The 130,338-nt window shown below is 42.8% G+C and overlaps 1 protein-coding gene across 1 annotated transcript; it reads right to left on the bottom strand.

Moving 5' to 3' along the window:
* Positions 1 to 12,516: 12,516 nt before the first annotated feature.
* On the bottom strand, positions 12,517 to 97,977 carry GLRA1 (glycine receptor alpha 1). Its single transcript, XM_072824429.1, has 9 exons — positions 97,057 to 97,977; positions 62,285 to 62,412; positions 56,438 to 56,505; positions 36,508 to 36,731; positions 33,729 to 33,811; positions 32,435 to 32,572; positions 30,124 to 30,338; positions 20,106 to 20,252; positions 12,517 to 12,976 (listed from the first exon to the last, which is right to left on the bottom strand). The coding sequence occupies exons 1-9, from the start codon at positions 97,110 to 97,112 to the stop codon at positions 12,686 to 12,688; spliced, it is 1,350 nt and encodes a 449-aa protein (XP_072680530.1). The 5' UTR covers positions 97,113 to 97,977; the 3' UTR covers positions 12,517 to 12,685.
* Positions 97,978 to 130,338: the final 32,361 nt, after the last annotated feature.

Genomic DNA, 130,338 nt, shown 5'->3' with positions numbered 1-130,338 from the left:
TCTGACCCAATTTTCCAGGCCAATTAATTGTTTAAGATGTCCCCAGGCTCCTTCTAAATCTCTTCACTTTGGCTAGCTGTCAGTTGCTTTTCTGTGGGCTTGTGACTTTTGTAGTTTCTTATGTGGAAGTATGAATCATCTTGAACCTCTTCCATTATGGGTGATGAAACACTTTGTAGTTTAACTCACACTGCCCAGGCCAGCATATTTTTAAAATCTCCCAAAAGCATTGGAATCACAGTTGGAATTGTGACTTGCAGTTGTTTTACCTGTAACAGACTGACTCCACAGCCAATGCTGGCATTATGACCTGAAGAATTACACAGTTGGTTCTTCGGGGTTAAAATAACTTTTTGAGTAGTTAAAGTTTAATTAATCAAATTGTGAGGTTTCCAGGTAACATTCCTTGGACCTGTTGAAAATTAACACTTTTATCCCTTACATGACATAAACTTAGGTTCCTTTTTGGAAAAAAGGAAGTGTAAAATCATTCACAGGAAAATAACATGGGTTTTGCTCTTCTGTCTGAACATCAACTCAGGCAACTTTTAAGACAAAGGGTAGGTCTTGTGCAAATATCCAAATGTGTGAAATGGGGCAAGTCTAAGGGCAAGTCCTTTGGAGATGACTTCCAGTTAGGCAGAAGTCATCTGCTTTGGCAAGGTTGGGGTAAGACCCTTGAGAGTGCACACTCTGGCTCTATTGGCAGAAACTGGCCCATCTTAGTGGATGAATCTTAAATGAAAAATAAAGGTTACTAAGCTTTAGGTAAATTATGTAAATAAACCCTTTTCCCTTTTGATGGAGCCTTTATTTGATAATGTTCTAACTACTTTGGAATGTTGTAAATCAGTCTAATACTACCTTTTCATTAATGTTGCCTTGGCTTTGGATTGGAAATCACTAGTATTCCTATTTGTCCTATGTTCTCTATGGGCTGTTTTTCAAGTATGGCTCCAACATGTTTACAACAATTATGGCTGCAAGGTAATTCCATCTCCTATGGGTTCCCTGGGGCAGTCAGGGTTGAGAATGAGGTCTCTGGACATGGCCTATCTTGAGAGAACCAAAGAATTGTGGTTTGGAAGCCCTTTTGTTATGCTTGAACACTTAAGAGAGTGAGCACTCCCCTTTCCAATCATGCACCAACTGCTCTTAATCCAATATGATGCTATTTACATTAATAATTTCATCAGGTCTAGATAAAGTGATTTTATTTTAGCCAACAGGTCAGTTTTGATGCTGATCTACACAGTGAGACATGGATGTCCTTTGGCTGTCTTGTTCTTACCTAGAGGGCTTAAAAGTGTTACGGGTTTTGTCTTGGTCACTTTGTGGTTCACTTTGTGTACATTTCAAGTCATTATAGCAGCTTAAGACATGTATTGTGTCCAGCTTTTCAAACATATTTGGAGGCCTCTGAGGTACCAGCTATATTTGTCTTGAAAGTAGAACTTGGCTGTTGAGCTTTTTTTCTCTTTAGATAGCTATTTTATCTGTGCTCAGTATACTAAGTAGCAAGAGGCACCCTTCGGGATTTAATTCATCCCATTTTAACTCTCATTAGTGCTGAAAATATAGTGGATTGAGTACTGGAAGATTGAACCATTAAAGTATGAAGTAATACGAATTTTAAATGCTCTGAAGTGCATTTTGGGACCATCAGTTTTTTAGCTTTCTGCATGGCATTCAGGCATGGGAGCATGCTACACCTTTAAATGAGGTAGAATAAATCTAATGTGGAAACCATGGAGTTTAGCAAACTGCTTATTTGATACTACTTTTCAACAAGATTTGAGGAAGTCTTTCATTTACTAGGGTAGGTAATACTGACCTATTGCCCCACAACATTCTTTCTAAAGATTGCCCAAGAAAGGAAAATGGTTAAGAAAAAAACTACAAGCCAGTGACGTTTTCTTTTTTTTTCTATTCATATCTGACTCTTCCCCTCCCCCCCCTTTTGTCTTTATGGACTTGATCTTATGGTTTGAATAGAGAAGTTCTGTAGGTTGGAAGGAGTCATTTCAGATACAGCTAACTAATAAAAGACATGCTAGACTGTATTTTCCTTCTGTTTACTATTTCAGATCAAAAGGTTAGTAGTATTTGGATCACAAGCTCTCCTTTAGAAACATGTGCATTGTATTAAGTATTGGCTTGATAGTTGACAAAGCTACAACTCTGGAAGTTTTTTCAGAATCACTGTAGAATAGTGAGCTAACTATAGAGCTATGACTTTACCATACCTGTGTTATCCCTTTCTGGTGTCTACCTAGCACAACTAAATGCTTAATATTTGGGTTGATTGATGCCCTTGATGTGAATTTCTAGTGGGTACTATATTTGCTTCTGAGATGAAGGAAAAGATCAGTTCTCCCAAAGTAATAAGTACAGGGAAATCTGAATTAGGTTGGAAGTATCAGCTAATGGGAAGAAGATGGAATGAGCTGCTCTGCCCATGAAGGGATACTTTGTTGATTGGTCTTTAAGAACTGTCTTGATCCAGAGTCCTGATCCCTTATTTTATATTTAAGATGGTTATGATGTATTTCAAATCCCATCTTTCCAAACAAGCCTATTGTTATTACACTTTAGCCAAATAGGTCATCACTATACCATGTTTGTAACCCCTTGTTTTTTACCTCCATATTTTTACTCATGTTGTTCCCTTTGCTGGAATACTCTCTCCATCCATCACAGCCTCCTCTTTAAAGTACTTCTCAAATGGCCCATAAGCCTTGAAATGTTCCATGGTTTATTTTCTTCCTGCTCCATGGCACCCTCCTTTCTCCGTTAATATTTTCTGCACCCCATATTAGTGATTATTTTGGCACTTGGATCATCCCCTTCTATGTTGAAAGAAAAAAGGCTGTGTTTCATTCTGATGCTATGCTTTTAAGGTACACTGCCCTGCTATAATAGATTTAATAAACAGGTGGATGGGTGATAGGCAGGTGTAAGGGAGGTTAAAAAGAAAGCTGACAGACTGGAAAGAGCATACATATTCTAGTCCTGACTGACACTAATTTTTTTTTAAACACTAATTTTTTGAGACCTGCTCCCTGAGCTTCTTTGTAACTCAGACCTTGAAAGGCTGAGCTGCTTTTTCTCCAGGCTGGGACATTTCAAAAAGTCATCTAAAAGCAAGTCTGTAGAGTTACCTGAAGACTCACTGATTCTGACTCAAGGTGACTAAATAGGGTCCATCCAGAGTGCCCCTTTTCTCACCAGCATCCAGAACTGCACAGGAGTTGCTGCAGTAGCTATAAGCCATTCCTGGTGTCACTGCTACAGCTCCTATTCTGTATGCCTAAGGCTAAGCTTCTGGATACAACTGAAGGGACCCAGATGAAGCCAAGTGGGACCTAGGAATCGTGGTAAGCAGAGGCCTTGTCCCATGAACTTGTCTGGCTAATTAGCACACATCCAATTACCCAGGGGATTAAGTCAGGAACAAAAGGACTTGGAGGCAAGCTACGTTTCTACTTAGAATATTTTTTAGGGTGGAGGGGTCTTTCCATACATTTCCCTGTAATTCCATTTTCTCACTTTATTTCCAGAGCCTGGGGGCTGGGTAAGGGTTTTAAAGAAGCATTAGAAGGCCCTCCTTTACTGAAACATTGGTCAGCTTGCCATTTTTAATACTCTTGTTGCAATGGTATCTCATAGGAAGAGATGCTCTCATTTTACCTGAATACCTGCCTGAAGGAAGTGGTTTACCTGTGTTAACCCTTTGAAAGGTGGGGGAGACCACAATTACATAAATTCAGAATTAACTACTGTTTTAGAGACTTAGCTCACATGTCCTGTTGTCCAGGAGACCTTGGATTGTCCTTATGAGACACTTTCTCTGAATTCTGTCTCTGCCTCCTCCTCTGTCACCATATCTTCCCTTGAGTGAGTTCTTCATATCCATGTCCTATCTCCCAGCATTTTAAGTTCTTTAGTTAGGGATGGTGTTTATCTTTCGTTCCCGTGCCTTGGCATTGTTTGTAGTAGGTTCTTAGTCTTGGTTGAGTGAATGCCTTATAAAGGGATTCCAGAGTTTTGAAAGACTTAAGAAGTCTAGTCCTTACTCTTGCTGCTGGCCAAATCTAAGCCATTCCAGGCACACCCTGCTCTCATGCAGGACCACAAACCAGCATATTCTCACTATCCTCCAAATGGCATATATTCCCATCCTGCCTTGTTGCTCCACAATTCTACAGCCACTAAATGGCCCATAGCAACTCTAAATCCTTCATATGCCCAAAACTAGATTAGTAGGCTCTCAACTATTAAGGTGGGCTGATAGATTTGCATTGTTTATATTCAAGTTCTGAGAAAAGGAAGGCTACAGCTTGTCCTGTTTGGCTCTTAAGAAGATTGATTTTGAGTCTATTACAAGATTGTATTCCTTGGTGTTTAAAAAATTATAGGAGCTTAGATGTTTGTGTAAGTAGACTGTACCAAGGCAAAAGGGTCCAGCAGTTACAAGATTCATTTAAGTTAAAATGAACTAATAAACATTCTTTTTTTTAAATGATTAAGTAAGTTATCACATCCATCACTTGGTTTTTATACTCAATAATTTGGGAAGCTAGAGCTTTTTACAGGGTGACTAAGGTCACAGTGGGCCAAATAAGTTGTTGAAAGTCAAAAAGCAGGTAAGTGGAAGAGGTAAATAGATCATGCCTATTTCCAAAATTTAGCTTCATGTTGTCTATAGAATCATATCCGAACTTTGGTAAGACTTTGACTTGGGCTAATAAACTTTCTAAGCCTCAGTTTCCTCATGTATATATTGAGAAGATCAAGGCCATTGTGGGAATTATGTAATTTAAATTGATATATAGTGGTACCTGATAGCTGTATTGTGATATTGAGCATTCATTCACAATCTGTTACTAGTCCACATGTGATTGACACCTATTTGCAGAGCTATGTGTGCCTTTTATGTAGGTAGTATTCAAAGGATACCTGGGCAAAAGGGATGTGGGTGCTTGATAAGTGGAATCAGGACTAGAATTTAGGTCTTTTCAGTGTCTTTTCAAGCTCTGAGGTAAGCACTGAGGGGCTAGTCCTGAAATGTCACTGAATAGCCTGGTCTGTAGGACAGGTGGATTTGGTTTTTGGGGAGCCAGCCTCAGTTCTGAAAGCAAGCTCTTGGATGACCTCTTCTGGCAAAAGAGGAAGACGTAAGAATTTCAGAGAGTGAGACAATGACAGTGCTTTACATTGTTTACAGTGAGGGGGTGAGGTTAATACGAATTGTGTCATTCTTATCCAGACAGTGGACCTGTGATGTGGTTTTTACTGTCCCCAAATACATAAAGAAGCCAACTGCATGCCCATGGTAGTTGCATCTCCGCTTTCTTGGAAGCTAGTGCCCTTTCTGCTGCACTAGAAAACCACAAATGGGTATAGAGAGGAAAACTGAGAGGGTAAGATGAAGAGTGGGACCAGCTTAAGTCTGGAGGCCTTGTGTTTTTCAGCAGCTAAAAGACAACTGGAGAAGTGGCTTTAAAAGAAAACTTGACCGCTGGTGGAGGAAACCCTTCAAGCTCAACGAATTCAATACTTCTGTTGTACAGATAGGAAAGCTGAAGCTTGAGGGGGAAAATATGTAGAATTTTACAGGGACGATATGGTAACCACCTAGATTATGCAATCACCATTTCACTGTATTTGTGAAACATTTGTTATATCATGTATGTATCCCTTCTAGAGTAGGGTAGGAAATGATTGATTTACAGTATGGTTTCTATTTTATTATGGGAAATCTAAAATGGTCTTAAAAAAAAATTCTAAACCTTGGGAACAAGAAAAAAAGTTTCAGTTTGCAATATTCTCATTAATTCCAGGACCAGATGAAGAGAATGAAGATCATTTGTCATAATGTCAACCTATAAATATTTTGAAGAGATTCCATTGATATAAAGCATAAATATGTCCTTGCTGAGAAAGATAGGAGCAGTGTTTTCTGACTATAAGGAGTGTGTGTTGGAGCTACAGGAGTATGGAAACCATTTCAGAAACATCATTGCCTGGGTGAGGTTTTGTTTCTGGGTCTGGCATGGAGTGAGCTGGCCCAAGTCCAGCTACACCTGCTATAATATTTTTTCTTTATATTACTATAGTGTAGCTCAAGGTCTGAATTTAGATGACTCTCTAGTAGTCTGGAGCAGTCCCACTTTTTCTGCCTGTAACTGCAGGCAGCATAATGGACAAATAGGGGGAAATATTCTTAAATCTTGCTGGAAGTTTCTTGGTATGATTAAATTGTATGTGTGGGGAAACAGGCGGGGAGGGGAATTGGTTGGAGTCATTGGAGTTACTTCCCTAGGAGTATTTCACAAGTTCTGCTCTGATGTGTTTCTCTTTGATTCTTCCAGAGGTTCTGGCAGAGAGAACTCAACTGCCATGGGAAATGGGTTACAGCCTTCACAGGACATACATGCTAAAATACCAGAGTGGAATGTTGTCCTGGTGTTTGATGGGATTCTCAGGTGAGAAGCCAGTCTTAGAAGCAAGTTCAATAGTGCTGTGAAATACTTTCTTTCATGGCCAAAACAACAACAAGAAACTAAGATTGTAATCAGCTTGAGGGCCAAGACTCTCCTCTTTCTTAACCTCTCCCTAGTTGCCTACCACAAGGTCTGGGATGGGGTTCCAACCTTGACACTGAAACAGGGAAATAATGAAACCTTCTCTAACATACAGTATACCCTTTTCTTTAACCCATCAAAGTATCCAGTATTTGCCTTTGAAAAATCTCCTTCGGCTTCCTCTTTTTAACAGGGTAGTGAGCAGGCCAAGAAAGGCCAAGTAGCTTACCTGTGTTTCCATGGTGAGCCTGAGGGAGCACCAGAACAAGGACTCACTTCCTATTGGCCTCTGTCCACCTCAGAAGGCAGGTGTTTAAACAGGATACTGAATTTCTGAAGTCTTTTTAAGAAAACAGTGGAATCTAAAGAAAGGCAGGCCAAAACCAAGGCCATGCAGGGAATTGTGCGGCAGGGCAAGTGTGGGAATGGGAGACCGTTATGCTTAGATCTGTATGAGACAGCAAATGCCTTTTGTCCCCACATGAGGTGGCTGGTACTGCTCTGTAGCTGGTTAATGGCCTTATGTAGAACATAATTTTCGTCACTGGGCTCTTGAAGGGTATATTTTGGGCTTGCCATTCTCTAGACTCTGACTTTTTGACCCAATGTTCCAATGGAAATTTTCCAGAGCAGTGAAGTTTCAAAATGCACATACAAGAGGAAGAATAGACATTGCAGCCTTACAACAAACAAGACAGGAGCTACTATGTCCATTCTAGTCCTCCCCACCCCCCATCCCCTCAGAAATAAACCAGCATCTTCTGGAAGTGTTCGGTTTCACAAAATGAGATGCACAAACTGATGAGAAAGGAAATGCTGGCAGGGAGGCAGTGGGAGGGGCTGGGGGAGAGCACAAGAGGGAGAAGTAATGGTCTGGATGCTAGCTGAAGAAGCCTTAATGATCCTAAAAATTATTGGGCAATAATTTCTACTTTGGAACTCATTTTGCTGTTCTGAAGAATGATAAAGCACCTTAATTATTGCTTTAAATAACCACACAGCTCCATCAAAACAGCATGTAATAGCACCCATGTTTGAACAAACCTATCTCCTGCCATTGCTGTCTTTACAGCTTGAGAAATTCTAAAGGAAGCAACAGGATAATAATTTGGTAGAGGCATCATCTATTCTGGGCCCTCAGCATTCAAGATTACTTGGGTGGGGAGGGCAGCAGTTTAGGATTTTTCAAAGTTCTATATTTCTGCCAGGATTTCAACCTACCCAAGGATATTCTTATTGGGATTTCAGGGTACTGTGAAACCAAAGCCTTTCCAACATACACTTTTCCTTAACGCTGATAGCAAGTAGTTCAACAAGCCAGCTCAAACACAACAAGGCATATTTCTTTTACTCTTTCCTTTGGTCAGGATAAGCTATTTCTGGCATTGTAGAGCTGCAGAAAAAATAGAGGATTCTCAATTCAAGTTCCTGGAGTTGATTTCTGGGAGAAGGAGCTTAGTGGAGGAAGAACAGATAAATCATATTTTAAGAACATGTTTGTTTAGAGAATTTTTGGTCTGATAGTTTCCTGGATCAAAGACACTTTATATCAGAGAGTAGAGGTCCATTCGACCTTCCTCAGCAGACCATACCAGCCTCTTAGAGTGCAAGCTTTCTAGTCAGTCTGAGAAACAACAGCCCATAGAGAAGACCCTTTTCAGAGCTGGGGTGGAGGGCGGGGAGACCGTGCAGAAGGTACTTGTTGAGTGAATCTGGTAGCTTCCAGAAAGCGGTACTCATCATCTCTGGGCTGGGATTCCAGTCAGGCGGGAGAAATGTTGCCAGTCTCTGCTCTCGACCCCAGTCCTCAGGTTCATACAGATTGTACCACCAGCAAGCCCTTCACTTGCCAGCTGCTTTTACTAAGGAGGCAGCTACTGCAGACATGGTGAGAACTCTGCTCCCTTCAATTTCAATGCGTTACAGTTAACTAAGGAGTCTCATTTTCACAGAAGACTGACTCACCCGTGATGGTAGCAGCTTAGCTGGGACTGATCTCTGCAATCTAATATCATGGAGCCTCAAAAAGACACAATCTCTTTTTAATGATGCCCATAAAAATGTGTGCTCTTTTTTTTTTTTTTTTTTAATGTGTACTTTGAAGGGAAGGGACCAACTCCTGTCATATTTCTCCCTAGTATGAAAAAAGTCTATGACAAATATTGATAGGCTTCTTAGAGGGAAACATTTCTTATTTATTGAAGCTTAGAAGAAGAAATAATTTGGGTCAGATCACCTTCTTTTTTCTTTTTCTCTCTGTCTCTGTCTCTCTCACATGCACACTCTGCATCTTTCTATTCACTCCTGTCCTTGGTCACTCTCTATAGCCTTAGCCAAGAATGGACTCTTGAATGTTTGAAAGGACCAGAGGGTGGCAGAGCTGAGCCATTTATTTTGGCTGTTCTTAAAACTAATCTAGGTAAGTTGCAAACTAAGGTGAGAAGTTATTAGTATTATTATCTATCTGCTTAGTTGATATTTCTTAATTTAGGTGTAGCTGCAGAATTGGAGGAGGGTGAACTTACCATCTGCTCTATGCCAGTATCCAGTTCAACCTTCCTGTATAAATACTGGTCTAACCATGTAGATGGTTTGAAAACCAGCAAACCACTTATTACATCTAAATAAGGTTTTCCCCCTCCCATAACATTTGGCATATGTCATCCCCAAAATAGAATATATCCTCTGTGCACAAACTGAAGAGGAAATTAAGAAGGCATTGTCCTACTTGTTGGAGCCAGCTAAAAAATGGTCTTGGCCTAAATTATCTAGTTGATTTTTTTTTATAATGATAAAATCTATTTTTGTTGATATGGTAAAGATCATATCATGGTAAAAACCATTTGATATGGTAAAAAAAATTACCATTTGATATGGTAAAAACCATGATAAAAACCAATTTATTGCTCAATCCTTACCTCATTATATATTAATGATAATACCTTCTCTCTGAGCATGCTCCATTTCTAATTCACGATGGTATTTTTGACTTTATAATGATTGTTCTTTTCCCACCACTGCTCATCTTTGACCAAGTGGAGCAAAAAGCAAAATGAATCTGCAAAATTTCCGAAGAAGAAAGGTGACAAGGATTGTGTGGGTCCATGTACGTGTGTGTGTGTGTGTGTATGCGCATCTGGAGGGTTCAGAAATCAGAAAGTGACAAACTTTTCACTGTGTAAACCTCCCGTAGTTCAAGCACATGGACCAGTTAGAACTGGAAGGGGTTAGAGATCTGTACCACTCTCCCCACTGTGTTTGTAGAGGAACTAAAGCTAAATCATTTACTGAGGGTTCCTCAACATATTAGTGGTCGGACTAAAATTCTGCTTCTTGTTTTCACTGCTATAATGTATTCACTCAGATTAATTTTCCATGAGGAATACCAAGTTTGAAATAGTTGGAGGAAAAATATCAGTGACCTTGCTCTGTGTCTCAAAAAGATGACTCTACTGTCTGTTAGATGCTGTCAACTAGCCCTGGCAGCTCCCAGAGGGCCTATAGGTTGGGTACGGTGGCAGAAGTTCAAGGACCCAGCAGAGGTTGGGCAAATGGCCTAGTGATTTCTCTCTTTCGGAGAGATTCCAGACACCTTGTACGAGGAGCCCAGTTTGAAATGTGCAGATACTGCTGTGTGAATGGAGGCAGAATGTCTTGGAACAATTGGTGCTGTCTTTAGTCCCTGGCAGAGACCTAACGCCTTTGCTGCTTGATCACCTAGACATCAGACATTATGAATTTAGTCCAGTAATGAGTAAACTAGAGAAAAGGGCTGCTTTAATTTTTTTTAAATTAAAAAATGTTTTTCCCCTTAAAGTGAATAAAGTGCTAATGAAAGGGTCAAATAGCCTCTCCAATGACTCACGTGCCACTGCAGAATTGAGGATTTCCTCCCTTAATTAAAGTGAATGTCGTGCTAATATCAGTTCAGTCTGGAACTGGCAGTATTTGTTCAAATCTCTCTGTTTCACCCTTCCTCCTTTAGATGCAGTTTGTGGTGGGGAAAAGGATAGTCGTAGATGAGAGATTCCTACTCAGGATTCCGGGTTCTATCCCACATCATCCAAGGCTAGAATACAGTTTAACTTTCTGGTCTACCCAGGCCAAGAGAAGGGAAGGCAATGACTTACTGACCTTGAACCTGGATGTAAAAAGTTTTTTCATTCAAGCCTCAAAGCCAAATCCTTTTTTGGCTGCACAGTGCATTTTCTTTACCAAGATCACATTAGATCTTTGTCTTGGCTTGGTTTTTTGGGGGCCTCTATAGAGGTATTAGCTATTGTGCCACAGGGAATGGGAGAAATTTCCCTAGGGGAAGGAGTTTTAGGGAAGAGTTAGGCTCCCAATGTCTTCCTTCTTTCCTCCCCCACACTGGGGATACTCTAAAGCTACACGTGAAACCCCAAGCCTCAGGACAAACTGATTGTCTGCTGTGTTCCACCATCTACCACTACTTTGATCCAGAGCCAAGACACTAACATGCAAAGGAAGAAATGTACCCAGTATTCTGGTCACAGGCCACAGCAGGAAGCATGCCCCGTACAGCAGTGCCATCATTTCAGGCATGATGCTGTTGGCAGAGAGGACAGAGGCTCCTGGAGGCTACTCCTATCTTTAATTCTATGGTCCCTTTTGCAAACCTTCCATCAGTGAACATCCATGTCCTTTAGCAGGCCCCCACCCTTACAACTTATTTCCTAGTCTCTCTCCTTTTTTTCTGGAGTGCGCTAGCTAACCTGGGATAGTTCTGGCACTTCAGAGTTAGAAGGAAAGAAATATTTATCTAACTTTCCTAAATGTTAAAGCTAAGCAAAGCACCAAAAGAAAAACAAAAAAGACTTATAAAAATATAATGGGGTCATCCCCCCACGCTTCCCACATTATTTGTGGCATATGAAATGTCAAAATATAATGAACAGACTTTCTCAACATCACTATCTCTTTCCACCTGTATATATCTGAGTTGTGGCTGCCTCATTACTACCCTTTCACATCTTAAAACTTCACTCTGTAGAACCACTATATAATAAATCTACTTCATCCCACGGACCCCACCTTCCCAAATATATATCCACTTGCAATTCCAAAGAGACTCTCCAAAAAAATAGATATTTGAAAAAAGTGCATCTGTGTATACTCCATCTATCTGCATATTTTTCTTGAGATTATTACTTTTTTTTAACCATAAAAAAGATTGCATATTAGCAATATAACGGGAAAACCATGGCGGCCATTTCTAGGTGGCAGTGAAGGGTAAGTGGGGTGGGTGTTGAAGCATAGAAGCAAGAGGGCTCAGAGAGAGGCAGGTGTGGTCCTTAGCCTTGAGACCTGAGGACTGATATGGGAGTTATCTTGATTATCAATCCTTGGACCTCTGAGATTTCCCATCTCCTTAGTCATACCCTCTCTTCTCTCCATCTTTCCCTATTTCCACACCCATGACCAGGCCGCATAACCCTCTTGAAGCAGAGGTGGAATGGCTTTTTGGCATGTGTCCACCCAGGCCAGTTTGAAGACAGGCATGGCATTTGGAGGGCTGTGATATGGGACACACACCAGAGCAAGCTTATTTGTGACTATTTCCACTCTGGGAAAAATTGTCTGTCACTTCTGTGACTATAAAAATTTAAGCAGTTACTAGGCTGATAGGTTTAGAAACAAATCTTTTGTTCTTGTGTTTTGCATTAATATTAAGCATGAATATATATCATATATTACATTGCTTTCCTTCTGCTCTGGGGCAGACTGCACTCTTCTTCCAAATAGGAAAACTGCACAGCCCATGGACTCAAATTTTTGAAAGCTGTTATTCCCCCACTCCCTACCCCCCACCCCTAGCCCTCCCCTTCCTCCCGACCCCTCAGTTCTTATATTAGAAAAGCCCTTCCCACCCCCCTCCCACCAGCCCACCCGAGGTTAAATAGTGCCACATTCTAAGATTCATGCATCACTGCATTTTGCTATTGCACATAGTGCAGAGAAAGGAGTTTGTATGTGTGCCCCCTCCCTCTCCTTTTCTCTTCCTTAGGCTCTCGGATTCCTGTGCTATTCCCAATCTGCCCTCTCCCAGCCTCCCCCCACCCCTCCATCCCAGACCGTCACTGGTTGTGAACATCCTCCCTGCGGACAATCTTGTAGATGATCCAGTAGAACATGTTGAAGATGAGGAAGGCCATGGGGAAGCCAATGCGGGATATTTTGTCGATCTTCTTGGCCCTCTGGATGAAGAGTTTTCGCATCTCCTCTGGGGACTTAGATGGTGCGGGAGGGGGGTTGGTGGTATTGTTGTTGTTGGCTCCTTTAACCGAGATGCCATCTTTGGCCTGCAGACAGGCTGGGCCCATCCCATAGGCAGAGAAGTTGAAGCGGCCTTCTCCAGCCTCATCCTCCTGGAATAGATTCAGCATGGGGCTCTACTTAAAATAAGACAGGGGCTGGGCACCCTCCCTGCAAGGCACTCCCCTGGGGGCCAGGCCAGGCCCATCTGGTTCTCCCTGCCTCTATCATTCCAGGTTTTCTGAAGGCTTTTAAGCTGGCTGGGGAGTTATGCCTTATAGAGGGGCGCCACTTGCATGCTGAAACAGATGCAAACCAGGGGATAGGAATATGCCTAGAGTATGCAGACCTATGTCCAAGTCTGGCTTGGTCACTTGCTGGCTGTGTGGCCTTAGGCAAGTTACTTCTTTGAGTCTCAGGGGTTTTTACTTCATCGTTTCCTGTGAGGGAAAATATTCACCCTACTACATCAAAAGGTTCTTTTGATCATCAGAGGTTATACATGAGCAGATGTTCTGGATGCTGTTTTGTTAGAAATCAAGGGGAAAATTTGGAGAGATCCCCTGCTTTGCCTCTGTTGCCTCCTTGCCCTCTTTTTCCACCCCATTCCCCAGATGATGTTTTCTTAGGCATGGGTTGGAGGGAGGGGGCAGATGGCCTAGGAGAGAGCAATGCTATGGACCTCACCTGTTTACACGGCGGGGAAGCCATAGCTTCTTTCTCCCTCCACGTTCCCACAGCCCTGGCACTTGTGACCTCAGACGTACCTCTGGATTAAGTTATCATTCAAGGCCCTCCATCATTTGGCTTCAACTTACCTTTACAGGCTTCTGTCCTTCCCCTTGCTTTCTGCTTTGCATACCTGGCAGTTCGGTTGCACTTTGCAAGTCAGCCCTTGTGCATTTCTCTCTCCCTGCCGTATATGCTCACTACCAACATGCCTGCTGCCTTTATTCTTCTAATTTCTCCATTTCCCAGCTCCTGGTTATCTTTTACTGATCTGACTTATGGAGACACTGTTGTCTGCTCTCATCATGTCTGGCTTTATCATCTTCCCGGGTGAGCTCTGGTGGCACCGAGAGCCTCAGCTGAGCTGTTGATTCAGTGTGTAGCTCTGGGGAATTTTTATCAGCTCACATTGTGCTCCTAGGGAGTGAGGGTTCTTAGAGTAGGAGGCCTATCTTCTGCTTGTTCCTGTGTAGGACAGGGCTGACGTAAAACAGAAGACACAGTAGAGGAGCCCCTTTCCAGGTCTGTTCCTCACCCTTGCTTGGGCCACCCTAGGAGCAACTTGTGACAACTTCAGCCCAGTCTTCCTCCTGTCTCCAGTCCGGTCCCCCCAACCCATCTGAGTTGTCATAACACAGATCTTATTGGTCTTTTGTTTGAACTTCTTAATAGGCTGCCCCTGGCTTCAGGATAATTAACATCCTCACATGGTAAATGAGGCTTGGGTGACCTGAACTCTGCCTGCCTCTCCAGTCTCATCTGTGCCGTTCTCCGTCTGGCATTCTATGCGCCAGTCACCCTGAAATATGTACATATATTCAAAAGTGCCATTCTCCTTTTTCAGCTGTGGGCCTCTGTTCAAATTGTTCTGTCTTCCTGGCACATACTCCTAACCTCTGCTTCCAATGCCTTCTCTTTCACTGAACTAATGTCTAACTCTGAAGCCTTCCCTGAGGGCAAGGATAGTGAGGTGCTCCTGCTATGTGCTCCATGAGCTCCATGTACATCCCTCTCTTTTTTTTTTAAGCTCTTATCAAATTATGTTTCTTTAAAAAAAAAATCTTTATCTCTTGCAAACCTTTTTATTTTTATTTTTTAGAGAGTGAGGGTGGAGCAAGGGCAGAAGGAGAGAAAGAGAATCTTAAGCAGGCTCCATGCCCAGTGCAGAGCCTGACATGGGGCTGGATGTTAAGACCCTGAGACCATGGCCTGAGCCAAAATCCAGAGCCAGATGCTGACTGAGCCACCCAGGCGCTGTACATTATGTTTCTTGATTCATGTCTATTTCTCCCATTAGACTCTAAGCTTTATGAAGGCAGAGTCTTACTCATGTTAATTGCACCCTCAACACTGAACATATGCACAGAGTTCCTGGACATATGCTCAAAACTCAGTAAATATTTGTGGAATAAATAAGTAAATGTTTACTAGTATATCTTCACTACTCCTAGTTTCCTTTTTTTTCTTTTTTCTTTTTTTTTATGAGGTTATATTCCTGGCCCCAGGGGATTTGAGACGTGAAAAATGCTCAAGAAATCTTTGGCAAATGGTTGAATCTGGTCCAACACCCTCACGGCAGAAAGGGGGAAAGAACATGTGCTTGGCAAATAGATCTCAATAAATATTTGTCTCTGAGTAGGGCAACAGTAGAAGGTTTGTGCCAGGGCCAAGGAACGGAGTTGGGGGCAGCTGTCCACATTACTGGACCCTGCGCCTGGAAGGGGGTTTGAGTCCAACTCCATTGCTTACGAGTATAAATCTGCCCTAGCTGCAGGATGTGATGCTTGAAAATGTTTTCTCGCTGGGTTCTAGTTATGCAAGGGAAGCACCAAATTAATTTTATATACAGCTTTGGGCGAATTATTCTCTGCCTTCCTCATCTATTAAACATGGGAGTGGAAGGGGGGGAGGTGTGGCCTGGAGGCCCCATCTAGTTAGATGATCATCAATTTCACACTTTAGCTAGGAGAAAGGAAATTCGCTAGAAATGACTGGAGAGAGGCTTGCTATTCCTGTTCTCTCCAGCAGATGGCAGGAAATGAAAGCTTGGGGATGGAGCCGGGGGAAATCTGGTTGTCTCTTCTAGAACCCAGGGAGGTTGGGAGTGTGCCTGCCCAGTTGGGATCGCAGATTTCCTAATAATCTGACTAATGAGGCCAGCCAGGGAATTTGAGGACCAGATGTTTTGTGCCCAACAAATGAGGTAACATGGGAGGATGGTGGGAGTTGAGGAGCCTGGCCAAGATCACAGGCTCTGACAAACTCAGGCATGGAGCTAGTTACTTTTCACTCACCATCTGGGGCTGAAATCCCCCTCTGCACCCTTCCCACTGAAGGGAGGTTTCTGCAGCCCAAGCTTATGCACTGCTGATGTACAAGCCACATCCAGAGGGGGTTACTGCAAAGGAAGGGCTGCTTTATGCAATTCTGCATCCTTGTAGTTTCTGACATTTCAGCCAATTTCAGAACCCTTAGGAACAAGGTCACACTGATTCAGCCACACATAAGGGGCTGTGCAGGAGAAATGTGAGTGAAGATATGAGCCAGGGCTGAAAAAAATCTCTAGTCAGAAGAGACCATGGCAAAGCAGAGAATGTGTTCCTACCCACAGGCAGTTCTTATGACCTTGTATCAGATGGGACGTGAATCCAGTGGGACTAGAGGCTGTGACTTTTTGAGTGAAGATAAAAGTGTGATTTTTAAATGCTGGCACCTTATTTTAGACTTCTAAGACACTGCTAGTGAAAATACAGATAGATGCATGTTGGATTAGAACTCTGGCTGCTGGTTTTTGACCTTTGCCTTGGGATAAGTCTTGCTTCTTATTTGTGATCTAATAAATCTCAGGGTTATTTTTATTGGCTTCAGGATGGAAACATTGATGGACAGATAAGCAACTGATGGTATAGGGTCAGTAAGAGCCGTGGGACCTCAAGAACCTACCCTGCTTTTGCCCCTAGCACCTCTGTGATCCTAGTGACTTGCTTCTCCTTGCTGTTGTCACTTGCATGGGCAGAGTGGACAGAGATGCCCTCTAAGAACTCTTTCAGCACTACTAACATGCTGTGAGAGAGGGAGGAGGGAATGGAGCCCAGATTTCTGAACAAATCTGATAGTGGCTTTATTGACATTTCACCTGGCCCCAGAGAAAGTTTAATTTTCCTCTAGTGTGTAAAACTGGTAGGGAGTTGGTGAGGGTGGAGGCAGCCTTTGGAAGTACTGTAGGCCCCTCATACCGCACATTTGCAGGGGATTCCATTTACATTTAGCCTATGCAAATAGCATCCCCTGGAGTTGTGCAGTGCACAGTCTACTGGCCTGATGCTAGTCAAATATTTTGGACATAATCTTCCCAAATAAGTGTCCTTTTAACAAATATATTAACTCTCTTTTACCCGAGGAAAATGGAAAAAGCAGCTAGCCAGTGGGAAAAAAGGAAAAATAATAAATTCCCAAGATAGGCATGTTTGGTCAGTTCTTTGCTTGGATTATTTTTTTTGTTGTTGTTTTTTGGTTTTTTTTTTTTTTTTTTTTTGCTTGGATTATTTTAATAGTCAAAGGCTAAGTATCCAATGGGCAGTAGGGTCTAAAACTAGAGGTCTTTTGAGAATGCCTGTCTGGCTTGCTGCACTGAAGATAGTTTTCTCTTCCTTTTTTTTTTTTTTAGATTTTATTTTTTTATTCATGAGAGACATACAGAGAGAGAGGCAGAGACACAGGCAGAGGGAGAAGCAGGCTCCATGCCGGGAGCCAGATGTGGGACTCGATCCCGGGACTCCAGGATCAGATGTGGGACTCGATCCCAGGACTCCAGGATCACGCCCCTGGCCAAAGGCAGGTGCCAAACTGCCGAGCCACCCAGGAATCCCGATAGTTTTCTCTTCTAATGCAGATTTAGAAGGATGGTTACACCTGAACACCCATAGATATTTTCTGTCTTGAAATGTCTGCCTCCTGCCTATGATAAACTACTAGAAGTTAATTGAATCAGATAGCTGATGTTTAAGAAATACACTGATGAAAATACTGTGTGCGTGTAATCATTTTATTCCCTGGCCCTTATGTGGCAGGAATCAAACTTAAAGCTACCTCATAATCTGATTTAATCTTCACCACAGTCCTCCATTGTGCCAATTCAGTCCATTTTACAGATGGAGAAACTGGGCCAAGAAAAAGGCTATCTTTAAATCACAGTGATTAAAAAAAAAAAACAAAACAAAAACACAAACCAGGGATGGGATGCCTGGGTGGCTCAGCGGTTTGGTGCCTGCCTTCGGCTCAGGGCATGATCCTGGAGACCTGGGATCAAGTCCCATGTCAGGTTCCCTGCATGGAGCCTGCTTCTTCCTCTGCCTGTGTCTCTGCTTCTCTCTCTCTCTCTCTCCCTCTCTCTCTGTGTGTCTCTCATGAATAAATAACTAAAATCTTAAAAAGAAAGGGATACCTGGGTGGCGCAGTGGTTTAGCGCCTGCCTTTGGCCCAGGGCGCGATCCTGGAGACCCGGGATCAAATCCCACGTCGGGCTCCTGGTGCATGGAGCCTGCTTCTCCCTCTGCCTGTATCTCTGCCTCTCTCTCTCTGTGTGTGACTATCATAAATAAATAAAAATAAAAAAAAAATCTAAAATCTTTGAAAAAAAAAAAACAGGGTCCTTTGACACAACACATTGCAGCTGAGTAGTAGACAGCTATTTGAAGCAGGTCAGTCTAAAGCTTATACATCTGTGGTGTATGGCAGGTATTGGTATGGCCTGACAGGTCATAGTGTATTATGGGTTCTTGTTTGCTCTAATCTAATCTATTGCTGGAAAAACTTCTGGGTAGGCTCTCTGACCGGAAGGGCTCCTCTTTGTTCATTAGGTTATCCCTTTGTCCATTTGTTCAGTAAATGCCTATAGTATATTCACTATGTGTCAGGCATTGTGTTGGTTACCAGAGACAGCACTGAGCAAAAATAGACCTGGTCTCCACCATTATGGAGCTTATAATTCAGTGGAAGAGATAAGCACAAAACAACTACATCATTGAATGTATAATTGTAAATCAAGATAAATGTTCAGAAGGAGGGAAACTGAGTTCTATTAGAGCTTGACCTTTGTTAGCTCACACAGCATCCTTGTGCAGATTAGAAAAAATGGCATCCCTCCTTTCTAAACATATGAATGGGAATCCCTTCCTTTGGCTGATACAGTCTATGCTGAGACAGGTCTTGGGGAAAAGTGCTTCATTGGCTAGGGACCTGTGTAGGATATAGTCTGCATGGCCATACTTGACAGCCTTGCATGAGAACCTCACTACAGGACCTAGACCTTGACTCAGGTATCAGGAAAGATGCCTCAGCTAAGAACCAGAAAATAAGTGCTTGGTTAACACTAAGCAAATGCACGGGGAGGGCATTCCAGGAAAGAACAAGACATCTAAAGTCCTATGTGTACGTTTGAGCAACAAGGGAAAAAATTAGGGTAGTTGGTGCTCAGAGATCAAAGGAGAAAGTGGTGTAAAGATGAGGCTGGAAAGAAAAGTGGATTCTCTGATATCCAGAGGTGAGGATTACTAGAGAGCATCTCCAGTTCCTCCAGCAATAGCCACAAATTCTCCAACTGTGAGACTGCACTCTCACCTTACATGTCACAAAAAGATGGATACAAATCTTTCTCTTCCTTATCTTAATGATGGTACTTTTTTCAATTTCTGGAAAAATAACAAGCCCAACTTCCCTTTTGACTACAGTCATCTTAAACAGATCACATCAATGATAAATGTCACCACTGTAAAAACTACTTAATTTGTAAGGAAATTCTGTTTCATAGTAAAAATAATTGTGGTTGGAGGAAAAAAAAAAAAGGTGAGGTGAGGTCTTTGGGGAAATATTTATAGACCAAGGTGTACTCCCAGTTTGTTCCCACAGACGGCACTCTCCCCAATGGCATTTGCTGGTTGGAACACAGCCTCTGAGTTAGCAGAGGTTGGTGACTGTGTATAGATGGTCTGCCAAGTAGTTTTTTATTCACACCCTCATAAAGTGAGAGAATGCACTCTGGGGGAGAATCTTGCATGAGGCCCCTTTTATGGAAGTAGGAAGCAAAGACCTGGCACTTGGACATTCTACTCAAAGATCTTACCTTTTGTGGTGCAGTGCCCTTCTAGAACCAAACCCTTGGAAATAATGCAGCCTTGCAGAAAACACCAATAAAAATCTTTCAGCCTGCCACGCTTCAAGGTCACAGCTAGTTATTATCTTAGACCCTCAGTGTTTGCTCTATCACTTCTGTTTTCAGGTATAACTGGATCATTTCTATGTGTTATGGTTTGAAGAATAACTGCCTACAGACCCAACAAGGCATTATTTATGGGATGGGAAGTTAGGTCTTCTAGGACTTCAATCCCTATTTTATATCTGCCTTATGCACTGAGAAGGATGGTCCAGTCAAACACATATCACAAGACAAGGCTGCTTGGAACTCTTCTGTTTACTACCAACTCTCCCTCCTTAGGTAGTGATTCAAAGTCCTACCTTGTGATGTCTTCGCTTCCTCCTGAATCGGAGCAGCTCTTTGTGCTGCCGAGACACAAAGTTGACAGCAGCATACTCAAGCAGGGCTGAGAACACGAAGAGGAGGCACACTGCCATCCAAATGTCAATGGCTTTCACATAGGACACCTGAAGTGGGGATGAGAAGAACACAGGGGCATGAAGGTAGGGGAGAATGAAATATCTCAATATTTCTGCTCCTCAGTAACTCCCCCATCACCCACTGCTTTTCCCTCCTCAGCTGGGATATTAGGAAGGTACAAAGGAAAACAGAAGAAAAATGAATCAAGAAGACTGTCTAAAACACTAGAGAAAATGGAATATGGTACCCAGAAGAGTAGTAAAGAGAGGAGGATGGGGTATCTAGCAACAAAATTGAGTGAAATGGAATGTTGTGTTTAGTCTAAGGGTGATAGGAACAGAATGGTATATATATCATTAAAAGTAAACAGATGATGTTAAAAAGTGTCAGAGTAAGATGTTCAAGAATTCTTTTCTCTATAAAAGGAATGAAGACAACAGCAGAAATGGTCAGAATCAACTGTCTCAGAAGCTCTGTTAACCAAAGGCTAACAGCAATCTTGAAAGAATTTACTTAAAAAGTCAGCTGAATGCCAGTAAGAGCATCAAACTTTGTAGCATTAAAAAAAAAAAAACAAAAAAAAACAAAAAAAAACAAACCTAGCTTCATTGAGATGTAATTCATATACCATACAATTCACACACTTAAAATGTATATTTCAATAGTTTTTAATACATTTGAGATATATGCAACCATCATCACAGTCAATTTTGGAATGTTTTCATCACCTCCAAAAGAAACCTAGTAACCTTTAGCCATCATTCTTTTCCCTATTCCGCCAATTCCTGTCTCTCCCCCTACCCCATCCCAAGCAACCATTAATCTACATTCTGTCTTTATAGGTTTCCCCATTCTGAGCTTTTCCTATGAGTGGAATCATACACCATGTGTCCTTTTATGACTAGCTTCAATTACTTAGCATATTTTCAAGATTCATCCATGTTGTAGTCTTTTTTCTTTTCTTTTCTTTTCTTTTCTTTTCTTTTCTTTTCTTTTCTTTTCTTTTCTTTTTTTTCTTTTCTTTTCTTTTCTTTTCTTATCTTTTTTTTTCTTTTCTTTTTTTTCTTTTCTTTTCTTTTCTTTTCTTATCTTTTTTCTTTTCTTTTCTTTTCTTTTCTTTTCTTTTCTTTTCTTTTCTTCTCTCTCTTCTCTTCTCTTCTCTTCTCTTCTCTTCTCTTCTCTTCTCTTCTCTTCTCTTCTCTTCTCTTCTCTTCTCTTCTCTTCTCTCTCTTCTCTTCTCTTCTCCCCTCCCCTCCCCTCCCCTCCCCTCCCCTGCCCTCCCCTCCCCTCCCCTCTCCTCTCCTCTCCTCTCCTCTCCTCTCCTCTCCTCTCCTCTCCTCTCCTTTCTTTTCCTTTCCTTTCTTTCCTTTCTTTCCTTTCTTTATTCATGAGAGACAGAGACACAGGCAGAGGGAGAAGCAGGCTCCATGCAGGGAGCCTGACGTGGGACTCCATCCCGGGACTCCAAAATCTCACCTCGGGCCAAAGGCAGGAACCAAACCGCTGAGCTACCCAGGGATCCCCTATATTTCATTCTTTTAAAAAAAAAAGATTTATTTGAGAAAAAAATAATGCAAGCAGGAGAGGAAGAGAGAATCCCAAGCAGATTTCCCGCTCAGCATGGAGCCTGCTGCAGGGCTTGATCTCATGACACTGAGATGATGATCCATGCCAAGACCAAGAGTCAGACACTTAACTGAGCCACCCCTATATTTCCTGTCATTCTTTATTATGGCCAAATAATATTTCATTACGTGGATATACCACATTTTGTTGATCCAGTCATCAGTTGATGGACATTTAAGTTTCGACTTTTGGGCTATTATGAATAATGCTGCTGTGAACATCTGTTGTACAAGTTTTTGTGTGGACATATGTTTTCATTTCTCTTGGGGCCTTGTGGTGTTTTAACCTGCCAAATTCCTGTTCTCCTGTCTCCAGTTCTGTGCTAGCCTTGAAAACCAACAGCCTGTAATCATTCTGAAAACCAGTATCCAGGCAATCAGTGGATGGGGTAGAACAGAGTTGGAGCTTCTTTAAAGCCCCATTCCCAGAGAACTGTCATTATTTAACTTGTCTTCCTTTCTGAAAGACCTCACTCACAAAAAAGGCTGTCTTTATTTGGCCTGACTTGGAGCTGGCCCAATGTGAACAGCCTTTTCCCTGGAGGCATCTGTTGAAAACAGTCAGTGGCAATTGTTGAACATCACATCAGCCTGAGGCAGTAGGTAATAGTTGAGGCAAACAATAGGTTGATTAAAAAAGCTTAAAAGGAAAATCTGGGGGAATGAGATGTCCATAGGGGGCTTTAGAAAGCTCTGACATATTTCTGGGAATTGCTGTGCATACTTAAGCCTGTGTTCTACTCAGGGAAGACCTGAGAAGGCCCCTTCGCTCTCAACTCTGTCTCACCTTGACACACTGAGCAAGCTGCAAGTGAAGGGTAAGGCAAAACTGTAAACTGCTTGGCTGAGTGTTGGAGGTGTGTTCTAATATATCTGTAGAGCCTTAGGAGAAAGTTGGGAGATTTCTAGGTTCCACACATTTAAGCAAATTTCTGTCCAATTTTAGCTAACCACCAAGCGGGGCAGAGACTTCACTGACCCTATACAACAAAGACCATATACAATACAATACAGACCTTAGAGAATTAATTCACAAGAGTTACTAAACAAACAGCAACAAGAATCTGATTTCCTGAGATGCCATTACATTGTGTAAAATGTAGTTTTCAACCCAAAATTATAAGATATACAAAGATATAAAGGATGGCCTTGCAATGGACTAATGTTTGTGTCCCTGCCCCCCTCCCTTCATTAACTGAAATCCTAATTCCAACGTGATGGTATTTGGAGTTGGGGCCATTAGGATGTCATTAGATCATAAGAGTGGAACCCTCATGAAGGGATTAGTGCCTTTATAAAAAGATACCAGCTAGCTAGCTAGTTCTCTGTCCACCCTGTGAGGATATAATAATAAGTAGGCAATTTGCAACTGCAAGAGGGTCCTCACCAGAACCCTACTATGCTGGCACCTGATCTCAGGCTTCCAGTCTCCAGAACTCTGAAAAATACATTTTTGTTATTTATAAGTCACCCAGTCTCTGGTACTTGGTTATCGCAGCCCAAATTGACTAAGCCCCATACACAGAAAAAAAAAAAAAAGTAGTCAAAAGAAGCTGCCCCTGAGGAAGCCCAGATGTTGGATTTACTGAAGGCTTTTTTTTTCCCCCAAAGATTTTTAATTTATTTATTCATGAGAGACACATACAGAGAGAGGCAGAGACATAGGCAGAGAAAGAAGCAGGCTCCATGTAGGAAGCCCGATGTGGCACTCCAGGATCACGCCCTGGGCCCAAGGCAGACACTCAACTGCTGAGCCATCCAGGTGTCCCTTACTGAAGGTTTTAAATCAGTTACTTTAAATGTGTTCAAAGAACTAAAGGAGACCTGTATAAACAACTAAAGGAAAGTACCAGAATAAAGTCTTACCAAACAGAATAGGAGATAGAAATGATAAAAAGAACCAAATAGAAATTCTGGAGTTGAAAAATAACTGAAGAGTTCACTAGAGAGGATAAATAGCATATTTGAGCCGACAGAAGAATCAGTGAAGTTGAAGAATCAGTGAACTCGAGGTTATCTTGTCTGAAGAACAGAATGAAGAAAAATGAACAGAGCCTCAGAGATCTGTGAGGAACCATCAAATACACTAACATGTTTAATGAGTGTGCCTGAAGGAGAAAAAAGAAGCAAAATATTTGAAGAAATAATGGCCAAAACATCCTCAAATTTGAAGAAAAACACTAATGTCCACATCTAAGAAGTATGAACTCCAAGCAAAATAAAGAGCTCCACACCTACACACTTCATAATCAAACTGCCAGAAGACAAAGAGAGAATCTTAAAAGCTGCAAGAGAAAAGCAACTCATCATATACAAGGGATCCTCAATAAGAATGACAACTGATTTTTCATTGGATTGATTATATACTTTTAAGTTGGAGTGGGGGAGTAGAGATTATTAAAGCACAGAGATGACCCATGGGCATAAAGAACTGCATTGCAATTGTGAGGAATGAGTTTTCTTTCTTTTTTTTTTTTTAAGATTTTATTTATTCATGAAAGACACACACACACACACACACACAGAGGCAGAGACACAGGCAGAGGGAGAAGCAGGCTCCATGCAGGAAGCCCGATGTGGAACTTGATCCCAGGATCCCAGGATCACGCCCTGAGCCAAAGGCAGACACTCAACCACTGAGCCACCCAGTCATCCTGAGTAGTGAGATTTCTCGTTAGAATTCAAGCAGTCTAATACAGATGGCTAACAGACACATGAAAAAATGCTCAACATCACTCATTATGAGTGAATAAAAACTAAAACCACCATGAGAGATAACACCTTACACCTGTCAGAATGGCTAAAATTAACAACTCAGGAAACAACAGATGTTGGTGAGGAGGCAGAGAAAGAGGAACCCTCTTACACTGTTTGTGGGAATGCAAAGTGATGCAGCCACTCTGGAAAATAGTAGGGAGGTTCCTCAAAAAGTTAAAAATAGAACTATACTATGACCTAGCAATTGTACTACTAGGTACTTATCCAAAGGATACAAAAATAGTGATTTGAAAGGGCACGTGCACCCCAATGTTTATAGCAGCATTATCAATAATAGCCAAACTATGTAAAGAGCCCAAATGTCCATCAACTGATGACTGGTAAAGAAGATGTGAGGTGTACACACACATATACACACACTGGAATATTAGCCATCAAAAAGAATGAAACCTTGTCTTTTGCAATGACATGGATAGAACTAGAGGGTATTATGCTAAATGAAATAAGTCAGAGAAAGACAAATGCCATATGCTTTCATGCATGTGGAATTTAAGAAACAAAACATGAACATAGAGGAAGGGAAGGTAAAATAAAATAAGGTAAAAGCAGAGAGGGAGGCAAACCATAAGAGACTCTTAACTATAGAGAATAGACTGAGGGTTGCTGGCAGGAGATGGGTGGGGGTGGGGTAATGAATGATGGGCATTAAAGAGGGCACTTGTGATGAACAATGGGTGTTATATGTAAGTGATGAATCACTAAATTCTGCTCCTGAAACTAATACTACACTATATGTTAACTTGAATTTAAATAAAATCTTGGGAAAAAAAGAAAAGAATCAAGCAGTGTAGAAGACAATGGAATGACCTATGAAATGAAAAGACATCCTGTGCTTATGGATTGGAAGACTTGCTATCATTAAGATGGCAACATTCCAAATTCATCCACAGACGCAGTGCATTTTTAATCTAACTTCCCTTTTTATTGTTGTTGCAGAAATTGACAAACAGAACTTAAAAATTCATATTCTGGTTCATATGGAAACATAAGGGACCCAGAATAGCCAAACCAATCTTTAAAAAGAACAAAGTTAGAGGACTCACACTTGCCAATTTTAAAACTTACTACAAAGCAAAAATAATCAACAGTGTGGTACTGACATAGGATAAGTATGTCAGTGGAATAGAACTGAGAGTCCAGAAATAAACCTATATATTTATGGTCAGTTGATTTTTGACAAGGTTATAAACTCAATGGAGGGAAAGGATAGTCCTTTCAACAAATAGTGCAGTAGTAACAGGACATCCACATGCAAAAGAATGATATCCCTCCCTCATACTATATGCAAAATGCAAAATGGATTAAAGCCTAAATTAGGGCTAAACTACCAAATTCTTAGAAAACAACATAGGTATAAATTTTTGTGACATTAGATTAGGCATTAGTTTCTTAGATACAATACCAAAGGCCAAGCAACAAAGAAAACATAGGTAAGTTTTACTTCATCAAAATTAATAACTTTTGTGTATTAAAGGACACAAGTAAAAAGACAACCCACAAAATGTGAGGAAATATTTGCAAATCATGTATTTGATAAGGGATTAAAATTCATAATGCACAAGGAACTATTATAACTCAATAATAAAAAGAGAAATACCTTTATTATAAATTGGTCAAAAGATTTGAATAGATATTTCTCCTAAGAAGTTACAGAAATGGCCAATAAACACATGAAAAGAATACTCAACATTATTAATCACTAGGAAAATGCAAACCAAAACTACAATGAGATAGATACTACTTCACATCCATTAAGATGTTTATAATAAAAAAAGATGATAGAAGCATTAGTGAGGAAGTGGAGAAATTGGAACCCTGGTAAGATTATGAAGTAGTGTAGACACTTTGGAGAATAGTTTGGTAGTTCCTCACAAGTTTAATATGTAGTTTCCATATGACCCAACAATTCCGCTCCTAGATATATATATCTATCAGAGTTGAAAACATATGTCCACACAAAAACTTCTACACAGATGTTCATAGCAGCATTATTTACAATAGCCAAAAAGTGGAAATAACTCAACTGTCCCTCAACTGATAAACAGATAAGAAAAATGATAGACCCATACAATGGAAATATTACTCAGCTACAAAAGAGAATGAAATACTGATACAATGTACAGATGAATCTTGAAAACATTGTGCTAAATGAAAGTACATATATGATTCCATTTATATGAGATGTCCAGAATAAGCAAGATCATGGAGGTGAAAAGTAGAGTAGGCATTGCCAGAGGCTGGTCAGAGAGGGGAATGAAGGATGACTATTGATGGGTAATGGGGGTTTCTTTTTGAGGTGATGAAAATGTCCTGAAATTAGATATCAGTGAGGACGTGCAACTTTATGGATATATTAATTGCCCCTGGATTTTATGCTCTTAAAAAAGTGAATGAGGAAGAATGTGAGGTTGAGTGCTAATAGTATATGGAGCCAAATACCAAGTCTGGTGTCAACAATGAATGGAGCAGAATGTTGAGTCTATTGTAAATCATAAGTGAAAGAGAATGTGACACCAACAATAGACAGTGGAGCAGGATGTTGAGTCTAACATAAGGAAAAGGAAGCGGATACATATGTTGTTACAATTGCACAGAGCAGAATGTGTTGCCAAGTGGTAATAGTAAATGGGATTTGGTTTCAAGCATTTATAGTGAATCTAGCAGAATGCAAAGTCTAGTGTCAATAGTGCAAAGGGCAGATTATTGTTTTTTTTTTGTAAGAGTGAATAAAGGAGAGAGTGGTGTGTAATGTTGATGGGAGATGAAGCAGAATGTCATCTCTCACATTAAAAGTTAATGGAACATCTGTGGTGCCTGGGTGGCTCAGTTGGTTAAGTGTCTGCCTTTGACATGATCTCAGGACTCTGGGATGGAGCCCTACATAAGGCTTCCTGTTCAGCGGGGGTCTGCTTCTCCCTTTCCCTCAGACTGTCCGTCCTCCCCAACCCCCATGCTTTCTTAGTCCCAAACAAACAAAATCTTTAAAAAGTTAATGGAACATGAAATATTATGAAAACAAAAAACAGTGGGCTGACTATTCTAGATTAAAAGAGTAACCATATACAATATGAATCGTGACTGGATCCTTGATTGGATCCCTCACCATTTTTACTGATGATATTTTTTGACAACTGGGAAAATTTAAATAAAGTTTCTGTATTAGATGATATTATAGAATTATTTCTAATTCAATAATTATATAAAATTGATATATGATATAAATATAATTATTGTTGAATTAATGTTAACATTTTTTAATATGAACATTTTTAGATGTGACAAATATCATTGTGACCCTTATTCCTTATTTAGAGATGGCTTGTTATGATGTCTGTAACCATCAAATGATTCAGCAAAAATTGTGGCTGTCTACCTACCTACCTACTTACCTACTTATCTACCCACCCACCTACCTATCTATACAGAGGGAGAACTAAAGTAAATGTGGCAGGATTATAACAGAATCCAGGTGAGGTATATTAGAGTGATCATTGTATGTTCTTCCAACTTTTCTATATCAAAACAGAATGTTAAATGAGGCATTAATTGAAAATGGTGCAGAATGGTACATTTAGCATAAAGCTGAAGGAAGAATATGGAGTCTGGCATTAATGGTAGAGCTGAATGTTGTGTCTGCTGTTGAGTGATTAAAGCAGAATGTGGCTCAAATGATAGTAGTGAGTGTAGTAGAACGCAGTGCCTAGCATTAAAAGCAGAATGAGGCATCAAGCATTCATACTGAAGGCAGCAGAATGTTGTACCTCACATATGGGTGAATGGAGGAGTATGTGGTGTCTGGCATTAATAGTAAATGAAGCAGAACATTATGTCTAGTGTTAAAAGTGAATTAAGCAGAATATGAGGTCTGGTGTTAACAGTGAAAGGAACAGAATGTTGCATTTATTGTAAGGGTGACTGGAGGAGAATTAGTGGCTGGTGTCAGTAATGAATGAAGTGGAATGCTGTGTCTGGTGTTAGAAGAATGGAGCAGAATGTTGTGTCTAGCACAGAGTGAATGGAGCAGAATGTGTATCTGGCTTTAATAGTGAATGGAGTGAAGTGCTGTGTCTAGTGTTAATAGTGAATGGAGCAGAGTATGGTTCAAGAGTGAATAGTGAAAGTAGCAGAATGTCATGTTGAACATTAGAAACGTAAAAGAGGATTGAGGTATGTACAGAAAAAAATTCACGTGTGATTTTTCAGATGAGGCTGCTATCTTGCAAAGGACCTGCTTACAAGATTGGCCCTTGGTTGACATCTGGGAACTTGGATTTGGGGAATGTACCCACTTTCCCTAACGAATAAGGATGACTCACTGTGCCTAGACTGCCTATATAAGCAATATGGTGTATGCAGAGTGTCTGCTTTTCTTCTGGGAGTCTGGAGTTTTGGTATGTGCTCGGCAGAGGGTGCCTATGTGACCAGCACCCAATAAAAACCATCGATACCGAATCTTAAATGAATCTCAAAATAATATCTCTATCTCCCTGGGCAGAAACATCCCACACATGTGACTGCCTTTTGATTGTTAGGGTAAGAATGTGCTCTGTGTCGTCTCTCAATGGGAGGGAGAAAACAAGAAGCCTGCACACGGATTTCTCCAGACCCTGCCTGTGTCTTTTTCCTTTATCACCTAGCTGTGTATTCTTTTTAATTTAATTTTACTTTATTTTATTTTTAGAGATTTTAATTTTTTTCAAGGATTTTAAAATTTAATTTAGTTTTTAAAAAGATTTTATTTATTTATTCACGAGAGACACACACACAGAGAGGCAGAGACACAGGCAGAGGGAGAAGCAGGCTTCTTTCAGGAAGCCTGATGTGGGACTGGATCATGCCCTGAGCTGAAGGCAGATGCTCAACCACTGAGCCACCCAGGCACCCCTATTTATTCATTTTAGAGAGAGAGTGCATGCGTGAGTTTGGGGAGGGACGGGGGAGAGGGGAAGCAGACTCCTTGCTGAGCTCAGAGCCCCATGTGGGGCTCCATTCCGCGACCCTGAGATCATGGCCCAAGCAGAAACCAAGAGTTGGACACTCAACCGACTGAGCCACCTGGGTGCCTGCCTAGCTGTGTATCCTTAATATGACACTGTAAGAAATCTTAGCTGTGAGTACAACGTTTTGTAGAGTCCTGTGAGTTGTACTAACTCTCTGAACATGGGGGTGGTCTTGGAGACCCCCATCCCAAAGTATCTACTGTTAATGGTGAAAGGAGCAGGATGTTGTATTTAGCCACAAAAGTGAATGGAGGAAGTGGTGGAGTTGAGTGTGAATAGTAAATGAAACAGGATGTGTGTGTAATGTTGGTAGAGCATGGAGCAAAATGTGGGGTTTGGCCACTGTATACGACGTAATGTTCAGTCTGGAGGAGAGGATTTGATGGATCAGCATGCTGTATCCTGCCAAGTGTAGTAGATAAAGAAATAGTGACTAATGCCTTGTGCTCCCTTTCTCTCAGTCAGGGTAGGGAGATGAGTACAGGTGTTCTGTGCTCTCTGGCAGTAGGACTTACCTTGGGCAGGGATGCTCGGGAGCCAGAGCTCTGGGTGGTCATGGTGAGCACAGTGGTGATGCCCAGGCCCACACGGGCTGGTGCGGCATCCATGTTGATCCAGAAGGAAATCCATGAGAGAATGACAATGAGCAGGCTGGGAATGTACATCTGGATCAGGTAGTAGCCCATCTGTCGCTCCAGGTGGAATCGGGCCTCAATGCAGGTGAATTTACCTGCAAGAAATTATAGTGAGATGGCAAAATAGCCTGGTGAGTAGGAACCAGATGTTGAGGTCAGAACAACCTCAGCGGGGGTCCTGGTTCAGCCTCACACTAGCTGTGTCCTCAGGCACGTGATTGAATCTCTATGTCTCAGTTTCCTCATCTGTGGAAAATTGGGGATGATGATGATGATGATACCTACCTCATATGGTTACTGTGAGGATAAAATGGGATGATGCCTATGAAGAACTTAGCACTGCCCTCACACCATGTGTGCTCAGTTGCCATCACCCTCATCAGCCATGTTTTGTTGCTAAGAGTGTGCCTAAGTGGACCATTCTTTATCCTTCTGCCAGTCATTTTCCCCAAACGTGGCTTGATCTTGTTACTTCCTCTTATGAAAACCTTTCTTTCCTTCCTTCTTTTCTCAAACCATAAAATCCCCATTATTTACAAGAAAAAGTTCAAACTTTTCAGTCTGGTGTTCGTAGTCATGCTGTGGCCTGGTTTTCCATCGCTTTTCCCTTCTTCCTTCACCCTAATCATGATGCCTTCGACTGTATCCCTTGCCTTGAACATGTCCTACACTTTGGCCTTTCTGAGCTTTGGCTCCTGCTAATCCCTCTGTCTGGGATAAACCAGGGACTCCTCCCCACAACCAGCCAAAGCAACCCTCCTGCTCCTCTGCGGTGAATGTGAAGTCTACCCAGGCAGAATGACTCTTCCTTGCAAGTTCCTTCAGTTCAGTTCTGTTCATGCAGTTATCTGGCCTTTAGGGCATAATACAGTGAGGGCATAGTCATGTCGGTGTCTCTCTCTCTCTCTTCTGCACTGGACTGGGGGCAGCTGGTCTTCTCCCCATCTGTGCTTGCCTGAAACTGGGACAGGGCTGTCTCATGGAGGGGGGCTGGTTCTCATCTCCAGCCCACTGCAGTGCAGTTACTAGGGAATTTCCTAGAGCTCCCTGGACTGTCTGCTGCATGTGGGCAGGGCCTCATCAGCCTCTGCCCTTGTATCCACAGGGCCTAGCACAGAACTCAGCCCTCGCTTAAGTGGAAATAGTGAAAAGCCAATGAGATAATGAATGAGAGAGTGGTGTTTCAAGTTATGGTATGCGAGACAGTGTGATTATGTGATTCGTGGGAAGTCCCTGCTCTCATGGCTGCTAATGGGTGTATCATTACTTCTCTGTGTCTCAGCATGCCCAGTGATCAGGAGAGTATCTCTGGAGGTTCTGAGACATCTTGGAGGTTACCCAGGAAGGGGCATCTGTCCTCAAGAGACCAGAGACCAGGCTGCCTGCCCTTGGTCTGGGCCTCCTCCTTGTACCAGGGCACAGCGTGATTTCTCTCAACTCCCCTGCTTCACCTCCTCCCCTCCCTGGCTTCTGTCAGCAGCCATTTTTATGCAACCACCCTTTGCAGCTGGGCTAGGAGAGCAGCCTCCTACCCAATACTCCAGCAGGCATCCTAACTGCCTATCTTTCTTCCACTGTGTCTCTGTGAGCTCCTTTCCAGCTCAGGGTAGGGCAGGAAAGGCCAGTCTTGGTTTGATCTTCCACCAGAAGCTGTGCTGTGCCTGGAAGACAGCTGAGCAAAACAGTCATGGTTTCTACATCCTCTTGCAGTTCACAGTCTAGGGGACCCTTTCCAATTGCACTGTTTACAACCCTAGTGGCACTTCTCAGCTCCCTCCTGCTGTCTGATGAGAGCATTCTGTGTTCCTGTGCCCTGTCAGAAATGCCAGTTCCTCTGTGACAGACACTGTCAGATGCCCTAATATCAGCTCCTCCCTTCTGCCTTAGGAATAGGATTCATTTGGAACTGGGCATGCTGCTACCTGGAATGAAGACAGTCTCTCCTAGCTTCCCATTCAGTGAGGTGTGGCCTAAGCTTCACTTACTTGCCCCATGACATCCAGGAAGAAAGTGTCAGAGCCATTTTCTTGGTTTCAAAGACTATTCTCTTAACCACTAGGTAATAAACACATAACCATGTCCATCATAGGCACCTGAGAAGATCTGTTGAATCAAAGGTTGAATGAATATTTGGAATTACCTCTGACCCTAGTTTGGGGGTGGGACCTGAGGAGGATACCCTTGCACCTACCTGTGTTGTAATGTTTTGTGCAGTATCTCAAATCTTTCTCCTCTTTCAAGATAAACTGGGGTAGAGTTAGTCCATCTGCCACCTGCACAGCTCCCTGCTCCTGCCACTCGAAGATCAGGTCATTCATGGTATAGCCAACTGGGATGGGGGATCAGAAGAAAGAGCAGTCACCACCCAGAAGCACTTATTTGAAGCATGTCAGAATTGGTTTGGGTTGGAGGCATCAGGCACTAGATGGCACTCATGAGACCATGTTGCCTTACCAACCTCCTCTTCCACCCTGCCCCTTCCAAGGAGGTTAAAACTGGTTTGATTGTTTATATCTAACCCCCTGCCCTTCTACCTCGCTTCTTATCTCTCCCACCACCTTACATTAGCTTGTCCTTTTGCTTCCATCCTTACCCCCACGGCCATAGTTTACTACATCTGCTATTTGACCTTGCAAGTTCCTTCTTCTACTCACAGCAGCTTTTCCTCTGGGGAATGGCTCTATAGAATGCTGTTGTGGGACTATTAGCTGGGGGCCAAGGTGTTAGATAAGGTGTTAGATAATGACTCAACTAGACCAGTCAGATGGTCTGTCCCAGGACTTTGAATCTTGAGTCAAGTGACAAAAGATTCAGAGTTGTCTCTCTGAGGTGGGACTCCAAGGGACTGCTCCATTAGTTCCCACTGCCTACATCCTCTGCTGTGGTGCCTGTACTTTCAGCTTCTCTTCCAAGTCCATGAGGAACCCCTAAGTCCTTCCATCTAATTCCACTTTTTAAATTAGATTGGTTTCTGTTTGTAGTCAATGAAGTCAGCTACCTCCTACATAAAACTCCCTTCAGTACCCCCTCCCTTTCCTAGTCAGAAGAAAGCACTTTCTCTGCCATGAGGCCACCAACATTTGTACTTCCAACAACACACTTACCACTTGCTGCCCCATGTTAGAGTTATTTGTGCAGCTAGCTGTCTATCTCACCAGCCGCAGGGAGTACCCCTGTGAGTTCAAGGACCATGACTTATTCAAGCTCTTTTTCTTCTGTTCCTGGAGAGCATATTCACAAGGGACATGGAACAGTGCCTCTTGGGAGAATAGTGCTGACTCCAAAGCTAAGCCTCAGCGAGACAGTATAAAGAGGGTTGTGTTTCTAATGCATTTTCTAAAACAAAGCCCCTCATTTGGTATTTTGGGCTAGTACAGTAATCTCTTGGGGTCTAGCAGTTAGAAGCAGCTGTATGGGAATTTCTGTAGGTCCCATGGGTAAAAGGGAGCCTGGTTCTTTCTAAAGCCCTCATGCAAGGGACTCACAGCTTTCCAGTTGCATGATACACGTCTGGACGTCCATGGGGAAATTCTTCAAGTCCATGGGGCAGGCCAGTGTTAGGGTGATTCTGGGAAGAGAAGGGAGTTGAATGATGCTAGAGCCACAGACCAGGGAAGTTGTGCCTCCATTTTAGTTATTACCAGAAAATCACTTATCTTGGAGAGGTCAAGGAGGTCAGGGAACTAGTATTTATGGAAATAACATATGTATATTTCTACCTTCCAGATATGGAAATGGAGGTTCAGAGAGATACTTTATGTTGCCTAAAGTCACACACAGTCAGTGGAACTTCTGGTTTCTTGTGGAGTCTGTCTGGCTTCTAGACATCTGCCTTCAGCAAGTGGCCTGAAGGCCTGGAGGCCAGGGGTTGCCCTTGATCCCTACTCTTCTGCAGAGCCTGAATTTCAAGTTGAGCAGCCCTAGGGCTCAGGCATCCAGTACCTCTGCAGCAGGTGCTTCAATTTGTTCTTTGCTGCCTCCCTGCATACACTGGACTCAGCAAAAGTTATTTTAAAGAGGCCCTTGCCTTCTGGGTATCCAAATAGAGCTGGCTCACATCTGTGGGCCCATGCCAGGGTCAGTTGGGAAGTGGTGGGTGCCCCTGTCTTCTGGGAGAGCTATTTTGGGTTGTTCCACCGTGCTGAGGCTGAGCCTTAGAACTAGAGGGAGTCCCCCTCACAGAAGCAAAGTCCACAGCTCAGGCTGGGATGCAAGGCCTCAGCTTGAAAGGCTGTGCCCACATCTGAGCACTTGCTGCAGAGAATAGAGAAGAAAGACTCTCAGAGCTTAGATCATCAGGCCAACTCCCTCATTTGACAGGTGAGAAAACTGAGGTACAGAGAAAGATTGGTTGGGACTCCTGCAAGGTCACACAGCAAGTGATAGCTCAAAGGCAGGATTCAAAACTGTATCTCTTGGCCTTTGGATTCTGAGCTCATGTGTTTGCTTTCCAATACTATCCTGAAAGCACCTCATTGGTGGTGGTCTAGCGACACTTGGCTGCTGGCACGTTAGCTGCAGCTTCCTTCCTCATGCACACACCCACTGCTCTGGTTTTGGGCCCCATTTAAGCACAAGGTAGAAGCAAGAGGGGGAAAAGAGAAGGAAGCGGGAGGGAGATGGTGAAGAGAAAGTGAACACAGTTGAATTTCTGAAGATAAAAGCTCCAAAGTGGGGCAGCTGTCACACTAGGTTAATTTCCCGAAGTTGAATGACCTTGGGAACATCACTTTCTGCTGATTTGTCCTTCTGTCATGCTGCATGGGGCTTAGCTCTGTGGAGATATGAAACTAGCCTGGCAGCAGCAAAATCCAAGCAGGGTAGCCCCAGCCAGTCAGGGCACTGGCGGCCATCCTGAGCCCATCACCCTTCCATCTGGATGTACCCTGGCAGGATGGGCTCCAGGGTGAGGAAGGCTGCATCAGCCTCTGGCTCTTCCCACTCATCCCCTGCTTGGTGCTTCCTTTCCCTGCTAAGGTTCTTAAGTCCCCTCTCCCACCTGGACTATTCTCAGAAGACACCCCGGGCCCAGTCACATCTGAAGGTTAGGACGGTTGCAGCCTCTCTGATGGGCCTGGACATTTAAAGCTCATCTCCTAATGGAAACAGGAAGATTTATTTCCCCCAAAAGAACTGGAGGGTGAGGAGGAGTCATTTAGGGCCAGTGTACCTTGTAAGCTCTTTAAAATAAAAACATATTCATTCATTCATCAAATGAGTGTCTACTGAATGCCCTGGACTGTTCTGCCAAGCTCTGAGTGGGCATCAGGTGCACACAGATTAGAATCTGGGCTGTGCCACTAGGTTGCTGTAGGAACTTTGGCAAGTTACTTAAACTTGTAGATCTTCACTTCTCTAATCTGCAAAAATGGGTGTAATAGAAACTACTTCATGGGATTGTTAGAAGGATTACAAATAACATATGTAAAATACTCAGCCTAGTCAGTAAATTCTCCGTGAATACACATGTGTAAGAATCTAACATGGATATTGGTCATTTTCTCCATGACTTGGGGGAGGAAATTGGGAATTACATGGGGAGATTTGGCAGGAGACTCTGAAAGTTTGCCCCTAACCAGTATCTGCAGGGTATTTCCCAGCTGGGAAGGGGGTCCAGCTTCCTAGACTCAGTGCAAGGCATGGAGGATAGAAAGGGTTTATAGAAGGGAGGGAGCAGCCCTGGCTTATACCTGTGAGTAGCACCATCCACTTGGAAGGCCCATTTTTGTTGAAGTTGCTATGACTTTTCAGGCTTTGTGCCTTTGCTCCTGCCTTTTTTTTTTTTTTTTAATTGTGGTAAGAACATTTAACATGAGATCTAGCCTTTTAACAAAAGTTTTTGTGTATAATATAGTATTGTTAATTCTAGGCATAGTGTTGAACAGCAGCTCTCTAGAACATACTTACCATTTTGAGTCACTGAACACCCCTGCTGCTGAGCAGTGTCTTTGAATTCTCTTTTCCCTTCTTGTTTTATCAAAATGCTGGGTAAGCTTAGGGGCCTAACCTTAACGCCTCTCTCTAAGGTGCTTCCTTGGTTCCCCTGGTTATAAGGAACCATTGACTCCTAGTACTTTGCATGGTCTGTTATTCTTACTCCTGCGTGTAATTTACATAGCTGGCTCTGCATATTGTGCAGGGGTGTGGGATTGCCAGGGCCTGTTTACCCATGGTTGACCCACTGGTTAATGTCTCCTCCCAGGAGGCAATGGGACAAGGTGTGTTCTGAGGCTGACGGCAGGGGTGAACCTGTGAGGAATTCACCTGATGCTGTAGAGCACATTTCCGTTCCTGGAGATCCTCAGCAGTTTGTTGTCTGTGGTGATCTCGTGGAAGTGGGCCCCCTTCTCATTGGCGAAGAACAGGTCAGGTTTCCAGATGGAATCCAACATGGATGGGTCCAGGTCCAGAGAGTCATCTGGGTATTCATTGTAGGCCAGCCGGGGGTCATTCCACTGCTGCCGCAGGAAGATGTTAACCCTATAGTCCTATAGCCAGGAAATAAGGAGTTAGAGTCAGGGGGTTAGACCCTGGGATGTCAACTCTTGGAGGGCCCAGGTGCTTTCATTCAGTGCTCCGCGAAATCCCTCCTGGAGAATTATGAGTGAGGTTGCAACTTATGAAGTTCATGCATCAGGAAAAAGTCAGGGGAGTCATCCCTGAAAATTCTCTAAATGCCCTATTAAATATATTAAGTTCTGAATTGAGATTATTTAAATGTTATTCTTGTGAAAAATCTTAAAAATAAAGTTCCAACTGATGTAATAAACATCTATTGTCATCCTGTTGACATTTTGTCATGTTTGTTTCATTTTTTTGAAAAGAGAAAGAGTACATTACAGATAAAGTTGAAGTCAATCCCTCTTTTATTATCGAGGTCATCAGGGCAGTAATTCCCATGCACAGTGAAGTCTGAGGGTCGCTCTGGACTGAAGGAGCAAAAGGAGAGGCAAAAAACTGATGTCCGATCATTCAAACTGTTCTGTGTGAAGAGAACAATTAATTCCCAAGCAATGAAGGAAGGATGGGTGAATTCTGTGGTGCTCCTGCTGGCCGTAGGGTTCACACCACTTTGTTTCAATACCAGCCTTCTGCAACCTTCTATCATAGGTGTTGATTTATGTGTTTGGGGGAGGATTTTCTTTTTAATTTTCTTTTTCTGATGTAAGCTCTAAAACCCAATGTGGGGCTGAACTCATGACCTGGAGATCAAGAATCGCGTCTTCTCCCAACTGAGCCAGCCAGGTGCCCCTGGGGAGGATTAATAGATGCTGTGGAGTAGTATCTTACTGGGTTCTAAACTCAGTGCTAAGCCTAATGCTTCTTTGATGGGACTGTTATGTAGTCTGCTGGAAAAAAAAAAAAAAAAAAGGTCATGATCAAACCAATTAGGGAAATGTTGGACTAAACCAAATGCAACTGATTTTTTATTGTAGGACTTCTCAGAGACCTGAAAAAGCTAATTATTTCTATATATCTCCAAGAGGGGAACAGAATATACATTTCCTAGATTTATTTTGGGCATACAACTCTTGCATTTTGTGCATGATGCTTGCCTTTTATGGAATGTATGTTAGTAATTGCCATCCTAGTCAAAACTCCCTCTCCCACCCTCCACCTTTGTTTCTTTTCTGAATGGAGAATTTGAAGTCCAGAGAGTTAAGACTGATCCAGTTTCACTCAGAAGAGGCAGGTCAGAGCTGATTCTAGAGCGTGAGTCCTGACTCCCTAGCTGAGGATTTGTTCAACTGGTCCTAGAGTTGCTGACAGAGTCCATTCAGCTCCCATGCACAGCCTGAGAAGCAGTTAGTGGTTTGGGGAGGTCTCCATGCCATGAAAGTGGGTCATGAAGTTAAATATTTTCATGAAGACATGTTTTCAATTTTGTTAGGGAGGCATTGTAAATCTGGGATCCATAGTATCACTATAGTGCAAGTAGAATTGGGTGTTTGTGTTTTCCTAGGAAGAAGTGCATGGCTGTCTATATTAGATTCTCAAAAGGGTCTATAGCTCCCCAAAAGATTAATAACCTCAGTTCAAGTCCAACTCTGAATGCCGTCCTTCCAGGAATCATCTCCACACAGGAGCACCTGCTGCCATTTTCCCCGAAAGTGCTGGATAAATGAGATCATGCTACATTTTCTTTTCCTAATCACTCTTGATCTGTCATCAGCAGGGATGGACTAGGATAAATGACCCTCCTCGCCACCCTCACCCTTACCCCTGCCAGTTGCCCCCATGGTACATGCCTCATTCTACTTGCCTCCAGAAATATCAATAGCCTCATAAAATGTTCCAAAGTATTTTATAGGATTGTTCTATAATTTAATTGAAGACTCTCCCTCCAGCCCCATAGAAAATGACATTTGGTCTCATAATCTCATGTCTTATAAGTCCCGTGGTGGAGAGAGAACTCTGGGCCAGAGCTGGATGTTGATATTTTGTTTATCCTGCTCACAGTAATGGAAAGCTCCCAATCTGGCCCCCTCTTATCAGGGAATTAGAAATAGCCTTTCTCTCTTGGATATTACATGAAGTGTGTGTGCGTGTGTGTTTGTTTGCATATGTTTGCGTGTGTGTGACGGGGCACTGGGCAAGTCATGTCAGAGGAACACAGACTATGAGTGGTTGGGCAGGAAAAGCCTTCAGTCCGCAAACCCAGCTGCACTTTTGATGTTCTTGCCAGTGACATGACAATCCTGTTGATGTGGCTGGAAGGAAGAAAAGAAAGTGGCATTTCTTAAAACAGTCTGTTAGGTACCAGGCGCTGTTCTAGATACTGTCACATATACTTATTCCTTGCAAAACCACCCCTCTGAAACTAGACATTCAAGTTCCCATAGTGAGCGGAAAGAGACTGAGGTTTGGAAAGGTTGTGAGACTTCTCCAAGGCCCAGAGCTAGTAAGTGGCCGAGTTGGGTTCTGAAGGCACGTCAGTCAGCCCAACCCGCTGTTCTGTCCCACTGGTGCACATGGCCAGTTCTGTGCCAGGGATGCTCCTCTTTCATCCTCACTGCCTCTGTGAATTTTGCCTGCTTAGCTGAGGCGCTGTCTCCTGCAGTAGCCTTGATGCCCCTAGGTGTCCACGGTCTTTTCCTTTTCTGATCTCCTAGCAAAATGGAATCACTGGAAACATGTCATTTAGCACTGCATGTGTCTTACCTTCTCGACTTGATTGGCAACAGTTTGAGAGGATGAACCTGACCTACCCAATACCTAGAAAGAGGAGGAGGCAAAGCCAGAAAAAGAGCAGGAGGAGCTTTCCTCATTTTAGAGTGCAGAGACTGAGGCCTGGAGAGGGAAAGCATTTTCTAAGGTCACACAGCAATTCAGGAAAGGACTAAAATTTAGAATCTGAATTTGCTTTTCTAAGCCTCAGTGTTCAAAGGAGTTAGCACAGATGGTCTTTAAGGACCTCCCAAATCAAATAGCTAATTGTTATTTAATTTTTTCCAGCAACATTTAACTGAGCATCTATTGAGTGCTAGGCATGGTTCTAGGCCCTGGAGAATCTGCCATGAACAAGAAACACATATTCTTGCAGCCATGGAACCTGAGTGTAATATTTACACCACACAGAGCTCAGGGCTTCCCTAGGGATTAAGTACAGGGTGCCAGGGAGATGTAGAAGACAGGTTCTCCAGCTAGACAGGGGCCTGGTGGTCAGGGAAGGCTCCAGAAGAAGTGATATTTAGTGAGACCAAATATGGTTGAGCCCAAGAGGAAAAGCACTCTGGAGCAGTAGGAGCCCCCATATTGGAAGGCCTAGAGGCAGAGGAAGGGCATGGAAAGAAAAACATATACATGAGTGAGGGGAGGATGCTTGCAGGGCCTCGCCAACTGTCCTGAGGAATTTGGACTTCATCCTGAGAGTCGTGTGGAGCCTTTGAAGAATTTTAACTAGGGGAGGGCTTTGTTACATTTTCATTTTGTGACTGATATTTTAAAAATATTGATTTTTTTCTAATTACAAAAGTAAATGCATGTACGTTTACATGTACATGTACAAAAGATAAAGGTACATCCCTTAAAAGAAGAAAAACGAAATAAATGTGATAGGGTCTCATTATGAAATGACTAATGAAAAGTGAGAGCAGGAGACCTGGAGAATGTATCTGGTGTCCTCAGGCAGCTTAACTCCTTCTCCCGGCAGCCCCCGCTCCTCCCCTTAGCAGCTGCTGCCCAAACAAGCTGTTACATCGATTTTCTCCTCCCTAGTTGGGAAACAGCAGTGGGATATGCAGTTCGGAGGCGATCAATGTAATTGGCATAATAGGCTGAAAGCTAAATGCAGTTTTGCTTACTTAGCCCTGCAATCACACTGGTCAGTGTTTGACATGCTGGGGGTCTCTGTTCAAGTTCAGGGGTCAGAGGAGCAACATTTGTGTTCTCCACCCTAGAACCTCAGGTTCCCCCTCTGGTAGTTGGCTTCCAGGTCTCAAGCTCTCAACAGTGGCCCATCTAAATCTGAGGTGGGAGGGATTTCCAGAGCTCTAGCTCAATAGTCTTTAGCATCAACTCACCTATCCTCTCTGTGAAAGTCCCTGATGGTCTCTTTTCTGGTAACAGGGCAACTACCTTGCTTATAAGACCAAGGTAGAGCATTAGTCCCTTCATTAACTCATTTTGTCATTCAATAAATATTTATTGGCGGCTTCCTGTGTGCCACCTGCCGTGGGATCTGCCCCCGCCCCCCACTGCCACCCCTATTGCATCTAATTTCAGATTCTAATCTTTCCCAGTAAATTCCTCTAAACTCAGTACTCTGGCAAAATAGGAAGCATGAGTTGGTTTAGCAGGAAAGAGCCTGCATAAGTGTGGTGGTGAGAAGGGGATGTGGTGGGCAGGATGTTGCCCATTACAATCAGAGCCAAGAGACATCACCCAAGCCCTGGACAAAGAACTAGATTCTTATACCTTCCTAGGTCTCAGCATTCTGGCTGTCAAAGGGGTGTCTCTTCGCTCAATCCATTTCTATTCTATAAACATTTATTAGGCCTAGAATGGTGAGGATGGAGGCATAAGGTCTTGGTTCTACCCTCAGACAGTTCAAATTATCTGGCAGGTGAGGTTAAGAGATGGACACAAATATCTACCACATAAAACTGACAGTGATAGAGGTCAAAGAGGTTCTTAAAAATTGCTATTAGATATTGCTTTCAAAGCCATTGAGATAGCTTCTAGCTAGGTTGGATTATTCTGGAAAAGCTATCAGAGAGAAGGTGACATTGGAAATAGCCCCTTTCAGTTTGCTCCATCCTACTGAAGTTAACATCTCTGCTCTGAGATGGGAACTATATCTCATTTCAGCTGGAAAGGAAGCCAGTGATGTGTGAGGGGGACATCCAGGTTTGAAGAGTCAGGCTTAGAGCAGGAGGGACTTGAAGACTGTGGTGTGGCCTCAGGGTATTTAGATTAGGATGGATATAGTCAGGTCAAAGGAATCTTGTGTAGAAGGTACAGCACAAGCAAAGGTGTGGAGGTAGGGGCATTCAGCCCGTTCAACTTAGCTCAACCACTAGCCATATAAGTAATAAAAGGTCCCCCTTATTGAGGACCTACTATGTGCCAGGCATTGTGCTAAACATGCCATCATTTCATCTTATTTTTTTAAAGATTTTATTTATTTATTCATGAGAGAGAGAGAGAGAGAGGCAGAGACATAGGCAGAGGGAGAGGCAGGCTCCATGCAGGGAACCCGATGTGGGACTCCATCCCAGACCCCCCAATCACTCCCTGAGCCAAAGACAGACCCTCAACTGCTGAGCCACCCAGGCATCCCTCATTTTATCTTTAAAACAATCCTATTACATAGGTATTTTCAACCTAAGCTATGGACGAAGACTCAGAAAGGATAAGTAAATTGTTTAGACTTACACAGTAGTCAGTAGAGTCAGAATTCGAATCTGGATTGTCTGATTATACAAATTCATGCTCTCAGCTACTCTGCTGTGCTAAGGCTGTAAAATGGATTGATTTGAGACTCTGGATATCATTCACTGCCAAACCAAGGGGTTTGGATTTTATTGTGTAGTCAACTGGGCACCTCTGGGGTCTTAAGCAGTGGAGCAATATCTCCATTTGACTTCAGGAAGATCCGTGTGCCAGCAATGGCCATGAAGTCTTAGAAATGAGAGAAAACAGGTATAGGGAGATCCATTTTGAGGCTCTTGTGGCAGTCTAATTAGGGCCAGCTAAACTAAGACAGCAGGAATGGAGAGTGGCGTAAGTGAGAGAATCATACTTCTGTTACCACCATCATCAAATATTACAGTTAGAAAGAACCTTTGGAGAATTCTGTCTCAACTTCTTCATTTTACACATGGCCCAGAGAGGGAAAGGGACCTTCCTTGGGCCACACAGCAAGTCTGACTTAGGTGGGACTTGCATACAGACATCCTAACCCTACCCCACTTTTTTTTTTTTTTTTACGATTTTATTTATTTATTCATGAGAGACACACAGAGAGAGGCAGAGACATAGGCAGAGGGAAGCAGGCTCCCTGTGGGGAGCCTGATGCGGGACTTGATCCCAGGATCCCTGGATCACGCCCTGAGCCGAAGGCAGACGCTCAACCACTGAGCCACCCAGGTGTCCCCAAAGTCTGCTTTTAGGTAGTATACTGCGTTGGCTTTTTAAAATTAATAATGTGTCATATTTAGTTGCTGCTTTTTACTTTTCAAAGCACCTTCACATTAATTGTGTTCTATGACATTTGGCATAAAGAGAAGATTCTTTTCCCCATTGGGCAAATGTAGAAGCTAAGGCCCTAAAATCCTGAGTTCTCACCACTAGTTACTGGTAGATACAGAACTGATAACAATGGTGCAAATAATACTAATTTGTAAGATTGAGACTTTACCACATGGAAGGAATGATTCCAAGAGCATGATGTGTGTTATTTTATCTTCATAATAATCCTGTGATGTAGGTTCTAATATCATTCCCATTTTATAGTTAGATAAATCAAGGCACACAGAGGTTAAAGTACTGTTTCTGACATCACACAGCTAGTTAAGGCCAAAGCTGACATTTGGACCCAAGTTGTTCATGCCAGAGCCTAAACACTTAACTCCTAGACTGCACTGCCCAGGATCTCCTAGAATTGCTCCAAGTGACAGTTTCATGACACCTAAATGCCATTGGAAATATTACTCAGCCATTAGAAATGGCAAATACCCATCATTTGCTTCGACGTGGATGGAACTGGAGGGTATTATGCTTAGTGGAATAAGTCAATCAGAGAAGGACAAACATTATATGGTCTCATTCATTTGGGGAATATAAAAAATAGTGAAAGGGAATAAAGGGGAAAGGAGAGAAAATGAGTGGGAAATATCAGAGAGGGTGACAGAACATGAGAGACTCCTAACTCTGGGACACGAACAAGGGGTGGTGGAAAGGGAGGTGGGCGGGGGGATGGGGTGACTGGGTGATGGGCCCTGAGGGGGGCACTTGATGGGATGAAAACTGGGTGATATGCTATATGTTGGCAAATCGAACTCCAATAAAAAGAAATTTAAAAAAGATGCCATTGGATACTCTCGCTGGCTGCAGGTATGTAGCTGTGGATTTGTAGATATCCACAATTATCAGGAAGTATTAAAAGGTCAAAAACAAAAAACTTCTGCCCCAGATCCAGAAGTCTGCTAGAGCTCCTGCCTCATTTCCAGTTTGACCCATTGTCTGCTCTACACTCAAGTTCAGTGCTGGTGGACGCCCCAGATCCTGATCTGTTGAATCCTTGGTTCCAGGGATCTGCTCTGTGGCTCAAACCTCTCCCAAGTCACCATTCCTGCCTAGTGCATTCTCATTTAGATTTCATGCAGTCAGAGATACATTTGTTGTGAAGAACTGTAGATGGTTTGGACCAGTGGAGCTGAGCATCTTTGTTTGTCTTTAGGGGATCACTAAAACACAGCGTGAGTTTAATAATTACATAAAAATGCTAATAGCAGCTACTTTTATTGGGAGTCTTGCATTAGCTAGAACTTTATATGCATTGTATCTCTAAACTTTCATCAACCTAGCACGTTGGGTATTATTATCCTCATTTTATAGGGGAGGAAACTAAAATCCAGAGAGGTCAAATAGAGGTTAAGTGTCTTGCTCAAGTTCTCATAGCTAGTAGGTGCTAGAGCAGGAATATGAATCCAGGGCTGTCTGACTCCCAATTTCACATTCTTTTGACACTTAATGCTGCCTCTCTAGTTCCTTTTTTTAAAAAAACAAGTTCCTACATGGGTAGATGAAAAATACAGCAGACATAGTGTATTGGGACCCCACTGAGCCTATGTGACAGGTTGGTTCATGCATGCCCTTATAATCAGTAGCAGTTGGAGAACTTTGGATTGAGATATTAAACAGTGAGGTGGCTTCATAACTGGTTGCCAAAGGGTGCAAACTGGGGTGGGGGGAAGTTAGCCTGAAAGAGGAAGGAAGACAGTGTTGGCAGTGCAGGGAGGAGTAGTGAGATATGCCACTAACACATTTAGAAATATGGAAACAAGGTTGCTCTGTGTAAATTAAACTAATAACAGGGAAGAATGTGCAGTAGAGGAGTTTGGCAAGGCCCAGCATCAATCACAGTGTCTTACGTGTAATCCTGATGATTTAGAACAGGCCTATGCTTGTAATTTAATAACTGAAACCCTAATTTACTGTACTGCGTCTCATTTAGGGAACTGTTTATAAACATATGGGAGACATTCATTCAGTAGTATGAGAAAAGGGTGTTTGAGAAGCAGGAATTTGGCAATTGGTAATCTAGCATCATCTGGTTGGGGGAATACCAACGTTTTCATTCCTGCAAAGAGGGTTTCTGAGTGGTGACGCAAGGATGCTTTCTTAGACCTCTTTCTGGCCTAGATGAAATTTCCCTCAAGACTATCTTCTTTTCCTTTAGTTCCAGATATGTCAAATGTGACTCCTGATTGGCTTCCCTGGTATTCGGAGACTGGCAAGGGAGTGCTTTCACAGAGGACATGAGCATTCCTATTACTTGAATAGAAAGCCGCATTGTAAATTAAATAACGTGGCAGTCTTATTTACCCACTTGAGTATTTTGTGGGGTTGAGTGTCATGAGTCAGCCTTCCTGAATCTGATCTGATAGAGGGCCAACTCTGAGCTGTCACGAATTCCCGATTGTTATGCCCCCCTTGGTGGTGTACTGGGGAGAGAGGCATCCAGCAGATGATATCAAGGCTGCCTGCAGCCCCATTTTCTGTCTCTAACAGACTCTAATGGCATTTCTGAGCCTTCTCTCCTTGGCCTTCTTTTAGTATTCAGTTTACTGAGGCTTTGTAGAGTGTTGAGCCGTATCTAATTGGATGACATTTAATAGACTTTCTCTTGGATCCCCAAACCCAAGAGCATAAAAAATGACCTAGCATGAGCTGTGTAAAGAGACTGAAGTGTAATGGAAAAAAGCAACAACAACAAAAAGGATCTCATTCAAAATAGCAATCAACCTCACAAAGTGTCCATGAATAAACCTAACAAGAAATATGTGACTCCTAGATACTTAAAAAAAAACAAAAACAAAAAACCCAACAACTCTAAAACTTTACTGAAGGGCATAAAGGAATACCTAGATAAATGGAGAGACATATTGTGTTTATATAATATTGTAAAGATGTCAGTTCCTCCCAAATTAATCTATAAACTCAATGCAATCCCAATAAAAACCTGAGGTGATTTTTATCAGCCTCAACAAGCTGATTCTAAGGTTCATATGGAAGGACAATGGACTAGAAACATCAGGAAAATCTTAGGAAAGAAAAACAACAGAGAACTGTTTCTACCAGATATAGAAATATAATGTTAAACCATAGTAATTAGAATAGTGTGGTATTGGTGCAGAAACAGACAAACGAGCAGCAGAACACATGGAGACTGGAAACAGACCTAGGTATATATGGAGATTTAGTTTATGAGAAAGATAGCATTTCATATTGGTGGAGAAATACTGATCACTTAAGGATAATGATGGAAAGATTACTATCGAATTAGAGAAAAATAGAGGTAAACCACCACCAAATACTTTACAAAAGATGAAACCAACTACATAAAGGAGGTACACGTAAAAAGAGAAACCTATAATATTATTGATAATGCTCAGTATGCAAAACAATATGCAAAGATACTCGAATTCACTAGGAGTCTGGAGTGAAAATTAAAAATGATAATGAAGTACCATTTTAAAAATCCCATTTGGTAAAATGAAAAGGCTTGATAATATCTTGGGTTGGCAAGGATAAAGAGAGACAAACACTGTTGTCAGTGAATTAGAAGCTTCTTTGGAAGTGATTTGGGTAATACGTCTGTCAAAATTACAAAAAAGTTTCATGTCTTTTGATCTATTCATTCCTCTGCTGGAACGTATCCTGAGGAGACGCGCAGAGTTAGGTACAAGAATATTCTTTGTGGCATTGTTTGTAATAGTGAAAAGCTGCATAAATGTAAAAGGTCCATCAGGAAAAGAGTGGTTAAATACCACAAAATGATGGCCTGTTCCAAACATGGCATTTTTAAAAAGACTTATTTATTTGAGAGAGAGAGAAAGAGAAAGAACACATGAACAAGGGGAGGGGCAGAGGAAGAGAGAGAATATCAAGCAGGCTCCCCGTTGAGCGTGGAGCCAGATGTGATACGGGGCTCTATCTCACCACCTGAGCCTAAATCAAGAGTCGGGTGCCTAGCTGACTGAGTCACCCGGGTGCCCCAAGGAGCATGGGATTTTACAGGCAAGCCATAAAGTTTGGAAAGAGATTAAAATTATTTGTCATATCTGGAATGTGGTAATAACAAACCACCTCTTATATTCCAAGTTGGTGTTATGCAAAGAGGTAAGAATGAGTTAGACCCATATGCAGTGATGGGGAGAAATTCCAAGACATAGTGAAGGAAAAGAGCACAGTCCTAGTTATATAATGGTTGTGCATGTGTATATGAGGGTATGTGGAACCAAGGAGGGCAGTAGGATATACACTGACTTATTTATTTGTAGTGATTAACTCAGGATAGGGCAGTAGGAATTGGAGGAACACGGGAGGCAGGGATATTTTTGTTTTCTTTCTCTCTTTTCTTTTTCATTAGACTTATTACAAAAGCTTCTTTTTATCTCTTACTTGTGTACTTAAAAGAATGTTCCAGAGTTTAGCTCTCTGTAGCATAGTGTGAGTCAACACTGTGATATGGCTACCTAAAGGAAATGTCTTTGAAGTGGCACGTGTAGAAATGATTTTAGTATTCTGAGAAGGTTCCCTGGGAGGCAGGGATTAAGGGAAAAACCGAGGGAATAATATTTCTGGCCTTTGCTCCACTTCGTCCAGAACAGCCTGGTTTGGTTTGGTTTGGTTTGGTTTAATCAGTTTGTCAAAGTGCTACATAAGATTTAGCTTAAAACTGAACTGTGGTGGTAGAGCTGTTTTTAGAAGCAATGCTTTGAAGCCCACTAACCCAGAATTGGGATGGCAGTGGCCTTGCCTTGCTCTGCTCTAAGTACTCTTGGGGGCTCGGGTTCAGTTGTTGGCTTCTCATCTCAAGATGGAAGTTGATGGCCCTGGATGTACTTGGAGAGCATCATGATGGTAAAGGAACTGGGCACCAGGGGGGGATGGTTGAAGAGTCCAGGTGTGGGCAGGGGGCAAGAGGACTATCTCAGTTATTTGAAGGGCTGTCAGGTGAATAGATTGGTTCTCTGTGGCCCTAGGAACAGAATGAAAACCATGGGTAAGTGGAGATTTCAGAGTTGTCCAAAGGCAAAATGGGCTGCCTTGGAAGATAGGGAGCTCCCTGCATCTGGAGGTATACAACAAACTACTTGGCCACAGTGTTTATGGTAGAGATTCTGATGACAGATGGCTGTTCACCTAGCAGACCTCCAAGGCTAATTCTTTCTCAGTATTGATTGAGTGCCTATGGTTCAGGCAATGTGTTGGGTGATTGAGAGAGACAAGAATCCCCTTCCAATAAAAAAGCAAACAAGACAACTAACAAGTGAATTTTTACATTTGAGACATTGCTTTAAGGATACTAGAACAAATGATGTGGTAGTGACTGGAAGGGGGGTCATTTTTGGATAGGGAGTCAGGGAAGAGCCCTCTGAAGAGACATCTGAGCTGAGACTTGCAGGATGAGAAGGAGCCATTCACACAGAGATCTCTCTGGGCAGAGGGAACAGACCAGAGGAAGGGAAATTGCTGCAGGGTTTGAAGAAAGAGAATGTTGTGATCTGATTTAGGGCTTAAAAACATTCCTCTAGCCACTATGGGAGGGGAGAACATGAAGAGGGAAGGCACAGAGGCCAGTTAGGAGGTTGTTTCAGTCAAATAGGAGAGGGGTGATGTCAACTAGACCTGACAGCAGTAGAGTTGGAAAAAAGTAGGTGGATTTAGTTTTATCTTCTATGATTCAAAAATATCTGCTTCATTAAGTCACTTGACCCCAGAAGTAGGTTTGCACTGTAAAGTACTACTTTCCAAACGGTGTATTAACATTTAGGGTTGAACTAAGGGGCATTTAATCTTCTATGTGATAGCTGTTTTTGTGTATCTTGAGGTTTCATTTGTGAATATCCAAAGGGATGAATGGCCAAGGTCTTGTTGTGGTACAAGTTCTGATAGAATCCCACAATCCTACTGATTAACTAGACAACAGTGCGGAAGACCAGGATAAGGTCAGGTCCTCCCATAGCCCATCATCCTGTTGGCTCTGCCACCTTTCTTCTTGCCCCATGCTGTGTAGGTGGACCAGGCCAAGAGCAGGGCTCCAGAAGTCAGGCAGCCTGGAGATAGTAACTGGCGAGGACATTTATCAGCTGGAAAAGTGTGAGTGAGTTAAGTCTCTCTCAATTTTAGTTTCCTCATCTGTAAAATGAGATTGTTAGATTATATGGAATAATCCCCATAATTTGCTAACCACAGATGCCTGGTTTTCAGTAAAGCGATCAATAAATGACAAACACTGCCACCTCACCTTCTCTTCAGAGCAGAACTTTTTGGAAGAATTATCCTCTTACTGTCTTTGCTTCAGTTTGTCTTCTGCTCTCTCCATGCCCCTGAGGTTACATTTCTAATTTCATACATGTTCCCTTCCCGTAGCCCACACTGCTAAACCCATTGGATGCTATTGTCTTTTCTTACTCGACTTTCACCCTCTTCTAGCACTGTTGCACTGTTGAACACACATGGGTTTTTAAAAACCCTCTTGCTGTTGGGTCATTCCATGGTATCATTCTCTCCTGGAAGGGTTTAACCTGGAGAGTACCATGATCAGATTTACGCTTTAGAAAAATTACTCAAAATCATACAACAGCATTTTCATAGCACCTGGCACATTAGACATGTGGAGTGAGCATTGGCTAATACTGCTATTGGTCATCATTATTTGCTACGTCCCACAGTATCCTGGGCAAACCTCTGTTATCTCTCTCATCACTCTGCGTTGTTAGCTTTGGTTTTATTGTTCACCATCTCCAATAGAGAGAGCAGAGACCTACTATTTCCGTTTACTTCTGAGGACTTGAGGGGATTATACTTTTCTTCAGGCGGCACCATAAGACATCCTTTGGAGAGTGAGATATGAACAGAAGTGGTCTATGTCACTTCTGGGAGGAAAGCGTTGACTAGCTGCAGCTCAAGCCTTCAATGCTTTGTTGCCTTGCATGGCAAATGTGAAATCACATATTGATATGGAGATGCCATGCTCAGCCGCGATATGGAGGACAGTAGTTTTAGAGAGTTCCCTGGATTTGTAGCAGATTTTAGATGAGTGACAAATCAATCTTTGTTGTTTTAAGACTTTGAAATTTGGGGGATTATTTGTTGCAGCAGGAAAGCCTAGACTAATGTGAATAAGACAGAACTCTTCCTGGAGCTTATTGCCATGTTCAGCACATATAGGATGTTAATAAATGGAGGTGGAGAGGATAAATGAATAAATCGGGAACAGAAGGGAAAAAAACCCCAAGAAGCCATCTCCTTAGGCTTGCATGTATTGGAGTCCTTGGCTGATTGGTTCAGTAGTTAACAATCCTTTACATTTCTGTAGCATTCACGAAAGGCTTTCATACCTCTTACTCATGTGTTCTATACACCACTCTTAGAGCCAGATACCTAGGACGGACTGAGTCTCAGTAGCATCAAATGATGGCAGAGCTAGAACTCAACTCCCAGTATCTCGATTTCTGGGTCAGGATTCTCTCCATTGCTTCTTAATATCTACAAATGAGGCCAAACTTGTGGACTATATTTGGATAGGCTGTCACCAATCACTGGGGGTCCTGGACACAGTGTGCCTGTCTCTATGCCAAACTAGCCCAAGACTTGGCAAGAGAGTCTGGAGCACATGTCCTGGGATTCACGCCCGAAGGACGTCAATCCACATGCACTCAGACACACATACTCACACACATACATACACTCTGTCTCTCTCTCACATATATATATATATATATATATCTGTCCTATATATATATATATATATATATTCTACATGAATTCCAGCTACCAGGGTGTCCCCTTATGTGCACAATCACATATGATACACATTTAATTGTGTATCACTTATTCACATGTAATTGTGTGTATACAGATTCACACACACATGCATATACACATATAAATGTGCTTATTCAAATATTGAAGTATACTTAAATATGTGCTCATCTATTCACAAATACCCATATATAATTGCATAACTGAAAATAATATACTTCATTCCCTCTTAAGAACTTTTACTTATTCTTATGTATATGTGTGCACACAGATATCTGTGCATCCCCACTTACTTACTTGTACATGTAGAACCACAGAAGCAGACATACTTATGCTCATACCTGTACTTGGCCATAACATTTCTCTTTAAAGCTACCTGTTTCAATATCTTTAAGCTACCATGTACATATACACATACCTATGTGTACATTTGCACAAATATACAAGCCCACAGTATACACATGTGCATAAACACTGCACAGAGATGCTGCTGCATAAGCACTCAATACACACTTATGTGTGTCCAGACAAGCTGGATGGATTCTTCTAGGTTCTAGCTCCAGATCCTTCTCTTGTAGCCTGCCACAGGGGCTGCTCTAGTTCAGGACCCGCTTCTCTCTTCTCTCTTTTCCATTCCCATTACAACCCTACCTTTATTTTCTGTGTAGACTCAATGAAAGTGTCTGGTAAGGTCAGATGAAGGGCTGGCAGCTTCAGCCTTCCCCTCATTGGGAATGGATAGAGACCCCTGTTGCTTTTCTGGCTGCCTCTCTGTGCTCTCAGGTCTGTTAGCTCCGGTGAATAAAGCCAGGCCCTGGGAGGCAGACAATCAGGCCTGGGGACTCCAGCTGTTTATAGAGCTGCTATGCACTCCTGCTGCTCTTGGAGAACAAACACAGCCTGGAAAGTTTCTGGCATTGGGACTATGTCCATATTACCACGGGCCCAGGAGGCACAGCTAGCTCTTTGCGTGGTTGGTGAGGTAGAGTCCTGGGCTGGAAGTCTATTCAGTGAAGTTGCCTTTCATCTCTGATTTCCTTATGATGAAAGGAAACAAGTAGAGGCTGGGAAATTCCAAACATCCAGGAATTAAATATTTATATTTGGCTCAAGAGAAGATGGGCTTTGGGGTGAGATAAGATCTGAGTTCAAATTCTATCTCTGCCACTGATCAGTTGTGTGACTTGATACAAGTCACTTAACCTTTCTGAGCCTCATATTACTTATCTATAAAATGGGGATAACATTTCCTGCCCCCTGGAGATTGTGGTGAGCTCGGAATGAGATGATATATGCAGAAGTGCTCCACACTCTGCCTGGCACACAGTAGCATTTAAGGCGTGGTGTGGCTCTTGTTTTTAAGATGAGTCCAGTCTTACTCTCCAAGCATATTCTGCACGACAAGAAAGGAGGTTTGAATGGGGAAAGTGGTTCAAAGGGTTTGGTGGGTGGGATCTAGGTGAGAAAGAAGCTGAGGGGGAGGGGAAGTGTTGGCCACTTGGAAGAGCGTCAGACCTGGGGTTTTGTCACACTTGCTCTGTACTTTGTGGCCTTGCTCAAGTGATGTCCCCACTCTAGCCGTCATATTCCCTCTCTGTAAAATGAAGGACTGCCTTAGACAATTTCTTCAGGTTTTCTTCTAGTTCTGAGATATTAGGTTATGTTTTTCTGAAATCATCTGCAAAGTAAATTAAACGCGTATAGATAACTAAGGACCCAGTGGAAAAAAGTCACGGTATTATGGAATGTACAAGCTGAAAATGGTAACTCCTATTCTGAATTAACATTAAGTAATAAGGAGAAAACTGTGTCACCTGTGGACCACTCCCAAGGAGGCACATCATTGCCAATTCTTCATTCCTCGTCTGAGGATTCTGTATCTCCACCGCAGGGGGCCACGCCCTCCCCAGGCTTCCCTTGGGGCTCTTCCCATGTTCCATCTGTTCTGTTTTCCCCTGAGGTGTGCTGAGCCTGGCACGATGTGAGGTTGGGTTTCTACTTCTGATAATAGTTAGGTGGTTGCTTAAGTGTGCTGTGTGGGTCTGTGGTCTGTCGGCTTCCTGAGTCATTGCCTTTTGATGTTATGGCAGTGTGGGGCACTGCAAACACCTTCTGTGGGTTAGGAGAACAGGATCTTCATCCTTGCCTGGTAGCTAACTAGTTCTGTGATACAATGTGTCCAAATCTATTTCTTTAGCTGGAAACTGGGGGACATAGTGTTTACCCTGTCTACTGTGTAGAGAGTGGTTGGAAGACCTAGTATTTAGTGAAGGAATCAGATGAGAGAGTGGGCATGAAATATGTTGAAAATTATGAGTAGTATTTAATAATAATAGCTGACATTCACTGTGTGTGTACTTTGTGTCAAGCACCATGCTTGGCACTTTCTGCACTTTATCTCTGAATCCTCACCACATGTGGCAAGGTGGATGCTACTGGTACTCCACTCTACAGATGAGGAGAGACTGACTCAGGCTACTCTGCCCCAGGTCATAGAGCTGAACCTCATGTTTTGCTTGGCCATGGAAAACTGTGTCCTAATTGCTACACTATCTCTCTAGAGAGCAAAATGTAGCGGGAGTGAAGTCTAGAAAGGTAGGCAGGAGACATGGGAGAGGGGAAAACGGAGATTCAAGGTCACACAGATGATTAGTGATAGCTCTGAGGTCACCATCATCATCTTCATCATCAGCATTATCATGGGAAACATTAAGAGCACTTACAAAAAGCATTTACTGTGACAAAAACTGTCTTGCACTTAATTTCCACCCATGATACCTCGATGAGGTCAATATATTAGTCACCATTGGGATTTTACAGATGGGGAAATTTAGGCTTAAAGACATGAAGAAAAGTGGATTCTCATATATAGTGGAGAATATATATATTCTCATATATAGTCTCACATAGAGACTATGTGATACCAGAGCCTGGCTGGTAACCACCACACAAAATAAAGGCAAACTGCTATTCTTTTTAAGAGAGAGAGAGGAGGGGGAGGGGGTAAAGAGAAGAAATGAGAGAGAGAATCTTAAGCAGGCTCCACGATCTCTCTCTTCTCTCTCTCTTTGACCTGAGCCAAAATCAAGAGTCAGATGCTTAACTGACTAGGCCAGGTGCCCCAAACTGCTGTTCTTTTAGGAGGAATCTGTGTCAAGGAAATAGATCTATGTGTGGCCATTGTAGGGAAACAGGTTAGGGTGGGCTGGAATGCTCTTCCAGGTGGTTGTGGTGGTTCCAGGTGGTTGGGGGTGGTTAGGGTGCTCTTCCTGCTGGAAGAGCAGGAATGTACACCTGTTCTTAAATAACCAAGTTCTTTACATAGCTGGGTGGTCCTTGACCTAATCTGATAACCATGTATCATTCTAGAAGAGTGCAAGTATCAACACTCACCACATAGAAAGTATGAATAATTCAAGTGTCAATGTGCTTCTGATTTGGGAGGAACAAGAAGAAAAGCATTAGGAGCTCTTAAGACATCCACTCAAAGTGTGGAAAAACTTGCCTTTTTGACCTGGATACCCAGTGAAAAGCAGTCATATTTGTTCCTAGTCAACAGGTGGGATCATCTCCATTTGGAGATAATAGACCTTTTCATTTTAGGGAATTTTTTTATCATTTGTCCTTTGGATGTGAGCAGGGTCTACTTGACTTTATTAAGACAGGTCTCTTTGCAAAAGGACAGATTTTGGACCATTTGCCCCACAATCTATAGAGATCAGTGATTTTTGCTAGTCTGGGGCTGAAAGATTAGATCTACTCTCCATAAATGCTTAGGATTCAATCATTGTATGAATCAACAGACAATACACTTGATTTGGTTTATTTATTTAAAAAAGTTATTGAGTACTCATTATTAAATCACTGTTCCAGCTGCTGAGGTTACCACAGGAAATGAGACAAGATTCCACCCCAGAAATAACTTATATTATAGCAAGAGCAGGAATGAATAAGCAGACCATTAACCGTGTTACTTGTGAGTGGTAAGTGCTATTATGGGAACTGTAAAATGTGTCATGAGAATGGGTGGAAAGAACTCCTCGTAGCCTTGGGTCAAGCACACAGGTGAACTCACACACATACACACGTGTTTGAGTGTGCGGGCTGCTTCTGCAGGTAATTCTAGCATAGACTTAAAGGGGAATAGGAATCAGCAAGGGAAGGGGGGCTAGTGTGGGTGCTCTAGGCAGAGTCCTCAATGGCATCAACACAGAGACACACCTGTCTAGAGAACTCTTAGGCGTTTCCATTTTCCAGAAGAGGAAGTGAGCGAGAGAAGAGTTGAAGCAGGGCAGAATCACGGAGGACCTTCTAAGCTTTTCAAAGGAATTGGGGCTTAATGGTGAAGCTGAGGGGGAGCCACCAGGGAGGTGTAGAAGCTGGATGATGGTGGGGTTAGATCTGTATTTTAGAAAGACCAGCCTGTGAGAAAGAAGGATAGTAGTGGAGCAAGATGAGAGTTAAGGCTCTTTTGCAGTAATGTGAATAAGCCCCATGGAAGCCTGAACTAGCCAGGGGCAAGGGATGTCTAGAAATGGGTAGCTGTTTTTGCTTTTTTTTTTTTTTAAGATTTTTATTTATTTATTTATTCATTCGAGAGAGACAGACAGACAGAGAGAGAGAGAGAGACAGAGACAGGCAGAGGAAGAAGCTTCATGCAGGGAGCTTGATGTGAGACTCGATCTCAGATCCCGGGATCACATCCTGAGCTGAAGGCAGACGCTCAACTGCTGAGCCACCCAGGCATCTCTAGAAATGGGTAGTTTAGAGGATTTCCTGGCAGTAACATCTGTCTATAGGACTTGTTGATTAGCTGGCTGCTCTCATTTGGCTCATAAAGAGATGACTTTAGGCTGCTTAAATTGTTTTCTCATGAGCTAGATCACTCCCTTCAAAGCAAGTACAATTGACTTTTGTTTTGTTTTGTTTTCAAGGATTGGGAAAAATTTTAAAGTATCATTGCATCTATTTATAATCACAAATGTATCATTTGCTCCTTGCAGAAATTCAAAAAATAGGGAAAGACTGAAAGAAGAAAATTAAAAATTATCCATAAGTCTGCAAGCCAGGGATAACTGCTATTAATATTTTGGTATTTTTCCTTCTAGTCTTTTTTTCCAGTATAGCTGGTTTATTTTAAACTTTTTACTATGCGAATTTTGAAATATACACAAAAGCTGAGAGAAGAGTTGAATCAACCCAAAAGACCCACTGCGGCTTCTGTAAGCAGTCTTCTGCTATTGCATAGTTGAATTGTAAACTTACATGCAGCTCTTTACATTTTCTTTTTTTTTTTTTTAAGATTTTATTTTTTCATGAGAGACACACACAGAGAGGCAGAGACATAGGCGGATGGAGAAGCAGGCTCCCTTACAAGGGGCTTGATGTGGGACTAGATCCCAGGACTCCAGGATCACACCCTGAGCCACCCAGGCAACCCTATAATTTTGTTTCTGCATCCTGGGTGTTTGGCGTGTGCTAGCCCTGCTGGCTCTTTGAGAATTTGCAGGTGTATGTCTTCACCCCAAACATTGAATAGGAGAGCAAAAATGCCTAAGTCGCATGGTATGTACTGGAGATCTGAAAAAACACCAGATTCCCCACCTTCTTGGGGAAACTCCATGCAGAGCGTACATATTTCTGGGAGAGAGATGTCCTCAGCAGGAAATAGCAGCCCATATTTTGATTCACTCACCATAGTTGTCTCAGCAATGGAACCAAAGCTGTTGATGAAAATGTTGCAGCTCACATTCACCGGGGGACCTGCCAATCAAGAGAGATTCCTGCTTAGCTCCATGGCCCAGAAGAAACCCACAGGATAGGACCCATTCCCAGAACAGTGACTTCAGGGATGGATTCCTCTTGGCAGAGGAGACCCTTGCTTGCCCTCCACACCAACCCTGAGCAGCAGGGACTCCCAGCCACATCACTATGCCAGATTCCCTGGTCCCCAAGTGAGCATCAGGTACAGAACACCAGAGGCTGAACTGAGATGTACTTTCATTAACACAGGATGATTCATCATCCTGCCATATGGTTGAAATCCCTTCTCCAAACCCCATCGGCTGCCTTCTAATTTGTGGCTGAAATGTATTTACGGCTCCAACATTTGGAGGCCATCTTGGGAATCGCAAGGAACAGCAAGTTCCTTGCCTTGAACTTATGAACCAAGAGATTGCCTGAAAGGGCGTTGATGGGAATTACCAGCTGAAGAATCCAGAGGGAACCTTGAGGGAAGTCCGTAAGTCTTTATTAAATACATTTCAGACAAACTTTTTAAATTCTACTGCAAAGGTTAGGAAAGAAATGAAGGAACATTTGTCTTTGGGATCCCATTGTTAGGGGGCCTCTGTCAATCTTTTCATTTTATACTGTGCTGTGCTAAGAGTGTTCTCGATACCATCTCTATATCCTCTCAACAACTCCAGAAGAGGACATGGTTATTACCTCCACTTTGCAGGTGAAGAAACAGGATCAGAGAAGCCACACAGCCAGCATATGGTTAAGCCAGAGTTTGAGTTCAGATTTCTCTAATTCCAAAGCTGGTTGTACTTGGAGGAAAGAGATTCAGAGAAATGAAGGGGCATGTTCAAGGTCACAGAGTGGCGGACTCCAGGATTTTAAGCACTGGGCTTCTACATGAACTGACAAGGGGGCTGAGATAAAATATCCACAGAGAAATGTGAGACCATGGGATAGATTGCTATAAGCAGGAGGAGTTTAGGTATAAGAGAGGTTCTGGGGAACAAGGCATTAGGAAAGACCTCATGAAGGTGATAAACCTTGAGCTGACCTTGAAGGCAGGTAAGACTTGGATAATAAATAGCTCATCATCCTTCACATGAAGATTGCAATGGGCAATCTGTGAATTTTTCAGGTCTGCTTTTTTGTTAATCCCCATGAGGTCCTGAGTGAGCCATGGCAAAATTACTGTCCCTGCTATGGAGCAGAGAGTTTTAATAACTTACTTGGGCTTATTTATCAAGCATGTGGTAGAGCCAGGACTCACACCCAAGTTTTCTGACAGTGGAAAGAAGGGAGCAGATGTCTTTGTGTCTTCTGTTACCTCTTTAAAAAAGTAGCCCAAACATTTTACCCAAACTCAGTCAGTTTCCTTCTTTTCAGAAATCTTGGTGTGGAGGAAGGGACTCAGTTTTAAGGTAGGATCCAAGTTTTCCCTCCAAGGTTGTGCCAGGCTCCCTGGGTTTTCAATACTCATTGGCTATTTTATTTAGGTGCGTCTTACTTCCTGTTTCTGGGTTACAATTTCCCCATAAGTCTGGGAGAGTAGTGCATGATCTTGGTAGACACTTTGAGCTCCTTTGGTTTGGAATTCCCGTATGGAAGTTATCCATGTGAATTACGTGGTTACAGTATTTCAGGGCTGGAAGGTTTCTTAAAGGTCACCTTATCAATTTCTTCCCAAAGTACTGTCTGTAGTAGAATAACCTGGGGCATAATTTAAACTGCAGATTCCTTGGCCCAACCCCAGACCCAGTGAACCCAGATCTCCGGAAATTAGCCCAGAATGTATTGTTTAATGAGCTACCCGGGTGATTCTCACACACAGCCAAGTTTAGGAACCACTGTTGTAGTGGCACCAGCTGCCCATTCAAGGCTGAACACCCCAGTGATGGGGAACTCATTTTGTCTTGAGTAGCTCTTTCCATAGTTGGATACTTCTGTCTGCTAAAACATTTCCCTTATGCTGAGTGAAAATCAGCCTCCTTGTCACTTCCACCTAAACAAAGACCCATTAAATTTTTCCCCTCATTTAGACTCAGACCCAGGCTTTTCTTTTCATTCAGTCTCATACCATTAAGATGCCCCAAAGAGTTACTGCCAGTGCCTTGAAATGACGCACTCAGAGTTCCCACCCAGGCCCTGCAAGCATCTGGTGCTGTGACTCCCATATAAATTAGATCCTGATTTATGTGTGTGAGAGGGCGCCAGCCAAAGGGACCCCATGGGGAGGTGCGGTTCATTGATATAAATCTGAAATTAAATTATCCTCGAGAAAATTACAATCCGGCCGCCTTTGGCAGCAGGATAATGTATATATTTCATTAAATATTAAAGTTTAATTTTGCTTTTGTGTATGTGTTTGTATTAGGCTGTGCCCCAATCCTGGGAGCCATTATCCTATACAAAGTCTTAAAGAAGATACAGACTATCAGAGCTAGAAGGTCTGAAGCCCTACTGGATCCTTCTGCAGATGCAGAAACAAAGGCCCAGATATGTCAAGTGATGTACTTCGGGTCACGCTATCAGGTCAGTGGTGGGAGGACTGGACTCCAGTGTTAGCATGCTTTACTTCCGTATTCTGATTTGCATTGCCACTGTGTTCTGCAGACTGAGCTTGCTGTTCCCTGCCATCCTGATCTTCAGGAGAGTCAAGAGCAGGCAAGATTTCTGGTGTTTGAAGGAAACTGCTGGGTGATTAATCACTCTGTGGAGTTTCCAAACAATGCAGACCTCTTCCTCTTGTGTTAGGGTTACAGAGGCCTTATGTACATGGCCTTTTCAGGAACTCTGTGTTTGTAAGCTCTGTGACTTTTGGAGGTCTTATTTGTGCCTTGAGTGGAAGTGTAAAAGGACCTTGGGACTCAGGGGCAGAAGAACCTTTATGCCAATGTTTCACCTCTTACCACAAGGCAGAGTGGTGAAACCTTGCTTCCCAGTTTTAGAGGGTAGGGTGGAGGGGGGGGGGTGTCCTAGAAGATTTACCTTGCTCAGGGCCTGACTTAGAGGAGACTGAAGGGAGTAGAGACACTGCAGGTTTGGGAAGTGACTAAGACATTATCTAGTGCTGTAGATTTGGGGACCAGATGTTCAAAGGAAGGCTCCCAGATGGGGATAGGGAGGAGAAGAGCCCTGATTCAATAATTTTATAGTCTGAGCAAAATTTTATTTCTTAAAACTGTCCATTGCTAAGCAAATTAACAAGTAAATAAATTAATGAATGAATAAACAAATCAACAAATCACTAGCATTATACCAAGAATTGAGTAAATGTAGCTGAGTGAAAATCCCTAATCTAGATGGCATCTCTTGGGAAAGTCACTTAACTGCCCTATGCCTTTGCATATATTTTGGTTCCTTCGTTCATTCATTTGTTTTTGAAAGGATTCCTGAGGGCCAGCTATGTGCCAAGTACAGTGCTATGCACAAAGGATAACTAACTAATACATGAACGCTGTATGGTACACATGCAACGAACGGGATTCCTCTCTCAGGAGAGTTGGACACTCCGGATGGGGTTCCGAGAGAGCCCACCAGGGGGCGTGGTGAGCTGGAATTCGGGAAAACTGAAGGCAGCACTGGAGGCAACCTGGTTGGTCATTGTTCTTGACCATGTTTGGCCAATGGAGTTTCTAAAAGGTGTCATTTAGCTGCCAACTTGGAAGACTTCCTAGAAAACCCTCAAGTCTTATCTCGGAAGGTCTGCTGCCCAGGGCCTGTATTCCTACCTGGCAGCTACCTTAGCACCTGACAAGTGGCTGCCCTTAGATGAGCCTGTGCTTTCTGTTTTTTTCTTATCCCGGTCCCGCTTCACTCATGTGCCATACATGATCCCTCTGGGTGTTTGAGGTTGTGACCCTGGTGACAGGCATGGTCTCAGGCACTATGGCAGGAACACTGGTCATGATTTACCTGTTCTTGAGGGAACCATGGTCATGCTAAGGATGCTGGGAGATAGGGCCCAGGGAGAAGGGGTCAGAGGAGCCTAGAGGTAGAGAGCAGTGGGAGGTGGGCCCCAAAAAACCAACCCCTATGCATTTCACAGAGCACTTTCCATTTGCAGAGCACTCTGAGAAGGGTACTTGGAGAAGGGGGAGCCAGGTAAGCAAATATTAGGAAGCTGTCACTAGCTGTCACATCCCTTGTTTGGTCTTGGACTTGAGCCGAAAGGAACAGTGAGGAAGGGCATCTGGAATCAAGAATTGATTAAGAGGCTGGCAGTTGATCCTTGAAATAAGATTTTAAAGGGGTACTGGAAGGAAGGTCAGAGAGCTTGGGGTCCCAGGGAGCTCCTTACAATCGTACCTATAGAACTCTGCTTGGCAGTTTGGGATTGCTGCAACTTCTTTGGGTATCCACAGACATGACGAAGGGAACCTGTCTCCTCTGGTAGCAGACGTCAGGGTCTCGTAGAGCCCTTCAGAGCTGAAAGAAGCTTCTTAGAGCACGCTGGTGAGGATGTGTAAATTGGTCACCCACAGGGCATATCTGGCTCACAAACATGTTTTTTTTTGAATTCACATGTTTTAGGAATCAGGAAATTTTGCCTAAATCTTGATTTCTGGCTCTTCTTAGAGTACTGGATGATTAGGAAACATGAGGCCCTAATTCCTGTAGGGTAACTGTGGCCTGGGGCTAAGGAGAGGCTGTGCCCTTTCGAGGAGGAGACTGTACCTCTGTTTCTCCATAGTGGCTACAACTCCCTTTGGCCTCACTTTGGGCTCACCTTACTTGTTATCCCTGGAGCCATTTGAAATTGTGACTCTGATTTAGACCAGACCCCTCCCCCCCTTTTTTTTAAAGATCTTTACTTATTTATTTGACAGAAAGAGAGAGTGAGAGCATGAGTGCACATGTGCAAACAGCAGGAGCAGCAGAGGGAGAGGGAGACTTCCTGCTGAGTAGGGAACCCAAGGCAGGGCTGGATTCCAGGGTCCTGGGATCATGACCTGAGCCAAAGGCAGATGCTTAACCGACTGAGCCACCTAGGAGCCCCTAGACTGGACTATTTCAAAATTATATACTAATCCTTGGGAACTTTCAGCAGATGAATTTTAGTTGGAAGTTTCTTCTCTAAAACAAATAACAGTAAACTGCTTGGAGGAAAAGTGAGGGTGGGCTTGCTCATTATTCCCTGTGTCCCTTTTTTGGGCACATGGTGGAAACCTGAGAACTCCATGAAGCATAGTTTATTTATTTTTATTTATTTTTATTTTTTAAATTTTTATTTATTTATGATAGTCACAGAGAGAGAAAGAGAGAGGCAGAGACATAGGCAGAGGGAGAAGCAGGCTCCATGCACCGGAAGCCCGATGTGGGATTCGATCCCGGGTCTCCAGGATCGCGCCCTGGGCCAAAGGCAGGAGCCAAACCGCTGTGCCACCCAGGGATCCCTGAAGCATAGTTTATAACCCACAGATACATCCAACTCTATCACTGCAGAGATGAGGAACTGAGGCCCAGAGAAAGGAAGAGGCTTATCAAAGTTCAGAGTATACGTTTGCACCTGAAGCAAAACATGAACCCCTTTCTCCATATTCCATATTTGTCTGTCTATTACACCAGAGGGAGCAAATAGGTTTTCATTCACATACTAACTCCTGGCAGCCAGAGGTACTGTTGAGCTGGGTTCTCTGAAGCTTTGTTTGGGCTTGGTGGGGAGAAGACAGAACAATGTCTGCATCTGGGAAAGAGTCGGAGTCATACCATGTGTTTGCCATCTGCGTACAATACCATGCTGTTTGCTTCTGTAATTTAGGAAAGCAGATCCCTGAGAATCTGGAAGGAAAGTTTTCTCTACCTTTGAAGTTAGGCCTGATCCTGGCATCATATCCAGAGGTTCTCCCCATTAGCTTATCCAGGAAATCCGAGGGTGACATGGGCTTGGGTGCAGAGCGGGCAGCTTCAGCCTCCTTGGAAGCAGCAAGGCTAAGAAAAGAGAGGAAAGCAGAGGGTTAATGATGGCCTTGTGATCATATCCCAGCCTTGCCCAGATCCAAGAACCACCAGAGTGTTCTCAGCCTAGGAAATGTGGGTCCTTAATGAGGAAAGGCCAGGTTAAATTATTTGGCCAGACATCAGCCAACATGGAATCCTGTCAGGCAGCTGCCTGTCTCATGCTGTGGAGAAGCTGCTGCCTCTTTAGGTTGCATCTCTGGGGTTTTGTGCAATCATACTCGGCTGCTGGGCCTACCTGGGAGGAGATTGAAGGGTCAACTTCCCCCGAGGCCTAGCCCCGTGTTTTGAGTGACTGCACTGTCATGGGTCTGGGGAATAGCACATCTAGAGAGAATCTTAGAGATCTAATAGTTCAGCCTTTCCCCAAAGTTTCTCTTCAGAATCAGTCACTAATTAAAAAAAATGTTGCCCAAGTCAAATGCATTGGGGAACAGAAATTTAATCAGGCATCTTTACCTCGAGTCTTCTCAGAAGCTTTAACAAGCTTAGAGGCCTATACTTATGGGACTACCATCTCATGAAACATATACTTTAGAAAATGCTCAGTTGGGAAAATTGAGGTATAGTTAGTGGAAGAGAACAATGTAGGTCCCAGAGTAAATCAGTCTGCCTCAGTGTATCAGGATTGGGGGATTCAAGGCTGCTGGAGTGCTTCACACTGTTTCTGTCACCAACCCCCATCCCCCACTCCCACGTGACACTGTGGTTTCGGGTCCTCATTCATGCCATAGCATGAATTACTGAGTCTAAGGACAGTGGCTGTCCCCCTGCCACAATCTCAAAGGTGGATAGATTTCTAAAGTAGTCAAGATTGAAAGCTGAAGGGTGAAAGAACAATCATTCAGGTTCTTTGGGCAACTGAGCTTTCCCAGTCCTGAAATTGTACCAGGAGATAGCTGGATCAAGTGCAACCCTGGGGTGTGGTGCTGTCAGCAGCTGGTAAGTTGAAGGATGTGCATGCATAGAGGGATGAGTGTGTGCACATACACACACACACGTGTGTGTGTGTGTGTTGCATAAGATGGGAACTTCTGTCACCTAGCCAAGTAGGACATTGTGTTCCCCAAGGATATGCACTCAACCTCTCTTGTTCTTCACCTTGGCTTGTTTCTGATCTCACAGCTGTAATGGTTTAAGTGATCACCTTTAATGGATGACTTTCAAATCTGTATCTCTGCCTGGCTGCTCAGGAAGCCCCCTTTCCTCCTGTGCAAACACCTGCAGGGCATGTCTATCTAGACGTCCTGTGCCTCAAATTCATCTCCCAAACTGAATGCCATAGCTTCCTCTCTGAACCAGCTCCTCCAGAGCACACTTCCCCAGACAGCACCAGCGTCTGTCCACTGGCTAGGTCTACAAGCTCCAGAGCCATCTTGTCTCCTTGTCGCCTTTTCCTCTCATCCCCTCATTCACCAGGTCCTGGACTGTGCTACCTTGTAATATAGTTACTTGTGTTTGCATTTGAAGACCAGGAATCATGGTGGTTTTTTTTTTTTAAGATTTTAAAAATCTATTTATTCATTCATGAGAGAGAGAGAGAGAGAGGCAGAGACACAGACAGAGGGAGAAACAGGCTCCATGCAGGGAGCCCAATGTGGGACTCCATCCTGGGTCTCCAGGATCAGGCCCTGGGCCAAAGGCAGACGCTCAACCACCGAGCCACCCGGGCTGCCCAATCATGGTGTTTTCATTTATTGTTTATTTGTTCTTTTAATCTCCTGCTATATCTATCACGTATCTCAAACATAATTGGTGCTCAGTGATTGCACAGTGAATGAATGAATGAATACTATGCTACTTTAATTAAACAAATATTCTGGTTAGGAGGGTATTCATAAATATTCATGTATGGACTAACAATTTTAAAGTAATTATGCTATTATTTCCAGTAATGAAGAATACTGAAAGCAATCTGGTATTCCTGTGCAGGTTCAGAAGGCATTTCAGGATTATTCAGACACTCATGTTATGTCACCTGAAGATCCCTTACCCATATACTAAAGAGCTCGTTTTGACTGACAGGATGAAGGACAAATGCATTTTCCTGTTTTTTTTTTTTTTTCTTTTGTGTGTGACTCTGGATGTTTGTGAGTTGGTGTCATGTGTACAAGTGGGTAGACATGTATGGATGTGTGTGGGGATTGGGATGTGAGGTGTTTGTGGATGTACAGTGGATTGTGTTACATAGATACACGTGTGCAAACGTGAATACCTATGTTCATGTGAAAGTGCGTTGTTAAGTGTGGCATTTGTGTGTGTATATGTGGGGTGGATATATATATGAGCTATAGGGTATGAATATATGGAACGCTTGTGTGGATGTATATATGTGGTATGTGTAGTGCATATATGTGTTTCCAAAATGAACTGTGAGAGGTAATATAAGAAAGCACAAAAAGAGTGGAAAGAACAGATGATTGGAATTTATCTTGTCTCACTTATTTATAAGCTGTGTGACCTTGGGGAAGTTACACAACCTGTCTGAACTTGAGTTGCCTCCTAGGTCAAATTAGTTTTACGCAAGCAGTAATTGATGTAACCGAGGACGGTTCTTGGAACATAGTGGGCATGTAATACATTGTCTTGCTCTTGCCTTGCTGTGTGTGTGTGTGTGTGTGTGTGTGTGTGTGTGTGTGTGTGAAGCAGTTCAGAGCCAGTCTGGGGTCTTCTTTCTGGTCTCACTGCTGCTGTCAGTGGCACCATAGACTCCACATGGCTGGGAAGTCTTGCCAGATACCTTCCATGGCTCACAGTCCCAGCCTTTTCCCCATTCAGCACCAGACTCATGGCTGCTCTGTGGCTCTGGTGTGAAAAAAAGTGACCACAGGCATGCAACTGGTGATTTATGACTTTTCTGCTGCTATAATTCACTTCTAGAACCTTTCTAGGAGTGGGGTTATGAAGCTTTCATAAGTTCCTGTTCTCTCTGCAGCCGCTTCTCTCAGATAATAAGATTTGGGAACATAGTACTCCCTCCCAGCAGCTACTGGAGCACCAGCCATCTCTTAGCCCTTAGGCCTCTTTCATAAGCCTGAATCCTATTATGCTGTACAGTGAGAGAATGAATTTGCCCCAAATTATCCCCTACCACTTGCTATTAGCAAAATGTGCCGTTTAATACCTGAATCCTCCCCCAAGCTGAGGAGTCCTCTGGTCACCCTAGCGCTCCTGTATGCAGCACCTGGCCACTGACTCACTGCAAGCCCTGGCAGGGGGAGCTGAACTTGAGGGCATGGAGACTCTGAGAGGTTAAGTAACTGGCCTCAAGTCACAGGGCACTTTAAGGACAGAAGGTTTTAATTTTTTTTTTAAATTTATTTATGATAGTCATATAGAGGGAGAGAGAGAGGCAGAGACATAGGGAGAAGCAGGCTCCATGCACCTGGAGCCTGATGTGGGATTTGATCCCAGGTCTCCAGGATCACACCCTGGGCCAAAGGCAGGCACCAAACCACTACACCACCCAGGGATCCCGACAGAAGGGTTTAGAAATCAAACTGTTAAGGGTTGCTTCATCCAAAAGCTACAATGTATGGGAAAGCCTTGTAAATTGCCAAGAGTATCAATAACATAGCTGCTCTTGCTACTATCTGTTACATTCAGGAACATCAGAACATGAGTCTGACTTCCACCAATTCTGGAACAACTGCACTCACCACACTGTAAGGTGGAGAAGAAAGAGTTGTGGGTCACCACATGATCTGTTTCGTCAAGTGATTCACAGCAGAATTCTTTGAAATTCTGAGATTTGCTAGTCCCAACTTCCCCACATATCACATACCAGTGGGTTTTTGGATATCCCTTTCACATTTTTGGCCTTGTTTCTGCACCACCTCTCCTAGTCAGTTACAATGTTTCCTTAAATTGCCTCACTTCTTTCAAACTTACTCTTTTTATTTTTAAAAGATTTTATTTATGTATTGTACAGAGAGAGAGAGATTGATTGAGCACAAGCAGGGGGAGTAGGAGAGGGGAGAAGCAGGCTCCCCGCTGAGCAGGGAGCCTGACACTGGGCTCGATCCCAGGACCCTGGGATCACAACCTGAGCCAAAGGTAGATGCATCACCCCTTGAGACACCCAGGTACCCCCAAACTATTTTTAAACACTGAACTTGGTATTTCACTACTTAAAAATGAAAAAGCACTATTATTTGCCATAATAGACGTAACCCCAATAATGAAAGTAGTGAAAACAAAACAAAAAGAGAAGTCTAAAATTCTACTAAAGAAGTCTAAAAATCAACACGTGGTTGATCACCAACATTCAGAACGCAAAGCCTGCCGGGAATACCAGGGGAAGACCAGGAGGTATCACAAAAGTTTGGAGACATATTAACACGTGACTGAGACTCTTCTTGAGATAACGAGAAGAACCAAAAGACAAATATACAATAGTAATTCACTGATACTGTGGGTGAACCACCCCCAGCCATCCCCCATCTCTTTTTGCCCTACACCAAAATTTCTCTAATTCTTTTTCAAATACAAAGGCTCCATTTGAATGTCAAAGTAGCCATGCCCCTCCACTGGATAATCATTGTACATTTCTGTCTATATTTAGAAAGTACATTTTGCACAGAATTAGTTCAAGGGCCCCCTATAGTCAGCCTGTGCTCTGTGCTTGTGTGCAAAGTAAATACACATCAGGAACCCTTGGTGTACTTTTAGAACCACTACCTATTTTATTTTATTTTATTTTATTTATTTAAATAATAAGTTTATTTTTTATTGGTGTTCAATTTGCCAACATACAGAATAACACCCAGTGCTCATCCCGTCAAGTGCCCCCCTCAGTGCCCGTCACCCATTCACCCCCACCCCCCGCCCTCCTCCCCTTCCACCACCCCTAGTTCGTTTCCCAGAGTTAGGAGTCTTCATGTTCTGTCTCCCTTTCTGATATTTCCTACCCATTTCGTCTCCCTTCCCCTCTACTCCCTTTCACTATTATTTATATTCCCCAAATGAATGAGACCATATAATGTTTGTCCTTCTCCGATTGACTTATTTCACTCAGCATAATACCCTCCAGTTCCATCCACGTCGAAGCAAATGGTGGGTATTTGTCGTTTCTAATGGCTGAGTCATATTCCATTGTATACATAGACCACATCTTCTTTATCCATTCATCTTTCGTTGGACACCGAGGCTCCTTCCACAGTTTGGCTATTGTGGACATTGCTGCTAGAAACATCAGGGTGCAGGTGTCCCGGCGTTAGAACCACTACCTCTGGTGAACTTGAACGTTGGCCTTAGACTGTGAGCTACACTGAACAGAGAAGCTGGGGATGAATCTGAGAAGGGAAACATTTGATTGTTCGGATTTGCTGACCCTATGAAAGTATTTGGAAATGATGCAAATTGTTTCAGGGATTACTGCACTGTAATGCAGTGAATCAGACTCGATTGAAACAAATTGATTCATAGTAATTTCAGAAAGACCGTGAGAGCTTCAGGGACCAAGTGTTCTGTGCCTCGCCGAGAAGGCTTTGTGGCAAAAGCCGCACAGACTGGACAGAGTGCTAAACTCTCTGTCACCTTTTAGTTAGGAGATTTGTCATGCTGGGAGACTTTGGTACTAAAGCCCCTCAGTTTTGACTCCTAATGTAAGAGACCATGGAAAAATCCAGGAGTGGGTTTCCCAGCCAAGGGTGAGGGGATGGAGGCAGGGTGACATAGTGAAGTGAGAGCTGTGTGACTTTCCCTTTATGGCTTTCAGTTTCCCAAGCTATAAAATAAGGGGGTTAGAATAATCTCAAGGAGTCCTTCTGGCCCTAGACTGTCATTTTATTAGTCTGTAATATTCCTTTATTATTTTTTTTCTTTTTCACACATCTCATCTGGACATCTAAATTTGTCTGGACTCTTTTGGGGGAATGTGAGCATGTTTGTGACTTGGTTTTTCCCAACCCAGTCTCGAGATTTCTCTCCAATGGAACAACTCATTTTCCAGGGATTTGTTGCAAGAAAGGCCAGATCAATGCTCAGCTTCTCATTCTCCTGTTGCAACATCAATTGGAAATAGGGAATCAATATGGAGCTGTCCATCCGAATTTCAGATGAACTGGGCTTGGCAACAATACTGGGGAGAAACAGTTTTCAATTATACCCTGCATGACACCGCACCACCAAGAACCATTCTGGGTTGGCAGAGGGCATCCTCCCGACATATTGCATCTCCTTGGTTCAACACCAATAGAGAAGTCAGGAGGTCAAGGATGGGAAAGGGGAAGGAAGGATAAAGTGAGGTTCAGAGGAGAGACTAAGGGGCAGAGGGTAGCCAAAGGAGAGGCAGGCACACTGCAGGACAAGCTGCAGGTGCAGGCTGAGAAGGGAGGGGAGGTGGAGTGGGGAGCAGAGTGTGCAGATGTGAAGGTGCCTGAGCTGTGGCCAGTGCTATACTCAAGGGGCTCAGTGAGGACAGGGGACGAGCACTTGACTGCACATAGTGGGAGGGTGGGGGCTTCCCAGGGGACTTTGAGGAAAAAGCCAATTTTACAGTAGAGCTTGCAGGTTGGGTGTGGAGTTGGCCTGGAAGAAAGAGGGGAGGAGGAGTGTTTTCAGTAGAAGGAACAGCATGTGTACAGTCTAGAAGTGAAAGAAATTTAGTGTGTATGAGGGAGAGAAGGAAGGGGTGGAAGTGAGAGAGACAGAGAGAGAGAGGGAGAGAGAGAGAGAGAGAAGACAATGATAAGAGGTAAGGATGAAACACATTGAGTCTCTGTGGTTGGGAGTAGTAGAGATTGGCCCCCCACTGGTCTGTGTCCTTATGGTGGATCTAACAGTTAAGGGAAGATTGCCTGTCCCCTAATCCCTTTACATTAAAAATAAGCCATCCTGGTTTCTCTGCTCTTCCTGGTTGTACTGAACTATGTGGTTTGGCCAAGCTTGAGAAATGGGCCCTTCAAAAACAACTGCAAATGAGGGGTGTCCAATTTGGCTTCTAGGCAACTTATCCTCTGAAGTGGGCTGGAATATCTAGCCATGCTTTGCCTTGGAAGGGACATTATCCAATGAGCCAGTATTTATTCTGTGCAGAAAGTACCTGGAAATCTAGTCAAATGTTGTTTGAAAGTGTGCTCTGTGCTTCCACGGGCGTTTACTCACAACACAGTTTTGAACGTCACTGTGGGTATAGCCATCGATCTATCTCTAACTTTCTTTCTTTCTTTCTTTTTTTTAAAAGTATTTTATTTATTTATTCAGAGAGAGAGAGAGAGAGAGAAAGAGAGAGAGAGAGAGAGAGGCAGAGACACAGGCAGAGGGAGAAGCAGGCTCCATGCAGGGAGCTCGATGTGGGACTCATCCAGGGTCTCCAGGATCACGCCCTGGGCTGCAGGCAGTGCTAAACCGCTGTGCCACTGGAGCTGCCCTATCTCTAACTTTCTGTGTGGTCTCGGGCTAAATCTTTCTCATAGGTGGCCCACAGCCTCGTCGTCTGTGAGTGGCAGATTGGCATTAGATTGGGTACGATGAATGTTTTGTGTCGAGTGTCCACTCCATTCAAGGTGGTGGCTGCTTGGAGAGCAGCTCTGGGGCTTGACCCAGCAGGGAAGGTAGCTGGATCATCAGTCTGTCAAGGGACTAGATTGTGGAGTGCTAGGTCGTCTCAGTTTTGCAGGCCCTCTTGCTGTGAAATCCTGTGATCCTTCTGATGGATGAAGCACCCCCTATATGTATAAAGCGTGATGGGGGAGATGCAGATGAACATGTCACTGCCTTATAGAAAAAGCCCCTCAGGTGGGCAGAGTTTGTGTCTGTCTCATTCAGTGCTTGGCATGTGGTGGCAATCAATAATCATTTGTTGATGAATGGCCTTTGCCCCCTTGTTGCCCTCTGTTGCAGGTAGAACAGATTAGGTACATTAACAAATATCAGAGGCTGCCACCCAGCTTAGGTGACATAATTGGACTGCTATGGTGGTTCAGAGAAGACAGGCGGTGTTAGGTGTTTAGGGGGTGGTGGGGACATGAATCAGAGAATTTTCCTGAGTTTTATTAATTTTAGCCTCTGCACTTTCAGAGAGAACCAATGTTTGCCATTGTCCACGTTGTGCATTTGGGGGAGAAAGCTTTCTTCTGCCTGCAGGCTGTCCTGGGGAAAGGAATGGGAAGAGGTACTGGCTCCATATCCTAGACTCCTGGGAAGAGGGGTGGCTGGCACTCTCTGGCCTTATGGACTGGACCAGTTTCCCGTCCCTGGCTCTGACTGCCAGGAACCTGGGGGTTGTTGTGCAGGGTGGCCCCTGCTGGTCTCCCTCAGCTTGGCCTGGGTTGCATCCTTAGGTCAACATCTGGCTTTTCATGGCCAGCTGTGCAATTCCAATTTTATTTGATTGCAGTGAGGGGCTTAGGCTGGCCAGGGAGTGCCTGACATCTTATTACTCTCGCTTCATGATCTGCTAAGCATCCCTGGGAGCAGAATGTCACAGTTGGCTTGCTCAGAGTCCAGTTCCCTCCAGGGACTTATGGAAAAACACTTCTTTCCCCCATCCTACCCCACCTCCCCCAGCTATATCTGCTTCCTATAAGAAAACCTTATCTGTATCAGAAAGCACAAGTATTTGAATACAATTCTGTTGTGAAGAAAGATCAAATCTTGGATCCTTGAGCTGGAAGGAACCTTGAGACTACATCTGGTTTTCCCTCTGCCCCTAGGGAAGTAGGAATCTCTAGGGATCTTTCATTTACCTTATCATTGTTTCTGGTCTGTTGCTCTGGATAACCTTCTATCTACAAACTCTTCTGCTTTATTTCATGTATCTCCACGAAACAGGCCAGCAGTAGGGCAAGGGGAGGAGGCTTCTTGGGAAATTGAAGGAGATACTCGCTCTCAGGGTTTTGGACATGCCAACCATGGGGCCCAAGAGTGAGCCCCTCTTTAAATTTGGTATCCTGGGTGCCTTGCTTGCCTCACCCTAGTCCTAGCCCAGCTATGGCATCACAGAGCCTCAAACCCAGTCCATCTAGGGTAGAATTTCCTGTAGGTAATCAAATCCCGCAGGAGAGGGAGTCTGTACTTCCCACAGCCTCTCATTTTATTTCCCAAAAGCTGTGTTTTTATTTTTCTTGTTTGGTGGCAACAAATGGCATGATATCTTTTATCTCATTTTATCCTGCCAATAGCCCAAGTGGTAAGATGTCTATCCTATTTTACAAGTAAGTCAATGAAGGCTTAAGATGTGCCCGGTGATCTAGCTGTGGACACCACATTTGCTTAAATGACATCTAAATTTTCCCTCCTCTAGCCCCTCTTCTTGTCCTCCACATGTTGGTCTCCAGGCTGGAATGACAGCAGCCCTTTGTGTTTTCTGGTTCAAGATCAACCTTCCACTCTATAGCCTTCCTTTTCTTCAGGATTGGGGGCAATCGAGGGGCCCTATAGGCAAGACCCTGAAAGAATGGTGTTTGCAAGTTTCTTTCCAGGCTCTTAATAAGTATGGTTTCCATGAAGCACAGAGCCTGGCATATGGTCAGGGCTCAATAGATGTTTGTTAAATGGGTAAGAAGCACCTGGTATCCCAGGGGAAGCAGAATTTAGCTGTGCAGATAACTGGGCCTCAGTGATGTGATTTGACTAGAGTAAAAATGACCCAAATTCTGGCTCTGATACCTTTAGTCAATCTCTGAGGAAAATGCTTGATGTCCTCTGGGAAAATCCAAGGCAGGAAAATAGGAGAAGCCATCCTTTTCTTTTGAGAGCATCCACAACCCTCCCATGGGTTGACTCAGGCCAGTGGCCTAGGTCAAACCCAGGTCTGTGCATAAACCTCACATTTCTCCCCACATACAATTTTTTTGGTTTTAATTTATTTATTTTTTATTTTTTAATAGGTATATAATTTTTTTACATATTTTTAAATTGAAGTTCAATTTGCCAACATATAGCATAACACCCAGTGCTCATCCCATCAAGTGAAGCCCTCAGTGCCCATCACCCAGTCACCCCCACCCCCCACCCACCTCCCTTACAACAACCATCTCACATTGTCAGTTCTACAACAACCATCTCACTGACTGTCCCTATATGTCTCACTTGGGTCAATTTTCCCATGCCTCTGACCATCTGTGTCATTCTGCAATCTGGTTCCATGGCAAAAGAACACTTGGCTTAAGCCTGTGGGTATCAAATAGCCCCCCACCCAAACTCTCCCATGAATTATAGTATGAAGAATCCAGGGGGATCCTTCAGAGACCTGAGTGCTAAAGAACAGGCCAATGGGGTTTGCTGTGCCAGAGTCAAAGCTCTTAGCAGGCCCTGCATAATCAGCATGCATCCCACGAGCTGGACAGGAGAGCAAATGGCTCTCATTACCTTTGATGCAGCTTTCTTTTTAATCAGATAAATCTCACTGGAAAAATATGTCTTTGCAGAGAATGGAGCTCAGGGCTTCTGGACAAAAAGTTTTGGGAGGAAAAATTGCACCAAGCAGGGTTTGGTCATTTGAGGTTGCTAAGACCTGGGAGTGTAAATATTGAGAAGAAATAATAAAAGGATAAAAACAGATAAATTCATGATATTAGCTCATGGTAGTGATAGCTCCCATTCACTTAGCACTTATTATGTGCTGGGTACTTTACATGTGTCACTGTATTTATTTATTTTTAAATTTTTATTTTTTATTTATTTATGATAGTCACAGAGAGAGAGAGAGAGAGAGAGAGAGAGAGAGAGAGAGAGGCAGAGACATAGGCAGAGGGAGAAGCAGGCTCCATGCACCGGGAGCCCGATGTGGGATTCGATCCTGGGTCTCCAGGATCGCGCCCTGGGCCAAAGGCAGGCGCCAAACCGCTGCACCACCCAGGGATCCCTGTGTCACTATATTTAATCTTCTCAACAATCCTATGAAGAAGACATCATTACTTAATTTTACAGATGAGGAAGCTGATGCTTGCATTTTCAAAAATGTGGCCAAGGTTGTATAGCTTATAAGGGACCTAGCCTCTAAAGCCCACACTATTAACTATTACACTCTGCTGACTCTTCCAAGTGGTAGTGATTGCAAAATCCCTCTGAAGAGCCACTGTGGTTCATGATAAAATGTTTGCATGACTCTCAGAATGACTGATGGGAATTCCTAGAATTCTGGGAATCAGGAAGTATGGGTTGAGAACAATATGATGGATCACTCTCATACAAATAATGCTTTCCATGTATATGGCACTTCCATATATGTCACTGCATGCCCGTGACAGCATCTCCGTATACTGGTGATGACATTGAACCTCCACTGGAAGGTTGAGAGATCTGCTCAGGATCTTGGGTAGCAGAGCCATAATGTGACTAGGATCTCCAGATGTGGTCTGGGCATCCTGACTATTTGCCATTCCCAAAAGACTGGAAGGGGATGGGTGAAACCTTCTTGGCTATTCATTAAATTGTTTCTCAGAATATCTCTGTCATTAACTTGACTTTCATTTAATTTTTTTCCATCTCAGTTCACTCATCTTTAAATACAACCTGCCTTTACCACTACAGGTGTTGTTTGAATGGCCAAACGTCCCGTGCTTTTACAGATACAGTGGGAACAAGCTCTTCCTTTCAGAGGGCAGTCAGCCTTTTTCATTCACTAGGCACTTGAAGGTAATCATCCTCTCATTTGAGATACCATTAATTTATTACTTCATCTGTTTACTTATTTATCTCAAGCTATTTATGCAGTGCCTACCGTAAGTCAGGCATTTTACTAGGTTATTAAACAAAATATGAATAACGTAATAATAACAGCTGGCCCATGTTGAGTAGTTATAAAGTACCAGGGATTACACTAAGAGCTTTATTTTCAATATTTAGTCCCTAATATAATCCTATGGGTTGGGGTTCATTACTCCCATTTTACTGATGAGGAAACTGAGGTTCAAAAAGGTTAAATAACTTTTCCAGGTACACCAGACCTGACAAACTTTTCTCTTAACTTTATCAGTAGTAAATATGCCCCAGCCCTGAGTTTGCACGAACTCCCAAACTGAAAGAGGAAGTCCTTCATGAAGACACGTAAGTGCTCGAATATCTGGGCCTATTAGAAAAAAACATCACTGTTTCCTTCAAAGTCTATACTAGTTCAGGCCTGTAGTGGAAAATAAGCCATGCTGCAATGAAGCCATAGGAAATGCTTCAACAAAAAAGGGGCTATTTATCCCAGAGAAAATAGAGGTTTTCATGAGTGGAGCTTGGATGTGTGTGGCCCTCAAGCATCCAGGAGACTGATTTCAAAGGATGATGTTGAGAAAATAAACAATCTTTGCTGGGCTCTGAGGAAGAATGACTTTAAATTGTAGAAAGAGCAAGTTGGATTCAAGTCTGAAGCTGCCTTTAATCAACTGAGTGACTGGTCTTCAGAAAGAGAACACTTCACTGTGAGTGGAGAGGGTTTAGTTGAAGTGGGGATTTGTATGTAAATACGGAGTTTTCCAGAAGCTCCAGGGCTCTAATACTTCTCTAAAGAGCCCTTGTTCATTCCCCTGAATCCTCTAAGACAGGGAGCTGCAGCTCTGCTCAGTGGGGTGGAACTTCTTTGTCTCACTCAGCAGGTTCCAAAGTCTTGGGGAAGACAGAGGAAGAGGAGTCATAGAATTATAGGACTTGGTCATCTTGTACATTAAAAAAAAAAAAAAAAAAAAAAAAGACAGTTATCGAACACCTGCTGTAAGTTAATGACCGTATGTTACAGTTTTACAAAATCAGTAGGGATGATCATCTCTATCTCATAGAGAAGGAAACTGACTCAGAGGTTAGCTAGCAATAAATAGCAGATGCCATCAATGCTTGAACAGTTTCTGGGTGTCACGTACAGAGCCAAGAACTTTTCCATACAGGTTTTCTAATCTATCCAGCAACTCTAATGAAGTAGGTACCAGTTTCTCCTTCATTTTTTAGACGAGGAAACGAGGGTGTGGAGAGCTTAAATGACCTAATAACCAAGGTGCTCTGATGGTAGAATTGATACATGACTAACTGAGGTAGGATTTTGGCCTAAGTTTTGCAGCAGCTGTTCACATGTGCTAAAACAGCTCGCTCAACTGGAATATGCTTTGTGTTGAGTTTCCACTCCTCTATGGTTCAGTATAAGCTTCTGTAAGAAACATTGACTGAGGAGAATTCAGGAGAAGACATGTCCATGAAACCCGTGGGACCCAGTGAGGGGAAAAGAAGATAGATGGATGATGAAGGAAAGACCAGGTGCCCCTTCCTGGACTGAGGATGAAGGAGGCTAATGGCTGCAGGAACGCAAGGGTCTCTGCTGAGTTTGTCTTTTCCTTTTGGAGTTTCTTTCCTTTCTACCCTGCAGGATCCTCCAGCAAGGTCACCTCTTTGTAAATCGTGCGGGAACCTTGCAGGGGGGTAGATTCCATTGCCTCCTGCTTTTTTTTTATTATTAAGATTTTATCTATTTATTCATGAGAGACACACAGAGAAGCAGAGATAAAAGCAGAGGGAGAAGCAGGCTCCCTTTGGTGAACCTGATATGGGACTTCAGGACCCCGGGATCACCATCTGAGCCAAAGGCAAATGCTCAACCACTGAGCCACCCAGGCGTCCCTGCCTCCTGCTTCTTGCTGTAGGTCTCAGAGACTGTGAGGAGAAGTAGCCCAGGGGATGGGACAAGCAGTGGATGTAGAGTCAGAAATCCTGGCTTTGACCCCTCCCCCCTTCCTTTCTTGTGTGATGTCGAGCCAGCCCTTCATCATCTTTAAGCATCAGTTTCCTCATCCATCGAGTATAGATACCTTCTGTCCTAACTTCTAAATTACTATTTGAAAACATGTTGAAAACATAAGGTGCTACCCAAGTAAGAACTCCCTTCTGAACTGAAACGGGAATGTTCCATGGACTCTGCCATCATGCTCACGCTCTGCTGTCTACTAGCTGTGTGGCCTTGGGACAAGTGACCCATCCTGTCTTTGTTTCTGCATGTGTAAAATAGGGGTAATGGTAGTTGTTGCTCCTAGGATTATTGTAAAGAATAAGTAATTCTTTCATAGTGCTTATTTTGGTACTTGGCACATTGTGAATGTCCAATACAATTTTTATTGATTCAGAGAAAGTCGGTTGATCTAGGCTCTATGATGAGGGATAAATAGATGAATTTCTAGAGGCTTCCTGTGCTTTGTGCTTGAATGTTCAAGGACCACCCACTGTCACACCTAAAGGAGCCCTCTCTGGGGATCCTTCTCCCATGCTCTTAGTAATTTATCTGTTAAGTAGTAAATTAATAGCATTACTTTGGCATTTCAATCAATAGGATTAAGATGATCTGATGGTAACAGAGTAGTAATTGCTGCTGCACAGATGGAAACTGTCCAGTGGCAAAAACCGTTTTTCACAAGCTGGCTGGCTGCCCTCAGACCAGATTCTTTCAACCCTTTAAAAAATAACATTTTCCTCTGATGATTAAAACAATAAATGTACATTGGAAAAACACAAATTGCAAAAACAAAAACAAAAACAAAAAACAACAACAAAAAAACAAACCACCTGGAAATCCCATTATCTAGATACCTACTGTTACCATATTAGTAAATTTCTTCTGGGTTTTCTTTTTTCCACTACAGATTCTAATCGGTTTTGTTTCCTGCTTTTTTTTTTTTTAACTGAAGATTCTAAATAAGCATTTTTTCTCTTGTTATTAAACCTTTAGAAACACGATTATAAATGACAGCCTATGCCAGTGTGTGGCGTTATTAGCATTCACTTAGCTATCCCTCTACTGATGGGCATTTGTATTATTTTCAATTTTTAGCTATTATAAATGTTGCTATGAAAACTCCCCTTGGTCACAAACCTGTGTTCATGTCCTAGAAGCAAAATAACTTCCCTTGGTCACAAACCTCTGTTTGTGTCCTAGAAGCAAAATTGCTGAGTCAAGGAGTATGACTATTTCTAAGGCAAAAAAATGACACCAGTGTAAAGGAGTTTCCATCTCCCCCAACCCCACAACCAGCAGGCTCCTCATTGAAAATGAGACTCTTTATAAGGTAGAGTCTGCTAGGGGCAAGGGTTGAAGGAAATGGTGAGGCACTGAAAGTTAAAAGAAGAGAGATGACCACTTCTATCTTTTTCCTTTTTCTTCATTAACTCATATTACCAAGAAGTCCTAGGCATTGGAGTGTACTAGAAGGGAGAAGGAGAGACCTTTGTGACAGCATAGTTCAGAAGTTCAATGTTGTAGGTGCAATGCGTTTCTTTTTTTTTTTTTTTTTAAGATTTCATTTATTTATTCATGAGAGACACAGAGAGAGGCAGAGACACAGGCAGAGGGAGAAGCAGGCTCCCTGTGGGGAGCCCGATGTGGGACTCGATCCCTGAACCGGGATCACGCCCTGAGCTGAAGGCAGACACTCAACTGCTCAGCCACCCAGGAGTCCCCATTTCTTTTTTTTTAAATATTAAATTGCCCCTGCCTATGTCTTCTGCCTGTATCATACCCAATTTTTTCTTTTATCCCTGAAAGTACTTAGATATGATAAGCTTGATATGAGAGATAGGATGGCATGGTGGACTCAAATCTGCCACATAGCTATGTGATCTTGGGCAAGTCATCTAACCTCTTTAAATCTATTTCTTTATCAGAAAAAGGAGAGTAATAGTGTATTCCTAGGACTATTGGGGTGAAGGAGAAAATGTGTGTCAGATGCAGATGTGGTGCTAGACACATAGCACACCACTTGGTGTGTTAGCCATTATTACAAATAAAACTTAAATTTTCTTGAAGATTCAAACATTCTTTGCTAAAATTTTATGCCCAGTCTAGGTTACACCTGATAATCCTGAAGAACTTCAAAAAAATATAAAGACTAAAAGAGGCAGGTATGGCAGGAAATAAGGGATGTGGGCTGCACTTCCAATCTTGGCTAATTTATTATATTCCATTGTAGGCCTTGCATTTTAAGAAGGGCATTAGCAGGTTGGAACAGGCCCAAAAAGGAACAACTGGGCTGGTAAACAAACTTGAAATTGACCTGTAAGGAATAATTAAAGACTCTGTGGGTGTTAGGCTCAGAGAAGATTTAGGCAGAGAGATCATTTTTTTATAAATCTCTGTTGGGTTGTCATGGGGAAGAGGGACTCAATAAAATAATGTTCTTGAATATTTACTGTTTGCCAGGCACTGAGTTAAGCCCTTTGCAAGCATTATGTCTTTTTTCTTCTCCCGAACACTAGACGTCATGCATATTTGTGTTCCTGTTGCACGGATGAAGAGACCGAGGCACAGATGGCGGAAGTGACTTGGTTGAGAGTGACATGACTGGGAGGTGGTAGGTAGGAATAGAACCAGATTTTTCTGAGTCCGTAGCCCAGATACCTTTTACAGCCCCCTGTCCTGTTTCAGGCGGCCAGGGAAGGCAGGTGGGACTTTCAGAGATGGAGGCAGGTGGCTGCCTGATACATGTGAGGGAAGACTGTATTGACCATTAGGGCCACCCAGTAATGGAAGAGGCAGCAGCATCAGGAGGTGGCATGTTTCTTGTCACCAGAAGTATTCACGGATAGGCTGAACTGAGCAATGGGCTGTAAGGATGAACCGGTTAAAAAGTGGACTAGATGGGGCATGTGGGTGGCTCATACAGCCTTTGGCCCAGGGCGTGATCCTGGAGTCCCTGAATTGAGTCTGGTGTTGGGCTCCCTGCATGGAGCCTGTTTTTCCCTCTGCCTATGTCTCTGCCTCTCTCTGTGTCTCTCATGAGTAAATGAATAAAATCTTAAAACAAAAAAAGAGTGGACTAAAATTGTGACTTTACTACTTACTTTATGACCTTGAAAGTTGCTTAACATTTCTGAGCCTCAGTTTCTTCTTCTGTAAGCTAGGAATACTTAATTCTAACTGTAGGATTGTTAGGAAGAGTAAAAAATTCAGATAAATTGCTTAGACAAGAACCTGGTATACAGAAGTTGCTCATTGTTATGTTAAGTGAACAGTTATCCAAGATCTTTTTCTTTGCACCTGCGTTTATGTAGTGACGCTGTCTACTCACTTCTTCCCTTGGGTCAATTCCAGATTTGGCCCGTCACCTGCAGAGTCCGTACTCTACCTCACTTCTATAGAGGCTAGGCTCTGCCAGGTTCTGCCCTCTTAGGCAAATGACAGGTTGGACTTTGAAACAGGGGCAGTGGAATAAACAAAAGGAAGAATGTTTAGACTGAAATGTTGAGCAACAGAATAGATATTATTGGGAGAGAGAATAGAACCTATCACCTACTGATCAATTATTGGCGAGCCCACTGTGTGCCCAGCACCCTGCCCTGTGCATTAAGGGTGTATTCAATCAATCGGAGGTGCTCACGTCTTTGTCCTCAAGGGCCTCAAGGCCTGGGGTGGCTCAGACAGCTCTGCAAACTGGAGAATAGGACTGAGTGTCCCTCTGTGCTAACTCCTTTGGCACAGGGCTCTTAGGGAAGGGATGCTTAGAGGCAGGAGGTTGGAGAAGATGACCTTGAAAGATCTCTTGGTAGCCTGGGATTTTCTCTGTTTGGTGGTTCCCAGGATTGCATCCTTGCAGGCACGATGTGATAATGTTGCAGCTCTAGCTCCTTTGGGCACACTCTCTAGTTGCTTCCCGGGGACATCCCTCAGAACCTGGGAATATGCTAATCATTGTTGTCCATTGTCAGGCCCAGAGGAGGAGGGGCTGCCCTCCTTCCTAGACCCAAGAACCAGGCACCCCCCCCTCCCATTTGCCTCCCTGGGCTGCTTCAGGGTCCTGTTCTTCAGACATCTGCCCTGGCCCTCCCCTGCCCAGCCATGACTCCCACGGGGGGGAGGGGGGAGAGGCATTGGAGCTGACTGCCTGAGGATAAAGCTTTTATTGCTATAATTCTTGATACGAGAGTCCTTTCTTCTCTTTCAACAAGAAGGCAGACTCCAACTAATTTAGGAAATGCCTGTTGTTTTTCTTCCCTTGTTTCCTCCCCCTTTCATCATTCCTCCTTAGCATTTGCCTCTTTCCTTCCCTTCTTCCCCTCTAGTTTTCTACCTTCCTCCTTTTCCTTCATTTGTTTCTGAATCCTAGAATGAGGGAGCTGAGAGAGATCTTTAAAGTCAGCTAGTCCAGTCCACTCATCCACTTACAGAGGAGAATACTGGGGTCCAGAAGCGGGCGAGACTCACCCAGGATGGTCTTGGTTGAACCTGGGCGAGATTCTTCCCTCTTGATTACTCTGCTTGTCTCCCTTTTTCCCCCCACCCCTACACCTTGCCCCCTCTTTTATGTCTTGCCCCATATTATTTCTTATTCTCTTTTGTCTCTTCATGAATCCATGGTGACAGATGGAAAGGAAATTAGGACTTTGGGTGGCAGAACTGAGGGAACTGTTTCATCAAGTTCTCCCCACCTCCTTTCCTAACTGGGAAGGGCTATGAATGGGGGTGAGTCTCTCAGTTTTCTTCTTCAGAGACTCCCTTCCCTCCACTCTGCCCCAACACACCTCTGGAGAGGTTTGTCCAATGTCTTTCTGCATATGAAGACTTTGGACTGGATTGGCCTCAAGGTGTCCCAGATTGATAGAATCACTGCTTTGGCGTACTCATGCACAAAATGGGGGTGGTAATGATACCTACTTCATAGAGTTGCTTTACAGATTAAAAAGTTAATGCATATGGAGCTTTCAGAAAAGTTCCTGGCATATAGTAGACTCTAAATACATGTTATTTGATAATATTATAAACATCATTTATGGGATCCCTGGATGGCTCAGTGGTTTAGCACCTGCCTTCAGCCCAGGGTGTGATCCTGGAGTCCAGGGATCAAGTCCCACATCGGGCTCCCTGCATGGAGCCTGCTTCTCCCTCTGCCTGTGTCTCTGTTTCTCTCTTTCTCTCTCTCTCTGTCTCTCATGAATAAGTAAATAAAATCTTAAAAAAAACCTCAAACATCATTTAGAGGAATTTCTGTTCATAAGACAAAGGATTGGGAGTCATAGATATTAGAACATGAGAAGGGAACAGAAAACTATGAATACAGTTTCAATAGATACTTGCTGGTAACCTTGTCCCCACTGTGCTCTGTCTGCTGAATGCACCACTTTTTACCCAAACATGCCTTCTTTCCTCCAGCTATTTGAATTCATTTAACAGCCCATGTCCATGACTCACACTGAGAAGCTGTTTGATATTTAATGATAGTTAGGCATTGCTCAGCACTGAGTTTCACTCTTTCTGCTGTTTTCCATCTACCCCAATGGCAGTGTCAAAGATGAAATGGTAGAGTCCAGCATACTTTAAACTCAAATTGCCCACATATTGTATGACAAGTTTTGCCCAATTCATAATGTTTTTTTAAATTTTATTTTTTGTACATTTTTAATTGGAGTTTGATTTGCCAACATATAGTATAACACTCAGTGCTCATCCCATCAAGTGCCCCCCTCAGTGCCCATCACCTAGTCACCCCTTCTCCCTGCCCACCTCCCTTTCCACTACCCCTTGTTCATTTCCCAGAGTTAGGAGTCTCTCATGTTCTGTCACCCTCACTGATATTTACCCTTAATTTTATTTCTTAGCTTAACAAAACCTACTAGCATTACAATGAAATTGCTAAATTCTAGTACCTAGTAAAAGAAAATTCATGATAAGTAAAATTAAAGAAAATTATCCTGTACCATTGAAATTTGTCTTGCACACTATCAGTGGAACAATCTTTAGGTTTAAGGGGAAAATGTCTTAGTGAGAAGAGACATAGAGTCCTCAGTTCTTGTCTGGGCTGGGCATTAATTCACAGTGGACTTTAGACAAATCTCTTTCCCTCTGGCTTCTGTTCCTCCCTGGGAATTGAAAGGATTGGGTCAGTTAATTCTTTCCATCTCTAAGTTTTTTTTTTTTTTAATGACCAGGAGGATTTTATGAAATTACAAAAAGAATTGGGTAGGGCTTCAGTATCCTGATGAAAATATGTTGCATCCATCACTTGTTCTGAAGCTCAAGTCTATAACATAACTCTGGCCCCTCATTTTCCAATAACATCTTACTTCTAGCACAGTGATACCGGGAGGGGGGGGGGGAGGAAGAAACTTCCATTTGCTCAGAAAATCCCTCCAAACACACCAAACAGTATTTGCCTCTAGGCTCATTTTCATTTGGAGAAACCAATCAACTGGGCACTGGTTCAGACCACTCCAAATGTCTTTTTTCCCCTACCTGGTACGTGTGTCTCTTATTTAGGTGGGCTCCAAGTTTGATTGTGTTCCCATGCTCTCTGACAACCTCTTCTGACAAAATATATTTTTTCAGCTTTCAAAAGTAATATATATTGTAAAACATTCAAGCATTACCAAAATATTTAATGTAGGAAATAAAAGTCCCCCATAGTCTCATTCTCAAGAGATAATAACAACTATAAACAGTTTTGGGTCCATTTCTCTAGACTTCTTTTTCCCTATACGAGAACAATAAAACATTAAAAAAATAAAAATGGGTTCTTACTGTACATACTGTTTTGCTACTTGCTCTCCACGCTCCCCCTCCATTTTAATCTTTTGTCCTGGATATTTTTGACTTTTCTGCATGGAATGAGGTCACCTGCCTGTGGAACTTATTGGCCTTGAGATTTTGGATGAATCATTGCTCCTCTCAGAGTTTCAGTTTCCTCATCAGTAAAAAGAAAAGGGTTTTCCTCACCTGCCCATCTCCCTATGATATGTCTTTCTTTTTAAAGATTTTTATTTTAGAGAGAGAAAGAGAACACAGTAGGGTGAGGGGAAGAGGGAGAGGGAGGGAGAGAATCTCAAGCAGATTCCCTACTGAGCACTGAGCATGGAGCCTGACACAGGGCTCCATCTCGTGACCCTGAGATCATGATCAGAGCCAAAATAAAGAGTTGCATGCTTTGTGGACTGAGCCACTCAGGTGTCCCCTGCATGATATAAGTCTAAGGGAGTTGGTGTTTGCATGTGCAAGTATAGGCAGCCTGGGGTGGATTCCAGTAGACTATTCTCTGTCCCATCATCTGATTTACTCAGGTTGTAGTTGTGCTCATGACCTGAAAATCTATAGTTTCTCAAGTTGTTTGTTTATAGACCCCTCTGGAAGTTAAGCTGCATGAGAGCAGAGACTACATATGTTCTGTTCATCACTGTATCTGTCCCCAGAACTTGGAACAATTCTGGCTTATAGTAGGACTTCAAGAAATATTTTTGGGATCATGAGCAAATTGCCCACTCTCAGCTGGGATTCCAGTTGATAAAAGGCCCCTTGGGAGGGAACAGGACGGAGCAGGACTGGGCTGAGCCTGGTGACAGTAGATGGCTGGCCCTCGCAGTGTCCTTGAGCTCCCCATCCTCCTGCTTGCCTGTTCTGCAAGCCTTCTCCCTCTGCCTGCAATATTCTCTCTTGGCACTTGCTGCCACCTGGTGAATTAGTCATTCATTGTGGCCCAGTTTAAGTGTCCTGACTCCTTCAACTTTGTGCTGTCTCCCCACCTCTAGGTAGAGTTAATCAGACTCCTCTTTATGTTCTCACAATGCTCTGCACCTATTCCCTTAAAGTAATAATAGTCATCATGGCTTTCCTGCTTTGCGTGGTCTCTGTGTGCCACATGTATGTCCAACAACCTATATACCATCTCCCATTTAATCCTTAGGATGATTTTTTTTAGGTGTGGGGGAGTGGATACTAATCATTGCCATTTTACAGATGAGGGAAACTGAGGCTTAGGAATCTTAAAAATAATCTCTGTCCAGGACATACAGGTATCAAGTGGTATAACCAGGATTCCAGAATATGTCTGACTGATTCATAAGAGTTTTTAACTGCTGGATCTTCTCTGAGACAACTTAATTAAAGAATTATGCAATGACAGATGGAAAGACCCATAGTCTTTACACAGTCCAGTCTTATTATAGGGATGGAAAAACTGAGACTCAGCTACAAAGTTAGAGCAGGAATTACAGGGGAAGGAAAATCTTGTTCTCATCTCCAGGATGTTTGATTTTGAGGCAACATGGGGGTTACACCTTTTATTGAATCTTGTCACCCTCTTTTCCAGGAAGCCTAGCTTTTTTTTTCAAAATTTAAAAATTTTTATTTATTTATGATAGTCACAGAGAGAGAGAGAGAGAGGCAGAGACATAGGCGGAGGGAGAAGCAGGCTCCATGCACCGGGAGCCCGACGTGGGATTCAATCCCGGGTCTTCAGGATCGCGCCGTGGGCCAAAGCCAGGCGCTAAACCACTGCACCACCCAGGGTTCCTGGAAGCCTAGCTTTTTATGTTCCAAGGCCTATTCAACGGAATCCTCCAAGCCCCTTCTCTCTAGATGTGATGCAGTCTTTTCTCGGCTCCTGTCAAGAGTTTTTCTTTTCTACTAAATGTTTTAGGTCACACCAAGTAAACTATCTGTGATGAAGTTCATGCTTTCTGCATAATTGAAAACCATTTTAGGAAGTTTGTCTTGTCCCTATGGAAGGGGCCTTTCTGCAGACCTGGGTCATGGTGGGAAGCAGCTTCTTGATCTGTATTGGCTCAGATGTTTTGAAAGGCCTAGGGTTTGAACACGCTCATCTAGATGGCAAGGATAAAGCTGAGCAACTCACTGCAATGGCTACTGAGCCTGGGCTGAGCTGCCATGTCCTGCTCATTCTCACTGTGACTCATGTCTTGGAGCAAAAAGGGGTCACAGTGAGACACAGGAGTGCTTTGGGGTTGGCTGGTTGGAAGCCTTCCGGTCTTGGGCTTCTGCAGAGCCAAAAAGAAGATTCTGGGAGCAGGCATGTGGGGACCAAGCAATTCAATTCAACAAGCACTGAAACCTGATATACATGAACCACAGGGACAATGCTATGTATGAGGAAGGAATAGAACAAGTTGAAAACTCTGGGAAGCACCAGGGGGTGTGTTTTTGTCTTCTTGTTGTCCTTCCACATGTCCCACAAAATTCATTACGTTTCTAGACTTTTAAGGGCTTACAGTCCAATAGGGAAGTTAGAAGGGCACTCAAATGCACAGAAGGCCACTGTGAGTAACCTGAGTGCTAAGGGTCATGCCTACATCTCCAAGGGGACTTAGGAAAGAGAGTCTATGGCCAGTTGGGGGATGGTGGTCCAAGGGCTGCCTCACAGAGGAAGTGAGGCTAGAGCTGGACCATGAGGCATGGATGGGATCTCAGAGATGTGGAGAAGGAATTGCCATTCGTTAAGGGCTTATGTGCAGTGTTGAAAAAGTGCATGAAAGATAACTTCATTGATCTATTGGTGAAGTTCTTATCTTTAGTTTTTAAGATGAGGAACTGGAAGCTTCAGAAAGGTTGAGTGCACTGCCAAGATCATACAGCAAGGAAGTGACAGAGGCAGGATTCAAAGTCAAATTAACTAGAATTCAGAGCTGGTTGGTATGGCTTTCAGGGCAAAAATGAGGGAGAGTTTTTTTTTTTTCCCTAGATCTACGGAGGGATAGGGAACAGTATGAGGACAGTATAGGGATGGGAATAACAGGTATACTGCAGAGACCAATGAGAAGCTCAGTTTGGGCTGGAATTTGGTTTGTGTGAAGGAAAAGAGCTGGACATGGAGGTGGAAGCTATACGGTGAAAGGCAGAATTGTGTCCTGCTAAAACTTGGCAGGCTCAGCAAAGGGCAGCACAAATGCAGAAAGGAATGAGATAAATCTGTATGCACACTGGCAACGTATTAGTGAATGAAAAAAGGAAGTTGCAGAGCATGGTGTTTAGTATAATTTCATTTTTGTAAAATAGAAATGGCTCACTAGAGTAACATGGCGGTTAAAGTCCATCTGAAGCCAGACTGCTTGGATTTCAATCCAGCATTGCCATTTCCATGGTGGGTAACCCTAGGAAAATTATTTAACCTCTCTGTTTCCTCGTCTGTAACCTCATCTATACAATGAATGAACAATGCTTTATAGGAGTGCTCTGAAGCCTACGTGGCTTAATACCAATTCAGCTTTTAGAAAGATGTCAGGCACATAGTAAGCACTCATGTTTTTGTCATTATGTTATTAAAATCATCTTGAATGCTGAATATCAAACTGTTAAGTGATTTACCCTAGGGGGTAAGACTTCTGTGGATTTTAGTTTTAATCATATTTCCCTATGTGGTTTAAATATTTTATAACAAACCTGTAATGCTTATAATGTAAACAAACCAGCAAGTTTATTTCAAGAGTTGATATTAGGAGACTTTGTTTTTATTGTATTTTTTCTTCTATTAGCAGCAGACCTGCTATGGATACACTTGGAGAAGTCTCTGGTGTCACTCAGAGAGCTCTTGAAAATGGATGTGTGAGAGAGCAATGTTCGGGCTTCCCACAAACCAGGCCTGGAGTGCCGCTCATGATTACAAGGAGAGCTGGCCTAGTCCTTGCTTCCTGTCCCCATTCTGCTCCTGCCATCCTTATCTGGCCCAGGCATGGTTTCCCAGACTAGAGATGTTCTAAGAAGCCCTTGACCATGCTTTGGGAATGGCAAATCTCGAGCCTATGGTGAGACCTCCAATGCTGGAGCTTGGGCTGCCTCTCCAACCTCCTTCCCTGGAGATTGGAGATAAAGGGAAACTGAGTATTCTCAGTCTTGTGTGTTTGTGGATTAGGAAGCAAGGCTTTGGTTTGAGGACTAAGGACTGACAATTAAAAAGATTTTTAGGGGCCCCTTCATGTCTCAGTTGATTAAGCATCCGACTTTTGATTTTGGTTCAGGTCATGATCTCAGGGTCATAAGATTGAGCCCCAAGCCAGGCTCTATGCTGAGTGTGGAGCCTGCTTATGACTCTCTCTCTCCCTCTGCCCCTCCCTGCCCCTGCTCACATACACACTCTCTCTCTCTCTAAAAAATTTTGAAAAAAAAAATGTGGGCCACAGATTATGCTGCCTTTCTTCTCAGCCTCCCAGCCCATGCAGAAATTGTCTTACAGAACCCTCAACAGCTCTTTCAATTAAGCACTTTTGTTCATAAGGCAAGGCAGATGAAGAAGAAAGGTATTGTAGTGACCTGTGTGCCCTTAGAGCCCTCGCCACATCCCTCTGTGATGGGGGTGGGAGTTAGTGCCATTCCCCTCTTATGAGAAGGGTGGAGATTGAAAACTCACATCTGATTATAGATGTACATTAACTTTATGATTATCTGGAACCATCTGAAAGAGATGAGCCCTTGGTTATCTAGAGAGGGAAATTAATGTCTTTGCTACCTTTGTCTTCATCCGGTTCGGTCCTCTCTTTCCTCCTCCTTAGTTCATTCTTGGAGTAATAATATCAGTGCAATGACTAAGAGAATGTTTTCTGGAGTTAGCCTAGTTTTGAATCCTGACTTTGCCTCTTACTGGTTGTCTTACCTTGGGCAAATTACATAACCTCTTTATGCTTCAGTTTTATCAACTGTAAACGGGAATATAATAGCACTCATGTCTGAGGATTTTTGTAGGGTTATGAGATGAAGCACATGATGTTGTGAGCACAGGACCTGGCTTTCAATAAATGCTCAATAAATAATAACAACTATTATCAGTGCTTTGTTGCAGCCCAGCTTGAGAGGGAGCATCATGAGGAAGGAAGAAGGGAAGATTTGGGAAGAAAGGAACATTAGCCTGCAGTATCTATTCGCATAAAAGATGCACATACTCTGTGCCCTAGCAATTTCTTTTTTTTTTTTTTTTTTTTTTTTTTTTTTTTTTTTTTTTTTGTGGGCATGGATTTTATTTACCCTAGCAATTTCATTTCTTGTTCTTGTTATCTGCCTGGAAAAACATCACATGTGTTCACAAAGATGTTGGTACACTGAGATTATTGTAGCACTGATGGCAGTGGAAAATTTAGAAGAAAGTATAAATACCCATCAGTAAGGGGATGGCTGGAAAACAATGGGATACACATAACATTAAATGCTCTGCAATAGTTAAAAGAATGAGGTGGAGCTGTATGCCTCAACAGGTAAAGCTTCCCAAGACATGGTGATATGTGAACAAAACAAATTGCAGAATTATATAGGCAATACGATTCCTCAAAATAATAAGATATATATTTCAATAGTTGTACACATGTATGTATGTACCCATATACACATACATATATGAATAAAAATTATCAAGTACAACACCCCTTAAAGAAACAAAAGCTGGGACAGACCTGGAGAGCCTATCAAAAGGGATTCTTAGGTTGAAGTCTAGTATTAGATTTTTAAAAAGGAATGTATTCATATATTGTATCATTAAAAATGATCAAGAACAGAGAAAGAACTACCTATCTGGCTAAGAATCAGAGCAATATGGCTGTCAAACTAAAGGCTTGATGGAAATTCCCAGCTCTTCTCTTGTAGGCTTCTTTCCATCCTCCCACTGTGGCCCACCGGCAGAAGGTGGGGCTGTTTGCCTTAGAACTGTACCAGCTCATTGGCCTGCAGCTTTAGGAATTTTATATATATGTGTATATATATATATATATATGTGTGTGTGTGTGTATATATATATATATATATTCTTAGGCAAGTCACTTTTCCAAATCTCAGTTTTCTCAACTCTAAATGGGGATAGTAACCACTGTCTTGTATTTATTTTTTAAGGTGACTGGGATGCTACCATGGGATTGTGAGTGCGAAACACTCAGCAAACTGTCAAGTGCTCTTGTAAGAGAGTGCTGCAAGTCTGCCTGGCAGCCAGGGTTGCTGCGGCTGTGCCGCCTTTCTCTGGAGCTGGGCAGTGTTGCAGAACTGAGCACATAGCAATAAACACGCAGCTCTCAAAGGCCGAAGATCATAGCAGTTACTTTTTTTTTTATTTTTTTTTATTTTTTTTTATTTATGATAGTCACAGAGAGAGAGGCGCAGAGACATAGGCAGAGGGAGAAGCAGGCTCCATACACCGGGAGCCTGATGTGGGATTCGATCCCGGGTCTCCAGGATCGCGCCCTGGGCCAAAGGCAGGCGCCAAACCGCTGCGCCACCCAGGGATCCCCAGCAGTTACTTTTTTTGATGAATAAGATAATAATGTGCTTTGTGGAAAGGATAAAAAGTCTAAGAAGGCAGAGAAGAAGGAAGGACTGAGGTTAGACAGGTGGTAGCATGGGGCAACAGCCTCTGAACATCTGGGAGTCCTAAACAATACTCTAGTTATGTTGGGTTGACAGTGCAATGTGTGCAGGGGTGCTGGTCAGTGAGGTTATCCTTGGAGCGAGAAACCACAGATCTCCTTCTGATCACCTTGGTCTACCTCCTCCATCAATTCCGATAGATTCTCACTTCTGTGTCCTAGGGCCCCCTGCGGCTGGGATTCAAAGCATGGTCCTCAGGTGCCCCTTCTCTTTACCCAACATCATGACAGGAATTCCCAGCTGTGTAAATGAGAGCTCTTGTACTAGGACCTTAAGGCCCAGGCCCCCAGTTTGAGAATGGGGATAGCTCTCTGAGGAACCCTTCTTGTGGTGTGTGTCTGTGTTCATGAGGGAGGACAGTGTGTGAGAGTGCCAAATGAAGAAAATGCAGTGGTAGAGTTGAGGGCACACAGCCCTGAGAGATGACACGCAGGGCGATAAGTTTGGGGATGAATATAATTATGTAGGACTTGGGGAGCTCCGCTATTTCACTCTATAACCTTAAGGAAGTCATTTGTTCTCTCCTCATCTGCAAATTAGAAGGGTTGATCTATGTCAGGGGTCCCCAGCCAGAATCATTTAGAGCCCTACTATTGAAACCTTTGGTCCATGGAAGCATCAGCATCACCTGGGAGCTGTTAGAAAAACAGACTCTCAGGCCCTACCCAAGACGAATCAGCAGCTAAATGAGGTTCTCAAGTGGTTCATACTGAAGTTTAAAAAAGCAGTGATTTAGAGACTCTTGCTAACATTATGAGTTTCTGGGTTCCCCTCCTGAGAGATTCTGATTCAGTAGTCTAGTATGGTGGCAGGAAACTAGATGTTTGACAAGCCCCTCACAGCTAGATTTGAGAGCTATTGAATTATAGAACTGCCTTAAGTCTCCCTGATTCTGTTGGTACTTAAAATGCTCAGAAGGAACGTGTGATTGTCTCAGGGTGAACGGGTGGGAAATTGAGGACTTTGCCATGAAGGGAGCAAAGGCTTATAGCCTAGGTGCCTGTGGGTTCCCCAGTATGCGAGGCAAGAGAGAACGCTGCCCATTTCACGGCTGGGATTAATGACTGTCAGCAGCTCCCTGTTAAGACGGTAAACTCATTTAGCAACGGACACTGAAAAACAGCCGAATCCAAAGGCAGAGAGTGGTAATCTAATTGCACTGAATTAGCCTCGGGAGACTCGGACAATATCAACTTCAGAAAACCACAAAGGGCTCTTTTATAAGGAGTTTCAAAAGCTTTGGGGCCTCAGCACCCCTCATCAGGGCTTACATTACAAAGCATAGGCACTGTGCGGATAAGCCCCTCTCCTCAGCATCCCAGGGTATTGTTCCCTTCCAATGTGCTTTCTGAATGAATTTGCTGGCTGGCCCTATGGTGTTTTCAGTTGTGTGTTAGGCTTAACAGAGGCTTGGTTCAGGAGGGACGGCTGGAGTTCAGGGTTGAAAGACCTTCAGCCATACAGGCCACCGTGCCCATGGACTTGTCTGCAGACCGGTGCACTACCTGGTGGTCTTTCTGGCTCTGATATGTTCTTATTCTGAGGTCCTTCTCATTTCTTAAAACCCGCCTCTTACATAACCAGGTGATTTCCTTTTAATAATCCTTTGTTGCATCGTGTGTGTGTGCGCGCACGCGTGTGCGCGATCATTTCCCAATTTATTCATCACCAATCCATTTTGAAGAAGGAAATGATTTGAGTGAATGCGTGTTTGTGGCACAACCAGAGAGCTTACAAAGATCGTATCGTAATTTGGGGGTCAGGAAAGGAGGGAATAGAAGTATTGTGAAGATTTGTCTCTGACCTGCATTCATTGACTTTAATGCAGAAAATTATAAACCTCAATCTACAAAAGCAGCTTGAATTTCTTCTACACCCTTCCTGGGAGGTGGATTTCTCTGCTTTCATACCTCCAGTGACAGGGACCTTTACTACCACCGAGGTAGCCCATTGCACCATTTGACAGATCCGTCATTAATTTCCAAATTACATTGAACTAGAATGTGAGTGTGTACATTAAAATAATTATCCATCAATTTGCTCCATTTCTTCTCTTGGAGCTATATAGAATAAATCAAATTTAATGTTTCCCAAATGGGGTCCCTGGATACCTAGGGGGTTCATGAAATAGTAATGAGGATTCAGATTTCATTTTAAACATTTCAGAGACTCTAACAAATTGCATATTTACTTCTGACAAAGCTCTATGGAGTCACTAAAAAGCATCACATGTCTCTACTTTTGTTTTCTCTTAGGTCAACTCAGGGTGGTGACGTCGCTTATCCCATAATGTTCAGAGTTCCTGACAGTTATGTATGCCTTTGATTAATAAAGATGAGGAAAATAAGTTAATGACAAGTAGGCTTTGGCAAACAAAATTTTAGAAACAGATTTTATGGGGGAGGAAGAAACCCAAACAAAATCCCTGGTGAAAGTAGAGAAGTTTTTGGTCTCTTTCTTATGCCACTCTTCGGATCTATGGGGATACTAAATCAAGCACCCTGTTTTTTCATCATCCAAAGCACTTCCTGGGGAAACGGACATATTTATGCGATTTTTCAATAATTGTATCTAGAGTGGGATAACCCTCCAGAGTGAAGTTGCTTAATGAGGTCCTCAATTCTTTCAGACTTTTGAGCCTGAATATGATGCAACATTGCTATTTCTTATAACTGTTGAAATATGCCACAATATTTGTAAGCAAAACTTCTGTCATGGAGGATATTGGAAGAGATAATCCTTAACTGGCACAGTTAAAAATGATTTTGGAGAGTGATTTGTTGATTCCTTTCATTTTACAGCTGGGGAAACTGAGGGCCAGAAAGGTCATGGAACCCTCTCAAGGTCATGCCACTGGCTAAATTCTGGATCCCAGGTCTCATGCCCTTTGGGCCAACGCCGCTTTTCCTAAAGCAGCAGAAAACCTGCAGAATAGCATCAAGATGGCCAGGCAGGAGACAGTGCCATCCATCTTAAAAATCATTCTGGCTTCTGCCAGCTGATGAAGGAAATAAAGTTAATGACGCCCACATAAATGTGATGCTGTCGCAGGACGCGTACACAGGCTGTCTAGAGAGGAGCTCTATGGGCCTTCTGAAGGAGGAAAAAGGCTTTTAATGTAGCTTTAAAGGGAGCAGTGTCTCTCCTCTCTGCAAGGACAAGGACTGTGGCATCTGTTACCTTTGTCCCCTCCGCAGAGTGCCTAGCTTTGGACCAGGTGCATACATACATGATAAATAAATGCCTGGTGAAGAAAAGAAGGCAGTGTCGGCACTGAGGCAAATTCAGTTTGAGCCTTTGTGGGTACGGGCCTCTGTCTTTTATAAAGACCTTACCCCAGATTGGAGGGCACTTAAAGGTGCTGGAATCAGTCATTTGAGTTGATTGGTGAGCAAATTGAGTTCCCATGATGCAAAGAGACTTGTCAAAGCCATGCTGCAGGATAGGAGCAAAGCTGACTTTAGAAGGGGAGAGGTGGTTTTCAAATCATAGCCTAACTACTCTCTCCACCGCACCACATTTGCCACCTCTTTCATAACAAATTGGTCTCAAGAATAAATTTCCTAAATATCCCCAATAGGTCATTACCAGTTTTGCAAATATGCAGAAGCTATGTGTCAATTCATAATTCTATTTACCAGCCTAAGGTCCTTGTCTAAACTGTCCTTTGGGAATAAAAGACTTGATGTTTTCTTTTCTCTTACTCAACATTCCTAAGCTCCCAGAAGAGGGTAGACTGACATTTTGATTGGCCCTGGTGCAAACTTGCCCAAGAAACTTCTTTCCTTAGGAGAAAATCCTTGGCCCATTTCAGAAGCTCTTAGATACTTTTTGCAGTGCCCACAATACAGTGGGTAAGATTTGAGGGAAAATACAGTTATGCTACCAGGAGGAAAGATCGAGATGGTTATCTGCCCCTCTTGGCCAGCGTGGAGACTGAGAAACCAGTCAGGCCACCTCAAAGGAAGACTCATTCACCCTTCAACTTGGTGGTTTTCCAGGACCAAGATATGAAACAATATTTTTTCCATGTTCCTTTTGACCCTAGTGTGAATAGAGACATCTTTCCTTCAAGGTTTTAGTGACCTTTCTTAGTAAATGAGTGCCATATTCAGCACAAAACCCTGTGCAAAGAAGCATCTACTGGGGTGGCAGATGGAAGTGGCACATAAAGAAAAGCTGATCATCTTTTGGGAAAACCACCCATCTATTAGGCTTAGTTCATCTCCTATACCTTTATTCCCATTGCAAGCATAAGCTAGGTCCCTTTTTGTTTCATTGGGGTACTTTGTGTGTTTCATAAGGGGCATTTTCTCAAGGAAACTAGACTTTTCTCCTCATTATAATTAGTATATCAGAACAGCAGATTAAATATTTGGTCATTCTATACCAGTGGTTCTCAACTGCAGATAATTTTTGCACCCCAACCCTCACCGCAGGATTTTTGGCAATGTCCGTAGACATTTTTGATTGTCATGATGCGGGGGCAGGAGTGCCACTGGGGCCATGGTACTGCTAAACATCTTACACTGTGCAGGACGGCCCTCCTAATAAAGATGATACAGTTCAAAATGTCGATAGTGTTGAGACTGAGAAACATGTTATATGCTATAAGTCTATTTGAATAGAAGATAAAAAATGTTGGGGTCTTCCTGGTCCCTTCCAGCCATAAGCCACTGGAAGGGCTCTGGGAATCAAAGCAAGTTCCCTTTGGCTTGAAAGGAGGTTTGAAAGGAATGTGCTTCTACCATAAAAAAAACAACAACAACATATCTTTGCCTATTATTTTTGACTAGTCTGGATATAAAGCCTCATCTCCGACTGAAAATAAAGAGACAAAATTTAGGTTATTGAATCCTAGAATGTCACTCATGGAATTTTAGAACCATAGGCTTTTAAAATACCAGAACAGGAACTTCAGCCAAATCACCTCATTTTACTTATGGGGTCATAGTTGATGAGCACTGCAATGCTGTGTGCCTCCCAGTACCCTATATCTCTCTCCCCCAAGCTCTGTCTAAGGCCTCAATTTGTTCTGTGTTGGCACCATCTAATATTTCTGGCTCACTTTGATTGTTATTTTGTTTTACCATCATTATTGCCATTTTGCTGCTTACGTACTGAGCCAGCGGTACTTCTGTTATTGATGGCCTTTCCTTTTCTAGCCCCTAGACTTCCCCAACAAGGTGAGCAGCTGGCATCATTTAATCTGAGGAGTACCTGGGTGCCTAAGATGCTTGGACTGGCTCATTCCAACACAGGTACCTGTCCCCTGGGGGAGAAAGAGTTATTCACATGGAATCTGCTAGGGAGCTGCCTATCTCTATTTACCCCCACATACAATTCTATTGAGTCCCCAGATTTTAGTGCTTCTGTATTTTCACCTAAAATTTAAAAAATGAGAGAGTTAGAAATGAAAGTACCAATTACACAAAGACAATACTTTTCCTCCTTTTAACCTTTTTTTCCCCATCTCTCTGAAAAATTGCTAAGGGTATTTCTCTAGTTCAATTGCTAGTTTTATTATTTTATGTTTCAGAACATTTCTGAAACAACATTTACTCCTCAGATGATGTAGCCATTCCTATATTTTGAAAGTGCAGTAGTGCCAACCCCTTCCCAGCTCTCCAGAGTCATGACTCTTCTTTCCTTATAAACACAGAATCCCATATACATTGTAGCTTAGATATGCCTTGACACACGTAGAGGAAGGAGATGTAGAGTGAGGCTTCTTGACGGGCCACCACCAGTTTACTTAAAGAATTAACACGGTGGATTCATCACATTATGAAAATGATTACAATGCAAACCTTTTAGACAGTGTCTCTCTTTTGTGAAAGACAATGTCGGAGAGAAGAAAATCAAGCATACTGTTGTTCATCAAGAAAAAAGGAATCCGATGTGTGCATGGGGTGGGTGATGTGCTTGGTCCTATTAATTTGCTCTTTAATCTTTCTGGTTCAGTTCTGTCTCAGTAAGCCAAACAGAGAATCAATTTGCATACAAATGTTACCAAGTACCCCACATCCACATCATTTTACAGTGCTATATGTATGGAAGGGAGAAAGGATTTGATATTGTTGAGAGGATACTTCTTGCCCTTTCCCCCATAAAGTAGCTACATTTCACTCCAATTCACAGGGCCCTGGATTGTTGCACTTTTTTCATTTTATCTTAGTCCCTGACTATTTGCATTCTGAGCTGTGGGAGGACTATGGCCTATCAAAGAATTATTTGAACTGGAGATTAGAAGCTTTAGCGCTGGGTATCTCAGGGAAGGAAGGGGGTCTTTTCTTCATCTCAAGAGAAAGACATGAAGAGTGATTCATATATAGACCCTTACAACCTGGGGTCTGAGAGAGGTGTCATTCATTTAATAAACCAACCGACAGGTTAATCAAATCAACAATTCATATGCAGAATTCTCTATAATGTTAAAAGGAAAACCAAGAATTAGTTGCTGGCTTATGATGGGAGAGAATAATATTTGATGGTTACTTATTTTTAAAAATAACCTAGAGTATTTTTTTTTCAAATGGCTGTTAATACAATGCCATGGTAAAACATGAGAGTCAGGTATCTAAAATGAGAAAGATTAATGATCCCTGCGGGTCATGGAAGAAGAAACATTTTTTTTTCAATTCATATAAATGGAATTTATCATAACCATCTCTGATGATGGCTGATTCACCCACTTACAAAAGGACTATCTATTTCAATGCTTCCCGAAAAGGTGATTTTTCACTTTTCACTTGTACTAACATAGAATGCTAAGTCTGTAGGTAGAAAATTTTAACCTGGGAGATAATGGGTGAGGGAACTCAGCTGCAGACTAAGGAACAGATATAAATTAAACAAAACAAACAAGAATCGTCCATCAGTTCAGGATCTTCAGCTAACAAAGTAGAGTTTGGAAAGGTGAGTGGGTGAGAGGAGGGAGTCAAAGTTTCAAAAGGGAAATGCTTCCCAGGATCTGTTCCTAAGTAGATGCACCCAAGTTCAGGGCTTTACAACCTAAGGTCCTAACACTATTGTTTCCAAGCAGTAAACCTCAGCAACTCTCCCCCCTGCCCCATCCCCACCGCAGAAAAAGAAAACAACAACAAAAAATGAGAGAAAATTAAATGTTCTGTGTCCAGCGAGTTCGAGTGCAACCTTCCCCGTCACCGCTAGTTGTCACTTGGCTCCCAGACGGGAGAGCTGAGGTTTTCGGCACTGCGGTTAGAGAGAATGCAGTCCTAATTAAACTGAGTAACTCCTAAAGCTTCCCCTTAAAGTCCTCAGCCCAGTGAGAGCCAATATGCAGAGGGGCTGGGGGCCAGGGATGGGGCAGGGGTATAGCAGGTGGAAGGACAAACAAATCACAAAAAACAGGCAAACAGATGCCAGAGCAGAGACCGTCTCAGACCTCTCCACGCACAAGCCAGACAGCCTGCGGGCGGGGTGGGGTGGGGGGGCGGGGGATGGAAGGACCCGATTGCAGCGGTATAAAACAGCCCCCTCCCCCCAAATAGGGGGATCACGGACAGAGTCAGCCTCAGTGCTCCTTTCCCCCATTTCCATTACAGCGATGTGGTCAGTAGAAAATTGCATACCTGAAGAATACAATGGTCTCCCAAAGGTAGAGTCGGAGAGTATTGAAGCTGTACATTTTTCAGGTCCTTGTGCTTTGTAGTCCAGGAGTTATGGGGGCAAAAATGTTTCAAATTGGCACTTAACAAAACCAGCGAGCGCTACTGAAAAAATAATCCAGATGCTAAGGGGAGGTGGAGAACAGGGGTGCGGAGCAAGAGCCCCGGGGGAAATTGGAACGAGGAGGCTGTAGGTACCACGGACAGAGGCAGCCGCGACGCGTTTCAGCACCACGGAGAGCGTCCAGCCCTGCTTTTCAGGAGCGCGAAGAGTATTGCTGTTTGTTAAACTCCAGCTTGTCTGTTGGCTCCCTGCGGCGCTGGGGAGGCACGTTTGGGGGTGGGTATATTTTCTTTTTTACCCCTGTTATTCTGTTTAAACGGCCAGGTCCATGCAAGAAAAAAAAATCTTCTGTGGCGATCAGAGCGCTGGCCTCGGACCGTTAGGTTGGGCGAGCATCTTGGGTAGCGAGAGCTGGGCTTTATGCCCCTGGGCTGGCCTGAGGGGGTTAGGGGCGAGGGCAAGCGATTGACGGTGCTGCCTTCAGTTAAATCCCGGAGAATGTGCCAGGCTGGCGCATCGCGACCGAGTCCCGGAATCTCGTTCCCCTGCCTGCGTGCCGGTCTGCTGTCGTCTTGCGATCCCTGTTCTCTGGTCCCCGCCGAATAAGTTATGATCGCTGCAGGAAAGGTGTCCCATTGCTCGGGGCTGCAGGCGTGAGAGAGCTCAGGGCAAGTTTCAGGGGCTGCCGGGGTCCATGGCGACCCCGCGGGGCTCAGGAGCCCAAGGCTTCAGATGCATCTCGATTTTCTGAGCTCGCCCATCTTCCTTTGGCCAGGACTCCTTCAGATCTTCAGACTTTCTTACTGCATTAATTTAACAAACTGGCGGCATGGGGGTTAGGAGGGGGGTGGCGGGTGAAGGCCGATGGGAGGGGGGTGGAGAGGGAAAAAAGGGGGGAAAAACTCCTTAGTATCTTCAAACCCTCCCACTCGAGGTGCTCATTGGCCCGCGGCTGCGAAAACCAGATCTTTTCTCAGTGTTTGGCCAATCGCGTATTAGACTCTGGGTTGAGTTTAACGCTTGAAGTGCTGGATGAGATCCGCGTCTCTCCTCCCCTTTGCAAGCGGGCAGTGGGGTGGGTGAGATTATGAAGTTAATCTCTTGAGGTCTCAAAATATTGCCTCGATATTTAAATTATGTAGTTGTATGTAAGTAAAACAAACACCACAGGTCCCAGTTCAAATCTGCCTCGGGGCTCAGTGTATCATCTTAAAAGGGAAGAATTGAACCGGATCCCTGGGTTTCTTTAAAGCTCTGAAGTTGTAATATTTGGTACAGAGGTAAAGGAGAGGTTTCAAGAAGTCTGGTCCATAAAAGTCTCCTCCTCTTCCCCTGGGCCACTGCAACAAGAAAATGCAGGAGAAATTCCTTGAGCATTGTCCAGGGTCAAGAGGGAGCAGTCCTGGCCTCACTGCTGGCACCCTTTGGGGAGATAAGGAAGATATGCCCTCTTCCGACTGGACAGGAGACAGTTTTTTACTTACATGTCACAAGCTGGGGCAACAGAGCCTAAGAGCTGTGTCCTGTTCCCTAATAATGATTGAGCCAAGCTGTACACACAGGTATCCAGTACTTAACCATTCCTACTCTCCCCAGCATCCTGCTTCTCTGTTTCCCCCCTTATTTGAGTCTCAGAAACCAGCTCTACATTTCACTCTAGAGCCCAGCTGGGGAGGTGGAGTTAATCAGATTTTCTCCAAGCTACCAGACTTTAGTGGATTAATAGCCTCTGCAGGATTTTCTGACTGATTTGAACTGGCTGGAACTCTCAGGTCTCTCCCTCCCAGTCTACTGAGCTGGACCACCCTTCCCTCTTTCTCAGCAGTGTTAGGAACTCCTTCTTTTGAGGTTTTGGAGGTTGGTTCTCCCTAGTATAGTTCTTAACAGCTTAGCTGTCTCCAGGCCTAGGCCTTCTCTCCAGAGAAGTCTGGAAAGCTTTGTTCACCAGCCTCCTACCAGCAGGGATCCTTCACCTCCAAACTCCATGCCACTGTTATGACACACCCCACATTACTCTCTTTTACTGGCGTCTACACACTGGAACAGTGATGGGCTGCTTAGAATTTCCATGAGATTCAGAGTAGTGACTGAAAAGCAAATTTTGCTTTGAAGGTAGTTATTCATATGAATCTGATACACATTTGTATTATCTATCCATATATATCTATTACTGGCCTTTATTACATGCCTTTTATGTATCAGGTACTAGTGTGCAGTTCACATAATCTCACTTACTTCTCATGGTAATACCTTGAGGTAAATATTATCTTTGTGAATGTGCTATTTGTGAGTAGCTTGGGCAAGACAAACATGTTTATTTCTATATATATAAATTGATTTGTGATTTAATTCTGAAGCGAATGGGCAGTGCATATGTGTATTTGTACATTTGTGTTTGTAAATGGGTCTCTGTCCACATGGGCATATATGTATGCATCTATTTGTGTCATTGTTGTACCCCTGAAGGTACTAAAACAAACTGTGATGTCACAACTTTGTCCTTGTTCCTTACCTGGCTAGGAAGCAACTGGATTCAGTGAGTACAAATTACTTTTTCTTTTCCTTCAAAGGATACTGTGTGTGTGTGTGTGTGTGTGTGTGTGTGTGTTTTGTTGTTGTTGTTGTTGCTGCTGCCGGTGTGACTGGCTTCAAGGCTTTGGGCTGTGCAGGAGATGAGAATACTTATTACCTTGGGGCCCCTGTTTTCTAGTAGGCTTCTCTTTACTCTGAGGCTGTTACTTTTAGTCATCGTACTTGAGTATGCCAAGCATTGGGGATCCAACAATATGTAAGATGAACAATACTTTGAACTTCTGGACATGAAATCACTTCAGAGGTTCAGTGGGAAAAGTTCCTTATTGTTGTGAATCTACACTTTTTTACCCCACGTCTCATATATTTCTTATGCCTCTAAGCATTATACTTGGATCTTTCTGTCTTCTGTAAGTCACTATTGAAAATATCTGCAGGCTTGGAGGTCAGAGATTTATGTTCTTATTTTATCTCTGCCTTAAAAAGGCTGGATGAAGGGCACCTGGGTGGCTCAGTGGGTTAAGCACCTGACTTTGGCTCAGGTCATGATCCTGGGGTCTTGAGATCAAGCCCCACATTGGGATCCCTGCTCAGTGGGGCAGCCTGTTTCTCCCTCTCCCTCTGCTGCTCCCCCTGCTTGTGCTCTCTCTCTGTGTCAAATAAATAAATAAAATCTTAAAAAAAAGGCTGGATAATGTTTGGTAAATGACCAAATCTCTTTGGGCCTAAGTCATACAGGGAGGGTAGCATCTATTCTTCTTGTCACAAGAAACTGAATAAAATAAATGGCGTTCAGGTCTAATCTTATTATGACTACCATGCTATGAAACGGAAATCTCAATGGAATGGAATGGATTGGCTCCAGCAGATGGTCCCTTGTGTAATGGTGAGTATTTTGTATAGCCTAATTCCAATACTTGAGTGGCTCCTTATAGGTAGCCAGATTTGAGCTCTTCTAAGTATGAATACATTTTGACCTACACTGAGACTTATTTTATTCCCAGAGGTGACTCATTCTTTCATTTCATTCATTCATTCATTCATTCATTCATTCATCCATTCATTTATTGAGCATTTACTATGCGTCAGTCACTATTCTAGGCACTGGGGTTACAGCAGGGAATGAGACAGGTAAAGATCTCTATTCTGATGGAGTGTATCTTCCAGTGGGAGGAGAGAGAAGCTAAAAAATTATGATGGATTAGGCAATCCTAAGGATTAAAGAGAAGAAAGCAGCCTGAGGGCCTAGAGGGATACAGAGGTACTACTTAATATAGGGTCAGATCAGAGAATGCTTTCTGAAAAGAAAACATTTGAACAAATGACTGAAGAAAGTGAAGGAACGAACCATGTGACATTGGGGAGGGGAAGGAGAGCTTTCCAGGCAGTGGGAAAGCAAATACAAAGATCTTGAGAGGTGAGTATGCTTAGAGTGTGCAAGAAACAGCCAGGAGGCCAGCATGCCTGGGTGGAATGAATGAAGGTGAGAGGGCGAGGAAAGAGGTTAGACTAGTGCTTGGAGGCGAGGGCATATACTACCTTCAGGGCACAGTAAGGACTTTGGGTTTTATTATGAGTGAAACTCTTTGGAGGGTTTTGAGTAACAAGATCTGACTTAACATTTTAACAAGATTAGTCTGGATACTGTGTTTAGAGTGAAATTTGTAGGGAAGGGAGGGGCAAAATGAAAACAGGGAGACTAGTTAGAAGCTACTGAAAAAAGTCCATGTGAGAAATTCTTAGACTGTTCTCGTTCAGTACTTTTATTTACAGGAAAGGAAAATTATATCCTGAGAGGTTAAGTGACTCACCCTTTAGACTAGTAGTAAAGTTGGGACAAGAATACAGGTACCTAATTATAGCTAGAGGGTCTTTCCACTATTTTTTGTTCCAACTGAAATGAAGGGCATGGAGTGAGAAGGTAAAGGAAACCTACAATGGAAGGGACTTTTACTGACATATGTCTAGCACCTGGCACAGTGCCCGGCACATAGGAGGAGCTCAGTAAATATTTCTTGCAAGATGAATGAGTGAATAAATGAAGGAAGAAGAAAAAAATTCAGGCAGAGGGTCTGAAGGAAGAAAGAGGAAAGAATAGTGTTAATCAGGTGAGATTATGCAGGCCTGAACCTGCTAATGTAATTAACGCAATGCCAAGCCTCTGACCATAATGGCATTCACAGAGGAGAGTCCTGGATGTTTCAATACTGCTTTGACAGGCTTCAATGATATTTTGTAAAGAGAGATGGATAATTGGAGCAACTGAGCAGCTTGCCTAATTGTGCTGAAGTATTTTGATGAATATGGGTCTTCAAATGGTATTATGGAAGAGCCTTTTGTCCAAGGAGCAGGAGGCTTACTACCAGCCTTTCCTAACCCAGCCCAACTTAGAGAATGAACTTGTTCCTTTTTTTTTAATTGCAAAGCAATGGTATGTCCTTTGTGCTTAGTATTTTTCCCCCAAAGATTTTATTTATTTATTCGTTGGAGACACAGAGAGCGAGGCAGAGACATAAGCAGAGGGAGAAACAGGCTTTTGTGTGAGGAACCCAATGCGGGACTCCATCCCAGGACCCTGGGATCACGACCCGAGCCAAAGGCAGATGTTCAACCACTGAGCCACTCAGGCATCCCTGGATATCAAATCTTAACAAAGAAGACTAGAACTCAAGGGTGGAGAAGTTATTTACACTTTACACATCAGAAAATATTGTGCTTAGTTTTTTTAAAAGACTTTATTTATTTATTCATGAGAGACACACAGAGAAAGGCAGAGACACAGGCAGAGGGAGAAGCAGGCTCCTCATGGGAAGTCCAATGTGGGACTTGATTCTGGGACTCCAGGATCACACCCTGAGCCAAAGGCAAATGCTCAGCCACTGAGCCATCCAGGTGTCCCGTCCTCTGTGCTTTAAAGGAGGGACTTCAGAACTCCTTGGGACATCTCAGGGGCACTAGGAGAATTTTTAATCATAAGGAATGGGTGCTTAAAATATTGAGACACCTTTCCTCCCATTCTTCTGATTAGTCACCAGGAAGCCTGGAAATTTGAATGATTGGCTTAAGGTATCCCTACAAAGCTGAATCTAGAACTCCGAGCTCCTGTCTCTCCAGTCCTAGCTCCCAATACCTTCATTTGCAGACCTAAAATAAAAGAAGAGGAGGTAGGATCAGTGAGGAAAAATGCCTCATATCAAGACTGATCAGCCCCCAGCTTTCTGCCCAGAGACTACCCCAATTTAGTTTTGCAGCCACGTCTATCCTCGTGTGCTGGGCTCTAGAGGCTTGATGTCCATGTGAGACTTTTCATTATCCCCCTGTGCTGCTTTCCAATCTTTCCATCAAACCATCTCTGTTTCTTTTTTCCCACTTTCTTCTCAGTCTGTCCCTAACTCTTCTTTCATGTTTATTCAGTCAATTCCTTTTATTGGGTCTCTCACTGCCTCCACAAGGAGTTTTGGCATTAAGGTTTGGCAGAGGATATATTTTTTTTTCTTCTTCTGAGTTTTTACTCAGTGGTTCATTCGTTTAAAAAGTACATATATTTTGAACACCAGCTGTATGTCTGACACTGTGCTGAGGTTTTAGACCTCTAATAAAAGAGTTGTTCATTTGGTTTTCAACAAATATTTATTAGTTGCTTTCTCTATGCTGGGAACTATGGCAAATGGGTCATAATCAGTGTTGGTTGAAGGAAGGGGGTGGTGCAGAGAGATTCTTGTATTGCATATTTAAAAACCATTTAAAGTGGAAATACACATATATAAAATGTGTAAGTTTTGTTAAGTTACTTACAAAATGGGTGCTATGCATACCATGACATAGAACATGACCAGCACCCTAGAAACCTGCCTCATATCCTCTGCCAGTCATTATATGCCAAATGTATCGACTATTCTAATGTCTATTACTTCCATTTTGCTTGTTTTTGGCAAAATTAAATAATCTTCATTCATGAGAGAGGTTAGCTCAGAATTTTCCTTTTTAAAGATGTCTTTTTCAGGTTTTGGTATAAAGGTGGTGGTGGCCTCATCACCACTGTTTTTTCTATTCTTTAGAAACATCTATGTAAGATCAGTGTTATTTCTGTTTTTGGAATGTTTGGAAGTGTTCATTGGTAAAGCCATTTGGGCCTGGAGATTTCTTTGTAGGAGGTTTTTATTTACGGGTTAAATTTATTTATTAGCTACAGGATTGTTAAGATTGTATATTTCTACTTGTAGTGATTTTATAAGTTGTTTTTTTCTAGGCACTTGTCCATATAAATTTTCACATTTATTTGCATAAAATTGCCATAATCCTCTTACTTTGTCTATAGAATCTGTAGTGATGTCTTCTTTTCTATTTGTCATAGGATAATTTGTGCTTTCTTTTTTCTTGATTGTTCTTTCTAGGGGATCAGCCGTTTTATTGGTCACTTCAGATAACTAGCTTTAACATTTTTTCTATATTATAAACTTGTTTTCTATTCTTTCTTTTCTTTTTCTTTCTTTTTTACTCTCAACTTATGCATTTTTTTGCTTGTTTAATTTGTGGATTTTTTTCTGGCTTCTTGAAGTGGATGCTTAAATAATTGACTTTTAACTTTCCTTATTTTCTTTTTTTTTAATTTATTTTTTATTGGTGTTCAATTTACTAACATACAGAATAACCCCCAGTGCCCGTCACCCATTCACTCCCACCCCCCGCCCTCCTCCCCTTCTACCACCCCTAGTTCGTTTCCCAGAGTTAGCAGTCTTTACGTTCTGTCTCCCTTTCTGATATTTCCCACACCTTTCTTCTAATATATATTTAAGACTTTGTCCTTTCTCCTGAGCTTTACTTGAAATGCATCCCACCAGTTATGTTTTCAATATTACTCAGTTCAAAATATTTTCTGGTATCCTCTCTGCTTTAGATTTTGATCCTTAGAGGTATTTGGAAGTATTCTGTTGATTATGTCACTCCATTCTTTTCTGCCTGATATAATATCTTTGAAAAGTCAGCTATAGGCTTTATTTTTGTTCCTTTAAAGGTAATGCATCTTTGTTTTCTGGTGGTTTTAATATTTTACTGACTTTGGTTTTATCAGTTTTATATCATGTGCCTATGATTGTTTGCTTTTTTCCCAAGGAGTCAAACACTATTCTAATTAACTAGTTATTTTGTGGGTGTATGTGTGCATATATATTTTTTTATTGAAGTATAGTTGAAGCAAAAAGTTACGTTAGTTTCAAGTGTACAACATAGTGATTCGCCAGGTCTATATGTTATGCTGTGCTCAGGAGTGTAGCTACCATCTGTTACCATACAACACTGTTTCAGTACCATTGATTGTATTCCCTATGCTGTACCTTTCATCCTATTGAACGCTATTTTAGAACTACATAGGAAAGATTGAATAAAGTTTTATGTTAAACTTTGCTGAAAGACATTTTCTCATTAGGCTCTATGTAATGGATTATATCAGTCCCATTAACCACATTTGTACCATTCACAAACGATATACAAATTGTGTCATTTGCTTGAAGAGTCAGGTTTGAAAATAGCAACTTTCCATTCCTTTTGCTTTCAGAATAATTCTTAAACACATTTATTATGCTCCCAGCCCATAATTGTTCAATTAAGTGTTTCTTCTAAAAATAACTTAGAGCAAGAGAATCACTCGCTTTATACTTATTAAAAAATAGAACTCACCCATTTTCTCCAGTGTTCGATAGAGGGAAAAACTGGTTCAACCAAACAGAGTAGAAAGTATGATTTCCATTTTGGCTTCTCTCTTTCAATGACCAAAGAAAATCCTCTGTCATTTTCACCTTGTTTTGACACAGTGCTATCAATATCCTTTTCTTCCTCTGAATGTTTTTATTTTTATTTTTTTATTTTTTATTGGTGTTCAATTTGCCAACATATAGAATAACACCCAGTGCTCAAACCATCAAGTGCTCCCCTCAGTGCCCGACACCCAGTCATCCCCACCCCCGCCCACCTCCCTTTCTACCACCCCGTCTTTGTTTCCCAGAGTTATCTTCCTCTGAATCTTGATCTGGCATCGAACCCCGATATTTTACATCTGAAGAATGAATATTTCGGGATCCCTGGGTGGCGCAGCGGTTTGGCGCCTGGCTTTGGCCCAGGGCGCGATCCTGGAGACCCGGGATCGAATCCCACATCGGGCTCCCGGTGCATGGAGCCTGCTTCTCCCTCTGCCTGTGTCTCTGCCTCTCTCGCTCTCTCTGTGTGACTATCATAAATAAATAAAAATTAAAAAAAAAAGAATGAATATTTCAAACCTTGCGAGATCCTTCCTTCAAACACTGGTGATGGGATTTGCCTTCCTGGAGCCCATACTCCAACTGAAGCAAGCAGGTGTCCAGGCCCTCCTCTAGGCCCCCTGAGCGCCACCTTCTGCCCCATCCTAGAGACCCCCAGACCCAGTCTCCCATCCACAGCCACCTCCACCCTCAGCAGCCACTGTGGACTGCTGAGGTTTGGTGTTCTTATGAATATCCTGCTGAGACTTACAGAGTTATTTCGAATTTGTGTCTTGATGTAGTTCATCAATAGTATTTCTTTCATTATTGCTCCTCCATTCTCTCCTTTCCACTTACACACATGCTAAGAATCCCAATTACACACATGCTAATACCTTTTTGTGATGTTTCCATGCCACTATATGCCTGTTTTTGCATTTTCTATTTCCCCCTCTTTCTCTGAGTCTTCTGGATCTTTTCTACTCTTTTCACTAATCGTCTCTTCTGCTGTGTTTAATCTGGCTTTACACTTGTATACTACTGAATTAATTTCAATTGTTTTAATTTTCAGGCTAGCATTTTCATTTCTTTTTAATTTTTTAAAAAAGATTTTATTTATTTATTAATGAGAGACATAGAGAGAGAGAGAAAGGGATATAGGCAGAGGGAAAAACAGGGTTCCTGTGAAAAGCCTGATATGCGACTCCATCCCAGGACCCCAGGATCATGTCCTGAGCCAAAGGCAAACACTCAACCACTGAGCCACCCAGGGATCCCTCTTTCTTCTTTTTAAAAATAGATTGCAGTACTCTGGAGAGATTTCCCATCTTTTCATCAATTTTCTGGAACATAATCATCACAATTATTTTAAAATTCCTGCCTAAGAATTCTAGAATTTGGGCTATCTGCTCTCTCTATTGCCTGATATTTTAAAAATTGGATTGTTTTTTTTAACTAATTTATTTATTTATGATAGAGATAGACACACAGAGAGAGAGGCAGAGACACAGGAGGAGGGAGAAGCAGGCTCCATGCTGGGAGCCCGATGTGGGAATCGATCCAGGGACTCCAGGATCACGCCCTGGGCCAAAGGCAAGCGCTAAGCCGCTGAGCCACCCAGGGATCCCCTGGATTGTTTTTAATTAAAAATTTTTTTATTGGAGTTCAATTTGCCAACATATAGCATAACACCCAGTGCTCATCCCACCTAGTGCCCCCCTCAGTGCCTGTCACCCAGTCACCCCTTCTCCCCACTCACCTCCCTTTCCACTACCCCTTGTTCATTTCCCAGAGTTAGGTGTCTCTCATGTTTTGTCACCCTCACTGATATTTTCACTCATTTTCTCTCCTTTCCCTTTATTCCTTTTCACTAATTTTTATATTCCCCAAATGAGTGAGACCATATAATGTTTGTCCTTTTCTGATTGACTTATTTCACCCTCCAGGTCCCTCCACATCGAAGCAAATGGTGGGTATTTGTCATTTCTAATGGCTGAGTAATATTCCATTGTATACATAAACCACATCTCCTTTATCCATTCATCTTTCGATGGACACCGAGGCTCCTTCCACAGTTTGGCTATTGTGGACATTGCTGCTAGAAACATCGGGGTGCAGGTGTCCCAGCATTTCATTGCATCTGTATCTTTGGGGTAAATCACCAGCAGTGCAATTGCTGGGTCGTAGGGCAGATCTATTTTTAACTCTTTGAGGAACCTCCGCACAGTTTTCCAGAGTGGCTGCACCAGTTCCCATTCCCACCAACAGAGCAAGAGGGTTCCCCTTTCTCCACATCCTCTCCAACATTTGTGGTTTCCTGCCTTGTTAATTTTCCCCATTCTCACTGGTGTGAGGTGGTATCTCATTGTGGTGTTGATTTGTATTTCCCTGATGGCAAGGGATGCGGAGAATTTTCTCATATGCATGTTGGCCATGTCTGTCTTCCTCTGTGAGATTTCTGTTCATGTCTTTTGCCCATTTCATGATTGGATTGTTTGTTTCTTTGGTGTTGAGTTTAATAAGTTCTTTGTAGATCTTGGATTCTAGCCCTTTATCTGATATGTCATTTGCAAATATCTTCTCCCATCCTGTAGGTTGTCTTTGAGTTTTGTTGACTGTATCCTTTGCTGTGCAAAAGCTTCTTATCTTGATGAAGTCCCAATAGTTCATTTTTGCTTTTGTTTCTTTTGCCTTCGTGGATGTATCTTGCAAGAAGTTGCTGTGGCCAAGTTCAAAAAGAGTGTTGCCTGTGTTCTCCTCTAGGATTTTGATGGAATCTTGTCTCACATTTAGAACTTTCTTCCATAAAAATTGGATTTTGATCATTTGTATCTGTTTACTATCATGCCTGGTGTTTTTGCAGTAAATACTTTAAATTATATATGAAAAATTACACTGGCTTTGAATCAGGTTATCTTCTAGAAAGGATTACATTTCCTTCAGGCTGGTAGAGTGTGGACAGATCACCTTCATTCAACCATACATTGAGATGAATTCAAGCTTTGTTTCAGGTTTTGTAAGAAGTGTCTATTTCCTCCCCCCTCTTTTTTTTTTCAGTGTAACTTTTTTGGGCATAAAATTGGTATGTAACATTATATAAATTTCAGTGTACAACATTATAATTTGACATATGTATGCATTACAAAGCGATCACCACCAAAAGGGTAGTTACTATCTGTCACCATATGAGGGGTGTCCATTTCTGATTTGCTTTACTCCTTGGGCACAGCCCATCAGGGTCTCAGCTAAAAGCCAGAACATTCTCTTTGGTGGGTCCTGACAACTCCAGTTTTTGTTTCCACAACTCTATTGGACTGCCAGAATCATTACTTAGTGTTTTTACCTCTTCAGCTGCTTTTTCGAACATAATCTTTTTAAATTTTATTTTGTAATGAAGCCCCTCCCTGACCATCCTCCTTGAAGTACCACCTGCATCATTATCAGTCATTTTATTTTGGAATTTACAGAAAAGTTCCCATATACCCTTCACCTAGTTTTCCCTCATGTTAACATCTTACATAATATGATACATTTGTCAAGAGTAAGGAAGCAATATTGACATATCACTATTTGCTGAACTTTATTTGGATTTTTCCATTTTTTTTCTTTTTTTTGTCCTTTTACTGTTGCAGACCCCAATCCAGGATACCAGGATACACATTACTCATCATGTCTCTTTAGTCTCCTCTGCGATGTGATGGATTCTCAGTCCTTCCTTGTTTTTCATGACCTTTATGGCCTCAGGAGTGGTGGTTAGGTATTTTATGGAATGACACTCAATCTGAGTTTGATTTTTTTTCTCACGATTAGACTGAGGTTATGAGTTTCTGAAAGAACACCATAGTGGTGAGGTCCCCTCCTTGTTATGGGATCTCAGTGGGTATGTGATATTCCATGACTCTTAATTTAGGTGGTGTCTGGCAGGTTTCTCCACAGCAGAGTTATTGTATTTCTGTTCCCATACTCTGTTCTCTCCATGTGTCATTAAGTCTTACTCTCACTCAAGGAGAGGGAAATCAGCTCCACCTCCTGGAGGAGGTTATCAGTGATGTTTGCTTGGCTTTTTAGACTCTCACCATCTGAGAACTTGGCAAAGGCACTGATGAGAAATTGCATGCGGATGTTGGTCTCACTTTTCTGTGATTCCCTTTTCTCTAGGGTCTTGGCTTTTCAATTTCTGGGTGCCTATAACTATAACTATTTTTTAATTTTTGGCCTTGTACCCCAGTGAAACTGCTAGTCCACTGTTTTCTATTTCTCCTTTTTGTTCTGCAGTGAGAATTATAAAATGTCCTGAGTACAGAAAGCACTGATTCAGGCTTTTGAGTCATGGCTGCCTTGGTGGCTCCCACATACCTTGAAACACTCAGTTTTATTTTTGATCCAGTTTTTTGTAGTTTTTCACAGTAGGAGAGTTTGTCAGACACAGGTTGCTTCTTCATAATAAGGAAGCAGTAAGGAGCCACTGAGGATTCCCACCACTACTCTGCACCATGCTCATGACTCCTTCAACTGGCTCCCTTAGGGCCCCTTTTTATCTCTGTCTTAGGCTTTCTTAAGGGATTGGCTGTTACTCTTTCACTTCTATTCTTCCATCAAGCATTTTTTCTTCCCTAGCTCTTATTTTTACATCCAACCATAGTCCATTATTTATACAGAAGCCAGAGTAATCTTTAAAATATTAAACCTTTGCGGACACCTGGGTGGCTCAGTCAGTTAAGCATCTGCTTTCTGCTCAATCATGATCCAGGGTCCTGGGATGGAGCCCTGCATTGGGCTCCCTGCTAGGTGGGGAGTCTGCTTCTCCCTCTCCCTCTCCTCCTCCCTCTCTGCTTGTGCTCTCTCTCTCAAATAAATAGATAAAATCTTTTTAAAAATAAAAAGTAAAATATTAAACCTTTGCATTTAATACCCTTTGTACTAAGAATGAAATATAATTCCTCACCACAGACTTATATGATCAGCTCTAACTCCCCTCTGTGACCATACCTCATGACACTCTCCCCTTATCTTACCAAGCAACCGATCTTCACATAATTAGTTCTTTTTGTCATTCATATCTCTGTTAAAATGCTACTCCTCAACAAAGACTTCTCTGATCATTTTCCCTGAAGTACCTCTCTCCCATCACTATCTTCCATTCTGTTTTATTTTTGTCATGACAACTATTCTTACCTAAAATTTTTTGTTCATTTATATATTTGCTTTTTAATTTTATTTATTCTTAAATATTTTATTTATTTGACAGAGAGAGCACGAGAGAGAGAGAGAGAGAGAGAGAGAGCGCACAAGCAAGAGGGGCAGGAGAGGGGGAGAGAGAAGCAGATTCCACACAGAGCAGGGAGTCTGATGCAGGGCTCAATCCCAGGACCTTGGAATCATGACCTGAGCTAAAGGCAGATACTTAACCAACTGAGTCACCCAGGTGCCCTGCTTTTTCGTTTCAGAATATAAGCAGCACAATAATAGGAACTTTCTTCCTCATTGTATTACCAGTTCTTATAGTAGTTCTTGGCACATAGCAAGCATTGAATGAATGAATGAAGTCCTACAAGATTTATTTACTATGTGACATGCACTGTGCTTCATTCTTCTGATAACTCTTTTATTAAATGATCACAATGATCATGTGAAATAGAGTCTATTATTGTCCCCATTTTACAGAGAAATGATATTTAAGGCATAGAGAGATCAAGTGTTTTGCTCAGTTATAGCAGCCCATGTCATTTTTCAGACTTATGATGTATAGTGTATGTTTAAGGTTATTTGTTATAATCAGTTAGGCTTTCTATTAATTTTACATGTGACAACTTTCTCTCAACTAAAGAATGGTTTCCTTGATGAAAAAATGTAGCATTATTGTGTATTTCCTTTTTGGATTTCCACCAGAAGAATTTTGAGAGTAGACATCTGTTGTCTTTGCCCAACCAGCATCCATTTGTCAATCTTCTGGTAAAAGCATCTGGTTTTTCCTTGAGGAATACCCCTTACCTCACCCATTGTAAATCTAGGTGGTTGGATGGGATTAGCCCAAGATCCAGAGGTGGGAGGGTCTGACAGGACTGCTTCATCAATATACTCCAGCCCCTGAACATGGATTCAGGAATAAACGTATGACCCAAATCTACTAATTAGACTTCGTGCTTTGAGGATGTAAATAGGAGAGCCCACTCCCCCTTCCTCCCACCAAAACAAAACAAAGAAGATGGAGCCAATATGAGGAAATCAGAATCGAGAGTTGGAGAAAGCCAGTTTCCCGGCAATACTGTTTGAGTGTCTGCATCCAGCCAGCCTCAGATCATGATCAGCCTCTTTTTAGTTAAATGGACCAATTAATTGATTTTGTGCTTAAGCCAGTTTTAGTTGGATTTCTTTTTCCTTTGCACCTGAAAGAGCCCTGATTCATATATTGTTCAATATATGCCTCTTGATGGTTGGTTGACTATGTGCACATGCAACTTGTACCCAACCCAAGTGTGTGTCGGTGTAGCCTGATTAGAGGCAAAAGAGTATCTTGTGTGACCTTGCGGAAATTCTCACCATGCACCTCTCTGAGCTTTGGGCCCTTGAGTCTGAGGGCAGACTCTCCTTTCTCAGGTGGAGGTCATAACGAGCCAGGCAGTGGTTGCCAATGCTTGGATATCAATTAGTGAAGCTCTAACTGCAGAACCTCTCAGACATGTCCTAAGTGTCTTAATCTCTCAGTGGGCCTTCTCCTCCCAAGGCTTAGGTGGCTGATAATATGTTTGAGCTGTTGATCCTTTCTTTGATCATGCCTTATAGGATTATTCTGTAATGAGATGGTGCTGAGGAACTGAGGCTGTTATTTGGTTGCTTTGTCTCACACTCAGGCCATGTTGCTGGTCTCTAGATTTTGGTTTTCATTCTTCTCCTTCTGCTTGTGCTGGAATAGAAGCCTGTCAATACGCTGTCACCAAAGCAGGTGTCTTCTGATTCTTCTGGCTCTCACCAAACTGTGGAAGTGCCAGAGTAATCTCCAAATAAGAAAATATGGCTTACCAATTCCTTGCACACTTGGGGCATTTTGCTCTCATTATCATCTTATTTTAAAACCCTTGCACCTGATCCTCATGGCAACTTGGGGAGAGTCAGGGCAGGTGCTGTTAGTTTCGTTTTATAGATCCTTGCCTGAATGAGGTATAGAGAGACAGATGCCGTGTAGTAGATCTGTTCCCAGCCCAATGCTCTCATCGTTATACCACCTTAGGACCCTTCGTCCACTCCGTTCTTTGCAATGGCAGATGGTCAGTAATGCTCCTCAGTCTTCAAGACCAGGCTCAAACAACATCTCTGGGTCATCTTCACATACACAGCTGGAAAAGCTCTTCTGAACCCATACAGCCATTCTTCAGGTATTCTTACAGTTTCATAATTTTCCACCTTGTAATGTAATCATTTGTGTGCATTTTTATCTTCTCTTCTAGAATTTAAGCTCCATGGTTCCCTCGGTACATAAATAGCAGAGTGTTTGATCTGTGGTCGGCATTCTGGCAATGTTTATTGAGAGTATGAACAAGTAAATAAATGCTTTAAAAATTTTTTTTCTATAGCTGTAGGGAGAGATGGGGGTGGTATATCTAAAGGGACCAGAATTGTCATTTTCAAAGTACCCAGAGGGCTGTTAGGTGGAAAAAGGGTTGAACTGGCTCTGCAAAATTTCAAAGGGCAGAAATAAGACCAGTGGGTAGACATTTCAGTGAGACATATTTAATTCAATGTAGGATTTCCTATAGTCAGAGCTCCTCAAAGGTGAAGGGCTACTGTGTAAGTTAACAATCTGTGTCATTGAAGATATAAAAGCAGGTATTGGGTGACCAGTTGGCAAGGATAGTGTAGAGATCTGAGGAGGGATGGGGCTGCTAGGCTCCCTTCCTTTTCACACAGCAGTATTCAAGGTCTTTAGTGTAGTTGGCTGTGGAATGTTCTTGAGAGCAAAGCTTATACCCAAGATGCAAATCCTCATTTAATATATACATAGGCAATGGTGACAGTGACTAAGAGTGTAGCCTGTAGGGTCCAAATTCTGGCTCCCCTACTTACTAATGTGTGACCTTGGCAAAGCTACTTAACCTCTCTGAACCTCAGTTTCCTTATCTGTAAAGTGGTGGTCACAGCACAGTACCTACCTCCTACCTCAATGGGATGTTGTGTAGTAATGTACAAGGAGCACTTAGCCTGGCACAAGGAAAGTGCCCCACTGTCCCCATCACCCATCACTTCCCTCTCTAGCTGCTGAGGTCCTATCTCTACTCATGGTATGTGACCTGCGCTTCCTGGGGGCTGGCTCTGTCCTCCCCTTCTGGTACTATCTCAGGTCTCAGGCAAAAGAGGTCTGAGCAAGCCCGCAGGGGCCCCACAGCCTGTGCCCCTTAGCACTCAGTGGACAGCTGACCGTGAGCCTGGAGATCTGAGCCTTTGAGCCTCCAGTTACCTTCCAAAGCCAACAATGTGAGATAAAAACAGAGTAACATTTCTCCAATCTCTTCTGGGATCCTGGATACTGGCACTCGTTAAAGGCAGTTTTCTCCTGAATTTCAGAAGCAAGAGGTCCCTTTTTTGTTTTAAAAGCTTAAAGTCTAACATTGGATTCCCACAAGATTGATGGCAGTTTCTTCAGTTTCCCCCCAAATCCCTGACCTGAATTTCCAGTGCCTGGGTTATTAGTGCATCAACAAAGTATGTTCCTTGGGAAGAGAAAATCCATTCTTGTCCTTTGGTCATTTAGAGAATGGTAAGAGGAGATCTCAAGTCCTCAGCCCACCCCTTGCTTAAGAGCAAAATTGTTCCCAGAGTAAATCTCTGTCCTGCAAGTTTTGAGATTTAATAAAAGTGGAACAAAATTGACTCAGACTCATATAAATTCTTTTATATAAGCTCCTTGATAAGAAATGATTACACATGGTAGGTACTTGAATATGTTTTATATACTTAATATCATCTCCATTTTAAAGAAGAGAAACGAGGTAATGTTTTCACTTCTGCTTTGAAGATAAACACAGGCATGCTAACTCCTCCCGCCCAGCTAATAAGGCATAGAGTTGAGACACCAAAGTAGATCCACCTGACCCCAAGGTTTGGACCATTGCTGGTGACTCCTGTTGCCTTCTGTTAGGAGGACTATAGGAGAGGACTTATTATTTATATAATAAATTTAACAGATTGACCAAACGTTGTAGATCTGACAAGATAACATGCATGTACAATGAGCCAATAGGTACAGCTTCACATTAAGCAGTCAGGCCAACCCTGAGAGGTTGATGTTCATATTCTTGATTCAGAGATAGGAAAACTAGGCACCAGGAACATAAGGGGTTTGCCCAAGGAACCCAAGCTGGGATGCAAACCCTTCTCCATGAGCAACTGGGGGATGTACCCTCTATCATCATGGTTGTTGCCTACAAGAAATATTTTAATTTTTTTTTAATTTTTATTTATTTATGATAGTCACAGAGAGAGAGAGAGGCAGAGACATAGGCAGAGGGAGAAGCAGGCTCCATGCACCGGGAGCCTGATGTGGGATTCGATCCGGGGTCTCCAGGATCGTGCCCTGGGCCAAAGGCAGGCGCCAAACCGCTGCGCCACCCAGGGATCCCGACAAGAAATATTTTAAAAACCATGCTCAAATATGCCTTCTTTAATTTTTTCAAAACACAGTAAAGAATCTTCTTGGAGTCTCTCAGTGATTCAACAATCGTGGCAGGGCAGGTTTTAGGTACCCTGTTTCAGTAATGATGGGTCTGAGGCTAGAAGGTTTGCTTAATGTCAAACAAGGAGACCAGGCAGCAAGATGGGTTTGAACCAGCTGTTCTCACTTATGGGAAACTCTGCTTTGGTTCTCCTTTGTTTAGTGTTTTGTCCTGCCTGACTCCCTAATTCTTTGAATTGTTAAGTTTCTCTTGACCACTTAGGATCTCTAATCTGGTGCTCCTTAGAGCCTCCTCTTCCCCATCTTTCATGTAGTCCACACATTGTATGCCAGGTAGTTGTCAAGGGGAGAGTTGACCTGAAAAGGAGTCAGCCTGCTTTCCCCGTTGCTTCCCCACTCCTTCTTTCCCTGGGCCCCATTTACTGGCACCTGTTCTACCCCTCAGCTACCCCAGACTTCATGAACAAATTGTGTTTTATAAACTGTTTATGTAGCCCAAAGTGTGACTTTCATGTAGAAGTCAGTGTGAGAGTGGGAAAGGTCAGAGACAAATTCTTAGAGACAAGAGAGCTTGGTATTGAGAAACTAGTCTGATAAAGTGTGTTCAAGTGTCTGTTTGGTCCCTTGTTAGCCGTGTGACTTTAGGCAAGTTAATTAACTTTTCAACCTTGTTTCCTAATCTGTTAAATGAGCTAATTTATAAGGTTATTGTGAAGATCACAGGAGATAATTAATATGAACTGTTCAACACAAAGCATGTGCTCTTTTATTATGGTGCCAAATAAATGGGTAGATAAGACTTATATAAATTAATTACAATATAAAGCAGTGACTGTATTTTAATGAATGCTCAACCCCAGTGCCTACCTCAGGGTTTCGTATAAAGTCGAGGTTCTAGGTCTATAGCTGTGGGTGCCATCTGTTGAATGCTCTTCTTGCTCCAGGCGTGTGCTAAGAATTTAGCATGCATTATGTCATTTAACCTTCCAGCAACCCCTGGGGAGGATAGTATCGCTCTCTTACAGGTGTTACAGATGATGAAGTTGAGGCTTAGAGAATTTAAGTGATTCACCCACTGTCATGTGGTTTATTTTAAAGATGTGGAGAGTCTGGGTTTGAGGTCAGTTATAGCTGACTCCCAAGCCTGTGTTCACTTGCTTATTCCGTGAGTAATTCATTTATTCAGGCAGCATCCTTTGAGTATCTCCACAGGGAGAGGTCTTGGATTTAGTGCTGGGAATGCTGTGGGGATGATGACATAGTTCCTGCACATAAGGAATTCATCTGGGAGACAGAGCTCTCTAACATGGGGAGGGGAGGACGAGTGTCATGAGGTCACTCATGCAGGGACTGTGGACACACTCAGAGGGACTTGTTGTCTCCTGAAGGAGGTGGACTTCAGACTTTGGGGAGGGCCAATGGTAGATCAAGGAGGGTAGAGTATTCTAGAGAGTAAGCTTAGGAGGAGCCAAGGGTTAGAAGAACTCCCTTGGAAGGTAGCCTATGGGTCTCAGCCAAGGATATGGAGGAGACCAGTGAGGAATAAAGCTGACAGGAAACATGAAATCCAAACTGTGGCTAAGGCAAGGTAGGCAAAGTTGAGTTAGCAATGAACCCACATTTGGTTCTATGGGAGCTCGCACCCTCAGAAAGCATTTGCCAGAACATGAGAAAGTTATGATGAGTTTGCAGTGTTTTTGTTTTTCATGAGACAATCTTTCATCCCAGAGTTGGAGGCTATGCATTTCAGGTAGGTGGGCAGGGTCAGAAAGGTCATTTAAGGCAATAGGAGTTTTGGGCTTAACTCACGTCAGGTACTGGGACTCAGCTGTTCCACTTTCAGGAAGTTGTGAGCACAGAATGAGCTCACGAGGTGAGCTTTTTGCAAGCCCCAAAGGACTGTGTTCACTGGGGGTTGACTGTCACTAAGGAGATGTGAGGATGGGCCTGTTTCTCTGCTGTTACTGCCAGGGGACAGTCCTGCTGCTTCTGTGGAGCTCCTTGAAGAGGCCCTGCTGGGCATTTTCTGCAGCTGCATTGCAGCCACGTTGCCTTACACTGCTATTCTACTGGCCACTCAGAAGGTTATTGAGTTATCCAACACTCTGGGAGCACTGCAGGTAGGAAGCACCTCCCACAAAGTACATTTGCTTCTTGTGATTACATTGCAATCTATAAAGGAAGGACAGTTCCCATATTTATGTATGGGTTTTCAGAGGAATGTGAAAGCAAGCAATTGAACATATGCTATGTTTTCTGTTTTTTTTCTATTAAATATTTTTTAAAAATTGAAGTATGGTTGACATACAAAGTTATATTAGTTTCAGGTATACAAATAGTGATTTAACAACTCTATACATTAAACAATGGCTTACCGCTATAAGTGTAGTTGCCATCTGTCACCATACAAAGTTGTTACAATATTATTGACTATATTCCCTATGTTGTACTTTTCATCCCCATGAGTTATTTATTTTATAACTGGAAGTTTGTACTTCTTTTTAAAATATTTTTTTTAAAGACAGAGCAAGTGAACAGGGGGAGGGGCAAAGTGAGAGGGAAAGAGAGAATTCCAAGCAGACTCCCTGCTGAGCATGGAGCCGATGCAGAGTTTGATCCTAGGACCTTGAGTTCATGACCTGAACCAAAATGAAGAATCAGATGCTTAACTGACTGAGCCACTCGGGTGCCCCTGAACTCTTGTTCTTCTTAATTGCCTTCATCTGCTTCATCCATTCCCCTATTCCCCTTCTCACAACGAGTTCTCTGTATTCATGAAACTACTGTGTGTGTGTTTGCTTGCTTGTTTTGTTTTTTGGGTTCCACATATAAGTGAAATCATAAAATATTTGTCTTTGATAATTCACTTAGCATACTACCCTCTAGGTCCATCTTTGTTGTGAATGTCAAGATTCATGCTTTTTTATGGCTGACTAATATTCCATTGTGTATGTGTGTGTGTGTGTGTGTGTGTGTGTGTATAAAGCATCTTCTTTATCCTGTTGTCTATTGGTATATATAGTTAGCATTCTTTCTTTTAAAAAATTACCATCAAGTTTGTTTCATTCCCTTTCTCATACTACTTCTGTGTGATATAGTATAATCAGTGGCCCTGGAGAACTGGTCCTGAATTCATATTCTGTTCACGGCATCAGAGCAGAGCAGTGGTGTTTGGTGTTGAAAGCACTTGATTTGGAACCAGCTGGTTTCTCACTACAGTCACACAAGTGAGACCATCCTGGTCAATTCTCCTGTTAGAATTCCCCCTTAACTCTGGCTGGAATTAGAGTAACTTAGTGTGGTCCAAAACAGTCTCTCAAGAGGATAATTGGTTAAGAAAACAGAGGACAATTATCAAAACTTAAACCATGTGGTTTAGGAAATTGAAGTATTTTGAAGCCAGGAATGCATGAAGGTGAATGTGAAATGGGTCCTCCATGGTATAAAAGTCAAGAGCTGCCAGGTCTAATTAACCTTTCTATGTGCATGAGCCTCCTTCAGGGAGCCTGGTCAACATGTCTTTACCTCCCTCACATAGAAGAGCCTAAAAATATAACCTTGCATATCTGTTGACTTGGGGAACATGTGAAGAAGTGGGGGAGATAATATCTAAAGCCCATAGTATAGATCGAAGTACATGGCATAAAAGTTATTCCCTCTTCGGTATTTCTAGTTACATCAAGAGGAAAGTCTCATGCTGGTGATGCTGTGTCTTTAACACCTTTTTATCCCTTTTCAGTTTCTTTTTTCAAATAAAGGCAGAGGGCAGGGCAGACAGAGGGCAGGGTAGGCCTCAGGCCCAGAGTCTTTGACAGTGGTTGTGGGTAGCTAGTCTTAATAGTGCTCATTTGATTGTATTGTTTTTCTTTATGTTAATTTTCTATTTTTTTTGACAAGTAATATGGGTTTTTCACTTATTGAAGTATTATAACATTGAAAGAGAAACTTAAGTCAAAAGGTGAGTTGGTGATGGAAAAAAGGTTTAAATAATAGAAGTTTCCCCACAGATATGACCAGTATTGTTGAAGTTGTAGTGTAATGATTGAAATGAAACTGAAGATAATTCTCTAGGAATAGAATTGGTTATGCCTCTCTTTCTCTCAAGTCTGTGAAGACAGGGGCTATACTTCCTTCCTCCTTGAGATATTTTGGAACAGGAATTGGGAAACTACTATCCATAACCACATCTAGCCTACTGCCTATTTTCATGTGGCTCCCCCTGCCCCACCCCATCAGGGTCTTACATTTTTAAAAGGTTGAAAAAAATTAAAAGAATAATATTTCATGAACATGCAAATGACATGAAATTCAAATTTCATTGTCAATAAAGTTCTCCTGTAAACACCGCTGTGCCCATTTGTTTACATATCGTCTGTGGCAGCTTTCGCTGCGCAACAGTAAATTGGAACAATTGTGACAGAGACACACAAACATAATGTGTTCACTCTTCAGCCCTTTGCAGAAAAATTTTGCTGACCTCTGCTCTAGAAGGTCATTGGGCTTGGAGTCAGGAGGCCTGAGGTTGACCCCTGGCACTCCACCTGTCACTGGGTGACCTTGGGCAAATCAAGTCTTCTCTCCAAGCTTCAGTTTTCCATTTAGAAAATGGAGCTAATAATAGTAACTACCACTGGGCCATTGTGAGGATTGGATGTGTGTGCCTCCACTTCATAAATGTGAAAGCATTAGAAAACCAAGATATTTTTATTTCCCTTAATAGTTCTAACCTTTGTTTTGTGAGAGACTGTGTGTAATCATAAATACCAGCTCCATCGAGTCCCTCATATTTTCTACTGGAATCTGGAAGCCTCTTCTATTTTTAAGGTAAGGAGAGATTATTCTCTCCTTGCTTTCCTGCTTCTAATATTTGTTATCTTGCTATTATCCACATTTTTCTCCTCCCCATCCCCAACTGGTGATGAAGAAGCGTTCCCTGCACACCTTTGCCTTTGAACATTGTCATCTTGGCCATTGTAACTGACTCCACTCCAACCCTAGGATTCTTCCTCCAGATCAAACTGTACTTAAGGAAATACCATCAGATCAGAAGCAAGAACATATTTTCTATTCGGTATTGTCCTAGATCTATTGTGTACTTGAAGAGCATACTGACTTCTCTTGGCTTTTCAAATAGAATTTGCTCTGGTCAAGGAGGGATATTGGAGTGAAAATTCAAATGTGTATGTGTGTGTAAGAGACCAGCCTTGGGTAAAAGCTGCTGAAGGAAATTATTTGACATTTATTGAGCATTTATTATGTGCTGGGCACTTTGGTGAAGCATTTGACACTATCTCATTTAATCTCATTTAATCCTCTCAATAGTATTAAGAGGGAGATAAAGTTATTACCCTTACTTCACAGACTAAGAAACTGAGGCTGAGGGTTGAAGTCACTTGCCCCAGGTCTCCCAGCAGGAAAGAGATGGTGCTGCGATGTCTCTACATCTCACTGTACTGGAACTGCTACCCTTTCCTGGCTTTCTCTGAGCCCCGGTTTGTGCTCCTGGTGGCATGTGATCCCAGCTCCAGTCCTTGTGACACTACCTTGCAGTTGCCGTGTAGTGCTCTGTCTCCCCATCTAGCCTATAAGCCTGAGGAAGGCAGAGACCTGTTCATTGCTGTATCATGGCACCCGGCCCAAGGCTGGTCCAGAGTGGTTGCCCAAAGATGTTTACTAAATGGATGAATGAATACATGAGTATGATGAGCATTCATATAACTCAAAGCATTCACTGGGAGCTTAAAGGGAAGGAAAATGATACACTCCTGCGACTCACCAGCCGCGAATTCTGCTGCTAAGGAAGCCTGGGGAAAGAAAGGAGAAAGGAAGTGGGAGAGCCCAAATTTTCATTTCAGTTGGAAAAACGAGGCAACAGGATGTATTATTTCATGATTATTTAATTTGAGAAAGGAGGACAAAAGTTACACATCATCTACTCCTTTCCAGCTAAACCAGTGCTTTTCCAATTTTAATTTTTTGTGTACTATCTTTGTGATTTGTGCCAGCTATATTATTTACTTAATATTTAAAAAAATCAGCCCACTTTAAAAATCATACATATGTTTACTTTAAAAAGGATTTTTATAACACTCCAACCAACGGGAAGCTTTTACCATTTGCTTTAAAAAGTAGATGATGCAAAAATTAATAAATAAAAATACAAGTAATTAAGTTCTAGCAGGTACTATTGCTTACTGAAGGACCTGGGCCAGGGCCTGCTTTTTGTTGGAAAGGATGATTCATAAGTGGGAGAACAGGGTGAAAGACACACTGGTACCAAGTGGAGGCTTCCTTCTTCATCATTAGAAGAATTTAAAGAGAGTTGGGAAGGAGATAACCTCCTTACTGAATGAGTCACTATGATTTAATGTTGTGTCCGCATCTTACCTAAAGTCATTTGTACCATGTGAAGTCAGTGTCATACTGGTTGGGAAATACTGAATCAGTGGAAGCAGGCCCCTCTTCTCGTGTGTGAGATCTTAGACAAGTCTGCTAAAAGCACCCTTCCTCCTGAAAAGAATCACAGTGGTTTATTTCTTCCTGTATCCATGGACAGCTCTGTCCCAAGGCAGGGAAGAGGGTAGAGGGCAGGCTGCCAATAGTCAGGGTCCTTCTGTTCAGGGCTACTTGCACTCTGGGTCTTCAGAGGCTCCCCCCAGGTCACATGGGAGGGCTTGGAGGACAGTTGCAGTCCCAGGCTGGAGCCCACAAACCAAGGGGGTCTGGGAGCCTTTGCAAACAAAGCATATCTACTTCAAGTCACCTCTTCAGCACAGAACATTTTATTCTAGTGAAATCTCTCTCCTGCCCCAATTCACTCACTGCAAAAACCAACATAATTTATCTTCTGGAGGGAAGGGTGCAGACTTCAGTTTGGTAGTGGTTGTGTTTTTTTGTTTTTTTGGCTCAAGCAAGAGCTCAGCCTAAGTCACTTGAAGAAAAAGATGGGGGAAAGGCTAGAGCAGGTTTCCAAATTGCAAGTCTGAAAATAAAAGACAATGTGGGCATTATCTCAAAGGTTGGAGAGAAGATTGCCTTGGTGTTCAGGAGAGGCAGGAAAGGAGGGTTCCACATTGATGTTTTGTTTGCCCTATTTTTGTTGGAATCCCAGACTTTTAACAATTTTATGAATCTTAGGATCAGGGGATCTTGGAATTCTGTATATCCCCTTAAAAAGGAGGGAACTAGTGTTCACTGAGTACCTATGTGCTTGGCAGCACCCCATGATTAACCAAAAAGGTAGAGGAAGGGTCAGCCACATTCTAAAGATTAGGAACGCTTTGCCCAAGGTCATTCAACCTCTAAATAGCAGAGCCAGGACTGAACTGCATTATTCTTATCCTAAAATCTATGCTGTTTATTCTACTGCCCTCCAAGAATCGACTAGAACCTGAGACTCAGAAGGAACTTCAAGGCTTCTATTTAGTGTTCTACCTGCATAGGATCTGCTACAGTGTCCTCTACAGATTCAGCCTCCACTTGACACCTTGTTCAGTAGAGCCAAACCATTCCATTGGCAAAAAACATTAGTTGTTAGTCGGCTTTCATTGAAGTCAGAATACCCTCCGTATGCTGCTTTCCCCAAAGACCTCCTTCTTCTTCACAGGCATCACATCAAAGACCCTTGGTTACCATCCTTAACTTCCATAGCAAAGGGATCCCCAAGGGACTGTGCATTTTAGAATCTCTTTTTGTATAAAGACAGACCAAGCTGATTGTTTTCCTTTCAAGCCTATAAACCCTACAAGATTTATTTCCTTCTTTTCTTGCTGTCAGGATTTTTAAAAAGTCTTTTCCTGACCAAGGAAGCTATTCATTACAGAGCAGATGAGAGGAGTCCAAGGTGATTTATTTAGTCCATAAAGGGGCTAAAGGCCTATGTTAGGTTAGGCCAAAGGTTCTCACTTGTTGGAACTAGCAAACAGCTTGGCCAAGACACCAAGAAATCACAGTCCTCTCGTTAAGGCTCTGTGCAGATGGTGGCACCCAACCTTCTTGTGCATGGTGTACTTGTCTATAGACTCTGGGGACATCTGGGGACAGAGGCCAGACGGCTGTGGTTTCCCAAGCCACCAGTCCAGCAAGTGATGGTCCCCTGTCCAGGGCTGCTGGGTGCTGTAGAGGGTGTTTCTATTGAAGAAAGGCTAATGGGAGGATCTCAGGGTTTGGTTCTTTGTGCTAATTTACTCTGTTGTCAACCCCTTCTCCTATCTGGGCCTTGGTTTTACTTTCTCTGAGAAGGGGATGACTGTGTTGGCTCTTTGGGATCATAGAGTTCCTGAAAAAGAGAAACACACAAAGTCTGTGTCCTTCATTGGATACTTAGAATGGGGAACCCTGAGCTACACAACAGCTTCATGCCTTCCACTGAGATGAACAGAGTTGTCAGCATTTGCTGTCCTGGGACCTGCCGCCTCCTCTTCCCTGGATCCTGACTTTGGGCTTTTGTTTCCTGGACACACTCTGGTCTCGTCCCTGGTCCCTGGTCATGGCCCATAACTACAGTTCTTTGGTACTGATTGTGTCTCTGGGAGATATTCTGGTGTTGGTTGTAAGTCTCTCTTAGCAGCCTGGCTGGGGGTCTGTCAGACTGGAGTCCTGGAGTGATCATGTTCCAAGTGTGTTGTTTTCACAAGTCCCCTGGATGAAGCTTTGTTGCTCTCTTCTAAGATTCCTCCTTTTTTACATTTGAGGATGGTTGGAACGTGAGCTGGAAAGTGAGAGGCTGTTTGTAAAGCAGCATGGAAGCATGAGGCAGGGCAGCGGGGTGCTAGAGACTGCTAGCACCAGTTGGGACTGCCTGTGTTTAGGTCCCTTCCCTCTGTGGCTTGAGTTTGTGACCTGGGAAGAGTTGCCTGAACTTGCTATTACTGTAGGGAGGTGCTTCTGGAACTTACCTCACAGGGCTGTTGCAAGGATGACATTTTACCTCGGTGAAACATTGAGAACCGAACCTGACAATTCAATAAAAACCATTATTGTTGAGACTGTATTCATAGTTTTATTGTTAGGATGGGCTGCAAACTGTTTAAGAGAAGGGACTTCAAATGGGGACAGAGAGGGATGAATAAGCATGACTTCCTGGAGGAGGAAGACTCTAACTAGTCCTTGGAGCCTGGGTAGGGGAAAATTCTAGGCAAAGACAAGGGTGAAGTCAAATGTCAAAAAATGGAAATGGTGGTGACGGTGGAGAGAAGAAGATGCCCTAGAGGGAAACCTAGCTCTGAAATGGTAAATTGTTGAGGATATATGTTCTTCTGCAGCTTGTGATCACAGCATGTGTGTGTGCTTGTGCCTGCATGCCTGAGTTGAGAGGGGGTTGCCTTTTTTGTTTTGCTCAGTAAGGGCCAGTGGACCCCCCACTGGGGGAGATGTGGAGGAGGAGGAAGGCAAGGGTTTCTCATTCAGACAGGCCTGGGTTGATATCCTGGCTCTGCTTTTCATTGGTGGAGGGACTTTGAGCTGATTTATTTCACTCCCTTAAGTCTCAGTTTTCTTACCTGTAGGGATATTGGGAAATGACTTAAATAAAGAGCTCTGTTTTCTGCCCTTCTTCCCCTGACCCAATTCACTCTTTAGGGGAAGGGAATCTCTTGGACTGTTCCTACAGCTGCCTCCCATGATCATGTCAGTTGCCAACTGTGTGGCAGGGTGGCAAGGGGATGGTGCCATGGGAGAAAGTTGCAGGTACCACCAAAACAAGAAACAGGATAATTTTTTAGAATTAGAAAGGTCCTAAGTGGCTCTTTAGTGTGGCTCACAAGCAAGTAGACACATGAGAGTTTTGTTTTGCTGTGTTTTTGTTAGACCTAGAGTTTCAGTTGGGTGACGGTATAAGCAGCTCAGCACCATTGCCATCTGCCCACTCATCATATATATGGGTGTAAACTGCCTCCCCTGCACCAAAGCATTGAAATGTGTGCACCTCCAACTTTTTTTTTTGTCTCTTGGATAAACATTTTTATTTTTTATTTTTTTAATAAATTAATTTTTTATTGGTGTTCAATTTACCAACATACAGAATAACCCCCAGTGCCCGTCACCCACTCACCCCCACTCCCCACTCTCCTCCCCTTCTACCACCCCTAGTTCGTTTCCCAGAGTTAGCAGTCTTTACTTTCTGTCTCCCTTTCTGATATTTCCCACACATTTCTTCTCCCTTTCCTTATTATTTATATTCCCCAAATGAATGAGAACATACACTGTTTGTCCTTCTCTGATTGACTTACTTCACTCAGCATAATACCCTCCAGTTCCATCCACGTCGAAGCAAATGGTGGGTATTTGTCGTTTCTAATGGCTGAGTAATATTCCATTGTATACATAAACCACATCTCCTTTATCCATTCATCTTTTGATGGACACTGAGGCTTCTTCCACAGTTTGGCTATTGTGGACATTGCTGCTAGAAACATCAGGGTGCAGGTGTCCCAGCATTTCATTGCATCTGAATCTTTGGGGTAAATCCCCAACAGTGCAATTGCTGGGTCGTAGGGCAGGTCTATTTTTAACTCTTTGAGGAACCTCCACGCAGTTTTCCAGAGTGGCTGCACCAGTTCACATTCCCACCAACAGTGTAAGAGGGTTCCCTTTCCTCCGCATCCTCTCCAACATTTGTGGTTTCCTGCCTTGTTCATTTTCCCCATTCTCACCGGTGTGAGGTGGTATCTCATTGTGGTTTTGATTTGTATTTCCCTGATGGCAAGTGATGCAGAGCATTTTCTCATGTGCATATTGGCCATGTCTATGTCTTCCTCTGTGAGATTTCTCTTCATGTCTTTTGCCCATTTCATGATTGGATTGTTTGTTTCTTTGGTGTTGAGTTTAAGAAGTTCTTTATAGATCTTGGAAACTAGCCCTTTATCTGATAGGTCATTTGCAAATATCTTCTCCCATTCTGTAGTTTGTCTTTGAGTTTTGTTGACTGTATCCTTTGCTGTGCAAAAACTTCTTATCTTGATGAAGTCCCAATAGTTCATTTTTGCTTTTGTTTCTTTTGCCTTTGTGGATGTATCTTGCAAGAAGTTACTGTGGCCAAGTTCAAAAAGGGTGTTGCCTGTGTTCTCCTCTAGGATTTTGATGGAATCTTGTCTCCCATTTAGATCTTTCATCCATTTTGAGTTTATCTTTGTGTGCACCTCAATCTTATCCACATTTTTCTTATTAGATATGAGGAAACTGAGGTTGAGAGGGCAGAAGTGACTTACCCAAGGTCACACACTGGTTGGGCTAGACCATTTGGATCTACACTCTGAGCTCTTTCCTTTGCACAGAGAATGGTGTCTAAAGTTCTTAGTATGAGGAGATGCTTTGTAGGAAAAAAGGGAAGTTGTCGTATAGGTGAGGTCAGTTTTTCCTGGATTATTTGGACTGTTTAGACTAGAATGGGTGTTCCTTTTGGATCATGCTTGTAGAATCCTGCAGATTGGATGTTTCTCACCATCCTTTTAGGCTTGGTGAAAAAAGAAAAAAAAATGATCACAAGCCCCGAATTTCTCTGAGAACCTGCAGCTTTGGCTCCCCTGCCTCCTTTCAGGGCCCCTCCCTCAGGCAGGTTTTTAAACATGATGAATTGCCATGGTCAGCCACGGCAGTGCGCTGTGCCCAGGGGAGCCAGCCCTCGGCTCCTTGGCCAGCCTGCATCTCTCCAGCAGGCCAGCCCACTGCATGCGTCCCTGCGTAGACAATGTCGCTGCTGCTGCATTCCCTCTGTCCCAACAGAGGCGTCACAAATCATCGAGAGGGATGTGTCCGCTCCCTGGCCGGCAGAGCAGAGAGAGAGGTGGGTGTTGCAGAGTCGGGAGAAATTGCTTCTGGTCACTTGGGGCTGGAATGACCCCCACAGGACTCTGATTTTGCCGTGTTTCTTATAGGAATGAACTCAACTAGAGGCTGGGTTATGAACATGCCTGGGGCCCTGGACACTTGGTCCAAAAAAACAGCCAGCACTTCGCTGCTTGTTTAGCTATTTCAGCAAGCATGTGTTGAGCTTCTAATGTCATACTGCATGAAATGGGGGATACAGAATTGAAAGACAACTTCTGACCTTCAGTTTACATTCTAGTTGAGAAGCATGTATAAAAGTTAATGTTATAAGCCTGTGGGAGACACATTACCAGGTAGCATACTAATAATAGTGTAAATGTTTATGGAATGCCTACTGTATGCCAAGCATTGGCTTATTATAGTTGAAATTCCCTGGTCAATGAGCTCAAGGGGTCTGAAAGAAGGAAAAATATCAGTATGGTAAAGTGTCCTCATCTAATAGCAACTAATATTTATTTATCCCCTGCATGGTGTTATGCATGCATAACACATTATGTAGAAACTTATCATCCCATTTTACAGGTGGATCCAAGGCAAAGAGAGTCTAAGAACACCCCCTCCTTTCCCATAGGCCACTAGCTGGTAAGTGGCAGGGCTAAGATTAACCCCTTGTCTAGTTGACTCCAAGACCTCAATCCCTAAAGACTTGGCTCTCTGGAAATTGAAGACTAGGCAAGGCCAGGGAGGAAGGATTCTCATGGGTTAAGCATTTTCAGATGTTTACACTTTCCTAAATGTGTTAAGCTTCCTGTTCCAAAGATAAAAGAAAACTGGTACTAGTATAATCTTCTTAGTGGCCCCTGCACCTTCCAGGCTGCCCATTTGTTCAAATCAATGACATTAACTTCTCCATGTTTAAACTTACTCCTATAGAGGAACAAGCAACGAATGATTCCATCTTCCTAGGCACATTTTCTCCCTGTGTCCTATGATGGCCCTGGGGTTGCCTGGCTCCCACAGTTGCTACCTGCGTGACTTCAGATGAGTTACTTGACTTTATCAAGACTCAATTTCTTTATAAATGGGGATAATAACAGCTACCTCTAAAGGTTGTGAGGATTCAGTTAGGTAATATTAAGTGGACAGTTTCTAGAGTATGGGCTCAAACAAATTAGTTTTTTGTTTGTTTAAGAAGGAAGTGGGGCAGAGGGAGAGAATCTTTTTTTTTAAGAATTTATTTATTTGCGGTGGGGGTGGGGTGGGGTGGGGAGGGAGCACAAGCAAGAGGAACGGCAGAGGGAGAAGCAGACCTCCTGCTGAGCAGGGAGCCGCATGAGGGGCTCTATCCCATGACCCCGGGATCATGACCTGAGCTGACTTAACCGACTGAGTCACTGAGGTGCGCCAGAGACAGAGTCTTAAGCAGGCTACACATCCAGCCTGATGTGGTGCTTGATCTCATGACCCTGAGATCATGACCCAAGCTGATATCAAGAGTTGGATGCCCAACTGACTGAGCCACCCAGACAGCCCACAAGTAACCTTTTCTTAATTATTGTTTTATGCATTCTATTTTGCTTTAAGTTTGATTGTCTTACTAGACCTTCATCTCCTCAAGGTACTTCTCACCCCATAGAATCTAACCTAAGGCTTGAAATATATCATGAAACAAAAATGAATGAACATCTAAAGAGATGTTTTCATATTTATATTGGGCAATGCTGGGTAAGGAGCTCATTTAGCCATAGCCTCCCATGCTTTCATCAGTTATATTTTTAATTTGCTTGTTCACTTTTTCACTCTTACCGACCCACTCACCAGTCATGGACTCATTTCTTACTAGGGACACACAGTAAGTGCCAGGAATTAAAAAAAAATTTTTTTTTGTAATGGAGGTGTTTAAAAGTATAGAAAAAGTAGAGTGATATAATAAACTCAGTTCTGAAGTTATTGGTATTTTGCTAATCTTGTTTTAACTATCCCTCTACTTTTTTTTATTTTAATTTTTTTTACACTGGAGCATTTTAAAGTAAACACCAGAATCCTGTCTTTTTCTTTTTTTTTTTTTTTGCTGTAAATGCTTCATATTTAGCTTTAACTGAGAAGGACTTAATTATTGTGCCTATTATATCATTTATAGTAACCCCTTAATATCATCTATAGCAAATCATATTTATATTTCCCAGATAGTCTCAAAAAATGGCTTCTAACAGTTGATTTATTGAACTCAGGATTTAAATAAGGTTTACACTTTGTATTGATAATTACATTTCTTTTCTGATTGTGTCCACTTCTCCCCAGCTTTTAATACCATTGAGTTAGCTAGAGAACTTGGGTCTTTTGTTGATTATCTCACATTATGGATGTAGTTGATTACTTCTTCCTGGTGGTGTTCAAGTTGTTCTTTTATCTCCAGCATTTTCTATAAAGTGGAATTGGGTCTGTAATATAATTATATTCAGGCTGTTTTTTTTTTTTTTTTTTTTTTAGGCTAGATGACCCTGTATGCATAGTGACAATGTTCTTGCTTTTCTGTCACATTTTGGGCGTGTCATGTTAGGCTGACCTAGTCTCCACGATGTCAGCCTGGTCCCACCATGATAACATTCTCCATCGACTTCTTACTTACTGGGTTTAACATCCACTGATCATCTTGTCTACATCCATCTTTTCATGAGTGGTTGCAAATGGTGACCTTCTAATTCTTTCATTCCTTCTAGGTCCTCTTTTGTATCTTTTTCCTACCCTAATCTTTTCAATAGCATCCAGCAATCGTCAAATGTGAACATGTATGGGGGTTCCCAAATTTAGTTAATAGATTGCAGTTGGGCTGGCTACATAAAAATCGACGGGGATCTTTATAAAAATGCAGATGCCATTGTTACACTACTGTGGTTTCTGAGTCAAAAGGTCTGGAGAAAGCTCAGGAAATGTTTGTAGTTTTTTTTTTTTTAATATATGTATTCTCAGATCAACTTTTTATTTATTTTATTTTATTTTTTATGATAGTCACAGAGAGAGAGAGAGAGAGAGAGAGAGAGGCAGAGACATAGGCAGAGGGAGAAGCAGGCTCCATGCACCGGGAGCCCGACGTGGGATTCGATCCCGGGTCTCCAGGATCGCGCCCTGGGCCAAAGGCAGGCGCCAAACCGCTGCACCACCCAGGGATCCCAATGTTTGTAGTTTTTAAGCAAGTTGCTAAGATGCAGCTAGTCCAGGGAAGGGGAGTTCTAAGTTCATCACCACTTAACATTACAAAGGATGAAATTTGCCACCATGTATGCCTGCACTTGTCTGATGGAGGGTAAAAGAAGCTGAAGTGAACCAGGAGAGTTCCAGGAGGTATTGTGGCTCTCCCACGCTGCCCCTCCCTTGGAATTTGTGGTTGTACTTTCCTTTGCTGATCCTGGTCTCCCTCATTGTATGAACCTCAGAAACTTCAAATTGCATTAATATATGATTCCTTTGTGCCTCTCCCCAGTCTA

This window comes from Canis lupus, chromosome 4 (genome assembly GCF_048164855.1).
Source record: "Canis lupus baileyi chromosome 4, mCanLup2.hap1, whole genome shotgun sequence".
NCBI classification, from domain to species: Eukaryota; Metazoa; Chordata; class Mammalia; order Carnivora; family Canidae; genus Canis; species Canis lupus.
This window is presented reverse-complemented; position numbering and strand designations above follow the sequence as displayed.

Coding starts and splice junctions, on each gene's coding strand:
- GLRA1 (XM_072824429.1), bottom strand. CDS start 97,112: ATGTACAGCTTCAATACTCTCCGACTCTACCTTTGGGAGACCATTGTA. Junction 33,812..36,507: donor AATGTGCTCTACAGCATCAG/GTGAATTCCTCA, acceptor TTCTCTTCCCAG/AATCACCCTAACACTGGCCT. Junction 30,339..32,434: donor CACAAAACATTACAACACAG/GTAGGTGCAAGG, acceptor AATTTCTTGCAG/GTAAATTCACCTGCATTGAG.